The 141,168-nt window shown below is 49.8% G+C and overlaps 5 protein-coding genes and 1 non-coding gene across 7 annotated transcripts; 3 read left to right on the top strand and 3 right to left on the bottom strand.

Moving 5' to 3' along the window:
* Positions 1 to 22,154: 22,154 nt before the first annotated feature.
* On the top strand, positions 22,155 to 49,126 carry LOC135883886 (phosphatidylinositol 3,4,5-trisphosphate 5-phosphatase 2-like). The gene is made up of 27 exons (XM_065411153.1): positions 22,155 to 22,291; positions 28,153 to 28,216; positions 29,442 to 29,580; positions 29,909 to 30,062; positions 30,531 to 30,671; positions 31,995 to 32,082; positions 34,058 to 34,144; positions 35,525 to 35,632; positions 36,189 to 36,303; positions 36,759 to 36,865; positions 38,226 to 38,328; positions 38,872 to 39,068; positions 40,053 to 40,170; positions 40,542 to 40,638; positions 41,238 to 41,376; positions 41,652 to 41,751; positions 42,547 to 42,635; positions 43,240 to 43,321; positions 43,455 to 43,544; positions 43,994 to 44,110; positions 45,299 to 45,387; positions 45,854 to 45,941; positions 46,670 to 46,825; positions 47,149 to 47,224; positions 47,556 to 48,120; positions 48,554 to 48,672; positions 48,994 to 49,126. Exons 1-27 carry the CDS (start codon positions 22,155 to 22,157, stop codon positions 49,124 to 49,126), a joined length of 3,498 nt encoding a protein of 1,165 aa, XP_065267225.1.
* Positions 49,127 to 73,041: 23,915 nt separating this feature from the next.
* Positions 73,042 to 74,142, top strand: P2RY4 (pyrimidinergic receptor P2Y4). The gene has a single exon (XM_065410435.1). It carries the CDS (start codon positions 73,042 to 73,044, stop codon positions 74,140 to 74,142), a length of 1,101 nt encoding a protein of 366 aa, XP_065266507.1.
* A 5,368-nt stretch (positions 74,143 to 79,510) lies between these two features.
* LOC135883370 (diacylglycerol O-acyltransferase 2-like) lies at positions 79,511 to 90,830 on the bottom strand. The gene is made up of 8 exons (XM_065410436.1): positions 90,758 to 90,830; positions 88,681 to 88,809; positions 86,411 to 86,518; positions 84,770 to 84,840; positions 83,311 to 83,515; positions 81,902 to 82,076; positions 81,178 to 81,380; positions 79,511 to 79,917 (listed from the first exon to the last, which is right to left on the bottom strand). Exons 1-8 carry the CDS (start codon positions 90,795 to 90,797, stop codon positions 79,763 to 79,765), a joined length of 1,086 nt encoding a protein of 361 aa, XP_065266508.1. The 5' UTR covers positions 90,798 to 90,830; the 3' UTR covers positions 79,511 to 79,762.
* Positions 90,831 to 96,144: 5,314 nt separating this feature from the next.
* On the bottom strand, positions 96,145 to 108,174 carry IGBP1 (immunoglobulin binding protein 1). Of its 2 annotated transcripts, none has more exons than XM_065410370.1 (6): positions 107,962 to 108,174; positions 106,215 to 106,526; positions 103,222 to 103,417; positions 101,704 to 101,786; positions 98,217 to 98,329; positions 96,145 to 96,673 (listed from the first exon to the last, which is right to left on the bottom strand). In XM_065410370.1, exons 1-6 carry the CDS (start codon positions 108,150 to 108,152, stop codon positions 96,525 to 96,527), a joined length of 1,044 nt encoding a protein of 347 aa, XP_065266442.1. In that variant the 5' UTR covers positions 108,153 to 108,174; the 3' UTR covers positions 96,145 to 96,524. The 2 variants fall into 2 exon arrangements, with proteins under 2 accessions (XP_065266442.1, XP_065266444.1); XM_065410372.1 differs by having other exon boundaries at positions 96,145 to 96,670.
* Positions 108,175 to 122,520: 14,346 nt separating this feature from the next.
* LOC135883715 (protein Wnt-11b-like) lies at positions 122,521 to 128,292 on the bottom strand. The gene is made up of 5 exons (XM_065410952.1): positions 128,210 to 128,292; positions 126,721 to 126,956; positions 125,165 to 125,442; positions 123,927 to 124,219; positions 122,521 to 122,695 (listed from the first exon to the last, which is right to left on the bottom strand). The coding sequence occupies exons 1-5, from the start codon at positions 128,290 to 128,292 to the stop codon at positions 122,521 to 122,523; spliced, it is 1,065 nt and encodes a 354-aa protein (XP_065267024.1).
* An 11,036-nt stretch (positions 128,293 to 139,328) lies between these two features.
* TRNAR-UCU (transfer RNA arginine (anticodon UCU)) lies at positions 139,329 to 139,421 on the top strand. The gene is made up of 2 exons: positions 139,329 to 139,365; positions 139,386 to 139,421. It is a non-coding gene; the product is annotated as a tRNA-Arg (tRNA).
* Positions 139,422 to 141,168: the final 1,747 nt, after the last annotated feature.

The raw sequence follows: 141,168 nt of genomic DNA, 5'->3' as shown, positions 1-141,168 counted from the left end.
CAAAGTTCTTTAGAGTCTCAGCAGGCAGGCAGCCCTCTTTTAGCCCCCTGCGGGCCAGAAGGCGCTACCCACCTACCTAGCCGCTATTGATTATTAACATTACTGGTCCGCAGCACTTTACAAGACCCAGAAGGGTCCCTATCCCAGTGAGCTCATAACGTAACCACACAGGGTAAGCGACCTTCCCCCAGAGTACTGGATGGGAGGGACAGAATCAGCCCCTCCCTCTCCCAGCCTGAGAAAAAGGGAGGTAGAGAGGTCTTACCTGTGAGATGAGTGAACAGAGCCCAGCTCCTCTTCCAGCCCCTTCTTCTGTAGCCAAGTTACTAGGAGGCTTCTGCTCTCTGCTCGTAGGCTTCTTATAGCTCCTTGTTAGTCCCTCCCCTGGAGGCTGCTCTTGCCAGAGGGGCTTTGACTGGAGATGTGATTTGTGTGTGTGTGCGTATTGTAGGGGGAGTATTTTGAGGCTAGAATCCTATTACTTTATTAGTTGGGGGACTTTTAGTAAGTAAGAGTGGGCTATAAATAATGCTTCTGCTGGAGCCCTGAGAAGGCAGATTAGAGAGATAGGTAGAGCAGGCTTAAAACCTGATGATGGTACTGTAATTAGGATGGATGCTTTGCTCTTGCACATTTGAAGTTTGCACAATGCTGGGAGCCTGTTTCCACAATCACTGCACTGCTGCAAAATCACACCAGGTCATTAGGAGACTTGGTTTGAGAAGCTAGCAGGGAGAGGTGTGGCGAGGAGCCCTGGGAAGCCCCGGGAGAGAGCTGACATTAGAATGGGGAAGCTTTGTGGTCCTTGTTTCTTCCTGGCATTCTTCAATCATAGAATCATAGAAATGTAGGACCTTGAGAAGTCATGAAGTCCAGCCCCCCGCACTGTGCTAGGACCAAGGAAAACTAGACCATCACTGATTGGTGTTTGTCCAACCTGTTCTTAAAAACCTCTAATGATGGAGATTCCACAACCTCCCTTGGAAGCCTATTTCAAAACTTAATGGTCCTTATTGTTAGAAAAAAATTCCTAATATCTAACCTAAATTGCTGTAGATTAAGCCCATTACTTCTTGTCCTACCTTCAATAGTCATGAATAACAAGTGACCAGGTCCTCTTTATACCAGCCCTTAACATATCAGAATACTTTTATCAGGTCCCTTCTCAGTCGTCCTTTCTCAAGATTAAGCATGCTCAGTTTTTTAACCTTTCCTCAGAGGTGAGGTTTTTAAGCCTTTTATCATTTTTGTTGCTCTCCTGTGAACTCTCTCCAGTTTGGCCACATCTTTCCTAAATTGTGGTGGTCAGAATTGGACACAGTTCTCCAACAGAGGCCTCACCAATGCCAAGAAGAGTGGGACAATTACCTCCTATGTCTTCCATATGACAGTCCTGGTCATATGTAACCCATGTACCTAATAGGGAGATATCTCTTTAAGAGACCAATTGGGGGGAGGTAGGAGTGAGTTGTGTCTGGGTCATTGTTCCTATTGGGATCCAGGAAGTGGGCGGACGGAAGCCCGCCCACTGCTAAAGGACCTCCCCCCAGCCTAGGGGTAGGATCCACAAGTCCGGGATTCCAAGTAATTGCAGGGGACAACTAAAGATATAACAGGAACAGGAGTGAGGTCACAGGGCTAAAGGAAGGGAACCAGACGGGAACACCGAGCAGAGAACTCCGGGCAATGCCCACTGCTCCTCGAAGGTGTCAAGGGAGCCAGCGGATGCCGCCCAGAGGAACTCTGCCCGAATGTGTGAACAGACTGAGGAACGGAAATAGGCCCCACAGTTGCAGGAAACCCCGTTGGCCAACCTCCTCTCCCTGGTTTTGTAGATGGCCATTTTGGCCAGGGCTAGGAGGAGGTTGGCAAGGAGGACCTGTGAATTTGTGGGGCCATGGATAGGAAGTGCATTGATGAGAAGGTGAGGGGAAAAGTGCAACCAAAAACGTAATAATATATCTAGGAGGAGCTGGAATAGGGGCTGCAACCTGGCGCACTCCAGATATACGCATGCCAGGGTCTCCCTCATGCCACAAAAGGGCCAGGTGTCTGGGAGGGGAGTGAACCACACCAAGTACATGCCCGTGCTCACGGCTCCATGAAGGAGCCGCCAGCTGATGTCCCTGGCGGGCCTCGGGACCAGGGTGGAATATAGGCTGGCCCACCAGGGCCCCTCACCCTCCAGAGGTGGCAGGAGGTCCCACCACTTCGTGTTGGGGTGGGATGCGAGGGTGAGGATGTGAAGAGTGTGGAGCATGAGCGTGTACAGATGTTTCCTTGGTGCAGTCCGGAATGGAACTGGCTGCAATTTGTGCAGCCGGCTTGCAGTAAAGGGGTGCAATGGCCAGGTAGGTCCATGGGGCAGGAGCCCGATGAAAAGGTCCAGAGGGCCTGGGGTGTAGGATGGGTGGGGCGTGCCCTCTCGCAGGACCTGGTCAAGGAAACCCTGAGCAGTGGGTGGTTAGGGGCCCTCACTTCCTGAAATACGTGCCGGAGAGTACGAGGCCTGGAGAGCCCCATGCGCTGAGTGAACGTCAAGGGATCCAGCCAGTCTCCCCATCGTAGTCCAGGAGGTCTCCGACTCTGGTGACTTCTACCAGGATCAACCTCTGGCATACCGAGGGGGACTCCACCACCTGTACACGGAGCATGGGCTCCGCGAGCAGATCCACCCCCTCGGTGGCCGCCACGGACCTGGTCACCAAGAGCAGTTTCCAGGTCCAGAGGAGGTCCTGGTAGAAGACCAGCAGCCCAGAGAGTCTCACGGAAGACCTCTCGGATGGAGATAAAGGAGCTGCCAGTCCTATCGGAGCCCTCAGAAGTGGCACAGGAGGGCGCGCGCCCGTACGCTACATGCCGGACTACCTGCACCATTAATGAGCCTCTGCAGGGCCTGGAGGCGGAAGACACTTCTGGGTCATTGTTGCTAGGCAGATTAAGCACTCCACATCCAGAAGCTTCTGGAATTGGGTGTAGTAGTTTTGGGTCTGCTCCAATAGGTTCCATGTTGTTGGGGTCAGGCTCCATGAGGGTGAGCTGTCAGGGCAGCTGCTTTGCAGAAGGCCATGTGCCCTGGGTGAGTTGGGAGAAGCTGAACCCAGGAGTAGGGTGACCAGACGTCCTGTTTTTAAAGGGACAGTCCCATTTTTTGGGACTTTTTCTTATATAGGCGCCTATTACCCCCCACTCCTGTCCTGTTTTTTCATAGTTGCTATCTGGTAGCCCTACCCAGGAGCAGAAAGCAGGCTGTTGTCCCTAACTCTGAAGCATTTTGCAGCAGGTTAGTGATATTGTTAATGTTAACCTTCTAACAGAGAAGCCTGGGCAATGCTAATTACAGCAAAGGGAAATTGGGAGGGAAAAATAACTTCTATTTTAGTTGTATGCTTTGAATGTTGTTTTGATGTTAGCCAAACTGTTCTAGTTAAATTGCCTCAACTAGTCTGATTCACTAACTTTTCTTTAAATGTAGTAATGGGGAAAGAGTCATTTCTATTTTGCTCTTCTCAGTTTTGTATTTTCTTGTAACAGGGTTTCTTTAAATCTATACATTTAACTGAGTGGTTAATCAGTTAGCTGACTGGCTAGCAGTGATTTCAGTAGAGGAAGAGTCTGCATGGATTCCAACTGAAGATGCCTACAAGCAAGTGGAGGGAAGATGTTGTTTTAGACCAGTGGTCTCCAACCTTTTTATGCCCAAGATCACTTTTTGAATCTAAGGGTACGTCTTCACTACCCGCCGTATCGGCGGGTAGCAATCGATTTATCCGGGATCGATATATCGCGTCTCGTTAAGACGCGATATATCGATCCCCGAACGCACTCACCGTCGACTCCGGAACTCCACCAGAGCGAGCGGCGGTAGCGCAGTCGACGGGGGAGCCGCGGCCGTCGATCCCGCGCCGTGTGGACCCCAGGTAATTCGATCCAAGATACTTCGTATCTTGCGTACTTTGGATCGATCCCCCCCCCCCCCAAGTGTAGACCAGCCCTAAGGGCAACCCAGGATCTACCCCGCCCTCTCCCTGAGGCCCTGCCCTGCTCACTCCATCCCCCCCCAGTCACTCGCTCCTCCCCCACCCTCACTCACTTTCACCGGGCTGGGGCAGGGGATTGGGGTACAGGAGGGGGTGCGGCCTCTGGGCTGGCGCCAAGGGGTTCGCAGTGTGAGAGGGGGCTCAGGGCTGAGCCTGGGGCAGGGGGTGGGGTTGCACGGTGCAGGCTCTGGGAGGTAGTTTGGGTGCAGGAGGGGGCTCCAGGCTGGGGCAGAGTGTTGGGGTGCAGGAGGGGGTACAGGATGCTGGCTCTGGGAGGGGGGTCAGGGCTGGGGTTTGGGGTGCAGAAGGGGGTACAGGATGCTGGCTCTGGGAGGGGGGTCAGGGCTGGGGTTTGGGGTGCAGAAGGGGGTACGGGGTGCTGGCTTTGGAAGGGGGCTCAGGGCTGCGGTTTGTGGTGCAGGAGGAGGTATGGGGTACTGGCTCCGGGATGGGGCTCAGGAATGGGGTTGGGGTGTGGCCTCCCGCCGGGCAGCACTTACCTCCAGTAGCTCCTGCTCGGCGGCGAGTGTAGTGAGGCTAAGGCAGGCTCCCTGCCTACCTAGGCCCCACATCACTCCCGGAAGGTGCCAACACGTCCCTGCAGCCCCTGGGGGGGGGGAATGGGGCATGTGGCTCTGCACGCTGCCTCTCTCTGCAAGCACCATCCCCGCAGCTCTCCCAGCCAATGGGAGCTGCAGGGTGGTGCTTGCAGGCAGGAGCAGCACACGGAGGGAGTCCCCTGCCACCGCCCCGGGGCTGTGGGGCTGCAGTGGCCGCTTCTGGGAGTGGCGTGGGGCCGGGGTAGGCAGGGAGTCTGCCTTAGTGGCAGCCACACTGCACTGCCGCCGGAGATCACGCTCGACTGGAAGATCCTCTAGGATCGACTAGTCGGTCGCAACGACCAGTTGATGACCACTGTTTTAAACTCTGCAGACTGTATAGATTTGGTGATTGAAGACGCTACTTGAGACTTAGGTGAACAAAACCTAAGCTTTTGGGAACTTTCAGTTTCTTCTCACTGTATTTCTGTGGGGACTGAACTGTTCAGATTTTAATTTGTTTTCTTTATTTATGTTTATGTATAACTGTGAAGGTAATGTCTGTGGATTATAAAATAGCCATGTCATGCTGTAAAAATTAGATTATATGTTTCTTTATCATAAGGTTTTATAAAGTTATTTAATTAAATTCATTTCTTTAGTTCCTTTTGGGACTTGAATATGGGGAGGTTGACCCTGTGCAATCCTTGCTGAAAATCCTTAGAGACTGAACTCTGGTCTCCAGCTACTTTCTATGGGAGTTGGGTTTTTTTAAGGCACTGGAGATGGGAAATGAAGTGAACTCTAGCCCACACAAAGGTTACAAATTTGTGCTCGAACAGACAGGGACTTGAGGATTGCTCAGAACTCACCTCTGAATTCTTTTGAGGAATATTGCAGTTAGTTATAAAAGAATGTGGTGTTATTGAACATTATTGAATTTGTGCACTGTATTAATATTATTAAGATAATAGAAACTCATATACAGTTAGGGTTAGATTCCTATAGGACCATTTTGGTCACTGATGTGTCCCCTGTTGATAGTACAGCAGATATTAAGAGGGCTATTAGAATCTTTGGTCATGTGACTAATATGAGGCGGGTGAAGGGAGAACAAAAGAATATGATTCTCTGTTAATTTGAAGACTCTGTTTCTGTGATACACATAGGAAGAAAATGTGTGTTGCAGAAGCTAGGGCAGAAATAGGGTGTGACTCCTATTCATTTTGAGGTTTTGCCATTTATATCCACTGGTTCTGTGCTGAGTACCTGAGTGCATTAATCAGGGATATTCTGTGTATTCTGACAGAGGGTTCAAGACTGAGACACACGCTGTGGTAACACTTGTGGGTGATAGACAGACAAGGTGGTTAACAGATGCTACACCAGTTATCGACCGGGGTCTGTCGGCATTACACATACACTCCAAAATGATAATACACCTTTTTGCAGCTGCATCACATTATTGACTCATATTCAATCTGTGATCCACTGTAATCCCCAGGTCCTTTTCAGCAGTACTACTGCCTAGTGAATTATTCCCCATTTTGTAGTTGTGCCTTTGATTTTTTCCTTCCTAAGTGCAGTACTTTGCACTTGTCTTTACTGAATTTCATATTGTTGATTTCAGACCAATTCTCCAATTTATCAAGATGTTTTCATCTTCTTCTAAAGCAGCAGGTACTGGCTGCTGCTGGAGGTGGGATATCAGGCTAGCTGGGCCAATCATCGCTTCTGGTATGGCAGGAGGTGGGACTAGCTGGGCCAATGATCTCTCCCATATGGCAGTGCCAGCATACTCCTATAAGAATGTGGCTCACATGTCCCTACTGGTTTCATAACAACACGTGCTGGCCTCAGCTGATCCTATTACAATGCCTTTAATCAATGGCTTCCTGCTGTGAATGGAAAACTCTTGCAAGAGTAAAGGTGGCTTTGTTTTATGAGACAAAATAGCCTCCACCCCCAACTTCCTTCTGCCTTTACAGACTGGGCCAAATAGCAGGAATTTCCCCAGCCTCTCTCAGAAGGGCTGGCCTTGTGTCATCCTATGGCTCCCAAAAGAGAGAGGGAGAGACAGGCCAACAGACGGAGAGTGCCCGATTCCAAATTGAAGATGTGATGAAAGGATGTTTCCAAACTTATGTTTAGAGCTGGGGAAGCCCCTTTGGTACCCTCACCTGCCTGGTTGCTACAAGGCTGCCCTTTCTCATTACTGCAACTCCAGAGTCTCCCTCTGGTTTCTCTTGTCCCCATTACTGCCAGGATAAGGGGGCACTCTCCTGATGAGAAGCTTCTCAGGCTAGGTGACTCCTCCAGGGCTGCTCAGTGCTTGGCTGTCCTGCTCTCTTCGCAGTGTGATGGACTCATGCACGGGAGGCCCAAAGGAGGAGAGAGCCAGCTAGCCCAGAAGGAAAGTGGGAGGTAGGCATCTCCCTGAGGAAGTGGGAAGCTCAGGAGAATGTGGATGATCAGGTGTGAGATCAGGGCCAAGTTCAATGCTAATCATATGCGTCACCCTGAGCCCCCTGGTGAGACTGCCCTATCAATCTGCTGGAATCTGCTTTACATTTAGTGTGAAACACTCATCAAACTCTATAGCCTCCCCTTGAGGCTGCCTCTCCAATGTGTACGTCTGAACATGATTATAGAGTCATAGATTCCCAGGCCAGAAGGGACTGTTGTGAGTCTGACCTGCTGCATAACAGAGGCCAGAGAACGTCCCCAAAATAATCCCTAAAGCAGAGCTTTAAGGAAAACATCCAACCTTGGTTTAAAAATTGTCAGTGATGGAGAATCCACCACGACCCTTCATAAATGGTTCCAATGGTTAATTATCCCCACTGTTATGCCTTATTTCCAGTCTAAATTTGTCTAGCTTCAGCTTCCAGCCATTGGATCATGCTATATTAATAACAGCACATAATCTGATTTGCCAGTCAATGTGAAGGGAGTGCCAGGCCCCAGGAAGCAGCAAGATCAGGAGCCACTAGAGCTCATTCATGGGAAATATTCTACAGCACTATCTGTCTGGCTATCAGCTGGCGCAGTCCCAGGGTGTCAGAGTTGTCAAATGGGGTGACATATTTTGCCAAAGGGAGAGGGAGGGAGAGAGGCAGGTCTTGCTAAAGTACTAGATGAAGCCCATTCTCTTTGGCCTCTGACAGAGTGTGAGTTCAGAGTTACAAAAGCCTCTGATCACAGCTAAAACCCCAGGAAAAGAAATTCAACAACAAAGTCTCCTTCCCTCCTTCAGCAAGAAAATCCTCCTGGAATGAGTTTTCTTTGGGGAAAAAATTTGGTGATTTCTGTCAATTTGCAATGCGCTGCAACATGTGCTGATCGCTCTGCATACAGAGTGCGCCAAAGTCTCCTCTCCCACCAGGAGAGATTTGTTGAGTTCCTGTGATTGCACCTGGCAGCAGGATAGTGACTGCACTCACAGCAACACAAGACTATGTGCTTGTACACTGAGGGGTTCTGGTCTGAGAATGAAGCTCAGATCCCAAGGACTATTATCAGAACCCAGCCAGAAGTGCCCATTATGAGGCAGCCATTATGGAGCAGTTTAGCGTTTATAAAACCCAAGAACAAAAAAATCCCACAGGGTGAATATATACCCTGCAAATTCCACCTGCTAAGTAGAAGATAAGGGTTTAGCCTGTCTGTTTATCTGATCAAATAGCAAATCTGGGGAAGTGTGAAGACTTTGAATGCAGTAAAGATCATTTGTGCCTGGCTATGTCGGCGCTGTTACTGGGAGATGAGAAAAGAGACCTCCCAGCCATCAACATCTGTAACAGAAGCAGCTCTTTTGTGGTGGGATTGCACAGCATCAGATGTGCAGCAGCGTAAGCCTGATACCTAAATTCTCTGGGGCTCGTGTATGTTATTCGCAAAGCATTACACTGAGCACAACTAAGCTATAGGATCAAGAACTACTGTATTGTCTGGCAGACTGGAAAAATGACAACAGTGCCAAAACTATAGGCCAAGGGCTTTATTGCCACTTTGTCAATTCAAAGTGCAGTCCTTGTCCTGTGTTTTAGAATGTGGCCTGTATTTGTGCTTGTGCAGCTTCGCAGGCACCACTGAAAGATGGGCAGGACAAATGCCTCTGCAAACACAAATCCAGCACAGACTGACTGAGCACTAGTGGGGTTTGTGCACGGACATGCTACCATTTGTGCGTGCAAGGTATAGTGCATGAGTGAACTCACCAGGGTCTGTGCTCAGACACAATCCCAGGCCTAGGTTGCTTTATTAGACCTTTATATCCTTTTGCCTTAAGTATGCTTTTGTTTCTGTTTCAGCTCCTAGGCCTCTGCTACCCTGTTCTGACAGCCCTGCAGGGCTCCAGCACTACTGTAGATAGTTGAGGCTCAGGGTCCTATGAGCGTTTGTATTTATTTTTATTGCTTTGCCATTGTGCTTCACGGTTGGTGCATTCACAAGGTAGCTGACTCCCAAAAGCAGCAGGGGAGTAGGGAAGGTGGAATATTGGACTGTAAAGATCTCTGATTCTGGGTCTCATAGATTTGCCTCTGGGACCCCTCTATGCCCATCTCCCAGGGCTGCCAGGGACCTCTGGTGCTCATGAACTCTGTCGCCAGCCTTTAATCACTGTGTACCCCCTCCTCACGCTTAGCCCACCTCGGGTGACCAGACAGCAAATGTGAAAAATCGGGACAGGAGGTGGGGGGTAATAGGAACCTATATAAGAAAAAGACCCAAAAATCGGGACTGTCCCTATAAAATCGAGACATCTGGTCACCCTAAGCCCACCTGTGCTCTCAGGTCTCTGTAAGCTGAAAAGAAGCATCTTTGTCAGGCCAGCCTCTGCTGGGAGGGTTTTATCTGTCAGAACACGTTGCCCATCGCTGGGGCTTGTGATCCTGTAATTGTACACAGGAGAGCTGCTTAGTCTGTAGATTAGCACTGGCTATTTCCATCAAGGTCAGGAGGACACATGAACTGTGACCTTTCTAGTGACAGTCTTGCAGGGAACAGGATGCACACTCCTGAGAGACCTGTTCTGCACAGATGTAGTGGGTAGAGCTGTAGCCATAGGAGTGGGCAGGTCTGTGTTCTTGGTGGTAGTTACACAGGCACCTGTGATGAGTGGGGATGGAGAACCCTCAGCATGTATCAAAGCTGCCTAATCTCAAGGTTTTGGCCTGAGACTCAGGCTCTTAGGATAGCCCTTAAAGCCTGCTTTCTTTCAGTAGTGCAGTGGCCATGAACACTACAGAAAATGAAGGTGGATAGATCAATCGGAATATTGTCCAGGCAGGATGCCAGGAACCACAGTCGAGAGGTTCAGTTCAGTTTATTTCCCATTATCTGGATCCAGTAGGGAAGAACTTATTTCCCTGACTAAAACAAATAAACTGTATTCAATGGCTCTTTTTTTGAATTATGGACCAAGTGTGGGGGATAGGTCGGCTAGAAGAAACATCTCAGGCTTTTCACTAGCCCACTGTAGTCAGGCACAGGACAGTGTGTTTGCTAGTGTATGCAAGCATGTGTATCAGTGCAGGGATGCACACACCTGATTTGGCCTTTCCAGTCTGAACTCCCATCTGCACTCTCAGAGATAATAGCTTTCGGCCAAATCTTTGTGGGCTTGTTTTGTTTTGAGCAAGCACAAAACAATGTATTCTCTTCTGGTCACTCCGATCCATGTGAGTGCATGAAATCCCCCTCGTCCCCCGCACCGCGTTTCAACCTAACCTCCTTAGCTGACATTCCTCTAGCTATCCTTAGCATTTCTCTCTAATTATCATTTACATTTTGTCTAAGCAGTTATGATTCTTTGTTATTTATTTGCATTTTGGTAGCATCCAAAGGCCTCGGCCGGGATTGGGTTCCTATTGTTCTGGGTGCTGAACAAACATAGAGGAAGAAACTGCCAACAGCCAAGGATCTTATCATCCAACAAGGCAAAAGTTCAGCAGTGTTAATCAGATGGACACCTTGGGAACGTGTAGAAGAAAGACAGGGTTTGGAGTGGGAGGGTAGAAGGGGTGCATTTTCCATGAAGAGCTCCACCTTTTTTCTCTTATTATAATTATTATTATTTGTATGATTCTAGTGCTTAGGAGCCCATCGGGGACCAGGACCCCATGGTACTAGGCACTGTACAAACACAGAACAAAAAGACAGTCACTGCCCAAAGAGTATACAACCTTAGACCATGTCTGCACTACAGGCGCTATAGTGGCATAGCTACAGTGTCGTGACTATACCATTGTAACTCTGAACCATAGATGCAGACTACAGTGACAGGAGGGGTTTTTCTGCCACCTCCCTACCAGTTCCTTTGACTTAGCTGGATCTCACAGGGGTTGGGTTGGCATAGCTACGTCACTCAAGGGTCTGGATTTTTCACACCTAAGAGTGTCGTAGCTATGTCAATCTAAGTTTTAAGTGTAGACCATGCCTAAGAAGCAACGTTGGGCACATCCCTCCCACTTGAACCCCTTCCCCCAAATTCAAACACTGTTTAAAGTCGAGATTGGAACTGGATCCTCAAATCTGAACCCCTTAAGAGCTTCCTCAGATCCAAACCCACCCCTCCATTTGGGATCTGGGTTGGATCAAACCCAGAAGAAGCCTATTTTCTGGTTCCAGTTCAGATGCAGGCAAATCTCTTGAGAATAACTGCTGAAATTTCTGTGCCATGGAATCTGAACTCGGACCCTGGTGCACCTTCAGACCCTCTCCTAAATCTGATCTGGGTGCAGATACAAAGACCTCGTCCTTGTCCCATTTCGCTTAAAGGACTGAAGGGATTGAATAGGTGACTGCAGCTCTGTCATGCCTGTGTTAGAGTGTGAGTGTGTGCAGACATAAGTAGGGTGACCAGATGTCCTGATTTTATATAGACAGTCCCGATTTTGGGAGCTTTTTCTTATATAGGCACCTATTATCCCCCACCCCCTTTCCCGATTTTTTACACTTGCTATCTGGTCACCCTAGACATAAGGGAGTGTATCAGGGCATCTCACTGAGCAGACTTGTGATAGTGCAGAGGCTGGCTTGGACAGGGTGGGTATAGGTGCTCGAGTTAACTATTTCCTAGTTGCTCTCAGTGTGCTCATTTTTATTCCTGAGTTGAGGACAGTGACACCTGCTGGTAATAAAGACTAATGACATGTTAGATCCGCCCAACAGTAGTCTTGGGGGTAGTTCATCCCAGCTGGTTTCAATATCTGAGGTTATTCCGTTCTCAGATAGCAGGGAGTCTCTCCATTTGCCCATCAGTTGGGCCTTGTGTAAACCACAATTTCATGGAGGGCATGGAAATCGTGAAAGTGCCCCCAAACTGTGGGCTTTTGTCCCTGAAACTGATTAAATTTAGTTGTAAAATTGATTCCATGAAAACTCTGTAAAATTCAACACTTTGCTGTTTACACTGTCATGAATTTTCTAAAAAAATTAAAATAAAATAGAATTGTAATTTACACAGGGCCCTTCCCATGAGGGAGGGGCTCCAGTTTCCAGAAGTGCCTGAAAGGGAGTGCCTGAGAAAAGCCGTATGTCAGACAATATCACATATGCTAAGTTGTATAACTATGAACATACTTCTGTCATGCTTTTCAATTCATGCTAAGCTTATAGTAGAAATGTACTAATAGGTAAACTGTGTATGACACCTGTTCCTTGTACATATAGGAACCAACAAAAAGAAGATGTATGTTCTGTTAAGGCTTGCCAAATATGAACAGTGCTAGTTTTAGGGATAATTGGTATAAGATGCTTTCAGATGTCTTTATGACCTGCAAAATAATTAGAAACTAGATCAGAACAGGTGTGTAAGTGCTTTAATTAATGAAGTGGAATCTGTAGAATTTTCTATCTGTTGTAAACAAGTGGGGTATAAAAACAGGTAGTTGTAATCCATTTGGGACAGTGAAGATGTAAGCTGCAAGCCTGTTCTCCTGATTGGGTAAAGTATTTAACCCTTTCTGTATTGTGATGATTTATCTATGCTCAATACACTTACTGAGCTGAGTTATCTGATGTCTTATCAATGAAGAATTGAATCCATTGGTATCAACACTTAGGTCCCATCTAGTGCAAGATTGTTTCCTACAGTGGATTTTCCAGGGCATTGCCAGTCCAGTTTTAAATGTCTCTAGGTCTGCATTTCCCAGCCCTTCTCTTCTGAGATGATTCCACAGCCTGATCAATCTCACAGGCTGGCAATGCTTCCTGATTGCCTCTCAGACTTTCTTTTGGATTTTCCATTCCATTCCTCCTAGTTTGGCCCCATTAATAAACAGTCTCTCCCCCTTCTTGGCATTTGCAACCATCAGGTTCTTCCAGACTCTTAGCATATCCAATAGCCAGAATGGACAGACTAATCTTTTCAGACCCCATGGAATCCATCCAACCTGACAACATCTTCCTGGTATTATGTATGTATGTATGTATGTATGTATGTATGTATCTATCTATCTATCTAGTGCCATAGTGCCTCCCAATGAGGATTAAGACCCCATTGTGCTAGAAGCAGTACAAAAACATAGTAAAACACAGCCCCTATCCCGAAGAGCTTATAATTAAGACAAGGCAGACAAAGGGTGGGGGAAAAGGGATGCAACATAGGAGCAGAAATTGATTCTGGGTGCTGAGAGGCCCCTAACTAGCTAGCTGGAGCATTGTGGGTCTCCACGGGACAAGGGTCTCTGCAGTGACAGTACTGTGCAGGTTGGCAGGGTGCACTCAGTGATCTTTTGGAGGCACTAATCCTTCGTGAGTCTGGAAGGACAAAGGTTGGGCTGTACAGAAAATAAAACCAGTGAAAACTCTTCACCATTCCTTTGGTCCTGGTGCTGTCCCTTCCCCGCAAACTACTCTAGCTCCCTCTGGTAGGGTCAGGATTAAGGGTTTGGTCTGCACCAGGAGTTGGCCCCATTTACTCTGCTATACTTATTAACAGCATGTGAAATGTGTATGGAGGATCCATGCTCCAACCCCATTAACAGAGTCTGACGTGTGTATGGGGGCTCCATATCCCACCCCCATAGCTCAGTGGTTTGAGCATTGGCCTGCTAAACCCAGGGTTGTGAGTTTAATCCTTGAGGGGGCCATTTAGGGAACTGGGGTAAAAATCTGTCTAGGGACTGGTCCTGCTTTGAGCAGGGGGTTGGACTAGATGACCTCCTGAGGTCCCTTCCACCCCTAATATTCTCTGATTCTATCTATGATAAGACAGAAGCTGTCAGTCTTGCCCTTCTCGGATCCTCTTACTCTGGAGCGTGTGTGCTGGTCCTGCAGGGGGTCCCTGTGATACTGTGCAGATCCAGGGCCGGCTCTGGCTTTTTTGCCGCCCCAGGCAAAAAAGCCTCCCGCCGCCCCCCGCTCCCCGGTGGGGAGCGTGGCAGGGGAGGGCGCCGAGCCTGGCCGCGGCCCAGCTCTCCCCGACCGGCCGGAGCGCCGGGAGGAGGGCGGCGAGCCCGCCGCGGCTCCGCTCTCCCCGACGGCAGGAGCGCCGGGCGGCGAGCCCGCCGCAGCTCCGCTCTCCCCGACCGGCCGGAGCACTGCGAGGAGGGTGGCGAGCCCGGCCGGGGCCCCGCTCTCCCCGACCGGCCGGCGCGCCGGGAGGAGGGCGGAGAGCCCGGCTGGGGCCCCGCTCTCCCCGGCCGGCCGGAGCGCCGGGGGAGGGCGGCGAGCCCAGTCGCGGCCCCGCTCTCGGGCCTGAGCGCCGCCCCCCTCCAGGTGCCGCCCCAAGCACATGCTTGGTAGGCTGGTGCCTGGAGCCGGCCCTGGCAGATCACCTCAGGGCACATGGCTACACTGGGGAGGATGACATGGCTCTGAGAATGCACTGCTCGCTCCCTCTGTGCACGATTCCCACTCGGAGGAGCTGTAACTCTGGGTGTGTAAGGTCTACATCAGAGGAGATGCAGACAAGAGGATGAAGTGCCACCAGGGTTGGGTGGGAGCAGTGGGTACAAGGACTCAGGAGGCACATCTGATCCCTTGGCTATGATAAAAGCCAACTGAGGCTACAGGAAAAATGCAGGGACATATAAAGAGAGCCCACTTATGACACTGACTCACAGAGCAGAGGGAACCATTGTGCAGCCTATAGCAATAGCATTGCAATGAACAGCCAAAGTGGAGCCACCAGGAAGATATTCTGAGACTCTGAGGTAGACTGAGGCTTGTCTCAGGGAGTGCAGCTCCCATTGGAATGCAGAGCTAAGCAGGGGACTTTCAAAGTTCTGCAAAGTCAGCTCTGTATCACAGCAGCAACCAACACCAGTAGTAAGGCGTTTAACCAACTTGCCATAACTCCCTCTGGAAGTCTCCTGCTTTCCTCTGCATTCAAATGGAGGCTTGCCCTTTCTGAATCCTATCCTCCATCCTCACCCCAGACGTCTTAGTCTCACTGGGAGACCCCAATGCCTTGCATGGCTATGGAGAGCAACATGGTGACAGGGGGCTCTGGAAGCTTCCTGGAAAACTCACATTTTAACATATTAATTCAGGGGTCAAGTTGGTGAAAAAAAGGTGATGGTACTCTTCCAAGCCCCACCCCACAAAATAAGCTCCACACACATGAGGCACCACTCACTGCAGATTGAGTAGATGTTTGGAATATGACTATGGGTGTTTGCTTGGCTCCACTGGGCTCCTTGAGCATGGCTCCCCGTTGGTGGGCTGGAATGCCTTCCTGAACTCCGCTAGGCTCCCAGGGCTTTGCTCCTTGACAGGGAGAGAAAGCCAGTATTGGTATCTCCCAAATGCCATCCACCATGGTGCCAAAATGAGATGCCACTCCCAGACGATTGTGGAGATTAGAGACCTTCATCCCCCACAGCCCACCTTTCCCTTCCCACATATTTTAATGAACAATGGAATAGTTACAATGCTAGCTTTTAAATAATCTTCACTGGGCATCAGAGTTAACCCCTCATTGAGATGCATGGGCCAGTTCACACCTCTCAGAGCCATTGTTCCAGACTCAGGCAGAAATCACTACAACCTTTACACTCCATTCACACGTTTTCACATGCAACCACAGCAGCTTTAGATTTACTTTATTGACAAATGCGAGCTGAGATTCTGGAGCACAAATGGCAGCTTGGGAAAGGTGTTAACATGCCTGCCCTCTCACCAGTTACCAGGCCAGCCCAGCCCAGCTCTGAATGTAGAGCCCCCATGTTGTTATTCTCCTCAATACACTTTCACTTTGAGGTGGCCACCCACCCAGTGCATAACACATTGTGTTCCAAATAGAGCAGGGGTGGCCAACCTGAGCCAGAATTTACCAATATACATTGCCAAAGAGCCACAGTAATACATCAGCAGCCCCCCATCAGCTCCCCCATCCTGCTCCCAGCGCCTCCCACCCATCAGCAGCCCCACCGATCAGCGCCTCCCCCTCCCTCCCAGAACCTCCCAGTCAGCTGTTTCGTGGCATGCAGGAGGGTCTGGGGGGGAGGGGGGAGGAGCGAGGGCATGGCAGGCTCAGGGGAGGGGGCGGGAAGGGGTGGAGTGGGGGCTGGGCCTGTGGCAGAGCCAGGGGTTGAGCAGTGAGCACCCCCGGCACATTGGAAAGTTGGTGCCTGTAGCTCCAGCCCCGGAGTCGGTGCCTATACAAGGAGCCACATATTAACTTCTGAAGAGCCACATGTGGCTCCGGAGCCACAGATTGGCCACCCCTAAAATAGAGCCTGCATTTAATACACTGGTGTGTGTGTGTGTGATCAGGTATCCCTATAGTAGCTGGTTCCAGTGACAGAACAGCCTACTACTGTCTCACAGCTAATGGAGCTCTCCCTTAACTCAAGCGGTAAAAGCCTGTACTTCTGGTGCTCAAGGCCCGAAATATGATCCCAGCTGACAGCCATGGTGTCTGTATGTGCATGCATCCCCCATCGTTACATAAACACTACAGAGCTCCTGTGCTGGAGCCATTGTATGACTGGTTCAGATTCTCGTCATTTCCCAAAGTCCCTCAAAGCTTCAAACTGTCTTTCCTTCTCTGGTCTGGATTAAGGCGTGTGAGTGGCATTAATCACCAAGCTCTGCTCCCAGATCTGGGCATCCTCTTAGGTCTGACAAATTAGTGCAATGCTGTTAAATAACCCCTGCTTGTCTAAAAGGGGAGATAAGCCCCCCCCTACTAGCCAAATCTGTATTGGAGAGGGTCCCTGGGCAGCTTCCTCTGTGACTCTATGGAAAGAGTCCCTAAGCAGCTAGTCTCCTGGCTGTCCATTGATTGCTATTTCTGATCCTGGTGGCTTGTGTAACTGGTGAGCAGCCTGTCCTGCTTACACACATTATATCACCAGAGGACTTAGTATCACTCTTTAGCGTCTCTCCCTCACCATTGTCCCGAAGGGGTCAGAGACACAAACACAGCAGAGCTGCTCACAACCCAGGGAGCCACCAACTGAAAACAAAGCAGGCAGCAAAGGTTCTCCGGAACCTCCCAGCAGACCAGCCCACAGACCCTCCCACTGATGTTAAAGGGTAAATGTGACAGCAACCAAAGTGTACAGGAAGCAGCATGATGCTGCCACCCTTGGAAAGAAGCTTTGGCCACTTCAGATCTTGCAGTTTTATGTAAATGGTTGTAGAATCCTGATTTTCCTTTGTGTTCTCCCTGCTGGGAATAGTCCTGGAGTAAAGGAGATTGCAGGGTCAGCGGAATTGCCCTCCACGGGCCCCAATTCAGGGGTAGGCCCAGAGCAAGAAGAAGGTGTGTTGGGGAAGGATGGGGCATGGCTGCTCTGAGCTGCTAAAGAGTTCCTTGGGGACCATTGCAGGCTGGGTCTGGTGAAGCTAACAGCAGAGGCTAAACCTGTCCCCAGCAGACCCAGGAACTGTGAAGGGGGTGCACAGCCACCTTTGCCCATCCTACATTCTGGACTACACCAGCTGCAGCTGAGATTCAGGGCCTCAGTCCCCAGCTTCCTTCACTCCTGGGCTTTCCAAGGTCCTCTAGCACAGGGCTCCCCACCCTGACCTCTTCAGCCCTCCCTCCCCCCCCCCCCCCCCCAGCCTGCCCTCGGGGGACCAGGACATTCACTCATACTCCTCATTCAGCCCTAAGAACCTCTGCCTTGCTCACTACAGAAGACTGAGCAGATGAGTGCTGTCCAAGCCATAGTCCCTGTGGTTCCTGCAGTCACAGTAAAACGAAGCGCGGGAGGTACAGTCGTCCTGTGCTGAAGGCACGTGGCAATTCTGCAGTGAAAAGGGCTGAGTAAGGGGTCTAAAGAGGCTCAGAGGCAGAGCTGGCTTTATGATTTGCTGCATCCCATGTTGCTGGAGGGTCATAGGCCTTGGTTCTAAGGCAGAGGGGCACCTCTCCTGGCCTGAGACCTGGGCCCCTCCTCCTGCTGGGCCTTGGCTGTCACCCATCACCCTCTCTTTGCCCTTCCGGTCTCACCTTTCCACAGCCTCTCCAGTGACAGATGGTGGCTGTTGCTCATCTGTAATTAATTGAACTCTGTGCTGATAATCATCCTAACAAAACCCTAATTAGCTTCTCTCTCAGGAGCCAGTGGCCACAGCAGAGTACCTCCCCCACCAAGCACTGCGCACGCGCGCGCGCGCGCACACACACACACACACACACACTGACTCCCTCTAACAGCCTATTTATAGCTGCGCTGATTGAAGCTCTTGGATTTCTGGCTAGGAAGAGCCTATGAAGCTCTGGCGGTATTTGCCGCTCTGCCCTGCCTACCTATTCCCATGAGCCGCACCATTCATTCTCACCCAAATTCCAGGAGGACCCCAAAGCCCTTCATTCATGTCTTCCCTCCCCACTCCCAGAGGATGGGGATGTGGTGCCATCATAAGTGTGATTACAGCCGATGTCAAACACACTGAGAATTTCTCTTCCCATGTGGACAGCCTCCCTTGGCACGTGTCCCAAGGGCAGAGTCACAGAGCAGACCTTGTGGGAAGCTTGGCCCACTGACCAGGTCCTACCCCATGGGACCCTTGGAGGTCAGTCAGCAGAGCCCGTCTCTGCTCCCTCATTTGTTTCTGCTGTTTGCTCCAGGCAGAGCTTGCTGGGTTCTCCATTCCTTTTGGTGAGGTCGGTTTGTAGGGGAGGGGGCCATTCCCTATTTTCTCCTTTATTTTCCCATCTCCCTTGAAAGCCCCATGCTGGGCAGACCCACCCTTCTGGCTGGGAGGTGATCCCCTCAGGAACCCATCATTACTCCTGAGGTGGCTGAACCAGGCTCCTCTTGCTGGAGCTGAGCATAGAGCAAATTTTAACCATGGCTTTGCTCTGGTCTATATTTGCAGTTAAGCCGCACTAGCACCCATTCAGCTGAATGTTTTGCTGACACCTGGCAACAGCAAGAGGTAATTTTCCTAGTGTGAACACGAGGGGGTGATGAGGAATGCTCTAAAATAGTCTCTGGGAATATATGCTTGAGTTTTTCACTGACTAAGACTAAGCTCATGCCCCCAGTGCTTAATTTGTGCCAGGGCTTGCCAGGGCTGAGTCCCGGCACCTCTAGGCTTGGCAGTTCATAGCCCCAGCACCTCTGAGCTTGCCGCATCATTTATTAATGTAAAAAAATTGCTTGAGTCCCAGCATCTCTTTCAGTACAACTTAAGCACTGCATGCCCCCTCTGTATTTGCTCCCTGAAAACATTTGATCCAATAAGTTTTACTTGCCTGGATGTTCATAGAAAGCAACTGGCCAAGTCACAGGCGTGAGTATTCATATCAGAAGTTCTCTTATGCTTATCTACTTAGGGATCGGAAATAATACCACATGAATGCTCTAGCAATCAAAACTAACCAAGACACTGGAATCACAAATACTGAGTATTGCATGCTGCGATCAATCCACATAGGGCAAGTATTCACCAAGTTAATGTGAATAATGAATCCATACGAGGGCAGTACAGTCTGCTCCCAGATAGCCCACTGTTCCACCAGTGGAAAAGGAGGCTCCGGTCATCGGCTACCACAGTGGCTGAAATCTGATGCTCACAATCTGTGAGTACATAAAGGGTGTCAACACCAAGGAAGGAATGTAATTATTTAGGGTGTACCAGGGGGTAAAACGAGGAGAAATGGGATGAAACAAAAGCCTGGTCAACACTTAAAGTTTAGGCCGATAAAGCTCCAGCATTCAGGGGTGTGAAAAATCCATGCTGGTGAGCACTGTAGCTAGGGGGAGGGATAGCTCAGTGGTTTGAGCATTGGCCTACTAAACTCAGGATCGTGAGTTCAGTCTTTGAGGGGGCCACTTAGGGATCTGGGGCAAAATCAATACTTGGTCCTGCTAGTGAAGGCAGGGGGCTGGACTCAATGACCTTTCAGGGTCCCTTCCAGCTCTATGAGATAGGTATATCTCCATATATTTATTATATGCTGGGAGCGCTGTAGCTATGCGGATCTAAGCCACAGTGTAGACGTAGCTAGATTGATGGGAAAATGCTTCTGTCAACCTAGCTACCACTGCTCGGGGAGGTGGTGTTCCTACGGCGATGTAAAAACCCCTTCCATTGCTGTAAGCTGCGTCTATGCAGTGGATTATGCTGCATAGCCACAGTGACCTAGATAAGCCGCTATAGTCCCCGTAGTGCAGACATGGCCAATGAAAAGAAAAGTGTAGACTGGTTGTGAGAAAACATTTCAAGCCAGCAAGCTGTGATGTGATCTCCCCAGGGCATGGGCTGGATGCCTCACTGCCTGAGACCTTTTGAACTATGCTGAAGAAAGCATTTGACAATGTCCAACAGGAGACAACCCTGCCCTGGCTCCTGGGAGAGGAGCCGGGTGTTCCAATGGGCCGTGCCCGTTTCCATTGCTAACCCCGAGGATTCTGTGAAGCAAAGGCTAAGACACTGCCAGGACTCAGCAGCTGGCCCCACGAGGGGCTCTCTGGCTGCCTCTCCCCACAGGACTGGGGCTGCCTTGCAAACAGGGCTGCATCCTGAGCCACTGGAGCTGTGAGAATGGAGGCAGCATGTGAGTACTGCACCCACATGACTAATACTGGCTTCCTCTAGCAGAGCGGCTGCCGCTGTGCCTGCTGCAGAGTGACTGAACCTGGGGGAGGGGGAAGGAGGAGGCTGGTCCTGACAGCCTCGGAGGAGAGAAAAGTGGTGAGAAGAAGGAAGAGGAGCACAAGCGAGAGAACCAGACTGTGCGGAGAGGAGCCAGGCCCAGCTGTAGCCAGGTGAAGGACGGAGGACCCATCCAGCAGGCAGGGTGATGCTGTTTTTCCTGCTCCACGGGACATTGGTAAAGAGCCACCGGAGAAAGTTTTCCTGGGCCTGGGTGTTCCTGAGGGGAGGACTGTGGGGGCCTGGGCTAAGCGTCCAAGCTTAGTCTGGGATGTGTCCGGCTTTGGTGCAGCAGCTAGGGGTCCCGCAGGGAGCTGCAGCAGGCTGGGGTGTATGCCTGGTGCAGTGAGGAGACAGGGGCTCGGGGGGAAACTGAAATCATCAAGTGGACATTTAGCACTCAGCACAGCTACCAGCAGTTAGCGGGGCTCAGGCGGCTTTCCGGAGTGCACAGGACTAAGTTGCCCCAGGGAGTGACTGAGAGCCCCACAGGCACAGGGGACGGGCTTCGTGTGCTCCGGAGAAATGGCCCAAGCTCTGGATGGGGCACATGTTTGGAGAGGTCATAAAATCCCTGTATGGAGTTTGCCTGGGTGTGTTCTGGCTAATGAAGTGAATGGGCCCTGTCCTTAGGCTGCTCCCTGGACAGACCCCAGGGAATCCCAGCATGGAGACCCTTTGCCATGGGACCAGTCAGTCTGAGGGAACTCCCTCCCCTTCTGACTGTAGCACAGATCCTGCTCCCCAGGACAGTCCCAGGGAATCCCGGGCTGGAACTCAGCTCCCCCTTCTAAGCATCCCTATTAAAGGGAAATTGCTTTTATTGGACTCCTGTGCAAAATGGGTCTCTTTGTCATCCTGTGATACGGTCACATTCACTGCTGCAGAGATTGTTCAGGCTCTCACGGGGACCAGAGGCCCCTAACCGAAGATCAGGCAGGGGCCTGGCAGCTCCCTGGGGTAGACGGTTACTGGAAGTCGTTGCGGCAGAAGTGCGATTGCTAACCGGCCCCTTTGTCTTTACCTTCCCAAGCTCGTTCCCTCTCCTATCCGGCAGGCCCATCGGAATGATTTGAGATGAAGAGTGTACCAGCGTTCTGGACGACCAACCCTCCTCAGCAAACTTCAGCCCCATTTGGCTCTGCTTGGACCAAGTTAAATGTTCGTGGGGGTTCCGCCTGGCTCGGTTCACATGGCCGTGCAGATCCAAGGCAGTGTCCCCTAATGGGCGGAACAGATGACTCAGAGACCACATGCAGGACATGCGGATTTGAAGCTGGCACAGCTGTGTTCTGATCTTCAGCCCCTAATTTATCCAAGGGCTGGGAGCCCTTCTCGCCTCAACAACTCTCACTGCCTCTGTACTGAACCCTCTGGCTTGGACCCCACTAGTCTGGCCTGATCACTGACAGCAGGTGCTGATCCCAGAGCTTCTGTGGCAGCAGGATCCCTAGGGTGGACTTGCCTTTGGGGACAACTTTCAGTCCATGCCCAACTGGTGCAGAGAATGACAGCAGCAAGTTGGTATCACCGGGACATCAGTCGTGTTGTGGCTGAGGATTTGTTGGCCAAAGCTGGGAAGGATGGGTGCTTCCTGGTGCGAGACAGCGAGTCCGTGTCTGGGGCGTACGCCCTTTGCCTGCTGTAAGTGCCCATCTCACTTCTCATCTTTGTCTCTCTCTGTCCCTTTTCCTTTTTCAGGTTCTGACACCTGTCACTTACAAACCTGCTTGTTCTGCCAAAAGGCTTTGACCCTGAGGCCCAAATCCCCAGTGCCCAGACCCAGGGTGAGAAGCAGGCTGAACCTGGGTGAATGGTTCCTGGAGAGATCTCTCTGCACCTCAGGCTGGTGCCAGCCTTTTTAATCCCTTTTGTCTCGGATGGTGCGCTAAGACTCCTTGGATCATTCTTGGAGAGGTCAATAGGGAATAATGACAAAGAGGTTTTTCGCCTTCCTCCGCAGCATGGGGCAGGGGTCGCTTGCTGGAGGATTCTCTGCGACTTGAAGTCTTTAAATCATGATTTGGGGACTTCAACAGCTGAGTCAAGGGAGAGAATTATTCCAGGAGTGGGTGGGTCAGCTTTTGTGGCCTGCATCATGCGGGAGGTCAGACTAGATGATCATAATGGTCCCTTCTGACCTTAAAGTCTATGAGTCTATGAGATGCCCTTTTCTAACTATGGGCCACCTGATCCTATGGTGTAAACATGCACACACACTCACACATTGCTGTAAGAATCTGGCTGTGGTGTCTCCAGGCTGCTCATCGTGGAAGTGACTAATAATATTGCTGAGCGCTGATAGCCTTCAAAGCCCTGCGCAGACATTAACCAAGTGGGTAAGGATTGTATCCCCAGATGGGGAAACTAGGCACAGTGAGGTGAAATGACTTGGCCAAGGGCACAAAGTGAGACAGTGGCTGAGTTAGGTTTAGCCCCCTGGAGTCCCTGGTTCCTAACCCATGCTCCAACCCCTAGATCACAGTGCAGCTGTATCAATGGAATAAGCATGAGTCTTTCTAGTGGAAGTAACTACACAGCCTGACTGTAAGACAGTCCTGGCTACACCGGGAGCTATGTAGCCTGGGAACCCTCTTTTCTGAGAAGTGGGCAAATGAGATATACCTATCACCACCGGCCCTTCCCCATGCAAGGGAAAATCCTGTTTCTAAGGGGGCCTGGAGTGCAAGTGGCTTTGCCTGGTTTGTAAGCCAGCAGCCCTGCTCTGAGAACAGGATCTGTGACATGTGGCTGCGGAGGCAGTGACTCTCGGGTGTGATTCTCCATTCACACCATGTTCAATTCATCAGTGTAAGGAGGAGCAGAATCAGGTCCTTAGACTCCAGAGAGCCTGCCCCAACTGTGTCCCCATTCGTCCTAGCAGCATCTGCCTCTGATGTGGGTGTCCAGTGGAGCCACTACGCACTGTGAGAGACTGCAGGACCCTGCTAGTGCTGTGAGTGAGTGAGGGAGTGAGTCACCCAGGCGGGTGCAATCCACTCTCTGTAAAAACAAAGTCACCCCAAAACTCAGCAGCAGCCAGACCACACAGTTAACTCTTTAGATTCCAGGGCACAGAGATCCTTTAAATGTCCATCCCTGGCATGGGAATGTGTTTGCTAAGTCCTCACCCATGCGTGGCACTGCACAAAAAGGACAGGTCCCTGATGAGGACACTATGTGCAGGTAACTCAGAGTGGAGTTTTGATGGGGGCAGCCTATTTCCCCTATGCTCCACGTACTAGTAATCCCTCTAATAATTCACTCTGTGCTAGGTGATCCCTGGTACCCAGACCCTACTGGTGCCCTGAAATCTAAAGTGGCATTCTGCTCTAAACATGCCTGTGTACAAATGGCAAATGTGGAATCCCATGTTCATTGTATCTTAACTCCAGATCAAACTAGCTCAGTTTGGAAGTGAAAAGCTGTCGTTTTTTTTCTAGCAGCCAGCGCTGCAAACTCCCCTGGGATCTCTTTCTGGCTTACCAGCAATAAGGTTCTGCAATTGGCTAGTTAATTAAGAATTGTGTGGGTGATGCAGGAGCTACCACTGAGCCAGCTCCCTCTACTCTAGCTGCACTGGCTCCTGTAGGCTTTACAGGAGTAAAAGACTGTGAAAACCAATTTGTCCCTGAAGTCAGCAGATCTGACTCTGACATGCATGGCGCTCAGATCTGGTGAGTAAGGAGGAGCCATTTTTATACAGTCGCATTTCTGATCGTAACCACAATTTAAAATTTGCACTAGCAGACAGAGCAAGCTGTTCATGTGTGCAAGGACTGGAGTAGCAGGGACTAGGTAGGTCAGGGCTGAGAGCATTGGCAGATCTGTGTGGGAGCTCAGGGCTGGACTAGCCAGGGGTGCTGCAGCTCTGGATCAGAATGTAGTAGCAGGGCTCTGCACTGCATTTGGCTAGCCAGTGCTGTCCAATTGCTCGTATTCCTGAGGACAACATTGTATCAGATTTACCTAAACATGGTTTAAAGCCTTTGGCTGGAGATTGATTGCTGGGTGTGATCTGAGTGGGCAGGTGTCCCTTTGTGCTGTCAGTGACTGAGCTGCCACAATGATCCCGACTCCCCGCCAAGTCACACGTCTGCATAACTCACTGAAAGCTCAGCTAGTAGTCAGGGTGCTGCAGGAATAAGATGCTGTTCCTTTAAGAGCCTTGGAAGGATGCCGTTCCATTTCCGATGATTTTCCTGGCCCAGAGCATGGTACAAATTACAAACACATGGTCCTGAGGAGTGTGGGAGGCGCAGTGCATGCTGGGGATTTAACCAATGAGCTGCCCAGACCCCCCGAACTTGCAGGGGCTTAGATACTGCTAAGCACTTTTTCTCTCCAAAGCTCTTGCCTTGGCTCTGAGTAGCTGTGGGGTGTTTAGGCTCCCAGAGAAGGACGTCCTCTCACTAGCCCAGGCCTAGGCTGTCCTTTTGTGGGCAGTTTAATTCACACTTGAACAGGAGTGGCCACATGAGCTGCAGGAAGTCCGGCTCTTCAGCAAAACAACATGGGTCAGTGTCTGCTGCCTCTGGCCTGGCTGTCATAGGGGTACTTAGCCCTGCCCCCGACACGTCCAGAACCACATTTTCAACAATCAGAGTGGTAGCCGTGTTAGTCTGTATCAGCAAAAACAACGAGGAGTCCTTGTGGCACCTTAGAGACTAACAAATTTATTTGAACATAAGCTTTTGTGGGCTAGAACCCACTTCATCAGATGCATGGACTGGAAAATACAGTAGCAGGTATATATATACACAGGACATTAAAAGATGGGAGTTGCCTTACCAAGTGGGGGGTCAGTCTAACGAGACAATTCAATTAGGGTGACCAGATGTCCCAATTTTATAGGGACAGTCCCAATTTTTGGATCTTTTTCTTATATAGGCTCCTATTACCCCCCACTCCCTGTCCCGATTTTTCACACTTGCTGCCTGGTCACCCTAAATTCAATTACAGTAGAATACCAAGGGAGGAAAAAATCACTTTTGTAGTGGTAATGAGGGTGGCCCATTTCAAACAGTTGACAAGAAGGTGTGAGTAACAGTAGGGGGAAATTAGTATGGTAAAATTAAGTTTTGTAATGACCCATCTACTCCCAGTCTTTATTCAGGCCTAATTTGATGGTGTCCAGTTTGCAAATTAATTCTAGGTCTGCAGTTTCACATTGGAGTCTGTTTTTGAAGTTTTTTTGTTGAAGAATTGCCACTTTTAAGTCTGTTATTGAGTGTCCAGGGAGATTGAAGCCCCTCCCTCTGTTTTTTGAATGTTGTAATTCCTGATGTCAGATTTGTGTCCATTTATTCTTTTGCGTAGAAACTGTCTGGTTTAGCCAATGTACATGGCAGAGGGGCATTGCTAGCATATGATGGCATATATCACATTGGTAGATGTGCAGGTGAACGAGCCCCTGATGGTGTGGCTGATGTGGTTGGGTCCTATGATGGTGTCCCTTGAATAGATATGCGGACAGAGTTGGCACAAGGGTTTGTTGCAGGGTTTGGTTCCTGGGTTAGTGTTTTTGTTGTGTGGTGTGTAGTCGCTGGTGAGTATTTGCTTCAGGTTGGGGGGCTGTCTGTAAGTGAGGACTGGCCTGTCTCCCAAGGTCTGTGAGAGTAAGGGATCATCCTTCAGGATAGATTCTAGATCTTTGATGATGCGCTGGAGAGGTTTTAGTTGGGGGCTGTAGGTGACGGCTAGTGGCATTCTGTTACTTTCTTTGTTGGGCCTGTCCTGTAGTAGGTGACTTCTGGGTCCCTTCTGGCTCTGTCAATCTGTTTCTTTACTTCACCAGGTGGGTACTGTAGTTTTAAGAAAGCTTGATAGAGATCTTGTAGGTCAGAGGTTCTCAAACTGGGGGTTGGGACTCCTCAGGGGGTCGCAAGGTTATTACATGGGGGGTTGTGAGCTGTCAGTAGGGTGACCAGATGTCCCGATTTTAAAGGGACAGTCCCGATTTTTGGGTCTTTTTCTTATATAGGCTCCTATTACCCCCCACCCCCGTCCCGATTTTTCACACTTGCTGTCTGGTCACCCTAGCTGTTAGCCTCCAACCCAAACCCTGCTTTGCATCCAACATTTATAATGGTGTTAAATATATAAAAAAGTGTTTTTAATTTATAAGGGGGGGTCTCACTCAGAGGCTTCTTATGTGAAAGGGGTCACCAGTACAAAAGTTTGAGAACTACTGCTGTAGGTGTTTGTCTCTGTCTGAGGGATTGGAGCAAATGCGGTTGTATCTTAGAACTTACTACTGTTACTCACACTTACTGTTACTCACACCTTCTTGTCAACTGTTTGAAATGGGCCACCCCCATTACCACTACAAAAGTGATTTTTCATCCCTTGGTATTTTACTGTTAATTGAATTGTCTCGTTAGACTGACCCCCCACTTGGTAAGGCAACTCCCATCTTTTCATGTCCTGTGTATATATATACCTGCTCCTGTATTTTCCACTCCATGCATCTGATGAAGTGGGTTCTAGCCTACAAAAGCTTATGTCCAAATAAATTTGTTAGTCTCTAAGGTGCCACAAGGACTCCTCATTATTTTCAACAATGGCAGCTAATTTTAGGTGGCTCAGATTTTGGATACCCAAATTGAGACAGCTTGTGCATGAGCATCTACAGCTTCTGCTGATGCCAAATGGAGCTGCAGGGACTCAGCGCCTCTGAAAAATCAGGCCCACTGTACTTCAGCTGAGACCCAGAATTGGAAGCATCTGTAATCAGTGGCCTCTCCTGAAAACTTTGCCCATAAAGTCCTTTTGTACTTGGCCTGTCACTTGAGAAGGAGGGAGGGACACGTGTCACTCAAACCCTCCCTCCACACACCAGGAGTGAGGGCTTGAGTCAGAACCAGTATCCAGCTGCAATGGCCTTGTAGGGGGTTCTTTAGCCAAACAAGGATGTTTATCCATGTGACAAGTTAGCTTCAGGCTTCAATGGGGGCAGGGCATCCGTCCATCAATGGGGTTCCCTGTTGTGTGGCCTGGGTTGGGGGCAGTTACTACAGCTTAGGGCCTACGGTGATATTTTTATTTCCAAGGTTAGAAGCTTAATTTCTCTGCCCCCTTTGTCCCAGGTACTAATGATGGGTAATGCTCTGAGAGCCAATTGGGCCCTTTATCACAGTGCTGGGGATCGTTGACTGCTGCTCCCAAATGGGACAGAAACTTATGATGTATTTGTGTTGTGGCCCCGTTGGGTAGGGACTGCACTCACATACACATGGTGAGAGACAGTCCCTGCCTCAGGGAGATTACAAGCTCCCCAGACAAGACAGAAGCTGGGAGAATGGGAGTATTATTGTCCCTCATTTCCCTGAGAACAACTGGTTTCCAGATTCATCCAGATATAGCTGAGCTCATGGGTGCTGCTGTGATCCCTCCCTGCCTTCCTAATGGGCTAAAGGCTCTTCCCACCATCACTGGCCCCACCTGACTGTTAGAGCCACAAGGGTGGAAATCTGGTGTTGATACCTTGTTCTGTTTCCTCCTAGGTTCCAGAGACACGTGCACACCTATAGGATCCTGCCCGATGAGGAGGGGCTGCTATCTGTGCAGGTGGGTGGAGTGGGGTCCACTGGCTGCAGGTGGGAAGGAGGCAGCTGTAGCAGAGATGCCCCAATCACTAGTATTGCTGTCCCTTGAATCTCTCTCCTTCGGGTATATTTAAGGCACCTCTCTCCATGGCCTCTAGGTGTGGAGATCCCCTGTTGGCTGCATAATTTGGGGTTTGCACAGGAAGCAGATGTGGAAGGGCCCTGCCTTCACCCTCTACTCTGCAGGTGCAAATGGGAGGGACACAGCACTGGCAGCATCTGGGGATGGGACTAGGGGGTATATGTGCCTCCCTTCCTGCTGGGAGCCACAAGCTAGCACTGTGGTTTCCTTTCAGCGTAAGACACCTACAGTGCTCAGAGCCCACAGGATGTGTTTCCTTTGCACAGATGCAGTGCGTCACAGCCTCAGACTCATCTCTGGTACGGCCTTGCGCTCAGCGACAGCCTGGGAATGCAGCTCGCTGGCCGCTCCATGCTGATGTTGCATGCCTGCATTAGACGTTACTGTCATAACTGGGGTAGCTCTAGAGAGACATCTACTCCTCCCCATTTCCTTTCTGACCCATCTTCAGTTTCAGCTGGATACAGGATTTTTGTTCACTTCCTGTCCTAAACTGCTGTGTGGGATTGGGTGACAGCTCTCAGAAAATAGTGATCACATCCCATCCCAGAGGTGTTCCCTTTTATAGCCCTGCACGGCTCCACCCACTCAGATCAGACCTTGGCTCTTAGCATGTCCCCACTTCTCCCCTTATTTGTGCCAGTGGCACCAGCCTCCCTGCCTCTTTGGGTCTTCCTCCCATTCCCATCTTTCTGATGGCTGCCAGGTTGCCCCCTTGTGTGTGGAATGATCTCCCTGTCCCAGGGCCCCCATCCTCTCCTCACTCAAATCTCTCCTAAAGACAGATGCCCATGAACAATGACCCACATTAGGCAAACTCCCTCCCTCCCCAGCACGATGTCAGGGCAGAGGAGAGAAATCTAAGGCTGTTTAATGTTCTAAGTGAGCGCCCTCCCCAGCTCCCCTGGGTCTTGTGGAGTGTAAGTTCCTTGGGACGGGAATGGTCTTCCATTGTACCCTGAGCCAAGTCAGGCTCATTAGCTGCACGTAACAGAGAGTTATTGTATGTTTCGAATCCTTCCTGGGCTGGCTGCAGGATGCCGTGGGTATCCAGAGTCTGGGGTGGGACGTGCCAGAGCAACAGCCATTCTTCTTCTTCCCTTAGACCATCCAGGGCATCCAGGCCAAATGCTTCCGCACCCTGACTGATCTAATAGGGGCCTACCAGCAGCCCAACAATGGCCTGGTGATCCCACTGCTCTACCCTGTGAACAGAGCAAGAGAGCCAGTGGATGAGGACTCTGGTGAGTCTGGAGAGACTGGGGGGTGCGTGTGTGGTGAGGGGAGCATTTGGGGGGCTGGATGAAGCCATGGGCTAGGGAAAGAAATGAAATGGGGGGATGTGGAGGGTGCAGATCGGCCATTCAGCTCCCCAAGAGCGTGAATTATAGTCTCCCCAGCACCTAATTGTGCCTGGGGGTCATGGCTTAAATGGGGTGTAACATTCCACTCACCCCACACCCCCTTGACCCAGCAAGGATGCTGGACACAATGGGGAGATCAGGGGTGGGCTTGTGGGAGGAGAAACCGGTTACTTCTCTCTCTTAAGATGCTGTGCCTTTGTGTTTGCAGATGGTGAAGATGGCAGAGCCAGCCACCCTCCAAGCCTGGTGCCTCACAGTGGGAACATCGCAGGCAGCACCAGTGGGTGGGTTACCGCTCAGCCAAACAAGGCCCAGATATCTCAGCAGCTGCAGCTGAGGCTGCAGGAGCAGGTTCACAGCAGGTACTGCCTGGCACCTCCACACCTCACAGAGCAGGTAGCAAGCCCTATATTTTGGGATGTCCAGAGGCTGCTGGAGTGAGTTACCAGTGCACGGGTGAGGAGAGCTTCCCTTCCTGCTCTGGAGAGTGGAAACTGTCCCATTGGGAAGGGCGAGGCCACAGCAGTGAGAGGGGGAATTGGACAGCTCGATTAAAGGACACAGTGGGAGCTGTACCTCTAGCAACTGCCTTTGCCCACAGGTGGCACTAGAACACCCCTTCTCATCCAACCCCACATGGTGAGAGTGAGATTGGAGAGCTCGGGGTGACTGGCAGCCAGCCCTGTCTTTTCCCTGAGGTCTGCAATATCCGCTGACTTTCCCCATCGTGGTGCCAGCGGCAGTACCTGCATCAGCACAACGGGGGGCAGGCAGCTGGGGCTCTCAATAAGAAATTCACTCACACGCTCACACATCCCCACCTGTTGCAGCCCGGCCAGCGATTTCATGGGATTCATGGCCGAGTACCTCAGCCACCACTTACAGCTTGACCTGGAGGCCCTGAGGAATGGAAACCTGCAGCTGAGACACCTGAGCACAGCCTTAGTGACCGCCTGCCGTGGGCTGCACAGGTGAGCAGTGGAGGGAAAGGAAGTGGGCTGGGGATAGACTCATCCTAGTCAGAGGCAGAAAAGCCCCATGTGGTCCCAGGGCTGGGTTGTTCTTTCCTGTCTGTTCTCTAGAGACAGGACGTCAGGTTTCTCTAGAGACAGGACATCTGTCTCATATCCGGCCCTCTCAGTCCTTCCTCTGGGCATCTCATCTGTGCTGGGTACAGATGCTGTCTGCTACTTTAAACGCTGGCAGGCTGTTCTCTGCTGGGTAAAATTGGCATCTGCTGCTTTGAATACCTTCCCCTAGGGGGTCTCGTATGTGCTGGGTACAGATGGCACCCGCTGCTTTGCCCTTTTAGTTTGGCTCTGTGTCCTGCAGCCAGTGAGAAATGGTCCCCCTGCGAGGAGGCAGCTTGCATGAGGCCTTTGCTAGGAAGCCAGGCCAGTTCCTGCATCCAGAGCACCTGGAAGCCGCTGGCCTCCACAAAACCCCTGTGTGAATTTCTTCTTGTGTGGGTGCTGGGGGAGTGTGGTTCACTGAGCTCATCCACAAGCCGAGAAATCCCTACCCGGAAGGTCTCATGCTGTTCCCTTTGCTTGGTCTCAGCTCTAATTACAGCCCCTTTCCCCCTCCCCCTCAGTGGCTGCATCCTTCAAATTCAAGTGCCTAAACAGCAGCTGTGTTAGCAAGTCACTGCAAAGCACGCCCACTTCGCAGAGCCGAGTCCCCCTGCAACAAGGCTTTAAATCTGGAGGCCCTGGCAAGATGCCGCAGCCAGGCCTCAGCCACCTCTGGAGATTGGAAGGCTCAGGGCAGCAGGGGTTCCAGCTCAGACAGTACCGGCCTGAGGCTGCTGAACTCGCTTCCTGCACCACTTCCCTGAGCCCTGCAAACCAGGAAAGGGCACGTCTGTAATCCAGCCCTCAGCAGCCTCCTCATTTTGAGTCAGCTGCAGGGCACTGTGATGGGGCTTCTTAGGCAGTTACTGTCCCTGTTGGGATTCTGGGAGGGGCCTGATACCAACCACCCCTGAGCTTTGTGGAGTCTTAGGCCCAGCCCTGCTTAGACTCCTCCGGCACTGAAAGTGTCTCTGGTTTGCTGCACTCTCTGGTGGGAAGGACCTGCTCCTGGCACTGTGGTGTCAGGTGGCACCACCTGATGGCAGTCCCCACCAGTAAGACAGAGGGGCCTGATGTGGGATTGCTGCCCCCAGCCCAGCTTCTCTGAATGGATGTGACTGGTGGCTTATCAGGACCTGGGATAGGACCAGCAGGGGTGTCCTGGTGACCGGCTCCTCGGACCACACAGAGCTTCCCCACTCAGTGCTCTTCTCTCTGCAGTGAGATTGACTTCACGCTGGCTGGTTTAGAGACTCTGGCCAAAGTGTTTGACCCTCCAGCTTCCCCTCGGAGCCCCGTAAGAGAGCAGGTGAGCCCTCCCCTTCCCCAAAGTGCTGGCCCAGGGCAGGGAGCCTCATGGTAGGCGACAGCACGTCTCTGCATCTGAGGCTGGCCTGGAGGGGGAAGTTGGTCATGGGGGATTTCATTGTTCGGGTTTGGTTTTCCTGCATATCTGTACCCATAGAGGGCACCATGCTCCTTTCCTGGAGCGAGGCCCAGCCAGCTGCCTATGTTCATGAACCAAGTGCTAAAGCTCAAATCCAGAGGGAGTTCAGATGCAGCAGGCTAGATGCTACAGTGAAGGTTGGAAATTGCAATGCAGGGACCTGGGAGAGGAAGAATACTTCAGTGATGGGGCAGGTCAGGGATCTGGTCTGGGACACCTCAGCTGGACTGACCCAGAGCATGTTGATGAGGTTTAACAAGGACAAGTGCAGGGTCCTGCACTTTGGAAGGAAGAATCCCATGCACTGCTACAGGCTGGGGACCGACTGGCTAAGCAGCAGTTCTGCAGAAAAGGACCTGGGGATTACAGTGGACGAGAAGCTGGATATGAGTCAGCAGTGTGCCCTTGTTGCCAAGAAGGCCAATGGCATATTGGGCTGTATTAGTAGGAGCATTGCCAGCGGATCAAGGGAAGTGATTATTCCCCTCTATTCGGCACTGGTGAGGCCACACCTGGAGTATTGTATCCAGTTTTGGTCCCCCCAGTACAGAAGGGATGTGGACAAATTGGAGAGAGTCCAGTGGAGGGCAACGAAAATGATTAGGGGGCTGGGGCACATGACTTATGAGGAAAGGCTGAGGGAACTGGGGTTATTTAGTCTGCAGAAGAGAAGAGTGAGGGGGGATTTGATAGCAGCCTTCAACTACCTGAAAGGGGGGTCCAAAGAGGATGGAGCTAGGCTGTTCTCAGTGGTGGTAGATGACAGAACGAGAAGCAATGGTCTCAAGTTGCAGTGGGGGAGGTCTAGGTTGGATATTAGGAAACACTATTTCACCAGAAGGGTGGTGAAGCACTGGAATGGGTTATCTAGGAAGGTGGTAGAATCTCCATCCTTAGAGGTTTTTAAAGCCCAGCTTGACAAAGCCCTGGCTGGGATGATTTAGTTGGTGTTGGTCCTGCTTTGAGCAGGGGATTGGACTAGATGACCTTCTGAGGTCTCTTCCAGCCCTAATATTCTATGATTCTAAGATCTGCCTGGGAGTGGAGACCTGTGTCCTGAGCCAAAGCCCCCCATGCTGTTCCAGCCCCAGCCTGCCCTCACTGCTCTGATGTGCACCTCAGTCCTGCTCCGCAGCTCCCTGCACAGACCTATGCACAAAGGTGCTAATTGTGCTAAACTGCGTGTGCATGTTTTAGTTCCATAGAGAAGTGTCTCCAGACCTTCCCAACTCCTTGCTAGTGATCCAAAGTGTAGTTAATAACCATTAGAGTAGGGTGACCAGATGTCCCGATTTTATAGGGACAGTCCCAATATTTGGGGCTTTTTCCTATATAGCCTATTACCCCTCACTCCCATCCCAATTTTTCACACTTGCTATCTGGTCACCCTACATTAGAGAGCCTTTTTTTTTTTTAGTTTGGCAAATAGTAAATTTTCTGAAAAATGCATTTGTGGGGCACCAAAACTATTCAGAAATTCAGCAAATAGTTTAGGCTGAGAATACCTAAAATTAAGTTTCAGAAATGTCAAAATGGTTAAAAAAAAATCTCAATTCACGTCAACCTCCAAAATGCTTTATTTGACCCAAGCAACATGTTTTTGTGTTTTAATAAGAAAAAAAAAATCAGTTTTGACTCAATGATTTTTTCCAGATTTTTCAGTTTAGCTACCAAACTTGGGGGGAGAAAAACAGTTATTCATGCAGCTCTAATCTCCATAGGTACTGAAGTGACCCTGGAAACTCGCCAAGGTTTATGGACATGTCCACTACAGTTTAATCTGTCATTGCTGCTTTAAGAGCACCAGGTATCAGAATTTGTCTCTCTTTCTGTTCAGGGTCTCTTGGCCAGCGATCCAGACCTTGAACTGCTCCTCAGCAAGATCTCCACTGTCAACCACCTGCTCTCCTCTCTAGAGAAAAAGGTGCCTAGTGAGTTTGTAATCTCAGCACACATTGCTAGGGCTTGAGACCGTTACTCTGCAAAGAAGCCCAGGGTTACAAGTTTGCCACACTGCAACCATGGCACATGAGCAGTGCATTTGTCATGGATTAAGCTACAAAAAGAAGGCAAAGAAAGCAGAAGTTAGAATTCCATTAAATATAGGGAGGTTTAGAATTTAAGATCCTAGAAGAAGTCAACTTAAATTACAAGAATTATAGCAAAAACCTCTGAAGAAATACCCCTTTATAAATTCCCCCACGAAGGGTAGAAGAGCTACTATTTGCAACCTTTACTAATGTCCCCTAGCTCTCCAGACTAAAATAAGCTCCTTAAACTTGAGCAAACTCCTGGGATAAATTAAAACTCCCAGACAGAGCAAGTTTCTATGAGGTTGAGCTCCCAGACATTAGAGACCACTTCAGGAAGGGCACAGGCCTCTCATTAAATTGGAGTGAAGGGAATTCTTTCCACCTGGAGCATGCTTTATAGTTCCTTAGTCCCACCTCTAACAGGTTCTAGCCAGTCAGCCTCCTCCACCTTACTCACAACACATATTACCAATTTAACACTTTCACAAACCAACCTCTGCCTCTGGGTCTCCATGCTCTTTGTGCTGGCCCACTGGGGCACCTGGTTCCCAATTCCTGCTCACTTTTGCTGAGATCCCTGAGGTTTCTATCACAAGCAGTGTGACATTGCCACTCCTGCGGGACAGCCATGAGGGACAGATCTGTGTCATTGCCTCCTTCCTAGAGCAGGGCATTGTGATTTGTAGCCAAGCCATTGGTCTGGATGCCTCCATGGTGAAGCTGACAGAGTCTGTGTATGGCTCTCTCAAACATGAGCTGTTCTCCTTGTCCCCTCCCTGGGTGATTGGAGCGCTGGGCGGGAGGGAGCACATTCTGCTGACTGTTGCCTGGGTTCTTCACACTGATGGCTCCAGCACTGCCTAGTCAATACATGCCAGATAGTGCCAATAGCTGATGGGTAAATTCAGGCACCAAAAGAGGTGACTGATTGCAAGCAAGTCAGTGGCAGGGCCAGGAACAGAACCCAGGGCTCCAGTCTCCCCCCTGACTAGTAGGTGGTGTTGCCTTCACTTTAAACTGTGCAGACACAGAGCAAACAGCAAGTGGTACCTCATCAGGACCCAATTCCAAAGTTCTCCCTGTCACTTGTTGTGCTCAGCAGGAAGCCCCATCCATGCCCTGCAGCCAGCAACATGTTAGAATCTCCTGCTCCCACTAGACCCTAGTTCACCTGCTGGAAAGGCAGCTGGATTTGAACCCTCTCCCTTGTACAACTGGTCTCTCTGTTTGTGTCTCTCAACACCTGCCTGTCTCTGACTCCTTCTCTGTAGGTGCTGAAGACACTGCAGGAGACAGTGACCAAGCACAAATTGGCTCTTCCCAGTGTGGCTGTGGCGCACCCCCCTGCCGCCAAGCCCATGGCTGTGCAGAACTTTGAGGTAAGAGAGGTGCTTAGGTGTGGCGAGCTTCACTGCACTGCTCCCTTCAGGGGCTTTGATGGGGCCTTTCCCAGCACAGGCAGAGACTAGAGTGGGTATGATTAGCTTGGGCCCTACATAATGTGGGGCCTGCAGCTTGTGGGCCAGCTGGGCAGTGGGATTGTAGGAGAGTCAACATGGGGTGTGATTTCCCGTTCAGGCAGATGAGAAAGCCAATCTGGGGGGAGGGGCAGGAAGTCTGTGGGGCTGCCCTTCTCCTATTCTCCAATGGACAGTGGGCGCTAGCATGAGAAGAGCTGGTTTATACCTGCCACAATACATTGGGGTTCAGACACAGGGTGTGGAGGAAGCTAGCCTCCAAGCAGCTACAGCACCTGCCTAGTGAGCTCAGCAGGGTGCCATGCGAGCAGTGCCCCTCCAGGAGAGGGGTAGCCCCGGCCCAATTATATGCGCCAGGGAGATACAGAGATAAAGGGGCATACATTCCCTGCTCCTGCCCTCAGTTGCACCCAACCTAGTTGCACCTGCCTCAATAACCTAGTTCCTTGTGCTGCAGGTGAAAGTGGGCAAAACACAGAGGGCCTCCCTGACAGTGGACGTGGAGTCTGGGACAATAGCCATCACAAAGAGGGGCTGCAGCTCTCCAGAGGAGACCATCTCTCAGGACAAAAGTAGGGGAAATCCCTTCAGTCCATTGACTTGGAGTAGGCCTTGGAAGGTTGTTGAGTAATTGGCCCATTGTGGAAGTAGACCCCTGGGAGAAGCAGCAGTGAGAGGTCAAGAATACTCTGTGGTGCACAAATGGAACATGACCACCACTAGGCTTCCTGGCTGAAGCCAGGGCGATGGGCTCCTTCACCCAGGGTAATCTGCTGAACAGTTATCCCAAGGACGGGAGGGATAAGCCAGATCCTACTGGATGCACACAGGAGCCCCGCTTGTTGAGCTCAGTGCTGGCTGCCTTCCTGCAGCGTGACATCCTGGGGGAGTGAGGGGCAGCCGTAACCACACCCCTCTGTGTCATGCTGAGAGGCAGCAGCAGTGCCCTTCCTTAGGGGTGTATTGGCTGTGCTTTTGGGGGTTGTGCCGTTCTGTGTCTCACTGTCGCTGGTGTGGCTGTCTTCAGTCTTGCAGCTGATTAAATACCAGAGCATGCAGAGCAAAGTGAGGCTGGTGTATGACAGAGACCAGCACAGAAGCCTGACCAGGGACTTCATCTTCCAGAACGCACGGGTAAGGGGTCCTCCCAAGGCCTGGGCTCCCGCCAGCTTCACTGCAGCAAAAGATTAGGGCCAGGCCTCAGACCACGGGGCAGTATTTGCCCCTGGTGCAGACTAGCCCTGCTTGTGGGCTGGCATCCAGGCTCTCTCTGCCTGGCCTCTGAGAATTGCCTGGTAGGAAACCCACTTATGCTCTGCTGTGTGTAGGCAATGAGGGGATGTTCGCGTGGAAAGCGCAGGGGCCTGAGAGCAAGCTCTCTGAGTGACACATGGGGGGTATTCTGTTCCCCCCAAAGGGATCATTGAAAAGGTGGGTGAGGGCTTCCCTCAGCACCCAGGAGGTGGAACATCACCATGAAACCAGAGAGGGGAACAAGGGGCTTCAGCCCATCTTCCGAGCCTGATGCTCATGTGGCTGTGCAACACTGCCCTCTGCTGGTGTGGGAGAGACCTCTCAGGCACCACTGTTTCCATCTCTGGTGTGAGTCGGCAGAGCTGGCCCTTAGCTTACTGGTATCCAGTAGAGAGGGGGCCAGTATCCTGAATCCCTTTTTGTTTGCTTTGCCCTGTGTGTTTACAGGTGGCTGATGAACATGGCACTTATATGCATCACCTAGATACTTTGCTGGGGGGTGCACTGAAGAGAGCTAATCACAGACTAACCCTAGACTCTGAACTATTCAGCAAGGAGGCTTGGCCTGTGAGGCTGCAGTGTGCTCCATTGCTTTCTGCTGGAGCATGGGGCCTCCTCTCCCTCTACTCCTTAGCTGGCAGGAGCCTAGAGATTTGGGGTCCCTGAGGTTTATTATTATAGTGGGCCCGAACCCCAGTGTACTAGGCACTGTACCACACAACATGAAAAGACAGTCCCTGCGCCAAAGAGTTCACATTAAGTTAAGACAAGAGATGACAGGTGGATGCGGACAGACAGATGGGGGAGAATTAGGACACAATGAGACAATACTGGTCAGCACGACTGACAGTGGTCTTGCCACACCAGCAGCCCAACCATTGTCAAATTTTATTCTCATTGCCTCTTTCCATGATGCCCATGTGAGCTTGACTGTGGTCCTGGAGGCCCTTCCTCCTGTGCTCTTCTCCTAAGAAGTGGGTCGCAGGACAGTTACATCCATTGATCATCACTAGACATGGGGGTTACAGCTAAATGCAGGATTGTCCACCACTATGAGGCTTTAGGGATGCTCCGGAGCAATACAGATGAGCCCTGCACTGAAGACTGGTAGTTAACATTGGCCACCACCAGTCTGCAGCTCTGTGGGGACAGGCCTGTGGCTCAGCTTGGGCGCCATGTTCTCTTGAACTCTGCCTTCTGTGTCAGGACCCAAGCAGATAGTCGTGTTCTTCTCTTGCAGAAGCGAGAGGCCTTTTGCCAACTGCTGCAGCTCATGAAGATCCAGCATTCCAACCTGGATGAGCCAGACCTCATTTCTGTGTATGTTGGGACGTGGAACATGGGTAAGGAGTAAGGACAGTTCAGAGACCTCCAGCGTGACCACGGGTTCTTGTCCTGAATCCAGGGATAGTTCTGGAATTGAAATCTCTGCAGATTTCCAAAGGGAGCCATGCCCAGGAGTTCTGAGATTCTTGTTGAGTCCTGGTGAGGTGAGAAGGTTGGAGAAGCCCTCGCGCTCAGGCCTTACCTGGGCTTGTCTGCACTATGGTGGGTCAATATCATGATGCACCTGCCACACCTTGTATTTTTGCTGAGTAAATAGAGCTGCTGATATATGGTCAGTGGTGGTGGGACATGTCAGCGAACCTCAGAAACAAGCTGTCTTTTGGCTGGACTCAAGAACTGCCATGGTACTTTCCATCCTTGACAGGGGACCTATTAGACCCCCCCAGGTCCTGGCACAGAATGAGAGGTAACCAAATCCCACTTCATCCAGCGTGGTTCCAATTTATGGACATGATATTCCACCAATGTGCTTGGGTTGGTGCAGGGGTGGGGAGGCAATGAAATGTAGCAATCTGATCCCATCTCTCCTTTCCCCCCAGGCAGCGCTCCACCCCCCAGGTCCATGGCTTCATGGCTGACATCAAGGGGGTTGGGACGGACTCAGGATGAGACCACAGCTGGCATCCCGCATGACATCTATGTTATTGGCACCCAGGAGAACTCGCTGGGGGACCGCGAATGGGTGGAGTTCCTGCGAGCCTCTCTGAAGACCTTGATGTCCATAGATTTCCGAGTGGTATGGGCCCAGGCCACCCCATTCACGCAATGCTGAGGGAGGGACTGTGCCCACGTCCCTAGTATCCCCTGTCCCTGTTGACTCTCCTTACCTTACCTGCCCTCTCTGGCTTTGTAAGGAGTGGTGCCTGCCAGCACTCACTCAGTTAAGAGCCTATTGGAAAGACTTACCTTCATCCAACTATTATTGGAAGTAGATCGCTCAGCAACAAATTGTCCTTGGGCTGTTACACCCATAACCAACTGCCTAAGATAAAGCCAGAGGGATCCAACACCACCAGAGCCCTTGACAAGCAGGAAAGACGCCCTCCCCAAGCCTGTTGTTGGGACCTGGTGCTCAGACACTTTGGTGGCTTGTTTGACCCCACCTTTCTGCTTCCTTCACCATCCCCCTTTCCACCTGTTGGCTGAAGGATTGGAGAACAGTTCAGGAACCCACAGATGCTTCCAGTGGGAGATGGGGAAGCTGAGATCGTCCTCTCACCTGTGTCCTCTTCTCTCTGTCTCACGGCCCTGGGTTCTCTCGCCCTCTCTCCCCATTGGGAGAGTAATTTCTACAGTTGAATTGAATTCTCTCTTAGCCATCCTCCTTGGTGCCTGCCTAGGCAGGACACGTTCTCTCATCTGTGTGGTGCCATTTTCCAGGCTGTGGCCTCTGCAGCCAGGGCCTTGTGGCACGGATGGCCATGGTCATGCCCAGAGAGCTGGGAAGCAGGCCTGAGAAATCTCCCCACAGCCTGAGCTCAAGCAGGCCTTGCCCACAGCCCAGGAGGGAGCTAATGGAGTCTTGTCCAGGCCAGACCCAGCAAACCCAAACCTGACGTTGGGCCCAGGGAGAGGGTGTTTGTACACAAGGCTTCAGGGATACCTGGCCCAGCTGCTGGAGGGTTGCCTATTGCAGCGTGATTTCCAGAAGAGGACAGTGTGTTCTCATTCCCCTATTCTTGCTCGGGGTGGTTTCACTCCCTCCCCAATCTCGTTGCAGGTTGCCTTACAGTGCCTCTGGAGCATCAAGATTGTGGTGCTGGTGAAACCAGAGCATGAACGCCGGATCAGCCATGTGAACACGTCAAGTGTGAAAACAGGAATTGCAAACACACTAGGTACAGCAGAAGGGGAAGGGCATCTGGGGGCTGGAGTGGGAGGAGAGGAGGGGAGAACACTGGGGGGCAGGGGAGTGCTTGAAGAGCTATGTTGGGGTGGGAGGAGGGACATGTTCCAGGGCCATATCTGGGGAAGAGGCAGGGGAATGGTCTGGGGTCTGTATATGGATCAGGAGGAGGGGAGCTGGGGAGTACTCTGTGGGTTATATCTGGGGCATAGGGGAGTGCTCTGGGCGCCATACCAGGGGGTGAGGAGGTCTCAGGTCCCAGTGGGGATCAGAGCATATGGGGACAGCCAGTTCCTGTGAGGAGCCCCCAGCAAGGGGAACACACAGGGCTGAGGGCTGACTGGACCTGGTGTGTTTCCTCAGGTAACAAAGGGGCTGTGGGCGTCTCCTTCCTTTTCAACGGGACGTCGTTTGGGTTTGTGAACTGCCACCTGGCCTCAGGGAGTGAGAAGACACACAGGTGATTGGCGGGCTGCTTCCTGACCCCTGTGCCTGCATGAGACCCTCAGCGGGCTGGGAATGCCAGCACAGCTGCCCCATAGCCAGTGCATCACCTCCTGCATTGACTAGCCACTTCCTGGTCTTTCCTCTGTCTCAGCCACGGTCAGCCTTCATCTCAGCCTCCCTGCCATGGCCAGACAAGCTGGATACTGGGCTGGACATGCTCACCCAACGACTGCACTCTTCCAGCTGGCTGGGGTAGATGTGTGCAGGGCTGGGACTCTGTCCAGCCTACTGCAGGGCTGGGGAGAGGCCAAGGTGTTGGCTTGAAGGGGCTGGGGTTAGTGTCACTTTGATCACTGTCAAATTGGAAAGTGGGGGCTGGGAATCGGTGAGGACAGGGAGAGGGGGCCTTGTGGGGGCAGGTAGGTGTCAGGGTGAGATGGGTCCCAGGTTGATTTGTGGGGCAATGGGATGCTGGGGGGGGATTTGTGGAGGCAGGTAGGGGTCAGGGTGGGATCTGTGGAGGCAGGTGGGGTCCTGCGGATTTGCAGGGCAATGGAGTCCTGGGGGATCTCCCTGATTTTCTCTGCCTTGTGCCACCCTCATCCGGTGCAGGCGGAACCAGAACTACAGTGACATTCTGCGCTCTCTGGTCCTGGGTGACAAAAGACTCAGCAGCTTCGACCTCACCCTGCGCTTCACCCACCTCTTCTGGTTTGGAGACCTCAATTACCGCCTTGATATGGAGGTCCAGGTAGGACACTGGTCCCATCTGTGCCCAGGGTTGCTGCTGAGCTCCACACAGCTGCTCTCGAGAACAGGCCACCTGTGGGAACACTCTTGGGGCAGGCAGCTCAGTCCCTCCTCCCAGCCCAGCCCCAAAGGCATGCAGGGGATGGGTGTGGACTGTGAACACGGAGCTCCTTGTCTTCTCTGAGGACTCCTGTGGTGGGATCCCGTGCTGGGGGAAGAGTACAGAAAAGCCCTGCAAATCCTAGTGCTTATGGACCTTTCTTTCTTCCCTCTCAGGATATCTTAGCTCATGTGAACAAAAAGGAGTTTGAGGCCCTGCTGGCCGTGGACCAGCTCACCCTGGAGCGGGAGAAGAACAAGGTGTTCCTGCGATTTAGTGAGTGGGATGGGGACAGATGGGGAGCCCACACTGCCCTCCCAGAGCACTGCCTGCCTGTCTGCTGCCTCGCCCCCAGCAAGGCTCCCGTATACCATGCCCCCATCGCCACCTCCTGCACTCACAGTTCAACAATGCTTTAAGGCAGGACAAGCTCTACAACTGCTGCCAAAATGTGCAGGAGAGACAGGAGCCCCCAGGTCTCCATCAGCAGCAGATACAGCACAGCCAGGATGGGGCTTTGCCCTGTGTTTGGGGTTTTACCCCTGCCATGATGCAGATAACAGCTACGGGCCAATGAGCTTCGCTACACCCCCCACACCCAGACGCCACAGATTCACCCATCCAAACCATCACTCTGTCCCCTAGCCCAGCCATGAACAGTCTAGTGTCACCTCCCAGCCAGGGCTGTGCTACATAGTGTCTAAATATGCTAGAAACCTTGATGTGCACAAAAGAAACCCAGCCTCAGGTGGTAAGCTCAGTGAGGTAGTTGGCTCGGCTTAGTCCCCAGGGGATGTTTGTACACAGTTCACTGTGCTGAGGAGAGGCCCTGGACTGGATAGCAGAGGGGCTACAGGCCAGGGTGGAAGTGCTTTGGCAGAGCAAGAGCAGGGATGAAGTTCAGGGCTGAGAGGAAATGGTAGATCTGTGTGTGTCAGTGGAGGAGAAGGAGGTCTTTCTAGTTTGACAGAATAATCTGGCTGGGTTTCTCTGGCCCTGCCATCAGCTCTGCGGGCAGTGTCTGCCTGGCGCGGTCTCGCCTCCATGTCTTCCTGTTTGCTCCATTTCCAGGTGAGGAAGACATCTCCTTCCCCCCCACATACCGATACGAACGGGGCTCCCGGGACAGCTACGTCTGGCAGAAGTTCAAAACCACAGGGGTGAGTGTCTGGCCCCGAGGGGAAGGGGCTGGGATCTGGCCAGGGTTCCCATGCGGGACTGTCCCAGGTGAGGTGCTCCATGGCACTACCTGGCTGGGAGAGGGAATAGGACTGGGCCAGCAGGCTCGATTCTGTCTTCCAGCTGAGTTGCACTCAGGGTAAGGATGAAGACACAGTGGCTTTGAGCCACTGCTATTCTCAGGCTGGGTCTCTGAAGCTCCTCTGGCTTGTGCTGGCTGCCTGTGGCCACGAGGGAATAGCTGGACCAAGGAAGTCTAGAGCGAGGCAATGGCAGGGCTGGGGTTAGGGCTCGAGAACTCCTGGCTCCCAGCCCTGTATTCAGCCCACACTGCCTCACCCTACACTCCCTGCCTCTCTCGCACTGTGATCTGTGCTGTCACTGAACAGTGAGCAGCGGGGGACCCCACACCTTCAGTGACACTGGGATGATCAGTACCCTGCCCTTGGGAACAAACAGGATGGTAACCTCCCTAGTTCAGCTGGGAGGGGAGATGTGCTGGGAGTGTGGGAGGCTGCAGGGAAATCCAGGCAGCTCAAACCAGGCTCAGCCATGCACCTAAAGCTTCTTTGCTCTTGGTTGCAGGTGAGAATCAACGTTCCCTCGTGGTGTGATCGCATCCTATGGAAGTCACGCCCTGAGACTCATGTGCTCTGTAACTCGTATGGTGAGTGTGGAGCCCCGGGGGCTGCTTGGGAGCACAAAGGCCATTAGTCTGGCACCTCCAAGGCCCAGCCTGGAACAGGTGCATGGAACAGTGGGTTTCTGTGGCAGACGGGGCTCCCTCTTTGGTGTTTCAGGCTGCACTGATGACATTGTGACCAGTGACCACTCGCCCGTCTTTGCCACGTTTGAGGTGGGAGTGACGTCTCAGTTCGTGCCTAGGAAGGGTAAGGAGGCTGCCCCCGTTGGCCACTGGACAGGGTGGGGAGGGCCTGCTCCCCTGGTGGATCTAGGGCAGGAGTGCTGCAGTCCTAGCCCCGTATGTGCTGAGTAGGTTCTGCCATCACTTCCAAACAGCAGTGTTCTCAGGGCCAACACATGTCGCCACAGGGCTACCAGCCAGCAGTGCTAGTTAGCATTGTTAGTGGGGAGATGAATAGATCAGTCTTTGCCTGGGGAATAAGATCCAGGGAACTCATTTTGCTAACTCCGCAGACAGACCTGAGCTATGACTGACCCCTCCCTGCTACTTTTGGGGTAGTAGCAATCTGACACCCTGCCCAGGTCCTCAAGGGGTCATATCAGCCAGCACGAGAACAGCCCATCTGAGGGGTCAGATCTGGCGACAGGGTGGGGCCCCTTCAGCATACACTGATTGGCCATTCTGTGCTGGCAGCTCCTGGCTCCAGCCCTGAGTCCCTGGCCTGCGTCGAGTGGGACAGCATCGAGGTGATTGTGAAAACAGCCAGCCGCAGCAAGTGCTACATTGAGTTCCATTCCTACTGCCTGGAAGGTGAGAGCTGCCTGGGCGTCTCTACTGGCCACATGCCAAGCCTGTCCAGCACCTGGAAGGGAGACCAGCAAGGAAAACCTAGTGCTGCAGGGAGCAGCACAGGTGACTTTCCTCACCGAGTCAGTGCTGACCCCAATGCCCCAGTGCAGTGCTAAGGGGCGCTGTGCTGCAGAGGGCTCCTCGGAAGGGGGTGCTGTCCCCAGAATCAGTACTGAGCTCAGGGCCCAGGCTTCTGTGCTGCAGGAGGTGCCGTTTTTCAAGTGAGATGGAAAGCCAAGCTTCTGGCCTTTTGTGCTCATTACATATCCCAGGACATTTTGTGTAAGGATTGAGGTGTACCGCTGGTGTCACACTTGGGTTAGATTGTGACAACCTCTAGTTTCACTAGGATTAGGCCTCTTCTAAACTTCCTGTCCTAAATGGTTGTGCACTGTGCGTGGTATAAGCAGCTGCTACATCTCACCTCAGAGGTGGCTGCATTTCAGCAGTGGGTGATGTGATCTCCGTGCAGTCTGTTCATGTGTTGGGATTCTTTTTCTGGGGGCAATGGGGCTGGCAGCTCTATCTCGATGACAAACAACTGGGATTTGTCCTGGGTTGAGTCCACCCGCCTTCCCCATCGCAATGTGGTTGGTGCCTAGGAGAGGTTGGAGCTGGTAGAGAAGAGGAGGGAGGCTCGTACCCAGGTGGAGAGAGAGAGGTGGGTAGGTTGGCAGCAGGCAGGGCCGGCTTTAGGAAGTGCGGGGCCCGATTCGAACAGTTTCGACAGGGCCCCGGCAGGGATGACTAAAAAAAAAAAAACATGTAAAAAAACACGTGGGGCTTGTACTCACCGGGCGGCGCTCCTAGTCTTTGGCGGTGGGTCCTTCACTCGCTCCGGGTCTTCGGCGGCAGTGAAGGACCTGCCGCCGAAGTGCTGCCGAAGACCCGGAGCGAGTGAAGGACCCACCGCCAAAGTGCCACCGAAGACCCGGAGCGCCGTCGGGTGAGTAAAAATTAAAAAGGAGCCTCTAGCCAGGGAAGGGATTCTCGGCCACTTGCCCCCACCCCGGCGGCCCTGCCACTGGGCGCGGGGCCCTCTTAGGCGTGGGGCCCGATTCGGGGGAATTGGTGGAATTGGCCTAAAGCCGGCCCTGGCAGCAGGACACAGCTTTGCTCTTGTAATTCTCTCTCTTGGTTTCTTGCCAGAGTCTCAGCGGAGTGGGGAGAACAGCTCCCAAAGCAGCGACATCCCGGGCTTCCTCAAACTCAGCTGGTCAGCTAAACAGCTGCCAGTGGTAAGCACAGTGGGGTGGGGTGGGGGGGTGCAGGCTGGTGGGTATGTGCATGGGCAGGGGCTGGCACAACAAAGGGGAGGCAAGTGAGAAGGACATAGGCAGACTATAAGGAGTGACAGCCTGTAGACTTTGTTAGACTCCCTGGCTCCTCCACCCCTTCTCTGTCCCCGACTTCCCACCCCACTGGCTCTGAAACACACCCCCATCCCCTGTTCCCCTGGCATACCCATCCTCTCCCTCTGTCCTGACTCCCTGGTGCTCCCTTTTCCTGGCTGATCTCCTGAGCAAGTTCTTTTGCACACAGAGTGAACCCAGTGGTGAGCACTGGGGCTTTAGCCCTTGTACTATAGGACAGTGGGGTCACTGTGATGTCTCTGTACCTAAGCCCAGCGCTCAGGTCCCATGGCTGTGTGGCTGGATTGGTGGTTTGCCGACCTTCTGAGAGTTGTTGTCTCTCCCTGTGCAGCTGAGCCCAATCCTGTCGGACCTGGAGTACCTGCTGGACCAGCACCTGCTCCTCAGCATCAAGGGCATGGACAGTTGCGAGTCATATGGTGTGTGTCCAACACCTCCTCTTGAAAGGGGGAGTGTTAGGGAGTGGCCAGGATGGCACATGAACCCCACAGAGGGCTAAGGTGATTTCTACAGGGCTCCTGTATCCTGGAGCAGCCCAGAGCAGGAGACCAGGGGGATCAGGGTGAGCACCTACATTAGTGAAGGGTCCAGGTCCCCCTGTGGCTTCACCTGCTCCCTCCTGAACCAGGGAGCAAGAGACTAGACCCAGGGGCAGCAGCAAAGTCTCCTCCCAGCAGTGCAGGGCACTGTCCTTCAGCCCCTGCTGCCCTTGGGACTCAGGGGGAGGACCTGGGGGCCTGTAGATAGTGCAGGGTCCTGACCACCAGAGCAGGCCCAGAAAGGAGAGGCTGGTGCCTCACTGAAGACATGTGCTGTAGCCTGAATGTGGTGACCATGGAGACTGAGTCTTGTCTCCCTCAGGAGAAAATGGTTTCTCCAAGCTACTGGGAAACTAGAGGCACATCTGGAGTTTTGGCAGGACAGGCTACCCCCACCCCCCCATGGACACTAGCTCTAAGTATATGAACAACTCCATGTTCCTAGTGGGTGTCACATTGTGGTGTGGCATCCGCCAGTCCCTGGTCCTAGTACTTTTCCATGGGAACGTGTGAGTGTGGGAGGAGGACGATGCTAGCTGCTGTCGGTGGGTGCCTGAGTGACCATGGGGTGCCCCGCCCTCTGAGGTGATGCTGTGCTCTCTGGGCAGGTGAGTGCTGCATTGCCATGAGATCTATGATTGGCAGCCTGGCCCAGCAGTTTGAGACTTTCCTCTTCCACCGGGGTGAAGAAACGGGCTCCATGCGTGGCTGGATGAAGGTCCGAGTCCCCAAGGACAGGCGGAGCACACGCGAGAGGCTCTACGGTAATACAGCCATGTCACTGAACTGCTGTTGCTTCAGAGATATGGGCTCCAGTTCCCTGCTTGGGGACCAGGGAAAACCCAGAGTAGCTGGGGGGAGCTCCCCTGCAGCCATCTCTCCTGCCCCAGGAGGCACCAGGACAGGACAGGCCTGGAATAAGTGGGAGTTCCCCTGCTGCCATTCCTTGTGCCCCCTTCCCTCTAGAGCTCCCAGCTGGGAGAGGCTGGGACTGGAGCAGCTGGGAGTTCCCGCCATCTGGGCTAACAGTTCAGTAGAAACACTTTGCTGCATTCCCATTAACCTTTACAGTCTTTGTTCTGTGCAGAGTGGATCAGCTTTGAGACCGACGAGACGGAGTCCGACTTCCCGACCCTCTCCAAGCCAGCTCTGCGCGCCGTCAGGTAACTGCCAGCATGCCGCACCTTGGCCATTAATCTGCTAGGACACTTAGTGCTGCCAGTCCAGGGCTCGTGATGGGAGTTGTTTGGTTTGGTTTCCGAATGAGGGCACACTCTGAGTGGGTGAAGTAGCTGCTTGTCTGTTTGTCTTCTAGGATTGTCGGTCCATCTGCCCCACAATGCCATGGTTGTCTCTCTGTCGCGGTGTTGGGATGTCGGTCAGTTTGTCTCTGCCAGGAACTGGGGTTGGGTTTGTCCCAGAGTGCTGGGATTATCTATCTGTTGGAGTTGTCTTTCTGGGCAAAAACACCCACTCGACTGTTGTGTGTTTCAGGAGCCGGCCCCTCAGCCTCCCGGATGCAGCCAGCAGTTACACCAATCCAGCCTATTTCATATTTGAGGGGGTCCCCAACACCTGGGCACAGTGTCCCAGCCTGTCTGAGCCTCCGTACAGTCCGGCCAGTGACACGCAGGCTGACAGGCACCCGGGCCATTCTCCGTGCCGCAGGCTGCAGAGCCTGACAGGAGCACAAGCCTACTCCTCCTCCAAGGAACAGCTACAGAGAAGCCCCCACTACCCTGTGTCCGAGACCACCTCCTGTGGGCACCAGCTCAGCCTCTCTCAGATTGGGAGGCACAAGAGGCCCAAGTCAGCCATTCTGACGAGAGATCCGCAGACGTCAGGTGATTGTTCCCTCACTGCCCTGCACATGGCCTGGTGCCTCAGTGATGTGGACACAGAGCCCCCCAAGAGAGGAAGCTGCCTGGGCCCCAGCCAGCCAGAGGGCCGGAAGAACCTGCTGCGCCACACCCGCAGCGCACTGGAGCCACCACAGCAGAGCTGCTGGGAGGGGGCAAGGTCCCAGCGGGACACTCGCCGACTCAACCGTGCCGGAGAGGTATGTCCTGGGCAACCCACACTGGAAAGCACCAGCTGGCTTATGTGCCAGGGAGACATGATGCACCAAGACAAGACACCCCCAAGCCTGGCGAGGGCTTCGTGTTGGCCTTGAAGGAGCTCCAGGCGTAGGGAGGGTGTTAATGCACAAGTCTCTGGAGACCTATGTGTAAATGTGTTGATTGGGCATCAGCGAGCTTGGGGGTCTCCCATCCTAGTTCTCTTGTCCACACTGGGCACCACAGTCAGTCTGGCTCAGGGAAGGCCTGGGGCTGGAACAGCAGGATGCTGCAGGTCACAAGGGAGGCACCTTAGCAGAGCTGTGATGGGGGATGACTGGATTCAGGAGACTCAGCAGAGCTGGGGCTAGAGTCGTTGCTTTGTAGTCCCCTGGCGTGACGCTGTTGGGCCATATCCTGGTTCTTCTTTCCTAGTGGCCCTGTGACAGTGGTGATCACCCCCGGAGCGTTGGCAGGTGGCTGAGTCGCTTGGGCCTGGAACAGTATGAGGCGGGGCTGTATGAAAATGGCTGGGATGATCTGGAGTTCTTCAGGTATCGTAAGGATAGTGGTGTGTGAGGGCTCATTGGCTCATGTGTACCACTGTGCCTTACTGGAGTATGACAGTCCAGCTCGTGTGCCCCACGGACATCCTGGCAAGAGCTCTGAGTTCAGCGTGGGGCAGGAGGAGAGTTGGGGCCTCCTAGCTGAGCCCTGGATGCAGAGCACAGGGCAGAGACTAGGGGGAGATGACCTCTGGAGTCCCATAGTCCTTCCGTGTCCAATAGTCATAGGTGGTTGAGTCCCCTTCCTCCCTGCCTTGTACTGCATTGCTGGCTTCTCCTTCAGTTGCTCTCCTTCTCTCCCTTGTCTAGAAATATCACTGACCAGGACCTGCTGGACGCTGGCGTGCTGAGCCCCACTCATCGGAAGCTCATCCAAGCCAAGCTCCACGAGAGCAGCCCCAGGAGCCCGCAGCAGGGACCCAGTCTGAAACCAAACCCATAGTGAATCTGGCATTCAGACTCCTCTGTGCCTTTTTAATCTCCTCTGGACAGCTGCCTGGTGCAGGAGGTGGAGCGCTGCTGAAGATGTTCTGTCCCTGGGACAGGGCCAAGATCTGGGGTCACTGAGCTAAGCCTCTGGATTGGAAATATCCCCCTTGCTGCCTTCCTTTGCAACCTTCACTGTCACTCTGATGTCATCGTGCATAATCTCCCCTGGCGGTAGCTGCAGAAATGCCCTGTGCATCTGGCTGAGGCTCTGCCAAAGGCCTGGACCCAAAAGGACGTTTAGCCTTGTGGTGAAACTGGCCACAACCCCAAACTGTCTAGCCGGGTTTCATGGAGGGGTGACTGGGAATTCAGAGTAGCCAGAACGTAACAGGGGAGCCCCAGCAGCTACTGAGACTCCAGCACTAACTTTTCTTCCTTCCCTTTTTGAGCCACAGAAAGGGCCTGACTTCTCCTCTGGTGGGCATGGATCCTAATGCTGAGCCCTGTTCCACTTACACCCAGCATAGAGGCATGATACACTCTGAGCCAGGGGAGGTGGGAGCAACAGTCCATGTGGCCACATCACACTGGAGCTGAGACTTTCCTTGTTGAGTCTGATACAGCTGATGTGGGTGGTGACTCTACAACCTGGGCTGGCTGGGCACCTCTCCCAGTCTCTGCCCACACAGGTGCTGGAGCACCAGATGTGCGTTGTAGCTTGGTCACAAGGGCTTGATTTCTCTAGGGTCTGAACTGAACCTTAAAACATCACATGGAGGACAGAGCCCCAGCGCTGCAGCATCATGGGGCCTCCAAGTGCGTCACAGGGGAGAACACTCTAGTCTAATGCACTTATTATGTATGGACAACAGCTTCTCCGAGTCCAGCCACCCTTGGGGGCAGAGACCTGGTCCCTCTGTGGGAGAACAAGGCTGCTTGCTCTGCCCCTTAGATGGCAGCTAGGTGTTTGCAGAGCACCCCACATCCTCCTGCCATGTGCCTTCAATCACACTGTGTTTAGCTGCAGTTGCCACATGGAGTTTTTATAGGCTCCATATTGCTGGTTTCTTGTGAGATGCACTTTCTGTTTCAATTAACAATAAAACCCCAAAGCTGCGAGGAAGCTCCACATCTAGTCCACTTTCTGGTTTCTCTGACCCTGTGGCGACAGGATGAAGTTGGTGCTTGAGGCAGGAAGAGGGTGATAGTGCTGGCTAGAACCAGGCAAATTATGAACAAGGCTGGTCGAAGCTTTTCCCTCCAGCGAGCTCTAGCAACACATCCATCCCAGCCCTGACCTGCAGCCCTCCTGCTAGTCCTGGTCTTCCCACAGAGCTCTACCTATGCCCCTCCAGCCCGAGCAACAACACCCAAACCTTTCCTAATCAGAGCCAAGTGTTGGCTGGTGACAGACATGGCGGGGAGAGGTGCTTGTGAGTCTGTGTCACACACACTGTAGAAGGCTGTCCTGGAGGAGCTTGTGTGCGTAGGTGATGTATGTGCCCCCACACACACCCACACCCTCTGCTGTGGTGACTTTGCTGTCTGGGAGGAAACACTGGTTCCATTTGCAATGTTGCTGCTGGTGCTTTCTGTCCCAACAGGTTCTTTCCTGTTCCCAGCATGGAGCAATCTGTTTCTTAATATTTGAGCAGTCCAGCTGCGCCCTGCCCATTCATAGAGATGGGCCTAGGTCACACAAGCCTCTGTGTATTGTTTAACACTGAGCTTCAGGGTGGACATAGAGCAAATATTTGGGTTTCCTTTGAGCATCTAGTCAAGCCTCTACTCAATGCCATGTCAGCCGGATGTGGGCGTGTTTGTGCCTGTCTGACTCCAGGGTGGGATAGCATGGCTGAAACATGCAGGTTGGTTGGCAATGTTGCTGGCTACACTTGCCCCAGATACCCATTCTAAGGCACTCTTCTCAGACTGGCCTGTAGGTGGCAGCACTAGTCTTTGTCCCAGGAATAACCCTGGGAGAGGTCGGGCCTCACTGGCACTGGTGTGAATCAGGAGTAACTCCTCTGAGCCGCCCCCCCCCCCCCCCGGAGTTCTGCTGTCGGGTGGGGCTAAGTGGGAGGGCAGTCAGGGCCGCTGGGCCCAGTTCAGCAGCACTGGAGCTGAGCTTAGCACAGGGACCATGGAGGAGGAGAAACCACTGTAAGGTGCAGGGAGCTGAGGCAGCCGCCAGCACAGGTTAGAACAGTTCCTGAGGGGCTGCCCTAGCTGTCAATGGCTTGTGGGCTTTTCTGCCAGCTGTGAATACCAGAGTGTGGGAATGCAGCAGCCACAGCCCCTGCTGCTCTGACACATGGACTACTGGAGGTGCTGGGGGCTGAGTTAGCACCGGCTCCACTGACTCTGATTGCTCTGTACAGCAGGGGTTGCTCAGAGGGCACTGATGGCAGACTTACAGCTCCTATATACTGACATAGCCAGTACAAAAAATGGTGGGGAAATGCTGGCTTGGCCCTTTGTGCCCTGCCCAGCTCCTGCACGTGCCTGGTCCTGGTGGAACCTAGAGACATGGTTCCAGTGATGCACGCTGCATCAAATTCCCCACTGCCCCCTGATATCAACCCCTGCAACCTGGTGCTCACAAGCGGGGGAAATATCTCCTGTGGAGAATGTGCCACAGGTGGGAGACTCTGACATGGCCTGCCTGTCAGCTCTACACGTGTCCAACCTTCACTGGCTCAGGGACAGAAGCTGACGGCATTGTGAGGTGCCCCAGAACCCTGGCAGGCTGTAGCCTGTAGGGGGCACCAACATGTGTCACCTGCTGCTCCAAGTCAGAGCTGTGACCCACACCTTGTATCTGCCCGTTTCTCACCTGCCGCTCAGTTCTGCTGCAGATGGGCAACTCTAGCTAACGCTAGGGACAAACAACACTTCAGGCTGTCCTTACTGGCAGTATGGCTCCAAGGTTCTGGCGAAAGGGAGTGGTGTAGGGTAGGACTCAGCACAGGGCAGGCAGTGGTATTGAGTAGCGGGTGTGACACAGGCAAGGGGTATGGTACAGCACCGGGTAGGAACGTAGCACGGGGCCGAGGCTGAAAAGCAGCTGGCACCTTAGTCCCACAAATGGGAATCTCATATTATTCAGTTCAATTTTCTAAAATGATGCACTATTTGTTTTTTGATGATCAGGTGTCTGGTGATGGGATGGCCAGGCCAGATGCCACAGGCAAGACAGCACGGAGGGGCAGGAGATCTGAGGCTGCAGAGAGGGCATGGAGGATTGGGGCCCAAATGTCAGACAAGGGAATGCTAAGGCTCAACATAAATGCCGGCTGTGCCTTTGGACAGCAGGTGTCAAGAGAGCGGGTCAATGCAGAGCATCATTAGTAAAACCAATCTTCAAGGGCCGTCACAACAAAGAGCAGCAAAGCAAGGGGTTCTGAGTCTTCTCCTGAACCAGGAGCCTTTGGCCCTGTCTCACTGCAGCAGGAATCCAGCGGGTCCCCTTCTGGGGCTGGGAGAAGGCAGTGCTGGCAAAGGGAGGCAGGGAAGCTGAAAGGAGGGGTGGTGGCTCACCTACTTGTGATGGGGGATCAAAAAGCCAGTGACTTCCACTCCCTCCTCCTCCCCTCCCCCAACAAGTTTCTCACTGCCCTCCATTGCAGTGCAGTTTCTTTTCAGGCAGGCACCTGAGTCAGGGCACCCATTTCCCCTGCAGCTTCCCAGCCCCTGTATCCCCCCTCTAGTCTAGTCAGTGGGAGTGTCACAGTGTGGTGAATCTACAAAGGACCAGAAAGTTTGTTGGTCAATCCAAGAGGCAGCGAAGAGAGTGTATGAAATGGGGCAGAGGAAGGGCAAAGGGAATGAATAAGCGGGGAGCGATGAGGCTGCAGATCAGGGATTCTGGCTGGGTCTGTGCCCCTTGGATAGGCAGGCTTGAGGAGGGGGTGTTCTCAGACGTGCACATTGAGCTGGTGAGCTGAATGGAAGGAGGGAGTTGGCACTGACAGCCTCTGGCTTCTGTCCCCGCCTCTCCCCACCCCTGGCCCTCCCTCTCCTTGGCACGTTGCTCAGAGAGCAAGCCTGAAACTTTGCAAGTGCCCAGGGAGAACAAAAGCTGAATGGTGACCAGGAGGAACTGCAACACCGGCTGGCCAGGGATGGGATCAAGCTTGGGCCCAGCCCAACACAGGGACACACATCACCTGAGGAACTGATCCTGAAACCAGGGAGAGCAGGTGAGGCTGGGCATGCGGGGAGACTGTGGAGTTCCTGCAGGGAGCTGTGGCAACATGGCCAGGCTGACCCAAAGGGCCACGGAGAGGTACTGCAAGAACCTGCACTAGGGTGACCAGATGTCTCGATTTTATAGGGACAGTCCCAATTTTTGGGTCTTTTTCTTATATAGGCTCCCCACCCCCATCCCAATTTTTGACACTTGCTGTCTGGTCACCCTTCTGCACAAAGGAGGGGGAGGGAGAAAACCCAGATCCTCTAGCTGTATTGGAGCCCTACGCCATCCTGTGGTGTTTGGGGTATGGGATGAATTGTCGTGCTGCCACAAAACTAACCCCCTATCAACACCAGAGGCTCAGAAAGGCAAATAAACCCAAGTGGGGGAGGGTCCTGCCCTGGAGAGTGGGGTTCACTCCAGAACCAGCAACCAGCAAAACAAAATCAGCTGGGGAAAACAAAGGGGCAGTGGCCAGGACTGGGGAGACAATTACTTTGAGGGGAACAAATTTCACTCCAGGGCCCACACAAGAAGTGCTCAGACACAGACTGTAACCTTTGAGGTTATCTTTTTGTTATCTGTGTATACAGCACCTAACACAGCGGGGCCCTGATCCCTGATGGGGGCCTCTGGCACCACCACAGTCCAAACACTGGTAATCGAACCCTCCCCAGAATGGAGTCCTGAGCTATCCCCTCCCAGCCCCACTGGCCCCACGTCCAGGCATGCAGGGTTTGGGCTAACCTCAGCAGGCAAGCCACAATGGTACTATTCCTGACCCTGAAGAGGAGCTGTCCCCAAGCTTCTCTAGGGATGGGGTCTGAGTTTTATGGGTGTTAAATAGAAATAGCTGAATGACTCACCGAAAGCAATGTGTGGTGTCACCAGGCAGAGCCCCGGCTCATGTCCCAACGTGGCTCCCTCCTCACTCAACACACCTGCTGCCATCACCACCTCTTCCTCCTCACCCCAACATGGCTGTCTTCTTTGCCTCTTCTAACATGGCCACCTCCTCACCTTCTTCCTCACCCTACATGGCCACCTTGGTGTAAGGTAGACTTGCTCCTTGCACTGATCTTTGAAAGACTGCACAGGTTCCCTCCTGCCTCCCAAAAGGCGTGTGAAGGGTGAAATCCCCATGCATCCCATTGCATGAGGGTCTGTTGGGTGGGAACACTGGCTCCTGGCATCTTTCTGCTGACAGAGAAAAGGAAAGCGCCCTCACCTCCCATCCTGCCTGGCTGAGAAACTGGGTCACTGTGGGGAGAAGCAGGCTGCGTGTGACGTGTGTGGCAATGTTGGGCTGTGTCTTTAGCTTCAGGGAAAGGTCCTTGGGGACCTGGCCCCACTGTGCCTGTTTTTGCTGCTGCTGTGAAGGGAAGGCTCAAAGAGAGAAATTGGGTCATGCTCCCCTTGTGACAGAACTGTGGCATAGTGATTACAGACCAGTGGCCTTACACAGGAAGTTTTTACATTACTTCCTCTCTTGTTTTGCAATTTCCTAGAGGAGTGTGGAAGACGATGAAGGTGCGCCCCTCCCTACTAGAGTGACCAGATAGCAAGTGTGAAAAATTGGGACAGGGGATGGGGGTTAATAGGCCTCTATATAAGAAAAAGCCCCAAATATTGGGACTGTCCCTATAAATTCGGGACATCTGGTCACCCTACTCCCTACCCAGGTCACAGGATGACCCTGACTGGGTTTGTTCCTCAGCTGCTAAATCACTGAGATGCTTGTCTGTCTGCCAGCAGCTCCCAAATGCCCATCCCTGTATACAGTGCAATCTGCACTCCAACCCCTGGAGTGCTGGTTTAGGACACACGCCCTTGCAATTTCCTGCCAAGAAAAGGTGCGTCACACAGATAGAACAGAGAATTATATCATTGGAAGGAGACAGGAGCTTTGAGCTGCTAAAGGAAAATCTGGGCTCTTTACTGACGGGCTCATTCATTTTATTGACACTTTTAAACTGCCTGTGTAAATATACAAACTAGTTTCAGAGTAGCAGCCGTGTTAGTCTGTATCCGCAAAAATAACAGGAGTACTTGTGGCACCTTAGAGACTAACAAATTTATTAGAGCATAAGCTTTCGTGGGCTACAACCCACTTCTTCGGATGCATATAGAGTGAACCATATATTGAGGAGATATATATACACACACATACAGAGAGCATGAACAGGTGGGAGTTGTCTTACCAACTCTGAGAGGCCAATTAAGTAAGAGAAAAAAAAAAAACTTTTGAAGTGATAATCAAGATGGTTCAGTACAGACAGTTTGATAAGAAGCAAGTGTGAAAATACTTACAAGGGGAGATAGATTCAATGTTTGTAATGGCTCAGCCATTCCCAATCCCTATTTAGCCCTGAGTTGATTGTGTCTAGTTTGCATATCAATTCCAGCTCAGCAGTCTCTCGTTGGAGTCTGTTTTTGAAGTTTTTCTGTTTTAAGATAGCCACCCGCAGGTCTGTCAAAGAATGGCCAGACAGGTTAAAGTGTTCTCCCACTGGTTTTTGAGTATTATGATTCCTGATGTCAGATTTGTGTCCATTAATTCTTTTGCGTAGAGACTGTCCGGTTTGGCCAATGTACATGGCAGAGGGGCATTGCTGGCACATGATGGCATATATCACATTGGTAGATGTGCAGGTGAACGAGCCACTGATGGTATAGCTGATGTGATTAGGCCCTATGATGGTGTCACTTGAATAGATATGTGGACAGAGTTGGCATCGGGCTTTGTTACAAGGATAGGTTCCTGGGTCAGTGTTTTTGTTCAGTGATGTGTGGTTGCTGGTGAGTATTTGCTTTAGGTTGGGGGGTTGTCTGTAAGCGAGGACAGGTCTGTCTCCCAAGATCTGTGAGAGTAAAGGATCATCTTTCAGGATAGGTTGTAGATCTCTGATGATGCGCTGGAGAGGTTTTAGTTGGGGGCTGAAGGTGACAGCTAGTGGTGTTCTGTTATTTTCTTTGTTGGCCCTGTCTTGTAGGAGGTGACTTCTGGGTACTCGTCTGGCTCTGTCAATCTGTTTTTTCACTTCAGCAGGTGGGTATTGTAGTTTTAAGAATGCTTGATAGAGATCTTGTAGGTGCTTGTCTCTATCTGAGGGATTGGAGCAAATGCGGTTATATCTTAGAGCTTGGCTGTAGACAATGGATCGTGTGGTGTGTCCTGGATGGAAGCTGGAGGCATGTAGGTAAGTGTAGCGGTCAGTAGGTTTCCGGTACAGGGTGGTATTTATGTGACCATCGCTTATTAGCACAGTAGTGTCCAGGAAATGGACCGCTTGTGTGGATTGATCTAGGCTGAGGTTGATGGTGGGATGGAAATTATTGAAATCATGGTGGAATTCCTCAAGGGCTTCTTTTCCATGGGTCCAGATGATGAAGATGTCATCAGTGTAGCGCAAGTAGAGTAGGGGCGTTAGGGGACGAGAGCTAAGGAAGCGTTGTTCTAAGTCAGCCATAAAAATGTTGGCATACTGCGGGGCCATGCGGGTACCCATAGCAGTGCCGCTGACTTGAAGGTATATATTGTCCCCAAATGTGAAATAGTTGTGGGTGAGGACAAAGTCACAGAGTTCAGCCACTAGGTTAGCTGTGACATTATCGGGGATACTGTTCCTGATAGCTTGTAGTCCATCTGTGTGTGGAATATTGGTGTAGAGGGCTTCTACGTCCATAGTGGCCAGGATGGTGTTTTCTGGAAGATCACCGATGGATTCTAGTTTCCTCAGGAAGTCAGTAGTATCTCGAAGATAGCTAGGAGTGCTGGTAGCGTAGGGTCTGAGGAGAGAGTCCACATAACCAGACAAGCCTGATGTTAGGGTGCCAATGCCTGAGATGATGGGGCGTCCAGGATTTCCAGGTTTATGGATCTTGGGTAGCAAATAGAATGTCCCTGGTCGGGGTTCTAGGCATGTGTCTGTACAGATTTGTTCCTTTGCTTTGTCAGGGAGTTTTTTTAGCAGATGGTGTAGTTTCTTTAGGTAATCCTCAGTGGGATCAGAGGATAATGGCCTGTAGAACGTGGTGTTAGAGAGCTGTCTAGCAGCCTCTTGGTCATATTCCAATTTATTCATGATGACGACAGCACCTCCTTTGTCAGCCTTTTTGATAATGATGTCAGGGTTGTTTCTGAGGCTGTAGATGGCGTTGTGTTCAGCATGGCTGAGGTTATGGGGCAAGTGATGTTGCTTATCCACAATTTCAGCCTTTGCACGTTGACGGAAGCAATCTATGTAGAAATCCAGTCTGTTGTTTCGACCGTCCGGAGGAGTCCACGCAGAATCCTTTTGTTTGTAGTGCTGGTAGGGGGGATTCTGTGGGTTAGTATGCTGTTCAGAGGTATGTTGGAAATATTCTTTGAGTCGGAGACGTCGAAAGTAGGATTCTAGGTCACCGCAGAACTGTATCATGTTCGTGGGTCTGGAGGGACAAAAGGAGAGGCCCCGAGATAGGACAGACTCTTCTGCTGGGCTAAGAGTATAGCTGGAAAGGTTAACAATATTGCTGGGTGGGTTAAGGGAACTACTGTTGTGGCTCCTTGTGGCATGTAGCAGTTTAGATAGTTTAGTGTCCTTTTTCCTTTGTAGAGAGGCAAAGTTTGTCTTGTAAATGGCTTGTCTAGTTTTTGTAAAGTCTATCCATGAGGAAGTTTGTGTGGAAGGTTGGTTTCTTATGAGAGTATCCAGTTTTGAGAGCTCTCAAAACTGGATACTCTCATAAGAAACCAACCTTCCACACAAACTTCCTCATGGATAGACTTTACAAAAACTAGACAAGCCATTTACAAGACAAACTTTGCCTCTCTACAAAGGAAAAAGGACACTAAACTATCTAAACTGCTACATGCCACAAGGAGCCACAACAGTAGTTCCCTTAACCCACCCAGCAATATTGTTAACCTTTCCAGCTATACTCTTAGCCCAGCAGAAGAGTCTGTCCTATCTCGGGGCCTCTCCTTTTGTCCCTCCAGACCCACGAACATGATACAGTTCTGCGGTGACCTAGAATCCTACTTTCGACGTCTCCGACTCAAAGAATATTTCCAACATACCTCTGAACAGCATACTAACCCACAGAATCCCCCCTACCAGCACTACAAACAAAAGGATTCTGCGTGGACTCCTCCGGACGGTCGAAACAACAGACTGGATTTCTACATAGATTGCTTCCGTCAACGTGCAAAGGCTGAAATTGTGGATAAGCAACATCACTTGCCCCATAACCTCAGCCATGCTGAACACAACGCCATCTACAGCCTCAGAAACAACCCTGACATCATTATCAAAAAGGCTGACAAAGGAGGTGCTGTCGTCATCATGAATAAATTGGAATATGACCAAGAGGCTGCTAGACAGCTCTCTAACACCACGTTCTACAGGCCATTATCCTCTGATCCCACTGAGGATTACCTAAAGAAACTACACCATCTGCTAAAAAAACTCCCTGACAAAGCAAAGGAACAAATCTGTACAGACACATGCCTAGAACCCCGACCAGGGACATTCTATTTGCTACCCAAGATCCATAAACCTGGAAATCCTGGACGCCCCATCATCTCAGGCATTGGCACCCTAACATCAGGCTTGTCTGGTTATGTGGACTCTCTCCTCAGACCCTACGCTACCAGCACTCCTAGCTATCTTCGAGATACTACTGACTTCCTGAGGAAACTAGAATCCATCGGTGATCTTCCAGAAAACACCATCCTGGCCACTATGGACGTAGAAGCCCTCTACACCAATATTCCACACACAGATGGACTACAAGCTATCAGGAACAGTATCCCCGATAATGTCACAGCTAACCTAGTGGCTGAACTCTGTGACTTTGTCCTCACCCACAACTATTTCACATTTGGGGACAATATATACCTTCAAGTCAGCGGCACTGCTATGGGTACCCGCATGGCCCCGCAGTATGCCAACATTTTTATGGCTGACTTAGAACAACGCTTCCTTAGCTCTCGTCCCCTAACGCCCCTACTCTACTTGCGCTACACTGATGACATCTTCATCATCTGGACCCATGGAAAAGAAGCCCTTGAGGAATTCCACCATGATTTCAATAATTTCCATCCCACCATCAACCTCAGCCTAGATCAATCCACACAAGCGGTCCATTTCCTGGACACTACTGTGCTAATAAGCGATGGTCACATAAATACCACCCTGTACCGGAAACCTACTGACCGCTACACTTACCTACATGCCTCCAGCTTCCATCCAGGACACACCACACGATCCATTGTCTACAGCCAAGCTCTAAGATATAACCGCATTTGCTCCAATCCCTCAGATAGAGACAAGCACCTACAAGATCTCTATCAAGCATTCTTAAAACTACAATACCCACCTGCTGAAGTGAAAAAACAGATTGACAGAGCCAGACGAGTACCCAGAAGTCACCTCCTACAAGACAGGGCCAACAAAGAAAATAACAGAACACCACTAGCTGTCACCTTCAGCCCCCAACTAAAACCTCTCCAGCGCATCATCAGAGATCTACAACCTATCCTGAAAGATGATCCTTTACTCTCACAGATCTTGGGAGACAGACCTGTCCTCGCTTACAGACAACCCCCCAACCTAAAGCAAATACTCACCAGCAACCACACATCACTGAACAAAAACACTGACCCAGGAACCTATCCTTGTAACAAAGCCCGATGCCAACTCTGTCCACATATCTATTCAAGTGACACCATCATAGGGCCTAATCACATCAGCTATACCATCAGTGGCTCGTTCACCTGCACATCTACCAATGTGATATATGCCATCATGTGCCAGCAATGCCCCTCTGCCATGTACATTGGCCAAACCGGACAGTCTCTACGCAAAAGAATTAATGGACACAAATCTGACATCAGGAATCATAATACTCAAAAACCAGTGGGAGAACACTTTAACCTGTCTGGCCATTCTTTGACAGACCTGCGGGTGGCTATCTTAAAACAGAAAAACTTCAAAAACAGACTCCAACGAGAGACTGCTGAGCTGGAATTGATATGCAAACTAGACACAATCAACTCAGGGCTAAATAGGGATTGGGAATGGCTGAGCCATTACAAACATTGAATCTATCTCCCCTTGTAAGTATTTTCACACTTGCTTCTTATCAAACTGTCTGTACTGAACCATCTTGATTATCACTTCAAAAGTTTTTTTTTTTTCTCTTACTTAATTGGCCTCTCAGAGTTGGTAAGACAACTCCCACCTGTTCATGCTCTCTGTATGTGTGTGTATATATATCTCCTCAATATATGGTTCACTCTATATGCATCCGAAGAAGTGGGTTGTAGCCCACGAAAGCTTATGCTCTAATAAATTTGTTAGTCTCTAAGGTGCCACAAGTACTCCTGTTATTTATACAAACTAGGAGGCACCTGGAATAAAGTCACACAGTAGGGTTCAGTATCCTTTTCCAGCAGTGAGTGCAGGTGAAGGGAGTTTCATAGACTCCAAGGCCAAAAGGGACCATTGTGATCATCTAGTCTGACCTCCTGTACTGCGCAGGCCACAGAACATCCCCAAAATAATTCCCAGAGCAGATCTTTGAGGAAAACATCCAGTCTTGATTTAAAACTTGGCAGCAGGAAGCATTTGGTGCAGGCAGTGGGAGATGGGTAGTGGAAGACATTTGACATGGGCAGTGGGAGATGGCAGGGCGTGGCGTGGGAGAGGGGGCAGCACTGGCAGTAGCGTAGCTAGGGGGGTGCAGGGGAAGCAGCCGCTTCCCCTCAGCACATTTTCCAAAAGAGGCGCCTTAGTTATGGGTTACCATGGCGCCAGCGGGCGGGGCCCACACTTCGCTCTGAAGCTTGGCCTGCCGGGCCAGCGCTGGGCTCCTGCAGGCAAGGGGGGGCAGTACAGCCGGAGGAGCCATGGGGGGGGCAGCACGGCCAGAGGAGCGAGTGGGGCTCGGAGGCGCTTTCAGCGCAGAAAGCCGCTTGCGCGCTGTGCGCCCTGAGCCTTGGAGAGGTGAGGGGGCTTCGCCCTAGCGCTCGGGCCCCTCCCCAGCTCAGGCAGCAGGGCCTCGGGGTGGTATCCGGTGCCTCCGCCGCTGCTGGCGGGAGGGAGAAGCTGCTCAGTCTCCGGGGCCGTCTCAGCACCCTGGAGTCGAGCCGGTGGGTGGGGAGCCTGGCTATGGTGCCTGGCTCCCGGCTGCAGCACCCGGGGAGAGCCTAGTGGCAGCGCCCTGGGAGGCGAAGGAGAGCCCCCAGCGTGGGGCGGCGATGCGGCTGGGAGCTGCGCGCCGGTGACCGTGGTGGGGCAGGTGGGGAGGTGGGAAGCTTGTGGCCAGCCCTGGCGCTGCTCCGCCCGCCGCAGTGGTTCCCTGCAGGGGCTTGTACCATCTGGCTGAAGGAATCCCTGAGCCTCAGCCGTTGCCTCGCACATGGCAGCCCGCAGTGTGGCCGGAGGAGCCATGGGGGGGGGGGCGGCGCAGCTGGAGGAGCGAGGGGGGGTGCAGCACATGGCAGCCCCAGCGCGGCTGGAGGAGCCATGCGGGGGGCGGCGCGGCCGGAGGAGTGAGGGGGGGCGCAGCACATGGCAGCCCGCAGCGCGGCCGGAGGAGCCATGGGGGGGGGGGGCGGCGCGGCCGGAGGAGTGAGGGGGGGCACAGCACATGGCAGCCCGCAGCGCAGCCGGAGGAGCCAGCCAAGGGGGGGGGGGGGGCGTGGAGCGGCCAGAGGAGGAGCCAAGGGGGGGGCACCTTTTTAATGTTTGCTCCCCCTGCTCTTAGAACCTGGCTACGCCACTGGGCAGCAGAATGTATTTGAAGTGGGCAGTGGGGTCTGAGCAGGGCTAGGAGTGGGTGGTGGGGTACAGGCAGGGCCTGGAGCCTCAGTCTGCAGTTGAGGAGATTTCCTTCCTGTGTCAAAGGGCTGAGGCCAGTGCATACCCCCTTGATACTGGGCATTCCCTAGTGCCTCCATCAGCTGTGGCACTCACTGTTTCTTGGACACTGTAGATTTGCATGCATGGCCATTGCAGGGGCTGGTGCTTCACTAACAGCATTGCATGTGGGTTAGAACCATAGGGGCTGCTTATGAGAGGGAGTCCATGCTGCATTGCCTGACACTGATTGAACATCTTTTTGGGGGGTCATCACTGTTCTACCCCTTACATCACCTCCCCCGCTATAGGCTCTGCCCTTCTCTTAGGCAGATGGGGCCCATTTCCTTCCAGAACCTGGCAATACTGCTCCTTCCGTTGGCTATCGTCCTGCTGACCATGCAGCCATGGCTACATTGCTATTTTTAGGGTGCTAGCGTGGGTATGTCTGCCCGAGCTGGAAATTACACCTCCAGCTCCACTGTAGGCATTCCTCATGTATCAGGGCCAGGAGCACTGACACATTCAGATGCAGTAAGCCACAGTGAAGAAGTTTCTGAGGATCACATTCTGTGCAGTGTATGGGACCTGAACCCTGTCCCCTGTCCCCTCCCCCCCAATGCTTGATTTTTGTTTTGGATGAGATTACAAACTTGATTGATAAAAGTAATAGCAGTGAGGTAATAGACAGACTTCAGTAAGGCATTTGAGATGGTATCACACAAAATCAACACAGCACACATTAAACACATTAAAAACTGGTTAACTGACAGGTCTTAAAATGTAATTGTAAATAAATGGGGAATCATGAATGCGTGGATGTGTTTTCTAGTGGGTCCAGCAGGGATCAATTCTTGGCCCTATGCTATTTACTATTTTTATCAATGAACTGACCGAAAACATAATAAACTGGGCAGGTCATTCAGATCACTTGATAAGCAGGGTGCAAGCAAACAATATGTTTTTATACATGTAAAGTCCTACATCTAGGAAAAAAGCATGCAGGCCATACTTACAGGATGGGAGATGCTACCTTGGGTAGCAGTGACTCTGAAAAGGACTTGGGGTCCTGGTGGATAATCAGCTGAACATAAGCTCCCAGTGCAACACTATGGTCAATAGAGCTAATGTGATCACTGAATGCATAAACAGAAACCTCAAGTAGAAGTAGGGATGTTATTATCACCTCTGTATTTGGCACCACTGCTAGAATACTGAATCCAGTTCTGGTGTGCTCAGTTCAAGAAGGATGTTAATAAATTGGAGAAGATTCAGAGAAGAGCCATGGGAATGATTAAAACAGACTCCCGGTGCTCAAGCTATTTAGCTCAACAAACAGAAGGTTAAGGGGTGACTTGATCAGTCTATAAGTACCTTCATGGGGAAAGAGAATATCTTTTGTTAGACCAACTTCTGTTGGTGAGAGACAAGTTTTTGAGCTTACACAGAGCTCTTCTTCAGGGGCCCTCAAAAAGAGTTCAGTGTAAGCTCACTAACTTGTCTCTCTCACCAACGGAAGTTGGGCCAATAAAAGACATTACCTCACGGGCCTTGTTTCTCTAATATTCTGGGACTGACTTGGCTCCAATATCTCTGTATACATGGGGACAGGAGTTTGATAATAGAGGGCTCTTCAATCTAGCAGACAAAGGTGCAACAAGATCCAAGGGCTGGAAGTTGAAGCGAGAGAAATTCAGACTAGAAATAAGATGCAGTTTGTTAACAGTGAAGGTAATTGAGCATTGGAACTATTTACCCAGGGTTGTCGTGGATTTTCCATCAGAGGACATTTCTAAATCAAGATAGGATGTTTTTCTAAAAGATTTGCTCTAGTTCAAACAGGAATGAATTCAGGGCAGTTCTATGGCCTGTGTTATGCAGGAAGGCAGACTAGATGATCACAATAGTCGATTCTGGCTTTGTAACCTATGAATCCTCAGTGCCCTGTCAAGGACACCTGAAATTGGGAGCACTTTAGGCTGAGCAGCTGGGACTGGGAGGGATCCTGGAGAATGGCTACTGAGGATCCTCTTGGCTGGATGCAGAATCCTGTTCTTGTTCTGAGCTGCTCCAAGCTGCATCTGGCCTGAGAATGTCTTCCTGCATCCCATCTGGAGGGTGCATCTTCTCATTTCCCCAGTCAGTTTCACAGCCAATGTCAACAGTGAGAGCAAATATAGAGCTCTGGCCCCAGGATAGCACAAACCTGATAGGAATGATTGCTGGGAGGGGCAGGGCTGAGAGGACGGCATCAGCAGGGAGGTGAGGGTGGGGAGGCAGGGGAGTGCCCCTTGATGATGAGCTGGACAGGGCACGGAGAGAAGCCGGGATCCCTCTCTGTGAGCTGGCAGCAGACGTGTCATATTGGGTGTCACTGTCTCACACCCTTCTGCCCTATGAGGAGAAGATGAGCTGTTGGGAGCCTTGTTCTGCCACTATTGGTAACACTTCTTGAAGGAGGAACTCGCCCCAAAGCAGAGGGATTCCAAATGTCTCTTCCCTACCTTCCTCCTAGCCCTGGCCCTGCTCCATCCTCTTCAGCAGTTGGCATCTATCTCCGGGATTCATAAGGCCCATCACCACAGCATTCAAATGTCAAACAACTAACATTTGCATGATGCAGCTCTTTGTCTCTTCCCATTCCTGGAAATGTTCTTCTCTTAGGGAGATGCCTTTCCTAGGGGAGACCTCAGTGAAGAGATGGTTTTTGCCCAGAGATCTGAACAGGCTCAGCCTAAGCCACTCATGGAAGATTTGTTCTATAGCTGAGGTCCCATCACCACATACACTCTGCCCTGAACTTAGATTTGCTGAGCTCTATCAGCCCTGGGGAGCTTTGTGTTACTCTGTTCTATATGGGAGATTCCCCAAATTACCCAGGGCAATTTCATGCCTGGTATTCTCAGTGACTCATTCCTTCAGTCCTGAAACTAGGCTCATTGTGCAATGTTGGGGAGTTTCCTGTGCAGTTTTGTAAAGAAGACACATCCACTTCTTCACTCTGTGAAATCCTAAACACCTTAAGGTGCTGTCACCAGTGAGATAATGTTGCTGTCCCCATGGTGAATTGCAGAGCTTACAGGGTTTCCATTTGTTAATCATTCCATCTTCTGAGATAAGGAGCTGTGGAATGTTCCCTATCTCCCAGCTGTCATGACATTTTACTGCCAGGTTATGTCCACTAAGGAGAGACCCTGGCACAGAAAGATGTGTCAGTGCAGAATCTGACAGTTGCTTCTCCCATCTCAGGCTCTCTGCAGCCTCCAGGGCTAAAGGAGGAGTGAGTAGTTACTATTTATCTTAGAGTTTTATAGTACCATCCACATAAAATCAACAATAAAATCCTTCCTTAGAGGTTTTTAAGGTCAGGCTTGACAAAGCCCTGGCTGGGATGATTTAGTTGGGGAATGGTCCTGCTTTGAGCAGGGGGGTTGGACTAGATGACCTCCTGAGGTCCCTTCCAACCCTGATATTCTATGAACAATAGCAAAGTCCTTAGTGGACTTCATAAAGTCTCTCACACTCCTCCCTTTTCAGAATCAAAACTCTTTAGGGTAGAGTGTGGGGTTGTGTTTTGGGGGGTGATAGTAGTGGGTAAGGGTTTGAAAATAGAAGGTGGTGTTCATATTGTGAGCACCACATAGAGTGGAAAGGCTTTCTCAAAGAGGAAGACCTTGCAGTGGTTCCTCAAGATAGTCAGGCTCTGGATTTGCTTGATCACCTCTGGAAGACTGTTCCATGCATTGTCCCCAGCCCTCATGTGCTTTGCCCAGGGCCTTGAGATTTTTATTGCTCCAGAGGAGTACAGCTGTTATGATGATTCACAGTTCAAAATTCAGTCCCCGATGTAGCCGATCCATTAATTTCTTTGAAAATTAGGACCAAGGCCTTAAACTTGCCTTGGAGCAAGTGGAGGGTCTTGAGCACAGGCCTGATAGGCTGCCATGAGCACATGCCATGGAGAAGGCGGGCAGCCACATTCTGTATCAGTTGGAGCCTGTGCATCATCTTGACATTCAGCTTCAGATACAATGATTTACTGTAACCCAGTCTGGAGGTGACAAATGCATCGATTAGTATGGACAGGTCCTTGTCCAGGGGGAATGGCTTAAGTTTCCTAACAATCTGAAGGTGAAAGAAGGCATTTTTGGAAACTGATACTGCCTGGTTATCCAGGCTTAGCAAGGAATCTAACAAGACCCTGAGGTTTTGTACCATTCTGACCAACGGGGGCTGCATGCCTTCAATGGAAGGTGGAGACAACATCTTGGCCAGCTCTTCAAAGTGTTTCCTGTTTCCAACTAGCATCCTTTTGGTTTTGCTCAGGTTTAGCTTGAATAAGCTGCTCTTCATCCAAGAGCTTATTTCTTGTAGGCATTCTGACACTTTAGTAGTGGCAGTGGTTGCATCAATTGAGGATGAGATAAACAGTTGTGTCCTTGGCATACTGTTGGCAACTGAGCCCTTGAGGTCTGTCTCTCTCTCCCAGTGGTCTCATGTAAGTAGTGAAGAGAAGCAGGGATAGATAGTGTGGATCCAACAGGACCCAGCAGGTGAGGCCTTTGGAGAGGAAGAGCCACTACCCATCACCACTCTGGGTCTGTCGGAGAGGAATGATTGGAGTTACTGTAATGCTGAGCTGACTACTCCAGCTTTGTCACATAGGTGTGTGTTAGTAGCACCTTGTGGTCCACTGTATCCAAGGCTTCAGAGAGGTCCAGCAGAGTGAGCATGGAGAACTGACCTGTGTCCATGGCCATGAGAAGATTGTCTTTTAGTGTAACTAGAGTGACTTTTGTGCTGTGCCTTGAGTTGAACCCTGATTCTGAGATATCCAGTGTGTTGGCTGATGTCATATGTTGGAGCTATTTTCTCAATTATTTTGCCCAGGTATGGGAGGTTGGAGACAGGATGGTAGCTGGAGAGATCTTCAGGGTCAAGTGTTGGCTATAGTTGACGACTGGGTGAACTATTGCATTTTCCAAGGAGTTTGGTAGGCGTGCATCTCTGAGGGGCACTGACTATTTCCATTAGGAGTAGGCAGACTTGTTATTCTTTGGCTTGTACCAGTCAGAAGCGGCATAGATCTGTTTCGTAGGCTGTGGCTCTAATATGTTTCAGGGCTTTTTGAGCTTTGGCTTGTGTGATTAAGCCAGACTCAGTCATAGACCATGGGGCAGGTAATACAAATCATGTCAGGGAGGAATTTTCTGTCCCAGTTAGCTCCATAGGTATTCGGCTGATCTTATCAGTGAAGTATGCTGACAGTTCTTCACAATGGTCAATGCTTGGCTCTGGAGTCTGGGCTACGCAGTCGGGGTTGATTAGCTGGTTCACTGTATGGAATAGCTCTGATGGCCCTGATTCTGCTGCATTGATTGTTGATGAGTAGAAGGCTCATTTTGACTCTGTTACTGCAGTGGCTTAGGGATTCAGAATGTTTTTTGCATCTCTGGAGTTTGAACTTTCTGCGTGTGTGCCTCAACTGCTGTAGTTCATCTGTCAACCCTTGTGTCTTCTTGGTCAGTCGGGGGTGGGGGGAATGGATGGGTTGGGTGCCGATGGTAGTGGACAACAGGTGATTGTACTGTACTAACTCACTGGTGCTTTGGCCTTGTGTTTGTGTGGCTTTTCTCCTAGGGCGAGTTGAAAACCTAGGGAGTTCAGGAGTCTTCAGCGGTGGACCAGCTTTGGTTGTTCATTACCATTGTGGAATGGCTCTGGTCTCTGCCTAGATGAGGAAGTGTATGATGGTGACCTCTCCAATATCCAGTCCTAGACTGAAGATAGGCTTCAACATATGTCTGGCTGCATGTGTGAGTCCAGAGACTGCCTGGGAGAATCCCATGGTTTCCACGTGGTTACTACTAGAAAGAAAACTCCAACCGCTCCTTAGCAGCTGAATGGACACAGGCTGGTCCCCACTGTTCCATTCACCCCATTTTATTCTTCCTTCCTTTCTGTATAGGACTGTTCAATAGAGCAGCTTCTGTCTGGGCAGCAAGCCAGATCTACACCACCCTTCAGTTAGGAGAGAAAGTGTTTAATGCTTCCCAGGGACACACCGGCCAAACCAAATGCCTGGTTGAAGTGGGCACCACTTCAAAATAAATCAAACTTCACCTGACCCAGAAGGATCTTCTAGCCAGTAAACACTCACAGGAAGCCTCTACCTTGTGCATATTCAAAAAGGAATTGACAGACAGAGCCCTGGGGTGGGACATGGCAGCTGGTTCTATGGCCAGATTCTCAGCTGGTGTAAACTGGCATATTTCTATTAACTTCAATAGAGCACTACTGATTTATGAACCTGAAGATATCTAATCGATCACTGGGTATTTATATCACGCTCATCACAGTGATTGCTGATTAATATCAACATTCTACGGCACTTTAGGAGAGGAGAGAAAGAAGAATCCTGGATCCAATAGAAACTGCAGAGTAATTTTAGGGAGGCACAAGGTTACGTAAACTAGTCAGCTTAGGGGCAGGGTCGGTGCAACCCATTAGGCGACCTAGGCAGTCGCCTAGGGCGCTAGCATTTGGGGGGCGGCATTTCGGGTCCTTTGGCGGTGACCGCGGCGGCCGGATCTTCGGCCGCCCCGGTTGTCGTCGGCATTTAGGCGGAGGGAGCTGGGGCAGGGGGGCGCGGGGAGGGCCGCCTGCAGCAAGTAAGGGGGTGGGGGGCGGCATGCACGGGAACTCCCCGCCCCAGCTCACCTCTGCTCCGCCTCCTCCCCTGAGCACGCCGCCCCGCTCTGCTTCTCTCCCTCCCAGGCTTGCGGCGCCAAACAGCTGATTGGTGCCGCAAGTCTGGGAGGCGGGAGAAGTGGAGCGGCGACGGCGTGCTCGGGGAGGAGGCGGAGCAGAGGTGAGCTGGGGCGGGGAGCTGCCGCACGGCTCCCTGGGCCGGGGGGAGCTGCCGTGGGGGGGGGGGGGTGCCTCAGGGCGGAGGGGGGTGGGGTGGGGAGCTGCCGCGGGGGGAGGGGCACCTTAGGGCGGAGCGGAGAGCTGCCACAGGGCTCGGGGGGGGGGGGGGGAGAGGGCACAAGGTGGAAGTTTCGCCTAGGGCGGGAAACATCCTTGCACCCGCCCTGCTTAGGGGGCTGAGAACCTGACATTCTTGTGAAAAGTATCACAGGTGGTTCAGCATTTCATCTCCTCTGGAATATCATGCCTCCCACAGCACAGTCACCTGGCATCACAGTGGGGTGTTGATTTAGCACGGACTCAGAGGGACAAGGGCCACCTCCTAAATCCCCAGCAACATTTCCTGTAGTGTCTGGATTTCCCTTGGTGTTTTCTCAAGGAAGTTATTATAACCAAAGACAATGCTACCATCCTGCAGCATTCCCCACAGGAAAGCCAAGTCACAGCTTGCAAAAGTGTCCTACATCTGGTAACAGCAGCTTCTGGGAAGGTTGCTAGACTTTCCTACTTTCCCATTTTTCTCATCTGTTTACAGTGGAATTGGCTGAGCTCCATTTGTTAATATTTGATAGGGCCTGTCTGCCCTCTGAACTCAAGGCGTTTGCTCTCCAAGGATACTAAATATAATTTAGCTCTGTAATAAACCTGTGCAGCAATCTGCACCTTTGGTAGCTGGAGGGAAATTGCAGAGAGTGTTTAGTTTGGGCTTCAAGATCCAGTTCCATCTAGAACACAAGTAAATACTGCAATCAAGAGATATGATTGACACTAGCATTGGATGTCCTGCAGGTGGAAACCTACAGCAGCCTCGTATGCACCCTCTGCATGTCAGTCTCACCTGCATCCCAGTCCACCTGCAGGATTATTATTACTGTAGGTCCAGGAACCGCAGTCAAGGATCAGGGCCCCGTTGTACTAGGCACTGTACAGCCAAGTAATGAGGAAGATAATCCTTGCCACAGAGAGCTCATAATCTACTGTCAGATAGGATAAAACAGGTGGATGAAAGAGACAAACAGGATGGGAGGTTGCTATAACAAAATAAACAGAGGTCTGGCTACTGCAGGCTTCTGCCCTGCACCACTGTAAACCAGCATCCCCACTACCATGCACTATCACCTTGTCTTCTTCTGAACATGTCTACAGTTGTGAGCCACATGCAGCTTCTCTGGGCATCATGCTCTTGATGAGAAGAATGTAGCAATTTCATTAAGTCATAGATTTTAAGACCAGAAAGTATTATTAAGACCATCTAGTCTGACTCCCAGTATAACACAGGCCAGAGAACCATACCCAATATACTCTGTATCAAGCACATAACTATAGCATGTCTGTTAGAAAATGATCCAGTCTTGATTTAAAGACTTCAAGTGATGGAGAATCCACCACATCCCTAAGGATGGTGTTCCAGTGGTTAATTAACCTCACTGTAAAAAATACGCACCTTATTTCTAATTTGAATGCATCTAGCTTCACCTTCCAACCTTTGGATCGCATTATGCCTTTTTCTGCTAGATTAAAGAGCTGTCTGCTATCAAAAATCTTTCCCCCCATGTAGATACTAATAGCTGTGATCAAGTCACCTCTCAACCTTCTTTTGGTTAACTTGATAGATTGAGCTTCTTAATGCTTTCACTCTAAGGCATGTTTTCCAGATCTCCAGTCATTCTTTTAGCTCTTTTTGGAACCCTTTACAATTTTTCAACATTCCTTTTGAAAAGTGGACAGCAGAACTGGACACACTATTCCAGTAGTGGTCTCACTACTGCCCCATGCAGAGAGAATACCAGCTCCCTACTCCTACATGTATGCCCTAAGGTCAGATTTGCCCTTTTTGCTACAGCATTGCACTGGGCGCTCATGTTAACCAGGTTACCTGCCATGACCCTTCAGTCCTTGTCAGTGTCACTGCATTCTAGAATACTGTGTCCCATCATTTAATGTGACCTACATTCTTTGTTGCTAATATGACTTGCAACTGGCTGTATTAAAATGCATATTATTCAAATGATAGCACCTTACCAAGCGATCCAGGTTAGCCTGTACAACTGGTCTGTCCCCATCATTATTTACCAATTTTTGTGTCATCTGAAATTTTACCAGTAGTGGTTTTAGCTTTTCTTCCGGATTATTGATAAAACTATTTAATAACATTAGGGCCAAGAACAGAGCTCTGCAGGCCCCTGCTAGGAACACCCACGTTGGATGACTATTCCCTGTTTACGGTTATTTTGTGAGATTATCATGTAACCATTTTTAATCCATTTAATCCTCTGATGCTGCAAATGGTGGTGGGAATGACCAGCCAACCAGTCACTGGTGCAAAAGACAGATCTAAGTTAGTGCCCTTTACAGCCAAAATATATACTTTCTCCATCCCCAGCTTCTGGCAAGAAGCTTGCCCCTCACAACAGGGCTTCAGAGACGGTTTCTGCAGATTGCTGCTCGCAGGACAATCCATTGTGAGGGGGATTACCAGCAGGTGTCTGTAGATTCAGGTTTCAGAGTGGTAGCCATGTTAGTCTGGTTGGTGATGGGATGTGGTCCAGACTTAGTGGCAATCCTGAGAGCACTGGGGCCTGCTGGGCACCGCTTACCCTGAGCTCCTGCTCTGGGATTGAGAGGCCAAATACTGTAGATACCCTTTATTCTTGGAGGGGGCCCTGTCACCCAGCACACCATTCAGCAGTTTATGCCTTTTGGCCTTGCCCTTGATGTGACTTTGGCCTTTTGTTAATGGAGCTACACAAGTGTTGGCTTCACAGTGGAACGGGCACTGGGCCATGGTGGTAAAGCAAGTGTGCCCAGGTCATCCAGTGCCTGCCTGGAGCAGCTGCTTTGCTTCAGTCAGCTGCACTTTTGTCCTCTGTGACACTGGGAGCTTTTGGTGAGTTTTGTCAGTTGCCTTCTCCTGATTTCTGCTTGTGGTCCCTCATTGCAGCTGGTGCCCTGGGGGACGGGCTGCTGCCTTTCTGAAAATGCCAGGCAGGGAAATGAGCTAATTTCAAAATCTTTAGGGAGATTCTGGGGGCTGCTGAGGTACTTAGAACCTTCTGGGGCCCGACGCCCCCATGGGATGAAGCTAGTGGATGCAAGTTACTCATCTCCTGCAGGGGAGAATCAGGGCTCTGGGCTGTAGATATTCTGAGATGCAAGTGGAGCCATTTTATGGCTCTTTCCCTGCCCTGGGGATTCATTTGCCAGACACACACAATTCCTGGGCCCCTGCTGTTGATGTGCAACCTGGGACATATCCCACCTGGATTCTGAGCTCACAGCTGCACTGGGATGAGACTCAGCTTTGTAATGACTCTTCTCTGTGTGGCTCAGAGATCAATGTTCTGGAACTGGGAATGCCTCCAATTCGGGGGAACCTGAGGCCCCTCTCAATGCTGATGGACAATGTTCTTTCAAGAGGCCCCTTTAGCAGCTCCTCAGGGATTTCTCCAGAGCAGAATGTGCCTCCAGGCGAGACTCTTTCCACTCCAGTGACCCTACACTCTTTCCTTTGTAAATCACCCCTCTGGGATTTGCAGCATCATTGAGGACATGCTAATTAGTCTGAATCAATTTTTGAGAGGCTGTGCTGGCATCGAGTGTGGGGCTGCTATGGCTCACAAAGGTCTCATTGTTAGGAAAACAGTGGGATTATCTGAGTAGCTGCTAGAGTTTGGGGGGGGGAGAAACAGGCTTTTCTTCTAACGCATACTTGTAGGGTTTCATAGGTGCTTTGTGTCACTCAAGGGGCTTAGAAAGGGGAGTTATCAAATCCTCCTTGGCTGGGTAAAGGCCCAAAGGCGGGAGGCATTGGAAAACCCCCACAAATGATCATCAAAGCAGCAGGAGTGCCTGGGAGAGGAAGATCTGGCCCCCTGGATTCTTCATATCTGACAGCGGCTGAGATCAGTGATTAACAGATGTTTTTATTATTGCCTTTTCAGAGATTGGCTTCAGGCAATGGCCACTTCGGTGGGGACAATCCCAGCTGCTCTGTTGACTCCAACACCTACTTTCCAGCTGACAGCAAATACCACCAGCAAAGGTGAGGAGAATTGCGTCTTCAATGAGGAGTTTAAATTCATCCTGCTGCCCGTGTCCTATGGGTTTGTCTTTGTGGTGGGGCTACTGCTCAATTCCTGGGCCTTGTGGATGTTCATCTGTAAGATGAGGCCCTGGAACGCCACCACCACCTACATGTTTAATCTGGCTGTCTCAGACACTCTGTACGTGCTTTCTCTCCCCACCCTGGTCTATTACTATGCTGACCGCAACAACTGGCCCTTTGGGGAGGGACTCTGCAAGATTGTGCGCTTCCTCTTCTATGCCAACCTATACTGTAGCATACTCTTCCTCACCTGCATCAGCGTGCACCGCTACGTGGGGATCTGCCACCCCATTCAATCGCTCGGGTGGGTGAAGACCAAGCATGCCCGCCTCATCTGCGTGGGTGTGTGGTTCATTGTCACCATCTGCCTCATACCCAACCTGATCTTTGTCACCACCAGCACCAGCGGCAACAACACTCTTTGCCATGACACCACCAAGCCCGAAGAGTTTGACCACTATGTGCACTACAGCTCCTCAATCATGGCCCTCCTCTTTGGCATCCCCTTTCTGGTGATCGTTGTGTGCTACAGTCTGATGGCTAAGAGGCTTTGGAAACCCAGCCTATCCAGCTCCAACCAGAGCATCCCCGTCTACAAGAAACGCTCTATCAAGATTATCATCATTGTAATCACAGTCTTTGCCATCTGCTTCCTACCCTTCCACATCACACGGACACTGTACTATACTGCCAGGCTCTTCCAAGCCAACTGCAGGACCCTCAACATCGTCAACTTCACCTACAAGATCACACGGCCTCTGGCCAGCATCAACAGCTGCATAGACCCCATCCTGTACTTCCTGGCTGGGGATAAGTACAGGGGAAGGCTGCGTCGGGCTGCGCTCAAAATGCCCAAATCTGAGAACCCATCTACTCTAGCCCTTGTCTCACAACTCAAGAAGAATGGCTTCTCCACCTCCCGAGGTGCCAGCTACTCCATCAATGATGCCTGAGAAAAGGGGGTGAAACTGACAGACAATGGATGCAGCAAGGGGTATTGAAAGGGCTAGAGCCTGGGGAGCCAGTATGCATCTAGGCCAGAATGTGGGACCAGCATTAGGGAAGCCAGTAGAGTTGCTGGGTTAGCCTCACTCCAGAACGGAGGTCTTCTCCATCTCCTCCTAATCTCTGTGAATTATTTCCCCACTGTGCTGTGTCTGCTTCTCACACAAACATTCTGGCACCAGGTTTAACCTCTGAATGCTTTTGAACTAGGTTTACATTCCCACTCTCAGAGCATGCTCCACCCCCTCACACAGACCAAACATCTATCTCAGAGCCAGGGATATTCCCTGTCTTGTCACAGCATGGGAGGACTGCCCAGAGTAATGCCAATGGGAGTGCAGAGAGAAGAGACCCCTACGTCCCATAAGGAAATGGAGGAGGCCAGAGGGATTGTCTTATGAAGAGTACGAGAGACTCACAGGTAGCGAATTCCCTGCTTCAGACGCAAGTGGACGAGGCAGCCAGGGCAGGCAAGGAAGCACTTTCAGGGCACTGGTTCTAGCAATGCAGAAGAGAGACTGGGGCTGGCTCTGGCAGAATGCAGGTGATGGGGTAGGGATGCACACCGAGTTAAAGCCTGCGCAGTGGCCATGGAATTGTGTGTGTATTGTAGATGCTGTTACATGTCTCTGTCCCTTTGTGTATGGGAGTCATGCGACTCACCATATAACTCACAGAGAAGGCACCACAGCACCTTTGCTCCCAACTCTCCTAGCTCCAGGTGGTTGGAGGGTGGGCAGAGCCCCCAGGGCAATGAAGCCCATGAAAGCAACTAATTGATCCACAAATAAAATGTTTTCCTGAGCAATTTTCCTAAGGCCCAGGACTGTTTCCCTCCCTATTGCCACCAGGAAATCAATAAACAGGAGAGAACTGGCATGCATGAGAATCTTTTAAATGCCTCATTGAAGGTCCATTTGGCTCAGCCAGGCTGTGACGTGTCCATTGCTGAAAGCTGAGAAAGGATGGAATGCCAGGTGACACGTCTGCCCGGGCTCAGGGGCTTGGCACATTTCCTTCGGGCTTCCGGAGAGTTCAGAGCCAGTTTCACCCCTCAGGACTCTTGGAAATGGCCAGCGTGAGTTTTCCACTGCAGTCAGAGTGGGGAAATAACTGAGGGCACACCTGCTACCTCCTGATAGGTCTTGTAAAGGGGAAGGGTAGCAGAGGGGAAGGCCCAGGTGGTTTCCCAGGGCCTCCAAAGCAGGTCTTAGATGATTTGTGAGGTTGGTATTGTACCGAATGGAGACTCCAAGCTCAGCATGTTTTACACCTACATTGCTCCTGCTGGGGCAATTTCCCCAGTCCCTTTAGATCTGCATTTAGTGGGCTCAAGTATTCAAATGAAAGGTTTGAGACTCAAGAAGAAAGGCCTGTGGTAGGAAGGGGGCATTTTCCCTGCTTTTTGCTAATTTTCCCCACCCGATCATACCTGAAATGGCTTTCACACACCCCAGCACCATCCACCCCCACTCCCACCATGTCTCAGTGCCTCTTGCCCAACTGAGGATGGGCTTGTTTACATAGGTTCTGGCATTTCAGCCTCTGAAATATGCCCCTTAGATTCGTGGTGAGAGTCAAGAGGCAAGGAAGATTCACCACTTAATGTTCCATTTTTCTCTGCCAGATATTAGCCAAACTCCAGCAAGCATTTCTAAAGCCAGTGAAAAGCTTCCCCCAGCCCCCGACAAGTCCCTAGCGCGACCTGACGTGGCACCACCTGTGTTAGCATTTCTGCAGGGAAGCCAGGAAATTGGGAGTGTAAAGTACTTAGAGGCACTATAATAGGAAGTTAACAAGCTCTTTAGAATGTTTCCTTTATTGGTATTTACTTTTGAAATGTTTGCATAGCTCTATTGTTTAATTGTGTGGGCATATGGTGCTATCCGCAAGGAAGTATACAGGTGAGTGTGTGAAGTGCTCCAGCGATAATGCTGGATGATACTAACGCACTAGGTTGTAATGAATTAGATATTCCACATTCTAGAATTCATGAGCCCAGCCTGCCTTCTGGGGGGAGCAGAGCTGGAGCAGGAAGGGAGACATGCACAGGGGCAGGACCATCTCTGCCAATGGGAATTTGAGAGGGGAGCTGCAAAGCAAGCCGTTTTGTCCTCCCCACAGGATTGTGTTCATATGACTCAGCCTGGCCTCATGGGTGATCTTTGCTTTCAAAGCTGCTGTCATCTACGCCCAGGGAACAGCTCACCAGGATGCCCCTGGCCTGGGCCCAGCACTGGGCACTATCCAATCACCAACTTTCCCTACAGTGAAGCAAAAGCTTTAAGCTAACGGATGGGTCTTGTGCCATCACCTTCTCTGCTTGCAGAGGCTGGAGGGTCAGGTGCAGAAGCTGCCCTCTACCCCTGAATACTCTCCAAGGCCAAAAACAAGTTTCCTAGCTGTTTATTCTTGGCCTGGTTCTCTCACTCCTGTGCCGGGTGCTCTGCACCAGGTGCCGATGTCTCCCCCTCAGAGGTGCTGAATTTCAGTGGGGCTGTGGGCATGCAAATTGCTTTGGGAGCTTTGGAAATGGAGGAAATTATTACCACTGTTTCAGCCCTGTTTCCTCACAGCCTCCATGGAAAGCAGTACCTGCCTGTGTTGTGCCCGATCTGCATCCTCCAGGGTTTAGTACCAGCATGTCCCACGAGCGGGGCTAATCCATGCACTACTTTGCCTCTGATACTGCAGTACGGGTGGCCTCAGACATTCCCCACTCGGAGGCCCTCAGCAGCTGCTCCAGCAGGCATCAGGCTGAGGCTTTGCTCACAAGTGATGGCAGTAGCAGAGCAGCTTTTGTTTTATGGAGTCGAGCTCCTCAGGGAGGTTAATCCCAGCCTCAATGCTGGGATTTCCCCACGCTGGTACCAGCTACCTGATGTTACTCACTCGGCTTGGGGGGGGGAAAAAAAAACCACACTAACCCCTGGGACCTGAGCTAAGCACCAGGGGCTGGGTGCAGAAGCTCCGGGTTGGGGAGCTACCCCGTTACATTCCCCTGGCATCATTAGAATCTTCTCACCACAAATTGCCTAGAGCTAGGCCAGGACCCTCCACTCAGTGCTCCCATAAGGTGTCACAGCCCCACATTCTGGGCCTCCAGGCATGGCAGCAGAGCAGGAGAGCACAGCTGAGAGCCACTGAGGTAGCTCAGAGTAGAATTACAGGGCCCCAGGCAATTGGAAGGGAGCCCAGCAATAGAAGCTGTGACCACAGGAGCAACCCTGCCATCCCATTAAGCTACCATGCACAGGGGCTTGTGATAGACCCTTTGTCATTTGTACAGTGGGAGCAGCAGGCTAGCTGCCCCCTCAACCAGCACAGGAAGGACCTGCAGGGGGAGCCAGGTTCACTGCTCAAGAGAGCTGTCTTCAGCAGGGAAGGGCTAGTGCACCCCTTTGGGCTGAATCTTATTGAATCCTTGGAACAACATGCAGTGGCCTCTCTTCTCCAAAGAACAATGAGGTGTGTTTGAAAGCCCTTCGGAGTGTGTGCTCTGAGCTCGTGCATGGAGGGGTGTATGTATCTGTGTATGTGAACCTTCACGTGTGTAAGGAGCAGTGTGTGTTTGTGTGCATGTCTGGGTGTGGAGGGGGATGTCCAGGCACATGCATGGTTAGATTCTTGGCATGTATGTATGTATGTATGTGTATGGACTACCGCATGGTGCTTCCCCACCTGCAGAATTGCCTTCTTCTCACACAGCGTGGGCCATGTCAGTATGAGATTTATAAAAATGTATTCAACACAAAATCATCGAGGTGAGCGATGGACAAGCCCCATTAGATTGTCCCATCCAGCCCTGAAGCCAAAGCAGGATTGGCCCCTGCAGCACAGTCCAGTCCTACTGTTTTGTCCAGACCCAGCCTGAAATGCCCCATGTCCTGGGGCTCACACCCCTTCCCTTGGGAGACAACACCCAAGCTCAGTAACCTCACTGACAGGAAGTTATCCCTGAGAGACAGTCTGTATTTTCTCATCATCAATCGCCTTCAAACCTCCTAGTTCCACCTGCCTTTACTCGTAACTAACCTCTTGCCCTCCCTCAGGGGAGGCACTTGTCAGGTTTGCAGACTTGGCCCACCCCACTTTGTCACTCTAGGCTTTCCCTCCAGGCTCCTGGTAGTTTTTCTTGCTCTATTCTGATCCCCTTCCTAGGATCAATCTCTTTCTGGTCACATGGTGCCCACAAATCACAGCAAACTCCCAGGTGCGGTCTCCCCAGAGACTCTGCTATTGCTGTTCTGGGACCTGGTGTCTCTCCACATGCAGCTCCAGGTGCACTGGCCTTTCCTGCTGCCAACTCACAGAGACAGGGACAAGAAATTGTGGGGCTGGGACCCACGAGTGAAGAAAGTGGTAGGTGGCACATACGGGGGCCATGGGGAAAACACAGGGATGGCCACAGCTCAGGCAGGGAACAAGATGTGTTGGGAAGGGGAGATGCAAAGGGAAAATCTTGTGCATCCTGGCTATGTCCTGGCCAGCGTCTCACCAAGCTTCCCATGAACCCCCTGACTGTCCATCCCTCCTCATTGTGGGAAGGGAAGCCATGGCCCTGCCCTGATTCTAAGGCTGAGGCAAAGCTGCCTGTGCTAACCACCACAGGGAGAACTCTCCAACCCGGTGCAGGGATGACATGTCCCCTCGGGGGTAAACAGCCTGACATGCCCGCTTCTGAGCTACACGTTTAGCCAGCAAAACAGAGATGGAAGGACAAACCCTCCCAGGAGGCTCCATTCTACATGGGCACCAGGGACAGACACAAGGCCATAAGGAGTTATAGCTGCCCAGCTTTCCTTAGGCAAGGAGTTGTCAGCAGCCAGCTCCTCAGAGACCCTCAGTCTCAGGGCCCTGCCCCTCACAACACACCCTGCATGGCATTGCAGGCTCCTCTGGTAACCCTGTTTTTCACATTTGTTACAATGTGCTTTCCCTCCATTTTTCTCCTCCCTCCCCTCTTTTCCCCCATTCTATCCATCTCACCCTCCCTCCTTCTTAGCCAGAGATGGAGCCCTGGGCAGAGTTTAGCCTGCAGGGTTGCATTCCTCTGTTCCATTAGCAGCAGCACAAAGCTACTATTCATCTCCCTCCAGGAGAGCGGGGTCTGGGCAGAGGAGAAATGTCCCCACACACGTTCCCCCATGTCCCTCTGCTCACATGCACACTCCCCATCCCCTCCAAGCCCCAGCACCTGTCCTTCCTGTGCTCCTCCCTTCCCCTTCCCTGAGAGGGCTTTGGGAGTTGAGGAAGACAACTCACTGCATTGCCCATGGGAGCGAGCAGAAAGCACACAGGAAACGCGGGGATATGACAAGCAGGGAGCTCCCTCCTTCCTTCATTCATCTTCTGGAGGGAACAAACAGAGGCAGAGGCTGGGGCAGCACCAAGGGGACAAGTGAGTAAGGCACTGGGGTAGAGGGCAAGCAGTAGTTGGGGTGAACAGTATGTCCCTGAGAGCCCCCATCCTGCCAGGTAAGCTGCCATTCCCACCTCCAAGAGCAGGCAGCCCTTGAGAGTTAGGGCTTGGCTGCCCAAAGTCCCCTGGCTTCTCTCTGGCCTCAGTCACAAGATCCTCAGTTCGTCCGCCTCCGACAGGCCATACTTGGCTTTGTGGTCATTGAAGAGTTTGAGCAGGGAGCGGATGTACATAGCATGGTACAGATCCACCGTCTCGTGGCTCGGCTCCTTGATCCTGGGCACCGTCACAGGTTCTCCTACTGCCAGAGCCAGAAAGAGGGTGGAAGAGTGAATCCTAAGCACCTGGAATAAACCAGCTGGTACAGCTGGGAGGACTCCCTGCCCCTCGTAATGAGCTGGGCCTTGGAATGCTAATGCCAAACTTTCTTCCTAGTGAACGGTTACATACAGGCAGTAGTACCACAGAGACAGCAACAGCACCTGGCCACAGGCATGGGGCAGAGAGGGAAGGAAGAGAACACATTGTGCCCTGGGATAGCACCCACCAACTGCAGGTTCACAAGCTCCCTGGGCCCACTCTGCCAATTGCTGGATTTCACTCCTCACATCATGATGAGTTTTTGGCTTCCACACCTGCCACAAACTCAATGGCAAGTGGAACCCTCTGTCAGCTTAGACCAGGGGTTCTCAGGACAAATTTTTGGTGGCCTCAGAGTGCTGCCACCAACTCTTGCTGGTGGCCACTCTCAATTTTTTTCCTAAAATACTTAATTAGCTTCAGGAAAAACAAATAAATATGCAAATATGCATGTTCAAATCATTGTAATTTATTTATTGCTAGCTAATAAGTCTGTTTTTAAAAGTGATATTAACAAACATACAAATATCACTTTTCACAGCAGACTTACTCAGCCCCAACAAACCTGGGGACAAATTAAGCCGGGGCTGAGTAAGTATGTCGGGGGAGCCATCAGGAGCCAGGGGTGATTGGGTTGGGGATGCCGGGGGAGTTAGTCGGGGGCCAGAGCCTGATGCCCCATAGCCAGAGCCAAAATGCCATGGCTGGGGGATGGAGCCCAAAGCTGCATGGCCAGAGCCTGGGATCTGCGGCTGTGCAGCCGGAGCCCAGGGCTGGAGCCCGAGGACCAACGGCCAGAGCTTGCTGCCCCACCACCCCAGGAGTGAATCCCAAAGCCTGAGCCTCACCACCCCTGGAGAGGTGGGGAACTCACCAGCTGCCTGCTCCTCCAGCATTGTGCCCCAGCTGTCTCCAGATGGGGCAGGGTTCGACCCCTGCTTGCAGCCCTAGTATCCAACACCAAGGCGGTGCATCCAGGAGCAAAGGGAGGGGGAGGGGCTGCTGCTTGCCCCGCCCCCCCCCCAAATCACAGCCCAGGAGACTGTGGCCACAAGAAAAGCCGCTGGTGGCCGCATGCGGCCACTGTATCCACATTTGAAAAATGCTGGCTTAGACAACCAGGACTCAACCCCCACCACCTACCAGTGCCGGGGCTTTTGGAGCAGCTAAAGCCATAGGAAAAGAGTAAGGGGATACTCACTGACAGTGGTGATAGGTTTCGGGTAGGGCAGGAAGCCTCGGGATTGGATAGAGGTTAAACCCCGTCCATAGAAGACGCAGGGAGCAAAGCCCACCAGCTTCTGGAACCTCTTCTGAATGCCCCTCAACCAGCTGCCCTCTTCAAAAACCACCTGCCGGAAGAGGTCGTTCTCACCGAAGGAGAAGGCAGGAACCAGGTGTGCCCTGGGGGAGAAAGCATTGTAGCATGAGTGCCCTCTGCAGCCAGCACGCCCCCCTCCCAGGGTAGCACTCGCTACCAGGGGTGCGGAACAATTTGTCTAGTGGGGGTGCTGAGCACCACTGAACCAAACTGTAAACCCTGTATATAATGGAATCCACTTCAAGCCAGGGGGTGTGGCCACACACTCAGGACCCCTAGTTCCAGCATCTATGCTCGCTACTGCGCCTCATCACCATGGGGCCCTGCTACAAACTTGATCATATTGAACCAGCCTCCCTTGGGAGCCACAGTAAGTAGCAGCTGAGGCACACTCACTCTCCTATATCCTGGGTCCTACTGAAAGGTAGTCCAGGGATGGGCTGCCTGGGGAGATCCCAAACAGGGGAGAGTGCCAGACCCTGTTTCCTGGTCAAGTGGCTCGCTTGGCAGGTCCTGGGGGTGGCTGGCCCCAGCCCAATTTCCTGGAGGTGCTAGCAGAGGAGCTGGAGGCCTCTCAGGACAGCGTCTGGCTGATGATACTCACCCATGCTGCAGCGCCATCCGAACAAAGCCTTTGCGGTTTTTGAGGATTAATGTGGTGACTCCTGGCTGGCAAGACAGTGACTCGGCCGCACCTCCAATTACGATGGCCACAGCGTTCCCACTGCCATTCTGAGAGAGCAGGTACCCTATTGCCTGGCGCGTCACAGGGCACAGGCCTAAAGAGAAGAGCACCAAGGGAGCATGAGGAGAACTGCAATGGAAACCAGCTCTTGCCCCACCTGAGAACCCCTTGACTCACCAGCTGACTTGGGGGACAGACCCCTGGCCCCAATCTCTGAATGAGTTTGGGGGGCTTGGAAACCTGCCTACAGTTAGGATTTGAGGAGAACATCCCAACAAATGAGGGCAGGTGGATGATCGGGTGCCCTCCACTAAGGCATGCAGAAGGTGCAGGGGAGCTATTCTTTCCTTCCTCCCAGCACAAAGTTAGGAGTGCTGAGCCCTGCCCAGAGCCCTGTGCTGTAGGCAGACCTATGTCCCTGCCCAGGAGCCCAACACGTGGAATAAAGGTGACACCTTGTGTCTACCCAGGAGCCATGGGGTCTCTTGCTCTGGAGGATGCAATAGGCGAAGGGGATCAGCAGAGCTGAGGCCAAAATGGGCACTCACTGGACCCTGGCTCCTGAACGCCCATGTTAGCTGGCAGCCCGGGGAGGCACCAGCTGTGCCAGGCAGAATGCAGTTTCCCAGGGGATGCCGTTGTGGTGCCATTTTCAGTGACTGAGCCTGGGAATTGGCACTCGGGGAGTGGAGGACATAGAGCAGGGCACACTTCATGTATGGGCTGCATGAAAGATAACAGTTGCTCAGGTCTTTGAGCTTTCCTAAGGGATGGTGCAAGAAACAATCCCTAGGAAAGACCTATGTAGCCCACGAAATACTTGAGCTCTGTGGCGTTCCCCTGTCTTTCCTTTTCTAGCGGCATGGAATTCCATCACCCAACCCAGGCAGAGGAGCAATGGCAGAGTGGGAGGGAGCAGGCTGGAGTAGTGCTGGGTGTGGGGCAGGATGGAGGTGCAGTAGCAGAGCATTGTGGGAGAATCTCAGTGAGCCGCTGACTGCACTGAGCCTGGCCCAGGCAGCAATGTCAAGCTGACATTTTGGCAAGTACTAAAATTTGCTTTAGTCTCAGGGGGAAAAAAAAGAACAGAAGCACATGAGAACAGAATGTCGTCGCCAGAAGTAGATTCAGTATCCAGAGTGTCTGAAAGGGGCTTTGGCCAGACGCTGCAGAGGGAAGGGACTCAGGTGATCAGTGATGGAAAGAAAAAAAAAGAGAGGAGCTGGCTATTTTACAGATCTCCTAGGTCTCTTGTATTAGCCACATCTGCAACACTTCTGGTGTGATTCTCTGGACCTGTGCGAGGGACACTCCCTGAGCATGCTCACCCCCACTCATCAGGTACTCCCTGAAGACAGGCAGCCGGAAGTTGCCAGCCAGTGTGGCCAGGAAGGGTCTGATGCCGGGGAACTTCTCAGAGAAGCCAGTGGACTCGGTGATGAAGTTGCAGAAGGCCCCAACGCAGAGGATCCCATGGGGGTGTGCGCCAATGATATAATTGTGACCGGGGAGGAGGCTGTGAGTCTTCACTAACTAGAGGGAGAAGACACATAATCAATGGGGAGGGCAGGGACTGGTGGGGGAAGAGGGAAGGAGGATCCTGGTTGGGTCACAGGTCTCTACACATGACTGCAGATGGGCAGTGCTGGATAAATACCAACATGGCAACCCCCACCTGGCACACACCCACACCCACAAACAACACATAAGAACATAAAAGCAGCCATACTGGGTCAGACCAAAGGCCCATCTAGCCCAGTATCTTGTCTTCCACCAGTGGCCAATGCCAGGTACCCCAGAGGGAATGAACAGAACAGGTAATCATCTAATGATCCATTCCCTGTTACCCATTCTCAGCTTCTGGCAAACAGAGGCTAGGGACACTATCGCTGACCATCCTGGCTAATAGCCATTGATGGACCTATCCTCCATGAATTTATCTAGTGCTTTTTTGAACCCTGTTATAGTCTTGGCCTTCACAACATCCTCTGGCAAGGAGTTCCACAGGTTGACTGTGCGTTGTGTGAAAAAAATACTTCCTTTTGTTTGTTTTAAACCTGCTGCCTATTAATTTCATTTGGTGACCCCTAGTTCTTGTGTTATGGGAAGGGAGTATATAACACTTCCTTATTTACTTTCTATACACCAGTCATGATTTTATAGACCTCTATCATATCCCCCCTTAGTCGTCACTTTTCCAAGCTGAAAAGTCCGTCTTATTAATCTCTCTTCATATAGCAGCCTTTCCTTTCATTCCTGAGCTGACCTGTGCTCAGTAGTTACTCCCTCACCCAAAATAAATCTGTGCTGAACAGCTATTGAATTGATGAATTTTGTGGGGGCCGGGATTTGATTTGGGGGCAAGCATCTGCACTGGATGTGATCCTAAAGATTCTGTGAAGAGTAAGGTGGCTGTTGTTTCAAATGTCCACTAGGGGGTAGGAGCAGGTCACGTTAATTCCACCATCGATTTTTAAAACAAATTTCTATTGGCTTTACAGGGAGCTCCATGCAGGGTCTGGCCTGGCATCTACAGAAAAATGCATGTGCAATTTCAGGGGCAGGTGGATGTACTGGGCACCCATGAAGCTGCCAGCAGCCAGGTTGCAGGATGGACGTATACAGAGAGACATGAGAGATTTATTCAGACAAGGGGCCCAACAGAGATGCCTGAGAGACTTAGAAGCTTGTCCAGAGGTTTGCAGGAAGTAGAAATTCTACAGTACAGCACTCAGCACATACTGTATGGATAGCAAAGGCATGGCACACCTGCCCAGCACGGCTTACCTGAATAGGGAAATAATCTCGGAAATGCTTCCAGACAGGCCAGTTTCGCACCCACGCCGACCTCCTCCCACCTGCAAACCACACAAGAGGGAGTAGGAGTGGGGGCAAGGATCTCACACAGACACTGACACTGTGAGGACAGACTCCATTTCCACTGGGAGTTTGGTCACTTCCTCTCCCTTTTAGCCCTTGCCTCCCAGCAGACCAGAGCTAGTCAGAACATAGGTGACGACCTGATTTTTTTGCTGTAACAGTTTGCAGAGATGTGCAGTTTTCACTGGAAAGATTGGGGGAGGGAGGAGAAATTGTACTGTGCAGCCTGATGGCCAGGGTATTGCCCTGGGATGTGGGAGACCCAGGCTCAAGACCCTGCTCTGCCTGATTCAGAGTGATCTGGGATGAAAAACTGTGCTCTGAATCAGGCACAGAGCAAGGATTAGAACCTGGGTCTCCCACACCGCAGGCCAGCGCCTTACTCACTAGGACGGACACGTGTGTTCTGATGTGAAAACAGACATTTCGGCACAATTCAGTTTTAGATCAGTTGTCCAAAAGGTCGTTTTATTGCAGCGAGGAACAAAACAGCTTTTGAAACCTTGGAAGTTGCCATGAAAAGCCAGCTCTAGGAGTATCCTCTCACAGGGCCAGTATCTCCTGGATATATTATGGGCTGCTGCCCTCTAGTGTCATACAGCAGACCTATTCTTTTGCAGAAGTTCCCACTACTAACTGGCTTTCCCCTCTGATATTTTGCAAAAATAGCTGTGCCACAATCCAGGCAGGCAATGACAAGGGACCACCACAGACTGCTGCAACTTTGGAGTGTAGTCCCTAACGAGACCTCATACAGTGACCATCCATCACAGCCACACTGGGGATTGCTGGAAAGACTGACTCTTTTGGGGAACCCCTACACCTCTGTAGTTTGTTTTGGTCACTAGGCCAGAGAAATGAAGAGGTAAATGGGATGCTGGCTCTTCTGGGAATCTTACCTGCTCTGGCTGCTTATGCCCCAGCTGATGTAATGATTCTCTGTGCATATTTGTGCCCTACTAGAAGGAATCACAACTGCCCAGAACTATGTCATAGGCTCTGTATTGCTAACAGATAAAGGAGAGTCTCCTTAATTTCAGCTGGCAGGAGTCTGTGCTTCTGGACTATCCCCGCTGCTGCTGTAAATGTTGCTAGGTGTTACAATACAGAGAAACAGAATGAAATTAAACAGAGTTCCGGCCCGGGTGCTGTCAGTCACATTTTAACCACGCGTGACACTGAGCAGATGTTGTGGAAGGGCCAGTCACTAAAGATCATTAAATAAGCAAGCAAATATTGGAAGATGAGAGGGAAAAAAAACAGCAAAGAGCACACAAAGATCTTTGCACAATCTGCCGTAAACTTTATGGTTTACTCCCTGTGTGCGTCTCTGGACCTATTTCCCCTTGTTCTTGGGGAAATGCCTTTAGCGCGAGTGTGATTTAGCAAATACCTGGGCCTGGAGACCAACATATACAGATCATACTCTCAGACAAGAACATACATGCAAGGGGTTGGACAGACATCTGAATCCTCCAGCAAGTCTGTCTCCCCTCTGTCCTGCTATGCATACATGTACTCAGTAAATTAGGCTGTACCTTCCCATACCTTGCTCCGGTGCGTCCCAGTCAAAGATTACCCAGGCAAAGTATAGAGCAGAAACTGGCCAGAAACTGGTGAAAACCAAATAGACGAGGAGAAACAGGAAGACGATTCCTGAAGGTATCACAAGCAAGAGATTAGCTCACATATCCCTGCGTAGAAATATGCCCTACCCCATCAATTCCTGTTCTCTAGAGATTGAGTTTTCACAGCAGCATCCCATAATGCCCCAGTTCTAATGTGGGATGAGATGAGTGCCCACAGTGAATCCCATCCTCTTTGGGCCAATTCAGAACTGGGCAGATCTTCCCACCCACCCCAGAAAATATCTGATTCCCAGCACTTGGCTGTAGGCCAAAATGCCCGCTTATTTGCTGTGTGTGTTCTGACTGGCTGTGTTTCAGCACTGACCAACCAATCCAGACCCATTAAGCCTCCACGCTGAATCTGTAAGGGCAGAACAACAGCCAGCCTGGCTTTGCTGCACTAGTAAAATTTGGGGCCCTAATTAATTACCTGTGGTGCTCCCTGAAAAGAGGCTGTGTTGTAGACAAGATTCAGGCCTTTTTACTACTGTCATCTTTAACTGTACAGCCTGTCTAGGCACCACAGTAGTAAAACCTCAAGAGCCTGGTCTATGCTGGAGCCACTCTGATGGAGAATTACAGGCTCCAATTTTCCTAGTATAGATGCAGCCTGTGTGGGAGCCTCCCCAGGTCAGAGACACGCTGCCAAAGCTGAGCATCAGCTCTGGATAGCAGGAGACGCTTCTAAAGGGGATACTATGACTGGCCAAACAGCTTCAGATATGAGAAAGCCTGCTGAACCCAAGCCCCTCTGACCCCCCATGTATATCGTGTACTCAAACTACAGCCCACTTCCAGCACATGGAGCAGCCGGGGAAAGAGCATGAGAGGCTTAGACTGCAGTAACCACACGTGCTGGGACTGTGCCTCACTGTGCATATGCAGACCCACCAGAGGTCTCAAAATGCAGCCTGCCTACCACTGAGTCTAATGGTGGAAAACTAATCCCATATTTGTAGAACTCGTTCAGGTGCATATTAGTATAATTTCTATTGCAGTAGCGCCTCGGGGCCCCGGGCAAGAATCAGGCCCCATCGTGCAAGGCACTGTACAAACCGAACAAAAAAGTTACAGCGCTGTAAAGTGCCAGTGTAGACAAGCCCCATGTCTCAACTACAAATTCAGTCTCCTGAAAAGCTCAAGTCATTTACCACTAATCCTCCCTTCCCTTTTAAATCAATTATTCTGTAACAAGCACTAACTTGATCGGATTTGCAAGTCACAGTTCCAAACCAGAATTCTGCAGAATACAATAATTAAGCTAACGGGAAGTCTCCTGTCACAGAGTGCAGCTGGGGGGGGGGGGGGGGGAGGGGTGCGCACGCCAAGGCGCTTCCCATCCCCTTTGTAAGTGGGAGGCAAGTTGAAGGAGCTGAATTCCTGCTTGGGATTCTGAGCTATTTTATCTGTGGTTGTGCTCGGAGGCCCCAGTCAGGATCAGGACCTTGTCCTGCTAAGCACTGTACAAACACATACGGAGATAGTCTCTGCCCCACCCTCCCACCCCAATCCACAATCTAAGCTTTTTCTGGGGGGCGGGGAGGAGGTGGGTGCACAGCAGGAGAGGGTATAAACATTCTGGGTCACTGACATTCATTTTGGGTGCTCAGCACTTTAAAAAAAAAAAAAAAAAAAAAGCAGGCCCTTTGTGTCGCACAACTCCTGAGAAGGTGGATTGGTGCCAGGCCTAATTTGAATGCAGCTAACCCCACCTATACAGGGGCCTTTACCCTAAAGCACTTGGTCCTTCAGCAAGCTCTAAAGGCAGCCCCAGAAGGCAAGGAGAGAAGCAGACAGCCCAAGGGGGCACACCACGTTGCACAGCCGTGAGGGGAAAGATATTGGCTCAGGATCACACAGACCTCTGCTCTTATGAAAAGTGTCATGGGGTATTTTTCTGAGGTCTCATCTGAAAATCCTTCCCCCACTGACCAGCAAAGATACCTTGCACCCCTTCTTCCCCTGCGGAAGGCTGCTGTTCTGGCTCTGAACCTGGTCATTCCCTCGGGCCTTAGTGCTGGATTTTCCAATGTCCTGAATTTTTGTGAAATCATCAACCATGGTGCTAGAGATAGATAGTAACAAATAATACGGACCCCAATGCAGAATCTCAACAACCCCACAGCAGAATCGGATTGGTGAGAGAGACGGAGAACGGCACGCCCCCTCCTGCCAGCTGGGTCTACTCACCCATCAGCAAGAAGCTGAGGACCCACTGTAAAACTGAGAGGAGCTGGATGCATGCTCGGAACTCCCGCTGCGAGGGCCAGGGCACGGTGAGCAGAGTATGCAGGGCGGCCTGGATGCTGGCACGGCTCCCTGCAAAGCACACACACCATTTGGTTTGCACTTGTGATCGATCACTTCCTGAGCCTGCTGCTGGTCATGCTGCACTTACCTGCTGAGCCTCTTCTCCCCTCCCCCCCCCATAACACACAACCCCCAAAAACACACACAATCCCATGCACACCTACACCTTCACATGCATGCACACAAACGCAGTCCCCCCCATCAAATGCACTGACACACACATGCACAAACCACTCCACGCACCAATACATATAGTCACCCCACTCCCCATACATGTGCACCTGCAGGCCCTTTCACATACACACAGGGCCGACTCCTCAGTGGCTGTCTCCAGTAGCCCAGGCTGACAACAGGTGCAGAAGATGAATGTGAAGCTCAGAGCAGAGAGGGAGAGAGGGCAAGGCCCAGTGGGACTCGTGCTGGGATGGGGATGAGGGTGTGCTGTTAGGTGAATGAAGCACAGCCTAGGCCGTTCCAAGATCCTGAGGGGAATGGTGCCTCCTCCAGAGTCTGGGGAGGAGTCTCCCTGGGCCTGTTCAGCCTCATGGGGAAGGAGTTTGGCAAAACATTCAAGTTTCAAAGCTGGCCAGACTCCCAGGGAGGCCAGATTCTGCCCAAGGTTGGGGTCACTCTGCTGCATGCCAGGCAGCAGCCATCCTTCCTATAGATGTGTGCTGGGGAAGCCTGAGCTAGGAGTCATGGGAAGCAGGCGGCAAGTACGCACCCGTCTAAAGCGTCCCAGCAGGCAGGAGCGTCTGAACTAGTGACAAACGAGTCTGGATGTGCCAGGCTCACGGTCCTGTCCTGCAATGACTGATAAGGGGACCTCGCCCCTGCCCCCGGCCTTGATTCCTGAAAGAGGGAGTTCAACAGCACTAACTTGCTTCACTTCTCCTCCCCACAGCTAACCTTGGTGAACGATTAACTCCCACTGATGGTACAGCAAACACAGTGAGGGGCTTTCGATCCCTCCTCCCTTCTGGACTGGAGTCAGATTCCAAATTCCATGTGCACACCCATCCCCTCCTTGCCACGGAAGGGCTCAGTGTTTGTGTGAGGAATTTGGGCTGAGCTGCGAGAGCCTCCATGTGCCAAATGGCCCGTCCCACCAAGGCCTGACACAAGGCAACTGGCTCACAGGGCACTCAGAAGAGTTGCAGAGCCACAGCTGGCCTTTCCGTGACTGGGAAAATAACTTTGGCAGGTGCTCTAATTTTAAGAACCCCCAAGACATGTATCTATATAGCTAGAACAGAGGGGGGGCCCCGGCATACATTGCTGTGCTGGATCAGAGGAAAGCCAGGAACAGGAAGTCACAGAAAAGCCACCAAATCCAGATTTGTGTCAGACCCATCCAATTTTGGGGGTTCATCCCTTCCAGAGACAGGGCAGTGGAAATTAAATGAATATGGGAGCTCTCATTGGGTTTGAATGCATTAGTTTTCTTCCCCAGAGCAGTTTATCAAGTTCTGCCAAATCCATCACTCATCCCTGATGCACGCCAGACAGACTCCCCAATGTATCACACCATCTCCCAGAAATCTCATACCCCACAGTTCTGCCCTTTAGTTGACAGAGGGCCAAATCCAACACACTTTACTCAGCTCTCACTCCTGTTAAAATCAGCGGGAATCTTTCCCGAGTAAGTTGCTAGATGCTTTCCTTTGATTTGCACTACAGGTCTGAATTAGCACTCAGGCAGGGAGAATTTGCCACCCTTTGAAGCCCCCTATTTTGGTGAACTACCTGATGCTCCTTTGCAATGTCAATTTCAGAGAATTCATTCCTGCAGAGTACTTTGAGGGATTTGTGCCCTGCTGCTGCTACACAATATTTATAAAAAGCCTTCCCCTTTTATTAAACAGCCTAAAACAAAACAAATACTAATCAATGGACTAGAAACTGGCAAGTCTAGAGCATTATAAATAACTTCAAATACGCTTTGCGATTTTCTTACCACTACGATTTTGGAAATAGGCTGCAATAATTGTTTTCATGTTGGCAACAAGTTCTCTCCCAGACTTTGGATCCGCAGGTTAAAAGGCAGGTTTGCAAATCTCAACCTGTGAAACTGATTGTGTGTCCAATTGCTTTGAAGCTCCACTGTCAGGCCCAAGGTAAACTGCCCGCACCGGAGGGGTGGTGGACAAACCCTGCCCTTCATTTGAAAAAGCAAGAAGAAAACCCTGTGGTATTAAGAAGAAGGAAAAGGAGTTAGCAGAAAGTCCCAGGTGGCTGTTTCCATAAAGGATCCCGCACCCTTCACCCACTTATACAAATGTACACATTGCTGGATATTTTCATCAGAAGACACTTGCCTGAGTTTGTCTTCCCCCCTGCATAGAATGGTACTTTCCTGGGCATGTCACAAACTACTGCCCAGACATTAGTGGTGGGATTCTAATTAAAGGCAAGTTGAAAATGTGAAAAAGTCAAACTCAAATCACCATTTGTTACAGGAAAGTAGCATTTGCCACACTGGCTCAGACCGTTAAATCCAGTAGCCAATACCCAATATATTCAAGAAGGCATAACTGCCTCACTCCCTTCTACAATGCACCTGGCAAATTGGTCAAGGCTTCACAGGGGAAAAGGCTCCTTCCTGCTCACTGTAGCAGAGATTATACCTTGACGTAGAAGATCTGATTCCTTGTCCTAGGCATCCTTGACACTCTGAATGCTTTTCCTATCACCCATCTCCTCCAAGGCTTACTAGAAGTCATACCAGAACCACAGAAGCAGAAAGAAGACAGTCTGAAGCCAGAATCAGAATTCTGGGATGTGGTATCCCAGGATTGATCCTACTCCCATTGAAATCAATAGGAATCTTTCTACTGCCTTCTGGGTGCTGGAGTGGACTCCTAGGTATAGTATATAGTTATTGAAAGAGGTTCCCAGGCAACGCTATGTTAAGTGCTACAGAGTTGGGGAAAGATGTTCTGGGTCAGGCACTGCATGAGGTTGCCGCTGGATGTTCTCGCTCTCGGCTGTGCCCTGCTAGGTATTCAGCTGTTGCTGGTTAGGCGATCAGAGTACCTAGCTGGACACTTATTTTTCCTCTTCTGCCTTACACTTTTCCACAGTTTTCACAGGTGCGGCACTGACAATAGCAGCATGGAGAAAGTTGCAGGTATGCAGAATCCTCCCTCCTAAAAAAATCTGCTTTTGTAAATTAGAGTGAATTTCAGTACTGAAGAAGAGAAGTTCCACGTCTGCTGTTAAAAAAGGGCAAAATATCTTCTAAATGGGCAAATTCTAACTTCAGAAGAATGGATGCCACTTTAACCATTACTGCTGCTAAAAGCTACGTTCACCAACAGAAACAGAAAATATTTCTGTGTCACATTCCCAAGCACTGATAAAAATACAAGCCTTTGCACATGAACATCTATTGCCAAAAGAGGCAGCTCTAGCACCAAAACCACAGCTTGCGTCAGAAGTTATATTTGGATTTAAAAAGGACTGAAAAAAGAGTAATTGAGGAGGAATTTTAGACTGTTGTGTGATAGGTAGTTGAGAGAAACTTGACAAACCAAGGAGAAAGTATGCATGCTGTACATTTGCTAATGATTGCTTGGAATTTGTATCTATAGTTCTGAAGAAAGCTAGCACTAGGTTACTTTTTACCCTCTATTTGCTACAGACTGGTTTGGATTTGAGTCTGTAAGACCTCTAGTATCAGAGGGGTAGCCGTGTTTGTTGCTTTTTACAGATCCAGACTAAGAGTCCTGTGGCACCTTATAGACTAACAGATGTATTGGAGCATAAGCTTTCGTGCTTATGCTCCAATACATCTGTTAGTCTATAAGGTGCCACAGGACTCTTTGTCAGACTTCTAGATTTTTATAGGTCACTAGTGTATATTCACTACAGACTGATTGGTCTCCACCTCTAAATACAAGGTGTTAGCCTCACAGCTATTGCAGCGCAGTGCTTCCCTTGGACTAGGTTGTACATACAGATGAACCTCCAGCTAAGACTGGCTCCTAGCAGGGGTCTCGAGAAGTTGGGAAAAGGTATTGCATTTTGATCCTCTTCTCAAAATTACATCTAATCCTGGTAATTATAGATGAGATTTAACAAATTAGCATCTTCCACCAAGTCAACACCATGCATTGTGAAGATTTAAACTTGTTTTTCCATTGCACATGCTAGGCTGCTCTAGCCTAAACAACTGGGACAGAGTTTTGTATTCTACTTTGAGAGAGTCAGCCAAAAAGAACACTTACTTACCTTACAGTAACTGTGGTTCTTTGAGAGGTTTTGTCCATATGGCTCCTTCTCTTGATGCACATGCACCCCATACATGCGAGATCAGGTTATTTTGGCCAGCAGCAGCCACTGGTGTAACTCCTGGGCCTTACATGACCTTATTCCACACTGAGGGCATAAAGAGTGAAGTGTGCCCAACACCCCTCAGTTCTTCTGCCAATACAGGATAGAAGAAGTGTAACACTCCTTAGCAGCAGCAAAAATGGTTGTGGAATCCATGTGGACAACCCATGCTGAAGAACCACCATTGCTGTAAGGGAGAGAACAGTTACTTTTTCAAGTATTTGTCCACATGGATCCCACTCTTGTCCTCTGCAGGCTCTAACAATCCCTTGTTAATAGACATGATGAATCTATCAGGTATAGAAGGATGCAGAATATCTAGCGGCTTGTGTGACTTCTCTTCAATACTTCCAGTGGAACGTTAAGGGTCTTGACAATACATTTCAGGTCTTGGAACGCGTTGAAGTCATTTGTTGGACAAGGCATAGAGCAGTGGTTTTCAACCGGTGGTCCATTGACCCCTGGGGGTTCACAGACTATGTCTAAGATTTCCAAAGGGGTCCACACCTCCATTTGAAGTTTTGTAGGGGCCCGCAAATGAAAAAACGTTGAAAACCACTAGCATAGAGGGATTGACTGCTTCATCAAAATTGCCATTAGGATCAATTGTTTTGCCTCTCTCTCTAGGAGCTATGGTTGCACTAACTGACCTGGCTGGGAAGATCTATACTGCCTTTTAGGATAAGAGGATTTAACCCTAAAAGAGGGGGAAAGGATGTTGGCTTGCAGGTATGTGGCTGCCTAGCCCAGGATCATGACTCAAGCATATGGATATTGGACTGATGGACACTGAGGAGGGTGCCAGGGACTTGCTCCCTGTGAGATACATGCCATCTCCTGTTTTAAGAGCAGTCTCAGCTCCACACTGGGAAGTCAGGGAAAGACCCAATGGAGGGGATGGGGGATGAGCAGGAGATAAGTCTCTACTGTGTCCTAATGGAGAAGATGGTGAGGCTACCCTTTCTGGTGTGCTAGGGCACTCCTGCATCCCTTCTGCCTAGGGTAGGGGAAGTAGATAGTTTCAATGTCTCAACTGCTGACCAAAGGCCTAATTAGTACTGATAACATGGGTACAACCCCTTTTTTCTAAACCCAACTAAACTAACACTAACTACAATAGAGTCACAGAGAAGCAAACACTGCAAGAGTTCCATCTTGCTGCCAGGGCCGGCTCCAGGGTTTTGGCTGCCCCAAGCAGCCAAAAAAAAAAAAAAGCCGCGATCGCGATCTGCGGCGGCAATTCGGCGGGAGGTCCTTCGGTCCGAGCGGGAGTGAGGGACCGTCCGCCGAATTGCCGCCGAATAGCTGGACATGCCGCCCCCTCCGGAGTGGCCGCCCCAAGCACCTGCTTGCCAGGCTGGTGCCTGGAGCCGGCCCTGCTTGCTGCAGCAAGAAAGAATTAAGGAACAATTGGGCTTCCTCCATCCTTTATGCCCTGGTGCTGAAGGACACCTAGAGTGCAGACACGGCCCCAACAAACACTATGACCAAAAGAATTTCATTGTGTGCATGGGCCACATGCTTGCAGCAGAGACTCCAAGACACAGATGTGCAACTCTAGCAAACTGGGTTTGTCCATGCACAGGGTTACTTTCTCATTAAAACTAGTTCTTAGGATCCCATTCTGAGTTTTTAGGTCAGCCAAAACAGTACAGAGCCTCCTGTATTGAGTGTAGAGATAAGGGAAGTCCAGGTGCAGCACTGACCACACTGACAGCAGCAGCATGGAGAATCTTCCCTCCTAAAAAAATTGCTTTTGTAAGAGTGAATTTCAGTACCCAGTACTGAGCCTCTCTCCACCCAGGACTCTGCCAAGCAGGACCAGAACTCTAGCTACTTTTGGTACCAACTACTAGATATAAAGAATGAGCACTAAGCCTTTTTAAAAATCAGACTTCATTCCCAAAAAGGTAAGCAGACACAGGAAATTAATTGGGCTGTGGGTGGAAATTCCAAGATGAACCTTGGAAATCAGAGGTGGCAAATACCTAATGGCCTGCTCTGTACCCAGGACTGACCGTGTTAGCAGACAAGAAATTTAGCCAACATTGTTAAGCCAAATAGTTGTAACAAGGCTTTCAGTAGCAGAACAGTTATAGAGCAGGTTCAGAAACCATTACTGATCCCTGACAAACCTGCAAGGGGAGGGGGCAGTATAATGCAGAGCTGCTGGCAAGCAATTTCTCTTTTTAGATTCCCTACCCAGTAAAGTCACTACTGCAGTTGCAACTCCATGCCGAATGTGACACAGCAGTTATGTTACCTAGTCGATCCCCTCTTCTCAGCCAGTACAGGATTATTATTCCCTAAAGCATTTTTTTTTTTATATTATGTATTCTATCTAAACTAGCTTTAAACAATCCAAACAAGGAGGCCTCCACCACACAGCTTGTCTCAATGAACGGCCTAGAATTTCCATTTAATATCACCTCATTTCTTAATTCTAGCCCCTGGCAGCCCCGTAAGTAGTTCTGGTCTCCCCTTGATATTTACATTTATTTCAGTTATTGGTCAGAAGTGGGTCTCAAGACACAGGCAGCTCTTTTGTATTCTCTAGAGAAGTGTTATAGCCACACAAAGTCTCCATTTTGAATTTAATTGGAGACTGCAGCAGTGCTGGAGACTGACATCCCTACTGTGGCAGTGGTATTGGGTCTTTTACCATCATTTAAAGCCAGTGTCCTTAAGACATCTTGCCTGTTTTACACAGGAAGACAGCATTTCTGTGAGCCACCTGGGGAAGAATAAAGATGTCTGACACTGGAAGCAGCTTCATCACTTGCTGGTTGCACAGGAGGCCCTCTTTGTAACTACAGCCCTTCACAAAAGATGAATCATACGTTTATGAACTCCCCCTTCAGAGCCTCAACTGATAACTTGTTCCTACAAATCGTTGTCTAAACTCTCACTTCCCATACTGTCCACGGCCTCGGAAGGGTACACCAGCATGATAAAGAGACATGGGTAGAGGATGGGGCCAGGAGCAAGAGACTTTACGTGACGGATTAAGCAGCACAAGGAAATTTATTCTTTTAAAAATAGAGAAAAATAAATACAGCCATCAACAATACAAAGAGCCACTTTCAAATTAATAGACTTTCTGCTTAACAACTCCCTCTGATTAGGAGGATCAGGGAAGTTTTGCTCTGATCCCTCAAGTAAAGGCCCCCCCACTTGATGAAGCTTTGCCACATCACCATCACTCCATGGCAAGTGCACTCTCTGATATTTAATGTAAATCAAGACAAACTGTCCTGTTCACTCCCCTTCCACAGGTGAGCCCCCAGCAGAAACCAAGGACCACCCTGCATATGTACAGCTATATACTCCTGCTATATCATGGAGTGTACTCAGTTGAGACTCTCCTACTCTACTCATCCCTTCGACAGTCAGCCCATGTTCTTTCGGTTGCCAAATCCCCTTGGGTGTGTGTCTTTCCAGTCCTCCCAGGCTCGAGTTTTCTGTAGAGTTTCCTCATCATCCTCTTCCACCTTCTTCTCCTGCTGCTCTTTCTGCAGCTCCTCTTCAGAAAGATCTGCTGACGGTCAAGAAAAAGAGTAAGCTACCACACAGTGAAACGGAAACAAATGAGAATCACCAGTCAAGTTATTTGTAGCGATGTCTCCTGGAATATGATCTTTAAGAACAAAGGACTTGCCATATGGGATCATCCTAATGGTTTATCTAGATTGGTAGCCTGTCTGTTTCAGAGAAAGGTGCAAGAAAGTCCACAGTGGCCAATTATGAAACAAACACACCCATAGGGAAAGTGTCTTTCTAACCCCCCCTCAGTTAATGGCTGACTTATGCCCTCAAGCACAAAGGCTTATATCCTTTCTGTTCTTCTACTCAAATATAACTGTGGATATACTCATTCATATAAGTGTCTAATCCTTTTTTTAAGCCTGTTAGGCTCTTACTTCAGAGACGATGTGGCAGTGAGTTCCAGTGGTTAATGTTAAAAAAAAAAAAAAAAAGTCCTTGGCAGTTTAGTATATTACTTTATAATTCATTTACAGTAGTGCCTACAGTCCAGGGCCCCATGGTGCTAGTCATTTCACCAACTTACAGATAAGTTCTTTGGGGCTGGGACTACCTTTCACTTTCATTAAGCGTTCCCTGTTTTTGTATTCTGAGAATGGGTCCTCCCATTTACCCTTTGTGTACCCTTTACTTTCTTTGTATCTTGGGTTTTATTTTTAAGTAACTATCATATCCCCTTTAATTTCTCTCTTCTCTAAACTGCACCGTGTACCTCTTCAAATAGAAGTCTCTCCAAAACCTTTCATCACTTTTGTTGCCCATATACAGACCCTTCGATTTCTGGTCAGCCCATCTCAAAAAAGATAGAATAAGTGTGTTCAGTTCTGATCTAAGAGGTGGTGTGCCCTGATTTATATTATGGCAATATGTTTTCAGTATTATTCTCCATCCAACTCTTTATACATCCTAACACTGTTTGCTTTTTGGACTACTGCTGCATATTGAACAGGTGTTTTCACTGAGATGTCTGCAGTGACACTCAAATACCTTTCCTGAGTGGTTCCGGTTAATTAAGAACCCAGTTCTATGCATGATGAGTTCAAATGATTCCTTCTGAGGTACACTAGCTTACATTTCCCACTCATCTGCCATGGTGTTGCTTATTCAGCTAGGTTTGTTGGGTCCCTCTGAAGTTCCCTGCATTCTTCACTGTTTTTTCCCCTCCTTTTGTTTTCTGTTTCAGCCAGTTTCAGAGCCATGACAATACTTTGCCTGTCACCCTACTGCCTCTTAGTTAGTTTTAATAGCCTCTTGTGACAGACTTTGAAGGACAACAGGTTACAGCGTATTTGGATTTTCAAAAAGCATGTCTGTTCCTATTTTGTTAACAAGCTCACAGAACACTAGTAGATTAGAATCAGATTTTTCCTTTACAAAAGATGTTTCAGCTTGTCTCCATCGTATTATGTTTATCTGGTTGTTTTATAATTGTGTATAATTGTTTCAACCAATTTTCCTGACACTGCAATAATGCACACTGGTTTGTGATTCCTAGGATCATTAGCACCCCCATTTACATTTTCCTTACTGCTCCATACCTGTTGTTGTCTGGGGTTTGCCTTTATCGGGCATGATGCCCTGTTTACAGCGCTGTTCGTACCAATCATTTACTGTCATAGTTGCCAGGCTAGGATAGCCAGCTCCTAACACCCTGCAGGAAGAAATAGATAGTTAACAAAGCTACATACACAGTGCACATTCTATGTCAAGTTAATCCTCCTGTTGCGGCCTCATATCGCAGGTACCCACAACACACCAAGACGACAGTCTTTCCAGGGCAGCCCCAACTTATCAAGCACATTCTCACCTCCCATTCAAGAGAGTCCTTAGTCTGCCTGTTTAAATGAACCCTCCTGATTTGTACCGTCTATGTTATTTTTCCTGTTATGTTGAGTAGAATATTTAAAATAAAAGGAAAGTGTGACCCTGTAAGTTCTATACAGCTATTAACCTCCTTTTGGCCCATTTGGTAAAGATAGGATTAGACCTAGTATCATGGACCAAAAAGCTCTTCCCTTATGATGCTGCAGTGCACAGAAAATCATCTGCCTGGCTGATGTTCTCTCCACAAAGTGACTTCATTTCAGTGGTGGTAGCTAATAAATTTGCAAAGCTGTTTGAGATCTTCCTGCATGAGGAGCACTTGAAACACACAATTATTATAAAAATGATAAGATGAGCTTAGGTCCATTCACATATCAAACTAACAAGACTGGCCCCAGAATGACATCCTCAGAAGATAGTTAAGGACTTTAGAACAGAATGCCTTAGAATTCCATCCCTGCAAAGATCTCTGTGTTGTCTAGTTAAAGCAGCATAAATCATTCTAATTACTCCACTGGCTTGACAGCCAGAATTTATAGTCTGATCCTTGTATTCAGGGTCTTTATTCTGGATCCTTTGTGAACCACGAGGTCATCCTGACCACCGTACTATTAGAGATTCTTCTATCCCTCCTCAGAGCAAACTCCTTTCAGTTTTCTTGTAAACTAACTGAAGTCCCAGCAAGGAACCGTGTTCTGGAGTTCCACAGAAAGACAGAAGGGCCAGACAAGGCCACTTCGATCATCACTCAGAACTTTATGAATCCTTCCCACCAGCATCTCATCTTCCCTTATCTTGATTCTGCAAGGATAGTGCCTCAGCCACCTTCTCAATGAGTCTGTTCCACTAACACATTACTCTGACTTAGCATTTTGATTCCATAGCTTCTGGCCATGGCTGCTTGCCCTACATCTGAGGATATAACAACTCTCAGCCTTGCTTTAAACTGCTCCCCAGAGAATAATTTAGACTCTCCTCCAGTCCACTGAAGATGTTTCTCTTTCTACAATATACACTTTGTTCCCCTCCAGCCTGCTCTTGTTTTCTTCAGGCTCTTGGTCTGACAATATCCCAGGACTACTGAATCCTTATTGCTTTTGTTCATTATTAGGCTCATCGGTCAAAGTCAGGGTATAACCGATGCAGTCTCCTGCTGCTTTTAGCTCAGTTCCATTTATTTGGCTTATTCATTTTTGCATCTAATGACCATAATGAAGATCTGGCAACAATCCATTTTATTTACTATATCAGTCAGTACAGAACACAGATTTGGATGCTTTCATTGATTTCCCATTCCTACAATCTTCCCATTTAGTAACTTTGCACACATACCCTTCCATCTCCTAGAGCGCCTGCAGTATTGTGTCACTGCCCCATCAAGATAATTTAAGCTCACTAGAAACAGCAAAGGGGCAAGCACCAACCTCTGGAAACTTTTTTCTCCCTTTTTTTTTTTTTTTTAAATTTCCCCCCTCAAATTGGACATTACAGTAATATTGCTATAAGGCTAGAAATGTCTCTTCCTCCATTTCCTGTCTTGTTCTGTCCCAAAGCCTGTAATGTGACCTTGTGGGGTTCTTTATCAAAAAGGATAGGGAAACAGCAAACTGGTTGCATACTACACTTTGCCATCTTCTGGGAGAGAGCTACTTCTATTCTGGAGTCTGCCACTATGGCTTAATCCACACACACACTTGTGAACTCTGGATATATGCTGTTATTCTGCACAAGTAGTTGCAATCAACACCTTCTCTGAGGATTTGGGGCTCTCAGCAGTTGCAGTTCAAGTCACTAATGGCTAGGAACGTCTAATATGTGTTATGATACATATACCTACTTTGGGACACCTTATATTTATCCTGTAATGCTGTGCAGGACATAAACATGGTTTGTACTGGAACTAGTGTATTTACAGAGAGTTCAAGCCTACAACAATTTGCTCTCCAGTAACCTTACATCCACAGAGACCATCCCAGAAGTCTAAAAGGCAGAGACCTGCTCAGCTCTTAGGACCCTTGAGGCAGCATCCATTCACCCCAAAGGATAAGGATGGACGACACCCCTAGATACATGCTTGCTGTAGAACACCACGCAACTAGGAACCAAGCTCAGAATCCAGTCCTTTACTTAGCAAAATAAACACATTCTAAGATCCCAACAAAGGCCATACTGTGAACATGGCAAAAAGCTTAGGCACAGGATGGTGACAAAAGACCTGGGAACCATACTCCTTCCGATACAATTAACTGGTAGGTATGGAAATATAAAATCCTGACCCCATTCAGTGCACTTCCTGTTAACAGCTAGAATTAAGGAGTTATATGTGTTTCTCAAGAAACACAGCAGACCTCTCTAGTAGATAACATCTTATGCTTCACTATCAAGGTTAATTTATTTTGGCTATATGACAGTCTTTTCCTGAGTTTGCCATTAGACTGATGGACAGACTGCTTCTGAAGTCACAGCTTTCACTGGCTCTAACACATTGACACTTCACATTAGAGACTGACACTGACAAACTACAACAGAGTTACCCAGATCCTTTGAGCACAAACATGCACCTCACTCCTAGGGATAGATCCAAAATCTCAAGGTTTGCAGGAGTAAAATTTCCTTTAAACACAGGACAAAAAGGGAACTGTAACAAAGGTGAAGCAAAGAGCAGCATAGTGGGCCAACTCAGACTGCCTACTAGCCACCAACCGTCTTTCCTTTCTTGGCTCTGTTTTAAGCCCTAGATTGGTAAAGGAAGTGCTAAGAGACACACTGCTTGAGTAGCAACAGTGATGCTGCTATGACACATTGAGGGCTCAGAGAGGGGCAAAGGAAGCCTTGCCAGATGAGAACTCCTCCCAGTTAACCAAATATAAAGAAAACAGAGCATAGATATGGTGGGACTCTTGGATCAGTGCACTCCACAGAGATGCTAGGACAGCATATTGGAGCATGCTGGTAGAGGGGAAATAAGAAAAGGAAAAGTGGGAGGAGGTATCTTACAGGCTCCCACCCCACCACATACAATAAAAGCCATCCTGACGTGGTGCAGGTCTTGAAGAAATATTTCCTTTGGACCTGGAAGAATGCCCTGAGCCCAGCGTAGCCTTTTGTAAACACATTCCAAGCAGCGCTGTGCTCACTACTTCCAGGAAAATGGAGCCGTATGAGAGAGATTGAATCTAACGTTATTATGGTGCAACATACTTAGCCTGCATGGCGTCTCGGGTGAGAATGAAAGGTTTCATTGCAGTCCTGGGATGCTGAGAAGTCTGAGGAGGTGCTGAAGCCTTGAGATAGGAAACAAAAGGCAAAAAGATTTACTTTCAGAATAACCTCCCATGCATCCCCCTCCACGTCCTCAAGTGCAGAGCATGAGAAGAGCGCCACCTCTGCAGTCAGAGAAACGTACTGAGGGTACGTCTACACTGCAGCTGGGAGGTGTGATTCCCAGCGAGGAGAGACAGACTTGTGCTAGCTCTGTTTGGGATAGTGTGCTAAAAACAGCAGGATGGATGTTGTGACACAGGCAGCAGCTCGGGATTCCTGCCTGAGTCCAAGACCGCCTGATCCCCTGGGTCGAAATTCAGATGGCTAGCCTGAGCCACCATCCGCCCCGCAATGACCACACTGCTGTTTTTAGCATACTTGCTCAAGCAGACCAAGTGCACTTATCTACTGGTGCTGGGAATCACATGCCAGCTGCAGTGTAGACATACCATGAGTCTGACAAGTTCCGGCCTTAACCCATGCTACGCCATAAACTTCCTAGGTGAGCTTCAGCATGTGACGTCACTTCCCTGTGCCTCAGGCACTCCCATCCTGGGTGAAAGCAAGAAGCTGATAAAACATGAGGCAGCTGCAGTTGAGCTAGACTAACCTGGAGGAAAGAAACAAGAACAGTTATTTCTCCCAGAGACCAAACCTGGCACATCTGCCACTCAGTAAATCCTATCACGAGCAGTAATTCTACCACCTCAGAGCACTGCAGCTGAGCAGAGCGTTGTCACCCCAGTTGACAGTGCTACAGGGACAGGTCACTGAAGTGCACAAAACAAGTTTATGTCCCAAATAAAGCTGGAATATTTTATGCAATATCCATTTAATGTGTTTCTAATTCTAACCAGTAGACATTTTAAGTGAACAGCACAAAGCTTGAACTCTTGAAAACAGCATCAGTCTGTATGATACAGATGTCGCATTTGCTGAAGGGGCTTTTACTGTTCAACAGGGTCACTCCTTTCAGATGGCACCTGGACATTCTGAAAGCCAAGACTGCATGCTTAAAAGATCACTGGATTATTATTTTAACTGTGGCAGATTTATTATTTTAAGAGTGACGGACTGATAATCTGGCATAGTGTAGAGAAACAGGGCAAACCTGCTCCAGCAGTCTTTAAAGTACCTCTAGTCTGATGTGCAATCCTCTGCTGTTTCAAGCCTTGACTGCCCACAACTAGAAAAGGTCATGCGAAATTTGGTCCTGGTTTGTTAATACAAACAAATATCCATTAGGCATTAAACAGAGACCCCCTCCATTCATTTCACTTGTGATCTATGTAGGATTTTAACCCATGACTTCACATATGAAAGTACACTAAGCTCTGCCATTGAAACCATCTGATAATCTTTCATTTTGTTTCAGGCTCACCAATGTCCGTCATCAACCCGTTGTACACAAAACCTACAAGCCCCACACCCCACGACATAGCCCAAATCTCATACCTGTTTTAGTGCATTCCTTCCTCTCAAAATCACCATTTCCTGGTCAATGCTCTCGATTTCGTCCAGGCTTGTTGTGATCCACTTCTGGATTTGCAGCACGTAGAATTCCCGTATCTGTTCCTCCTCCGCCTGGCCACTCTCCACAAAAGCTTTCATGGAGGCCAACCTATTCTCCACTTCCTTCTTCTGCTTATATCTGCCTCAGGGGGAGAGAGATAGGACCATTTAAGGAGCCTCTTTCAAACAACTTTTTAACAGATGGTACTCTGACACAGCTGACTGTACAGCAAAGAGAGTTCAGGATGTTGTCATAGGGTGGATCACACTTTGTTAGAGAAATTACCTTTTGGAACAAGTAGCTCTGAAGTTCAGAATTAGAACACATCCCAACAGAACTACAGCAGTGGTTTACAGGGAAAAGTAAAGTAACATATGTCAATACAAGTCAGCACCTTATGGCCAGCCCACTCTCTGGAGACCATCAGTAAAGTGCCCCACAAACTACAGTTTGAGAACCCTAACATGGAGTACAAGGACACTCTTCCCATACTAATCAGTACTAAGCAGCATCCAGCAGGTGGATTTATCTTCTTGACTAAAGGCCTTCCCTTTCCCCTTTGAGGCTACTGAGAATATATAAACAGTCACATGCATATAGCACAATACAAGAGGGAAATCTGCTACAGTCTCCCTTTCCTCTCCCCTTCACTATGTCTGGTTATGATCCTTCTTTGACATGTCAGATCAAGTTTAGATTATATGCTCTTTGGAGCAAGCACGGGATCTTCACCTGTCTTTGTGAGGTTCCTAATACAATTTTTGGAACTCAAAAAAAATATACAAGAGGGCAGTTTTTGATGGCTCATTGCTGCAGTGTGGGCAAGAACAGACCTTGGCTGCAGGTATCTCCACTTTGCTGTTGAATACGATATATTTCAAAGAGGCTGGCTGAGATGCCAAGAAGCCTGCTGACCATTAACGAAAACCAGAGATACAATTTTAAAGTGGGTACAGTGCCATCTTCAGGAAATTAGCTCTTTAAAGAGAAAAGTCATGCTGACAGGATGTGTGAATAACTGCAAATAAGGGAGTACTTAACACCCAGGAGCTTCTCCAACAATAGCCACTATGGGTACCTGGTGGAAAAACCAAATAGAAAAAACCACCCATGGTGCATAAAATATTCCAGCAAAGGTCATTTGGTTTTTCTCAAGTAAATTTTATTATGGTAGAAGCTGCGCTAAAGCCACCTATGCATAGAATGGATAGTGCATGGGCAGAGGCAATGAGTTTCCCCCACACAACACAACCAATACTCCTAATGGAGGGATCACCTGAAGGAAAGGGGCACTCGAACTTCCTGGCCTAAAATCTTTAGTGCCCCTGCTGAGAGACCACCAACATGAGAGCTAATTAGACCCTTCTTAGGAAATAAAGATATCAGAAGGGATCCTATAGGATGCAGTAATTCCTAGCTAGACAGAGATCTGGGCTTCAAAGTCTGAATCCTTGAGTTCAAAGTGCAAAAGGACACCTGAATTAGAAAACAGGGAGCTGTTTTATTACTTTATGGGATTATTATTTAAATCAAATATGCTTCTAAGGCTAGCCCCTTAGGCCCAGTTTCAGTGATTAACAAACTCAGCTAGGGAATCGTTTCTGGGGTCCTCAGAATAAAACATTAAGAACCAAGGAGAGGGAAACTAAGGGGGTTGGAAGGGCAGATCATTCAGGAGAATCTCTTACTAAATTCAATACTGAGGGGCTGGAGAAGCATAAAGTTAAGCAACAGAAGGACTAGACCTCCAACTTCCCTCCTGGAGCAGTACAAGGGAAGTGATCCCATCCTAGCCGACCTTTATACTTTGAAGTAGGACAATGCTCTTCAAATAAGATACTCCAAGGACACCACACCTTTTATTACTACTCCCCAGACTCTAGAATTCTACCACATTCCTACCAGTTACTGTTGAGGGTCTCCATGATGGAGGGTGAGGGGGAAGAGGTGGCGGGAACTTGCAGGCCTGGAATATAAGGAGGAGGTGCCATTCATCTGGACTGAGGTGTATTGGTGAATCCACTTAAAATCTTGCCCAGTCTGTGTGAACTATGCTTGTCTTTATCAAAGTCAACGTGATTCCTCACTGCTGACATCAAGCCAACTTCCCAGATCAGAGAACAGACTGCAGCTTGCCCTTGAACAGAATCTACAGAGAAGATGTTGCCTTTTTCCCCAATATACATATTGTTGCCAACAACCTTGGTCTCACAGCAAGAAGTGACCTTATATGTACATTATATCTTATTATACAATTTGAAAAATAGGTATTGTTTAAATTGTTGTACTAAAGCTGATGCTGAAAAAGAGGTAGCAGTACTGAGGACTTTGATAAGTGTATGGTGTTTTTCCTCTCACAGTAAAATGGCTTTGGAGACAACTGGATCAGTGAAATGATACTACTGTATTTTACCATCCCAAATCCATTTCTCTTAGAATATGAACTCTTTGGGGCTGGGACCATGCGTTTGTATGCAGCTCAGTGGGTCAGTAAGTTTGGCCACCCCTGAAATAGAGGCTCTGGTAATATTTCTTTTCCTCTCATTTACAACTTTAGGCTCCAATCTGGTAAATACTGCACAAATGGTCCCTCTCTGTGCAAGATGGGGTCTTAGTTACCCGAGTGATTACAACTACTGAATAGAAGTTGTAATCAACATGCCTATTAATGAATGCTATAGTAAATCAAGGGCTCTCCTGCCCAGGGAGAACTTAATAGCATTAAATGATACCCATGGTGAATATGTTATTTAATAAATGAATGATGAAAAACTTTTTTCCACTTTAATTACAATTCAAGCTATTCTCTTTACCATTTTATATTCATTTCTATAATATCATACTGTACATTTTGTACTATGAAATATTCTACTTTTCCACCCCTAATTTTGTATCCGCAACTGCTTTAATGGGGGGGGGGGGGGGGGAAATCTACCTTTCAATTTTTGCTTGTCTACTAGATGCCATGGCCACCAGACTGGACTGTCTGCCAGCTGGGCCAGCCCCGGAAGTACTCTCTGTAGGCTCATTTTCATTAGGACTCTCTGGTGTTGGTGGAAGGTGGAACTTGCCAATCTGGTAGTTCTTGCAGAGCTTCAGGAAGTCCATGAAGTGGGCACGAGCACTCTGCACATGCTCCAGACGCTTGCTAAGATTGACCTGTTTCATGGTGAGGGCTCCCAACAAAGCAGGTAACAGCAGATACTTCAGGTCAGCAGATGCAATCTCCTCCAGGTCTTCATTTTGGCTGAAAGAGAAATAAGATCTTCCTGTACCTCTGCCCTATTGGGTTCACACCTATGGCATGTATAGGAAGAACTGTAATCTCCACATCTCTGCAATGGGAGGAGGACCAAAAGGAAGGGATGGATGGAACACATTTCCTCAGCTGAAGACAGCTCCTGGAGTGCAAGCTCTGAAGCCTTGTCTAAACTAGGATAAAAGATGGGTTTTTAAAATGTGTTAGCTAATATTTTATATCACCATAGCTTTTATCCTAGCCTAGACAAGGGCCCAGATAGAGCAGTAATACTCACAACATACAATGCTCTTTATCAACTGGTTTAGGTCTCTCTGCATCACCATATTCTATGGATTGTTATGCACTTCTAAAATAGTCGTAGACCAGCCCATTGATTAATGAGGGCCAGTTTTAATTCTCTAACTTCATCTCTTGCTAACAGGACCAGCAAGAAAATAGATGCAGGATGCTTAGCACTTCATGCCACAATGAAGCAATCCCTCTGACAGAACAAGTTGCAGAAATGATGGGCTATGAAAGCAAACGCCCCTCATCTGCAAGGTGGTGGCTACATTACAGGGTAGTTTCTCCATTGGGGGGGGGGGGAATAGGGGGGTCAGGCTCTGAAAAATAAAGTAGTATAAAACTAGTATGTAGCTTTTTGCTTCTCTATCAAGAACGTTGTCCATATTTTTTTTAATATTGCACTTTATAAAGTCGAGCAAATATACACATCTTATAATACTGCACAAAGCCAAATCTGTTTTGACATGCTTTGAAATGCTTTGTCAAATTCTGTAAAACTTAACCACTAAACTGCCACAGAGGTGGCGGCAGGAGTTCTCTCTCACCTACCACAAACAGTGTATCTGGGATTTTCATTCATACCTGCTGCTTGGAAACTGTATTTACAGGAGAAGCGGGATTCAGTGATCCGAACATTGGGAGTCCCAGATCCTAACCAAAGCTCTGCTGCGAACTCTCCATAATCTTGCCTCTATTAGGGATATTTTGCAAACCCTTCCCACTGCTAGTGACACCAGTTCAGGTTCCTACCACAGCCAGAGGCCCGGTGTAAGGGAGCTGCTTCCTATCGGGGGCATTTTAAGATCTGGGAAGGGTTCGATGATGTGGGGCTTCAAACACCCGCGGCCTGTCTACACCTGCGCTCCCAGGACCGACAGCAGGCCCCGAGACTGACCGCCCGACCCGCCCAAGCGACATACAGCAGGCTCGTCCACCGAGTGCGCGGCCCGAGGTAGCCCGATTAGTTGGTCGGGTCCGCAGAGCCCGGGGCCGGGCGCCCAGGGGAGGGGGCCGCAGAGCCGGGGAAAAGGGGGGCCAGGCGGGGCCGGCTGCCCAGGGGAGGGGGCCGCAGAGCCGGGGAAAGGGGGCGCAGCCTGATGCCTCCGCCCCCCGAAAGGGCAGCTCGGCTGCGCACCTGAAGAGGTCGAGCTGCGCTACGCCGCGGGCTGCCTGCTGCAGGAGATCGAGCCCCCGCCGGACCTTGTCCTGGACCGCCGGGACCCCCGAGGAGGGCTCGGTACTGGCGTCCACCTCGTCCAAGAGCCGCCAGCCCGATTCCAGCAGCTCGGGGAGACGCGGTGGCGTCTCTGCTGTCCCCTCCGCCATCTTAGGAAGGTGTGCGGTGCCTATGCGCAACTCCTTCCGGGGCCGGGAGTGGCAGAGCAGCGCCCGGCCGCCATATTAGTAGAGGCGACCCTCAAGTTAAGCGCCCGGATGCCATCTTGGTTGACGAAACGAAGCGTGTTGCGCGGAGGGTTCGGGGCCTGAGGCCGAGCCCGGAGATTCTCCTTTGGGCGGGAAGCTCGGGGGGGGGCCCCAGGCTGCCCCGATTGATGTTCCTGGGCTGTCGCGCCTCTGGCACCAACAGTGGCCTAGCACCGCACACAGGCCGAAGGGCGCCTGCTGAGCCTGGGTTCCAGGTGTTGCAGGCGCCGGTGCCTCGGGCCCAGCCCGGCAGAAAGCGTGAGTTACACCCAGCGTGGCAGGACGCCTGGGTTCCATGGCCAGCTGTTCCCAGGCTGGGGTGTGCCACAGGCATGTCCATTCTCCTCGCTGTGCCTTAGTCTTGGTAGCTGTAAAATGAGGACAATACTCACCCCTCTCTGTATGTGTGTGAACTTGTTAATAGCTGGTGCACTTGGAGGCCTCGGCACCCTAGAGACAGGTACAGGAATGTTTGTAAAAGTGAACTTGGTGCTGGCCAAAGGTGCTGAGCCGGCTGTAGCAGCACACACTGACATCGGACTTACCAGACCCGTCACTAACGCCCCTCCATGGACTGCAACAAATACCTAAAACAACCCTGTCAATTCATAGGAAACAGGTGTGTCAGCCATGATCAACTCCACTAGAATGTATTACTGTTAATTGTATAGTGGTTGAGCAAACTCTGGCTGACTCTACAGTCCTACAAAGCCTCCAGGAAAATGTGTACTTTACCTTTCCTTACTTATAAATTCCTTATAGGAGCAGCAGCAAAAAGAAGACTGTCCTTCCTTAACTTAGTTTTTATTAAAACTCCATGACCATCTTCACACTAGAAAAATCTGACATGCTAATGACTTTGGATCACTACCATGCCTGTAACACATCTCATATTGACACATGACATTGCTTTCCACAATCCACAGACTATCTTTAGAAAAGAAATTATCAATAAAATGAGGTTAGTCAAAAACGCCCTAAAGCTAAAAGTGAAATAAAATCCTTAGAGGTGGCTGGGATGCTATTAAGAAAAAACAATAATGGAATCTCAGAAGATATGTATACTGGTGGATAAAAAAGGAACCAGGAAGCACGGAGGAAACCAGTATAGCTAAAAGGCCAAAGTTTGAGAGGCTATTTGAACCAAACAGAAATTCTTCAAAATCTGTAAGTCTGTCCCTCATGAGGCCAAGAAACAGGAGCATAAATTACTGCAGGCAATAAGCAGTAGAGAAGTTAGAAGGGTCAAAATGGAGTATGAAGAACAAATAGCTAAAGAATCTAATTTGTTTTAATACCTTATATCAGAAGCAGGAAGCCTGAGGCTATGTCTATGCTACAATCTTAAATCGACGTATGTTAGGTCGACTTATAGCCACTGCATAAGTCCACCATATAGTCCACACTACCCTCCTTCTGTCAGTGGAACACATCCTCATCAGTGAGCGCTTCCATCGACTGAAGAGGGGCAGTGTGGGAAACTGAGACCCAGAACTCTCAGCTCTGCACAGCTCCCCACCGGGAGCCCAGCTGCTCCCTGAGGCTTCTCATCTCCGTGTTCCCATCCGGGAGCAGCGTTGCGGGATCTCGCCTTCCCACTCCTAGCCATGAAATCTACAAGAATGACAGCCAACAGCCGATGTAAGAAACACAATGTCTACGCAGACACTGTCGCCTTAATTACACCAACAAAAGCCCTATGCCTCTCATCGAGATGGTTTTATGATGTCAGCATAGCAGGGGAGTTACATGAGTAGGAGGAGCATTTCAGTGTGTACACCTCCACTATTTGTTGACAAAAGTTGCCTTTTGTTGACAAAATTATGTGGTGTAGACAAAGCCTGAGAAAGAATTGTTTGGACCACTGGACTATTAAAGAAGGTAGTAAGGACATTGCTGAGAAGCTAAATGATTTCTGTGCATTAGTCTGTGTCAGTTTCAGGGTAAACTACAAATGTAGATATGGAAACTCCAGGAGTGGCCACTTAGGTTTCAGGACTCTTGCTCTCACTTGTCTCTGGGTAGAGACCCTTGTTCCACTCCCTTCTGAGTGGGAGGTTTTAAGGCTACACAGCCCCCTGCCTTACACTGTGACGTTCTCTGCAAGTCAGTCTGCCTAATGGCCAGCACCTGGGCTGTGTTTTTTCCTCCATGGACAATGATCAGTATATTGCCACCAGTTACAAGTGACCACGCAGCTTTCTCAGCAGTACCTTTATTCTTAAGGTAAAAGCATTACAGAAAAAATGTATAAAAACAATAAGTTTAAACACACACTAAACATACCAGGATTCACCCATCAGTCTTATGGGTAGAGCCCTGCGCGGATACCAAATGTATATCCGCGGATGCAGATAGAAAGTGGCTATCCAAGGAGTTGCAGGGCTCTACCGGGAACAGCAGCAGCGAAAGCAGCTGCACGTCTGGCCACCGATCACAGGAGCCAGCGCCTCATGTGGGCAGCTCCTCGGGCATGGCTGTACCATCGCCGCCCACTGCGGCAGGCACCAGGCTCAGTGGCAGCTGTCCCTGGTCGTGCTAGACCGGGAGCATGCAAGTCACTGAGTTTGGTGCCCACTCCCATGGGCAAGGCTATGGGTGATACAGCCACACCGGAGGAGCTGCCTGCACGGGGCGCTGGCTCCTGCAAGCGGTGGCCAGACGTGCAGCTGCTTTTGCCGCTGCCATTCCCGGTAGAGCCCTGCAGCTCCTCGGGTATCCGCACCTGCAGATATAAATTTGGTATCCATGCAGGGCTCTACTTACTGTGCCAAAGCCTTTCCAAGCCTTCAGCAGGAGTGGAACTCCCTTAGACAAAAATTTTGCTGGATCAGAAAGAAAATCCTGTGTCAGCCTAATTCAGCCTTTTTATACCAAAAGCCCCCGCCCCCTTTTTGTCTTCATATATTTAATACAGTGGTCCCCAAAGATACTGCATGGGGTTGCAGTTGTCTCCTTGAGTTGAGGCTATATGGTCTCGGAGAGGGTTATTGTGCTCTTGAAAAAAGACTATGAAACCAGGGTAATTTAGTGAATATAGATAAACACTTTGTGGGTTGTCTTTCTAGAGTCCAAGATCAAGAACACTTAAGAAATGGGTGGGTTGAGTGTTCCCTCTTCTTTTTCCTTTAGCTTTTCTATGAGGATTTTGGTCAAAATATCTGCTCTAGGGAAAAAAAATTAACTAGTAGTACCTTTGGCGCCAGCTTCCAAAAAAAGTTGTTTGTAGGGGTCTTCCTTTCGTTATTTAAGATTTGAGTATGGTACTGACAGCATACTGGAGGGGAAAGTTTTAGATTATGTCGTGGAAGGGTAAAGGATCTCAGAAAGAGATTTTGTTTTGTTACTTGTCTAATTATACTCTGTAGTGCAAGAAAGCAGTGAACCGAGTAAATACATGGAAAACCCCAGAGGGTTGTTTAGGGTCAGAGACCAGGAACATCAGAGAGAGGCTGTTTGTGCCCCTTCTTTTTTGTTTTCAGTGTTGGTTTTGGTTGATATGCCTGCCCCAGGAAGGAAGGGTCTTCGTTTCCTAGTAGTCCCTTTGAGGTGAAAGAACCTACCCCTTTTCTTTTCTTTTCTTTTCTTTTCTTTTCTCTGCAATAGCGGAGACAAATATTCAAGGTCCTGGAAATCCCCAGTGATACCTTCCAGTTCACTGAAGTGGAATATATAAATCAACAGTGCAGCCTCACCTGCAATACTGTGTATGGTACTAGTCACTCCATCTCAAAAAGGATATTGCAGAACTGGAGGCAGGGGTCAGAGAAGAGCAATGAGAATGATCAAAGATATGGAAAAACTCATGAGAGGAGTGATAGAAAAGACTAGGATTATTTACCTTACAAAGGAGACAAATAAGAGGGTATATTATAGAAGTATCAATGTTATAGGGAAGGTAGATCAAGGGCTTCCATTCTCCTTGTTTTATAATCTAAGAACAAGTAAGTGAAATTAAAAAGTAGGAAATTCAAAACTGTTAAAAGGAAATACTTGTTCACACATGATGTGTTTAAGCTGTGGAAGAGATGGAGGCTAAAATCTTGACAAAATTCCAAAAGGGTTTGGGAATTTATATAGATATCAAGAATATCCAGAATAATGATTCATTACGATTTTGAATGGTTATTAAGCCTTGTGTTTTTGGTTTTACATCAATCTTGAACTGTTAGAAATCAGGATGAGACCTATGTGGGATGCAGATTGTTCACATATACCGACCGCAGGGTTCTTATGCCATTCTCTGAAGCATCTGGTATTGGCCAGTGTGACAGGATACTTGACTAGATGGGCTACAGGTCTGATCCAGTCTGGCAGTTCCTATGTTCTTATGATCAGACACTTCTGTTTGGAGCAGATCATCAGAGTTAGATGACTCAGTGATAAAAGTGTCCAGGCCTGGGTGATGCTACAGCTTCCAGCAGTTTTATCACCCGTGGAACTGTACCAGTTGGGAATTACAGGCTCAAAAATCCTAGTGTAGGCAAGATGAAAGTGTCTATTAGGATTTTGGATGCTGCCTATCACTTGTATCTAAGCACCAATATATTGATTTCTATAGTGTCAATGTATACTTCACCTTATGAGTTATTGCCATAGTTTTAACATTTTGGTGGTTATTTTTTTTAAATAAATTGTATCTTTGTATATGTCTGGAGCAGCATTTCTAAACTTTGACCATTACCAAAGAACATTTTCCCCTCAGGAATATACCATTTGCCCATGTACAGGGCAAAGTCTCATCCTCTGTACGTTCAGGTAAATTAACTGTGAATTTCAGGAAGTTTCCATGGGCAAAATTCTGAGAGAAGCCTGTTCCTGCCAGCCTGGTCATGACTCCCGCTCTCATGGTCCCACAGAGTGCTCTGTGCATTTCACTGTTAGTCAGGAAGCCTGTTTGTTTGATGTTAGTGCCTTATATGGGGGCTGTGTATCTGCCCCAAGCTTTTGGTGGACAGGTGAAAATGATCTATTGTCGACAATTTTATTTACAAGCTTTGCTATGCATCTTCCCTTGTTAGCAAAATGGGCAAAGTAGCAGGGTACCCATCTTAAACCAATGTTACTTTTAATGCAGAAAAAACCTAGCTTTCCCAAAGCTAATTTTCTTACCCTTTCCCATGATTTTTGCTCCAATTTCCTTTACACAGCTCTCTGAAGATGTATTTGTTAGACCATTGTTAGTCTCACTTTTCCACATTAACCTTACCATGAAGAAATTACAGTGAAAATGAAAATCTGGATGCTGCACCCATAGTCCTACTGTGTGATGGGAGAAGAGCAGGGAATCGTTTCCAATAAAAGCTTTATAAAACTGAAATATCACATATCGGCCGTACTAGAAGCACATGCTGGACACAGACACACGGTCCATTGACATGCTTTGCCTGTTACACTTCACCGGATGGAGCTAATTCATTGCAAGACTGAAAGAGCAGGAGATGCCTGACCGAACTGCTGCTGCTCATTGATTTGGTGGGAAAAGCCAACCAAGACCACAGTAGCCTTTGCGATTGGTCTCTCAGTGTGGTGCAACTCCCCCACATACCGTGTCTCATCCCAGGGATTAAAGTAACTCTTGGTGAGGTGTGGGTTCAGGTTTTGGCCTCTCCCCTCCCTTGAAGAAGCCAGAAGCACCTATTGCAAGATCACCAGCAATACCTTGATGCTGCTGTATTAGAGCTTGTGCTGCTGCAGGATTTTGCTAAGAGGTTTTTGCTGTACCGGATTATTAATAATAAAATAATAAATAATAATAAGTAGCTCATAATCTAAATCAGACACAGACAATCCAGTACAGACATGGATTCAGCCCCGGAAAGGTGTAGATTTTCTTAAAAGTAATATTTTATTTTAAATTTCTGTAGCCTGTCATTCAAATGGATCCCAAACCTCTTTACTAATGAATTATACACTCTCTATTTAATTACTTTACCCACTGCATAAATGCAGCCATCTCTAGAGTGGGACAGCAGACTAGGAGAAGAAGAGAAGGAGAATCCTATATCCAACTGAAGCAGGTGGGGGTGGGGGCGGGTTAAGGAGACAGAATGCAATGTGGCATTACAACTAGTTCTCTCATCAGAAAGACAGCATCTCTAGCTGTACAGCACATCGATTAGTTAAGAGGGGAGAGTACCTCCCATTGAACCACCCACTGTTAGTTCTAGAAATGGGATTTCAACAATGTAATCCTCTTCTAGGACATGCAGCGCTCCAGATGATAGCAACAGAAGGACTTGTAGGGTAGACTGGCTCCTCCAGCATTTTAACCATTGTGTCACCTAGACTTGCTCTGAGCTGGTTTAGACAGCACAGTGATTAGAACAGCAGGAGCTGGCCTGCAACTATACTCCCACTGGTGAGGCTAACTGCTAGCAGCACCAGTGGGAAATGTTAGGAAAAAAATCTAGTGTAAACACAGACTCTTCCTTCCCAGACTGCTAGGTGCCCACGATACTTTAGCAGAATCAGAGAGATCTACACATAGTAGTTGGTCCCAAGCCTCACAGAGAGCATGACTAGTATGATCCAATTTCCCAGCAATAACATGTGAGCTAGGCCCTGACCAGTACAGACCCAATCTCTTGCCAGTTTTATTTCTCTACCACAACCCCATCCTGGAGCTGGGAGCATCATGCTGCTAAAGGTGCCAATTTTCAGAGGACATCAAACCAAGCCTCTGATTACTCATAGCGTTTTCTGAGAAGTCATCATACTGAACCCAGGTTCCTGGCCAAATTCCAATGGGCATGAATTCTAGCTCCCTAAATGCCGCCTGCATTTTCAGTTGGATAAAGGATTCTACTTCACTTCCTGTCCTAAACACCTGTGTACTGATGCTGTTAAATCAGGTCAGTGAGCCTTGCATATCCTAAGCCTACCCTCAGGAGGGTTGGGTGAGGCTAAAATAAATAAATGCTCACATCCCCTGGCATAGGGGGAGAGAATACAGGACCCTAATATGGGGGTGCACACAGAGCTCCAGGGATGAGGGAGAGGGTGGTGGGGAGTTGCAGGGAGCCCTTGAAATAGAGAGGGATGGGACAGTGGCCCACAGGGAGTTTATAGGATGGAATAAGATGAGCCCATCGTGTGAACTCAGCCAACAGAAGCGATGAATTGTGAAACAACTCCCACCAGTCTGTTCATAAACAGACTCAGTCTTCAGACTGGCTGCAGTGGAGCCTCAGCAGGATAACAGCCAGAAGAAACAGCAAGCAGGAGTCAACTTGTTGTAGAACTTCAGCCAGTCATTTGTTTGTCTCCCTTTGGCTTGGGGTGGGGAGATGGAGGCAGGGAGCTGCTCTTTCCTTTCTCATAGGGTCATCTGTTTTTCTGTCTTAAACAGCTCCTCCAGCTTATTAGAGTTCTGAGTACTAAGGTTAGCTCAGTAATGAGGACCCTGTCATTTTATTGTCCTAGATCAGCTAAACCAGAGAGGCATATGTTTGGTATTAACAAGAGTCGAGCCCTTAATTTCTTCCACCTGGACAGGCAGAACTCTTTTCTTTCCCCCTTCCCCCAATGAGGAAGCCTCAGCTGTTCTCAATTTAGCAGGATTTCCAGGCCTGTGAAACAACTCTCCCCACCCCCAAATGTATGTGTGTCTGCATGGTAGGAGCAAATCTGCCCCTGTCAGTGAATCCAGGGACCCTTCAGAAGGTGTTTATGGAGTGGATGTCACTACGGGCAAGTCTTGTTTAAAAATTAGCACAGAGTCTGAACAAAGCAGCATGACAGAACCTGCCCTAAAGATACAATTGTTGGCATGTAGCAACTGAGTTATTTCGCAGTTGGATAATAGGAAAAACTATTTCACTAGGAGGGTGGTGAAGCACTGGAATGGGTTACCTAGGGAGGTGGAAAGATTTTTAAGGCCCAGCTTGACAAAGCCCTGGCTGGGATGCTTTAGTTGGGGATTGGTCCTGCTTTGAGCAGGGGGTTGGACTGGATGACCTCCTGAGGTCTCTTCCAACCCTAATCTTCTATGATTCTGCAAGGACAACAACAATGTATGGGGGAGTTGAAGGAAGCTGGATGCCCCCCACTCTGCAGAGCTGAAGCCTTTGGGAGGAGGGTAAGGGGCCCTGCTCCATTTAGAAACGGAAGAGAAGATGAAGGCCACTTCCATCTTTCCTATCGATGGCCTTGCTTTGTCTGTTAACTGGAACTTGCCAGCTCCTTCAAGAATAAATCCCTTGCCCAGAACTAAAGGAAATCCCATGAAGTGCCTGTTCTCTTATCAGGCTCAGTAACTGCTCACCAGATCTGATGCTCCCTCTTTGAAGTGGTGCTCTCTGGCTAATTGCAAACATGCTGATGATCAGGCATAGCACCCCACCCCTTTGCATTGTGTGTGAGCAGTTTCAGTGTAGATTATCTGGGGTGGGGTCAAACAGGCCTAGAGGAGCATTATCAACATTAGCCAAATGGATCCTAGATTGAGATGAAAGGAAATAATAGGAAGCTGAGACTATGCCCCCCCAGGCCTTGTCTAGAGTGACCAAGCAGGTCCGCCCAGTCGTGTGGGCAGGCTCTTACCTGTGCTGTTGAATTGTCAGGAGCCCAGGCCCTTCCCCTACTGTGAGCTATGGCTCCTGTTTTCACCTGCTGCCCTCCTAGGTCTAAAATGAGTTAGATTTTCAGTGACAAGGTGGGTGAGGTAATATCTAGGGTGACCAGATGTCCCATTTTTAAAGGGACAGTCCTGTTTTTTGGAACTTTTTCTTATATAGGCGCCTATTATCTCCCACCCCCGTCCCGTTTTTTCACAGTTGCTATCTGGTAACCCTATATCTTTTATTGGACCAACTTGTGTTGGTGAGAGATACAAGCTTTCAGGCTACATCTAGCTCTTCTTTAGGACTCTTGATTAGATTTACAGAGCCACTTACAGCAGGGGTGGCCAAAGTATGGGCTCTAGGCTGGATATGGCCTGTATCTGCCTTTATATTCAACATAGGCACAGCCAGTTACGACTACCAGTACGAGAATGCAGCCTAAGTGCTTGGATAGTGACTGAGTATTGCCTAGTGGGACATGTCTTTACAGGCTGCCCCTTCATATTAAATAATGAACATAGTATGCAGAAGCAAAAATGGTTCTCCTGCACATATATGTAATCATTCACCAAGCTCTTGCTCACCCTATGATGAGCCTCCAGCTGCAGGAGTAAACAAATAGAAGCTACAATCTGCTCTATTTTATGCAAATGAGGGGCTGCTTAAAGATTTCTAGTAAAAAGAGAATTCCACCCCAACACACACAAACCTACCTTCTCTAGCTCTGTGGGACTACCATCAGTGGAGGAATGAGGGCCAGGGATCCACTACTACCCAGATCCTTTATCTATTCCCGTATTGGGGAAGAAAGGTGACACACAGCCCTGAGGCTGCAGTGGCAGCTGACTAGCTGCCTTTGGTTGGAAAAGGAGGTTTCCTTTCCTTCCAGACCCTTACAACCCTCCTCAAGCCAAGACCCTGTAATCTAGTTTAGTGCAGCAGACAGGATTCATCTCCCAGTGAACTGAGCAGCAAGTGAAAGTTGTAAACCTAACCAACATTCAATAAGCTCTGGAAAGAGACTTCCCCTGAGGCTACAGATTGTGGGGGTATATTCTGCTGGTTCCTCCCTCTTTATCCCATCTTTGAACTGGCCTTGCAGACACTTTGCTGTCTCCAGCTGTCTTGTCCACTAGAGCGGTCAGATGAGCCAGCATCTCAGTGGATACTATTTCTGGTGGTGTCCCAGCTGTTGGTTGTTTCCTTACTATCATAAGCCATTTTCATGGCATAATTATTCACCAAGCCCTTGCTCCTGGCATGACAGGTCTCCAGCCAGGGCACTAAATAGCCCACTCTTACTATGGCCAGGAGCAAGTTGTTGCCATGTGCTTGAACATAGTTACATTTTTCTCTCAATGCTTTGTTCCTATTGCTAAAATAAAAACACTTGGTTTAAGAAGGCTGTTTGGTCACTCTGTTCACAGACTCCTGAAGGGAAGAACTGCAGGTGCTGAACTCAGACGCACCTGTCAGGTTAGCATGGGGGATACACAGGATAGCCTACAGCCCAGTCAAAAAGTGGGAGAATTGCAGAATTCTACCCCCGGAAAGGTAAAGGCATGAGGCCCAGCACCTGAAGGGGGTGTTCTGTACAACTGAAGTGAGTACACTCAAAGACAGGCACAAAGGGGACAGCGGTTTAGCTAGTCCTGTAATTATGACAGGGGACTCAGATCAGGAATGGATTCCTGCCCTGCTACAGGTGGTGGTCCTTAACTCATGCCTAGCCCCAAAGGGTATTTGTCTTCTGGTAGCCTCCCCAAGGCCATTTCACTAGCTGCCCCTTCCACCTACTTTTGGAACAAAAGAAGTTCTTCCAGGCTGAGACCTAGCACCCCTTCTCTATCTTATTCATCTATGTTGACTCATTGCTATCGCTCAGCTGGAGATCCCCAGGGACAATCCCTCTTGTTGCATGATCTTAGCAGGGTGTCATGGTGCTGCTGTCCACCCCGAAAGTGATGGGATAAAGGAGAACAGAGATGGAGAGTTTTTTCTTTAAACACTGGTCCCAATCCACAAAGGTACTTAGCTGTCTACAAAACACCTGCTTAGGCACCTGTAGGCACCCAAGTTTCTGTCTCTGGGCATCCACACTGCTGTCTCATTCTAGGCATCTGGAGATCTATTTCTTGCCTGACCCCCAGCGTGATTCACGAACTGGGGGAAGAGAGGCGTTCATTTGCCTAAATCAGACCCAATCCAGCAGATGTGCTCAGAGGCTGTCTACCAGATCAGGTCCTATTCAAAATCTGGCCAGAGGAGGTGGTGGGAGTGCCAGTGCCCACTTCATAAATTGTAGGCCAGTGGTTAGAGCACTCACCTGGGCTATAACAGACAAGCCTACCTCTCTGCCAGTGGCAGAGAAAAGATTTTTGAGCAGGGATCTCCCCTGCCTCTCAGGGGAGCTATGGGATATTGTGATGCAGGGCTCCCTCAACCTCTCTTGCTGAAACTGTTCCACTATAGCTAAATAAGAAGAGTCATTGGAGCTGGGGGACTGGACACTGGGGTCTGTCCCCCACCCCCACATTCTTACACACTCCCGCTCAGCTTCAGCCCATGACACCTACTTATATCCCCTTGTACCTCCCTAAATAAGTCCTTAAAGTGTTTGCACCCTTCATTCCATTACACATGTATTGTGTTCCCCTCACATGAGAGTTTTAACCTTTTCAATCACTGCTCATTAATCAGTCCCTGTAACCCCCAATTGTTATTGTTGCTCTACTTGGAGCTTTTGCCAATTTGCCAATGTGTCTGGTGGTGAGAGGCCCAGAACGGAATGATGCCTCCCAGGTGCAACCTCACCAGTGCCAGATAGAGGGGGACGATCCTCTAACCGCTCCAGAAATGATGCTTTTCCAGATTTAGCACACAACAGTCTGGTTTTTCTCAGACCACTGGAGATTCACATCTAGTGTGCTATCTCCTTCTGTGATTTCCTACTCACATTTCTGGCATCACTAAATCATTTTGCCATGCTCAGTGGGATTCATAGCTCCTCCCACTATTTAGTATCCACCGAGTTCCTTAACACTATTAACCTGCATTTCCAGCTCATGGTATGCCTGGCATGGCCATGTCTTCTGCTGGTTGGATCTGGTAGTTATTCAGCAATGAAGTGGTTATGGTGGAGGCATTTAAGTTACTAATTAAGCACCAACATTAACTCACTGGAATAAAGGAGGGTAGGTCTGGCTATACTTGCTGGTTGCAGGTGCAAAAAACCCAGCACCTCAGTCACAGTGGGAAGCCCTCTATAACCCGCAGGGCTGAAAGCTCCCTTCTCTTTGTGAATAAAATTATGTGAGAACAAACACCAGCTCCAGATTTGAGCTTTTGTTTAAAAATAGAAAATTAACTTGCTAACCTTCACAGCTGTGAAGAAAACTATCTACATAGGGCCTAAGCGTAGCTGATGCAGAGATATCTGGCTGAGGCTGCAGATTGTCTGAAACAATAGTCGTTAAGCTGAACTCTAATTATATGCATTTCATTGTAAACAGTTAGCTATTTCACCTCTGATCATTTTAACTTCTAGCACATCTGCTTATCTCAAACTACCTCCAGATCTCTGCTGAGAACTGGTGAGATGCAGCTCTTCATTATCAATACAAAACCTGCAGCATATTAACATTTAGAGGCTGGGTACAGTAAAGTGTTAGAATGGATTCCATGACACGAGAGAGTGAAGCAATAGAATTATTCATTTCCATATTTAATTCAATTAAAAAACCCACAATTTTTTTAAAACAATAAATGTATCAGCAGCTGCCACGGAATCCCCAGGGCCACAAGAGCTTTGCCCTAGAATGTTGATCAAGTTTTCAAGCATGCCCCACCCTACAGATGTCCTGAGCATATTGCCTTTTAGAAAAAAGAAAAATCCTTCCCCTTACAGTCAGAGGAAGAGGAATCTGTGAAAGCCGCAGCTGGTGTCTCTCTGCTTTCATCTTGGCTTTGATGTGTGTTCTGAGAGAACTGAGGCTGTTGGGGCCAGCACTAGCTGTAGTGTGACCCACAGACAACAGGGGGAGGAGACAAAGTCAGTCCATTGGAAAGTTACGCTCACTTTTGACCTCTCCTCCAGTTGCCAGCTCTCACAGAGGTCAGTTTGACCCATGATTTATAAAGCTCAGAAACAACTCAGGGATCATTTCCCCAGACTCAAGCTCTCTGCTACTAGGAATAAATCCCAGAAGATGGGGTGCTTTGCTGGGAGATTAGATCTGCAGTAACCCAGAAAAATGTTCCAAAGCTTGTTATGTGCATATAGGGAAACCTGTGTCTGGTCACAACAGCCAAATGTAGTATGGAATCAGTACCAGAGGAGATACAGGAGGAGGGGAAAAAAGCATCTTCAAATGAAAATAAACATCCCCTTAAATTATGAAGCCACCTCTGCAATTTCATCTCCTGAAAGGATGTGGAATGTCTGCTTTGCAGTCCCTTTACCAGGCAAAGAGGGGAGACAGCATTGCCTCATCCCTTCTGCGGCCAGCCCAGTTCTGGGGGGTACTGAGTGGGGAGCCTTCCTGGGTAACACATGAGGCTTAGGGCCATCATTGGCAGAGACACGAACACATTTATTTAAAAGGCACCAAATAAATAAGCAGAAATAAAAAAATTCAGTCTCATCTCCAAACCCTACAAAGGGGCCCTGGAGCCAAATGTACTCAGCACTCACTGTCAGCACTCGTGAGTGAGCCTGGTTCAGAGACAGGGGCAGGCAGACAGGCTGCCACCCTTGGTGTGGAGGAGCAAGAGAGGAGGGGAGAAAAGGATGTGAGAATGAGAACATGCCACCCAATTTACTGGCTTCTCCACCTCACAAGGTGTGAGCTCGGGGGCAGGAGCGTCAGGCCTGGTCCTTACCAAGACCCCTCTGGTTCATGCTGAAGTTCAATAGCGCTTTCCATCCTACTATTTCCACCTACATCCCCTATGGACTTTTCCTTTGTCTCAGTTTTTATAGCATGCCCATCACCATGATATTAGAATGCCTCTCTCATTGCTATGAAAGGACAGAGGAATGGATCTCACTGATAGTGGAGAGGGTGGCAGAGGTCTTTCTCCAGCCTACACCCAAGCCTGATCCTAATGTTAGAGAGAAAGTGTGATGCTGCAGAAGACAATGAACATGTACCTGTCTTGAAATTGGAGCATCTGGTGGCCTTGGGTCAGCTTGCCACCCCAAAAGTGCATGCCCATGGTTTCCTCAGCATGCTTATTCAGGAGCAGCACTTCTTTCTTCCCCTGAATTCACTCTTGTCTCTCCCCACCCCACACCCTTTTCCATCCATCACTCCTGGCTTTCAGGCCACCTTCAGAAGCTTCCCACAAAGAGACAATGGCTGCTGGCAGCTCAGGGGAGAAAGAGATCCATGCATGCAGGGTGATAAATTATTTGTCCCCAGCTGGAGATTGAGAATTTGAACAAACCAGGTCAGCCCCAGGAGGCAGCTGTTTCTCTTGCTCTGGAAGGGGTGAGGCTAAGGACATCAGGCCTGGTCTTTTCCCAAAAAAGTGTGTTTTCCTGGGTAATGCCAATATGAGGATTTCCACCATGGCCCCTTTTCTAGCCAAAGCTCACAGCTTCCCCTGTGATTAATTAAATATCCAGACATGCTCTGGAGTGTCTCGGAGCATAGGTCCTTTAGTGCTTTCTCAGTGCATGGGCTGCTTCAGGGCCTCCTGCATTACTTGCACACGTATCTCTCCACCGTCCGCTGGCACTTCTTGCACATCACATAGCAGCACCAATAGTACTTGCACTGGCACCTCTCCACCACACTCTCAGTGTAAGCATTGTAGCCACGCCCGCAGCACATCAGGTTGCAGCTGTCACTGCCCACAGAGGTCTTGTTGCATTGCCTGCCAAAGTGGAAGCAGATGAGGGCATTGAGGGGCTTTAGGGATGTGATGGCCCAGCTGTGTCAAGGTGCTAGTCATGGCATAGGAGTTGAGATGGGTCAGTCTAGGAAGCGACTTGCTCAGCCTCCAGGGAAAGACATACATGGGCACCAGAGAATAGTTTGGGAGGGGCTGTTTCTCCCTGAGGGACACTGGAATGATGAGCAGTTTGATGCAGGAAGGGCTATGGAAGAGTTTAGACTGGAGGACCATTATCCTCAAGACTCATCAGGGTGGGGTGGGTAAATGCTTCTGACTCCACCTACTGAATAGCACAGGGGTTCTCAAAATGGGGGTTGGGACCCCTCAGGGGGGGTCACAAGGAATTACATGGGGGGCTGCAAGCTGTCAGCCTCCACCCTAAACCCTGCTTTGCCTCCAGAATTATAATGGTGTTAAATATACAAAAAAGTGTTTTTAATTTAATGGGGGGGGGGGGTCGCATTCAGAGGCTTGCTATGTGAAAGGGGTCACCAGTACACAAGTTTGAGACCCACTGGAATAGCAGGTTCATATGCCAGGCAGCAGGGCTGGGCTGAGGAATGGACTAGTTGAATCTACTGGGCTCTCCATTGCCTTTACAGCTGAATCCTGAATATGGGGGCACCTACCATCCTGTACCCAGGGGAGATAAACAAGCTGCTAGGGTTTCATGGGAATCCCCACACTTGCTGGGTCTGCCATCTAACTAACTGGCAAATTCTTCCTCCCCACAAAACACTCAAGGTTTAGTATCAGCTCTAGTGGAACAGATAGAATAAGAAGATGGATGGGGCCCAATCTAGACCATGGGAGGCCCCTTGTAAGACCATACCATATGAGAAGGGGCTTCTCTCCACCTTTTGCATCCTCTCCCCTCCCTCAAACTGTCTTCAAGTCTGCAGTGAGTTACATGGTTACAAGGTTTGCCTGTGGTAGGGCGTGCATGACAAGAGAGGGGCTCGGGAGTTTATTAAAGCGGATGCAGGGAGATTTCAGAACCTCTTGCAATTACAGCCTCCCTATGCACTCACAATCAAGCTGGCAATGGGACATGTTATGTGTGTTATAGCAGAGATTACATCATTCAGACAAGAAGGGATTTAGAGAGAGACTGTTTCTAGGTTGGACTGCAGAGGTAGAATGAGAGACCCTTATATCAGAGGGAGAGTTATAACATAGGGAAGCTACAGCATCTGTAGCTGGTCCTTACCTGTCCTGAGTCCCCAGAGACCCCAGTTTGGGATTCTTTGTGCAGTAGTCTGGAGAACTGACTAGATAAACCAGCTCAGCCTCTCTCACTGGCCTGATGTCCAGTTCTTTGGGCACCAGCTGCTTTCTGGTCCCCATGTGCCGGTGGGTCACCTTGATGGCTGCCAAGTACTTGGATTTGAGGTCAATGGCTATTTCACTCAAATCTTGCAGCCCCTTCCAACAAGTCTTAACTGAGCAGGAGCCAGAAACACCATGGCATTTACACTTAGTCTCCAAGGAGTCAATCAATACCTGGAAAGAAATAAAATCAGTAAGGAACCCAAGGCTGGGATTCATCCTTCCCTGACACAGCCCATACATCCCAAGAAGATCTCTGAAGAGCATCCACAGGAGGCTTCAGGATATGAGAAAACATGGCCAGTCATTGGCACCCAGGAGGTCTTATCTCACTTAGTAGCTATGGGGGATGCTTTCCTGTGTTGCCAAACATGAAATCCTGCATCAAGACTAACAGGGAATCCAAGGGCTCATTTACTATGCTTTACTGTCCCTGTAACAAGAGGGTAGTCCTTGGGACAAGTGCCATCAATAAGTTTGCAATGGGGCCTGAAGTTTCCCCTCATTAATTCAGGGGTGTGCTGTGGGATGTTTCCCATCTTGCTCCAAATAGCCTGGCTACGTATGGAGACCTGTAGTCTCTGCATGCCATCCCTCCATAGTATTAAGCAGGAGGGATAGCTGCTATTTGCTCCATTTTTGCACATTAGGTGCCAGCTGTGGGCTCCTGGCAAATTGTCAGCAAGGCCATTGGTTGGGTTAGTTTGGTCACCACAGGTCCATTAGCTACCAGGAGTGGAGGTCTGCAGAGACATACAGAAAAACATGCAGTTCTTAGTATAGCAGGTTAGTTCCTGGGGTAAAGCAGGTTCAAAGCTAGGATGGGTCTCAGTGTATCACTGGGAAGATATAAATAGCCAGCAATGATCTCCCTGGAGGTTAGCAAGACAGGGACTCTGCCCTGTTTCTGTAAGGCATGTGTTTGTGTGCATGGGTCATTATAAAGTTACTTTAGCCCATCGATTGCCTCTCCAATTTATTCATGCGTAGTCTCCCAACAATCTGGCAAGAGGCTGCAGCCCTCCTCCGCAACTCAGCCAGAATAACCAGTTATTTCTTAAAGGAGGTGCCCTGGTTGTGGCTGTCTTGCCAATTTTTGTGGCCAGTGACTATACCCACCTGTCGGCCCACTGCATTGTTATGTAGATTCATAAGCCTGGTGGCTTGTCCTCCTGCCTTACTGGACTTCATGGGACCATCAGCAAAGGCAGAACCCATCTGGAGGCCATAGCGGAGGTTGTCCCCACAGCCACCCCACCTGAAGCCAGGCCCAGGCACCTCAGATGGGACAGATCCACAGGAACAGATAGGTAGTTCCCCTGAGGCACAGGCCCGAGCGATGGAATGGCTGACAGCAGCAGCAGCCAATGCATAGACAAATGCAGATTCCCTGGTCCCTATAAAGAAAAAGGAAGAATCCCAGAGTGTCCTGAATCCCAGACACACCAACGGGATTCCTAGTGCCACAGAGCTTTCTTCATACAGAGAAAATCACCATGTACTCTTCAGAATCATCCCCACCTCTCATTCATTTGATGCTAACTGTACGTTTCACAAGGATCTCAGCACGGTGATAGTGGCAGCACAACAGCAATCAGAATTCAGGACCTGGGATGAGGGGGCATGAGGGAAGCATTTCCTTTTGGCTGATGCTCCAGGCAACACTGATTTGGGCTCCAGAGTGAGCAGTGGCTCGCTCTCCTCAGCCTCATTACATGGGTCCTTCGAGAGAGCAGTGCTGTTTACAATTAGTACCTTGGTTTTCTACAGCTCTCTTCACCCAAGGATCTCAGAGCATGCACGCGCACTCTCTCTAGTGAAATCTCACAAACTCTTCACAAAACTGTGGTGTAGGTCAGCATTATTCTCCCCATTTCACAGAAAGGGCAAATGGAGTACAGGGAGTTAGAGCAACTTGCTAAAGTCACACAGCAAAACAGCAGCAGCTCCAGAAACAGAACCCAGGATGGTTTACTCAGTGATGTACTTTAACTGCTCAAGTACATCTCCTCTGACAGATGTATTATTTCTATTATAGTAGCACCCTCCCCCCACACCCCACTCCACCCCAGCCATTAGGGCCAGAGCCCTATTAGATTAGGGAGACAGGGCCCTCTCAGTTCCTTCCAAAAAGCTACTTTCTTTCCCTCTAGCCAGTAATTCCTTTCACAGGAGCAAGAATGCAAAATTCCTGAGGAGGCAATAGCAATTGGACAAAAACAGGTCTAAGAAAATATACTTCCTTTGTGCTCCCGCCCATCTGCATCCCATTCTGATTCTATTCTTTGTGCTATCTTTTTTCACCCTGTTTTGTTCTGTTCTTCACTTTCCCCTGGGATTAACTCTCCCCTTCTTGTTTGTGGGTCTCTAGCAATTGTTCTTTTTTTTAATGTGGAAGTTAATGTCAGTCACCCAGACAGAGAGCTAGCTCTGAGACTGCATCCTGCAGTCTCTTTGCACGCTCCAGGCCAGATTCTGATCTCATTTACACTGGTGTAAATTCTGTACATCTCTAGTGACTCCAATATGGTTACTCTAGAGTATCCAACATCAGAATATGGCCCATTGACTACAATGGGAATTTTGCATGTGAAAGGACTGCAGGAGAATGAAAATACAGTGGCTAGACAAGCAGAGTATAGAAATGCCAGATGATCTAGCAGAGCTTCCTTTACCTTTCATGAGGTCAGGGGTGAAACTGGGTGCATACTCAATGGAAGAGCAGTTCCACCTCATATCCGAGAACGTTTTCTGGCAGACTCCCTTGGTCTCTTTGGCTGCATGTACAATGCTATGCATGAGCTCCAGGTTTCTTCGGCACAGCTGCAACTGGTCTGGGACTAGCCCATCCAAGATCTTACAGTGCTGAGTCTCGTTCCAGGCTACCCTGCTGCCATTCACCATCAGCCCTCTGTCATGAAAGAGGAATTACCATAAACAAGTGAGACAGGGATAGAGAATCCAGTCCAGCCCACTCTTGTTGTGACCAGAGATGTTACTGGGGGTGAGAGATGAGCCATATGTTGAGTATTGGTAACTGGATACCGGGCCTTTCACCTCTAGATCAGGAATCTGGTTATAGTCCAAATCAGTGACAGCTGTTAAGCGGTCCCCCACATGAAAAGAGGTGGTGGGTCTCAGGCCTGGTATCAACATTGTTAAAACAAACATAGCTGGTACTAATTGCATCCCTTTGTTGGTATCCTCAGCAGAGGCACCTGGACTGAATAGACCTGACAGCTAAACTCCCCTCTGTGCCTAGAGGCACCCTCTCCAGATCCAGATTGAGGTACATTGTAGGGCAGTGCACTTGGGAAGCTGGTCCGTCCTGCTGCCGTCAGCGCTGTGAGTTGTCCTGGTGGCACTCCACCCTTAGAGGCATTCCCTACTGTAGGGAATAAGTGTGAACAGCATGTGGGGTTTAAAACGTATACATCTAGCACACACTTTTGTTACATAGACACACAGGGCCTGATTTCCAGAGGGATGAGCAGCCACAGCTTCTGTTGATTTAAAATAGTGTTGGTGCCCAGAACATCTGCAAATTGGGCTATAAACTGCCACATACGTGTGTATGTTTATTTATTCTATATACAAAAAGGGCCAAACTGGAGCAAATGGATGCTCCCACCCACCCAAGGCTGCATGTGACCCATTATTGCTATGTGTGAACTCAGTGGATCTAAGCCGTTATAAAGACCAGCTAACACTTGTATCCTGAGGGGCAAATGTCAGTCTGATTTGAGATGCCATCCACGTAAAATCCTTCCATGCTAGCCCCAAGGCAGGTAGTGACTAGTTGGCCAGAAGGGGAAAGGGCTTGGAAGGGATGGCTGTGTAGAGTTTAAAATCCGGCAGGGGAACAATGGCACACAGCCTGTGCAAGGAGCTGCAGCGTGGCCAGAAAGTGTCCCTATCCCAGGCTGGACTGCCTAGATAGCAGAGGACAGAGAAAGGGAGCCAGCTCCCCGCGGGCTCAGCTTCTCAGCTCCCCTGGAGGGTGGCCGAGCCTGCCCTGTCCCCAGGCAGCAGTTTTGGGAACAGGGATTTTCCAGCTGAGCTGGGGAGCCCCGGGCAGGGTATCTCTCAGCTGCCGGGGGAGGGGTGCGCTGCCATGGGCTGCAGCCCCGCGCCCCCACCCCTCTGCCCTGAGGAGCTACTCACAGCCACTGGATCGCCGCCGAGAGTCCCAGCTGCCAGAGCAGCGCCAGGGTGAGCCGCAGCGGGGCAGGGAAGCTCGAGCCCATCGTAGGAGCAGGCGGCGCTCAGGAGAGGAGCGAGGCGAGTCCGGGAGCAGGGCTAGGGGGCGGCCGGCAGCCCCCGGCTCTTAAAGCGCCCGGGCGCGGCACCCCCCGGGGGGACGGACAATGGGAGTTTCGGGTGCCATTCACACGGCGGCTCCGCTCCCGGCCGGACACGCGGGGCCGTTCGCAGCTTCGTGTCAAAGCCACACAACCCGCTCCTCCCCCGGAAAGGCCGCCGAGCCCCCGCCCCAGGGCCCGGCCAGGTGTCCTGGGGCTGCCCGTAGCTACCCCGAGTCAGCGGCAGTGCCCGCGCCTTCGCCACCCCGGGCCGGCCCAGGGGAAACCGGGGGCGCAGAGCCCGGCGCGAAGCGGAGTTGGGGGGGGGCGCAGTGCCCGGCCTGGGTGAGGTTGGGGGGCGCAGAGCCCGGCCGAGGGTGTGGGGTTGGGGGACGCAGAGCCTGGGGACTGACTCGCGGACACTCCCTTTTCCTGGCGCATCAGGGGTTGGGGCCCCTTGGCTGTGCCCAGAGCCAGCCTTCCCCAACGCTGCCCCTTGGGGGCCGCTCTCCTGCGGGCTGGCCCAGGATCTCACGGCAGTGCACGGGGCTGATCTCGCAGAGGGGTCTCTCCCTGGCCAGGCCTATTTGCATTAACATCCCCCTCCGCATTTAAATAGCGTCAGACAAATATTTCAGGCAGTTCTCAGAGGTGTTGAGACTGTGTCAATCTCCACTTCCCCGGGGAGTAGCGAGGAGCTGGCTGCCCCTTTGAAGAGGCGCTTTGAAATGAGAACTAGGCGGCTCCGGTTTATCTGCATGTGAATTGCTGTGAATCAAGGCAATCAACTGGGGGCGCTATCCCTCTAGGAGCTCACGACGGGTTCGTCCCCAAAACCAAGGGGAGCCCCAGTTGCACTGCCCGGTCCCCGCTCCCAGGCGGCTCTGGAACAACCCCCCGCAGATTAGAGCAAAGGCCAGTAACGTTACACCGCTGCTTCAAACCCTTAAACCTCCTGGCTTGCAAACCGCCCATGGGATTGACCAAGGCGTGCGAACAGCTGGAGCGTGGCGGCCTCTTCCTGTTCAGTGCACAGGTAGAAGAGCCAGCCAGTGAGTCCACTGCCAGCCACGGTTTAGCATATCCATAGCGCCTTGCATTTGCAAACAGTGTACAAATATTTAGGATTACTGAGCTGCCTCGAAGGGGAGACGATTACGTATTAGTATGTCCCTGTTGCAGATAGGAAGAGGGAGACAAACCGAGTTAAATTGCTGCTGTCGATTTACATTGTATTCACATTCTGGGTGATTTGCTTTACCTAGGGTAGTTCTAAATTACACCTCCTAGAGGTGACAGATTAGAGGGGGGAAAGCCGAATTTTTGAGTTAATTGACTTGACAGCACTTTGTGAATCTTCAGTTTTCCACCTTCCCCTGCAGTCAATTAGGGTCAGATCCTCAGAGGTCCTTGAAATCATCTGAATCCATTTAAATAGTTGAAACCAATGGGGGTTGGGATCTGGGCCTTCCTTTTCTAGTTTGAGTGGGACTTTGCTGAGAAAAATGGTTTACAAAAATAGTAAAACCTTTGAGATTGGCAGGGGAGTTCAGCAGCAGATGTAGGAGCTGAGTTAATATTTATTGTTTGGGCATTGGTAGGGGGGACACACACACAAGGACACTCCTTATCCGGAAGTTACTGGTTACAGTCTCAACAAGATGCAAGAAGTAGAGGGGAAGGAAAAGTGAGGGTGATAATAACAAGAACTCCAGGTTACTATGTGCACAGCTTGATGGTTCTGAATACTTTAAATATGTGTTTGCTCATAAATAAAGAATATCCGCTCTCCCCACCTGTCCCTCAATCTAGCCATGATTAACGGGTGCATTTCCTGAGGTCAAGCCTTGAGGGATTTGAAGGAGAAGAACCAAGAGGTGGCTTTACAAATTATCTCAGGCAGGGTTGAAACTACTTGTAAAATTTTTTTTTTAACTGATTGAATTTCAAGTTGATGGCATCTCCTTGTGGGATTTGACTGTGAATGGGAACTGAACTCTGGCAGTTCCTAGCCCCCAGCCCTGTGTTCCATTGCGTTCTTAATAATCCAGTGGGCACTGTTGCCTCTGAGTGTTTTATTCCAGTGCTGACTTCATCATAGGTCTGGAATAAGTTTAGAAATGATGGAAACAGCATTATGTCATGGTTTAACAGTTGGTGTGAACATCAGAGCCAGTGGCAATAGGGCACAAAGTCAAGGGGTGCTCTTCTTGGCCCTTTGCTCTGTAGGATAAAATGATCCTGTAACCCTACACAAGTACTTGCTTTGTGTTTTCAGACCTTCTGTCCTATCCTTCTCTCCTGCCCCCACTTCCTCTGACCCACACCTTGTCACATCTGTCCATTGTGAGCCAGATATTGTAAAATAGCTCAATGATGCATTAGGTCAGTGGTTCCCAAACTTGTTCCGCCGCTTGTGCAGGGAAAGCCCCTGGCGGGCCAGGCCGGTTTGTGTACCTGCCGCGTCCGCAGGTCCGGCTGATCGTGGCTCCCAGTGGCCGCGGTTTGCTGCTTCAGCGGCGCGGGCCGCTTCCAGCAGCTCCCTTTGGCCTGGAGCAGCGAACCGCGGCCACTGGAAGCAGCGATCGGCCGAACCTGTGGAGGTGGACAAAAATACAAGGGAGGGGACAGTGAGCAACAAATCAAATCCCTGGGCATTTCTTTGCATATTAAATAGGAGGAAATAGCTCAACAATACAACCGGTTGGCAATTATTAGTGCCATACCTTGAGTATTTCTGGGGGCAGATCTTGGAGCCCAACTTCTGCCTTCCTTTCTTTTTGAGGCTGTTTATTTTTTGTTTGAAAGATGTTTTAAAAATACATTGTATTTATACATTTCCCCCCCTTGGATCTAGTGAGGACTAGAGACCTGGGCACCCCCTTCCCTCTGCTGTGACCCCAGTCTCCAGGTTACCTACAGTGGAGCTCAGTGGCAATACCCACCCCCAGTTTAAACAGCAGGACTATCCAAATATACGAGTCAATCAAAAACAGAGACCATCTCACTAAGCCTCACCAGCGGGGAGAATCCAGCCCTCTGGGAAAGGCAGAGACATGTGGGGCCAAATTATCGCCAAAAGCACCAGCTCTGGCCCGTGTTACCAATAAAAGCAAGCTAAACCCCACCTTAAAGGGGGCAGAAAGTAAATGAGGGAAGCCCAAAGATCCCCTCTTTTGGATTTGGGGCTAGGAGTTTGGGCTCCCCAGTGAGTCCCCTCCTGAAACTCAGTATAGGGATTCCTCAGAATCTGATTGAACGTGGGAAAGTCCTGCCACTGGCCATTGACTTCTCAGTGTTACCTCCTTCCCCTTTCTTTTCCTAGAGACAAATCCTTTGCTCTACCTGTTTGACTTGCTTAGGATATTAGGAGCTGCTAATAGGTTTCATAACTGTATGAGGATCAATCTGCAGAAGTTTAGTGTGATTAGGAGAGCTACTTGGGGACACCTACTGGGGATGTGTCAGACCAGCTTGGGGAGAGCTCTCAGCATGTTGCCAACAAAAACATTTCCACTGTAATCCCATTAAAGCACCTTTCCAGAAGCTGTGTGAAGGCAAAGCAGCTTCCACCATCATTTTGGAATCCATAACACTGGCACACGATATATACACAAGCACTGAGAACAGACACACTATGCACAATACACAGCAGCCTTAAAACTAATTGATTGATTGAACTTCCTCTATGCCCATCACCAAAACATCTGCCCACAGCATGACCTAACTCAGCATGATGCTGCAATTAGTCTCACAGCACAATGAACCCCTTTCCTTCTGCACTGGCCCATACCAGCCATAAAAAGAACCAGCAATTATCCAGCCAGGCAAATGCTTGACCAAAGCAATGTGCCTTGCACTGCACAATGAAGATCAGGCTTTGATGGACTGAATTCCAGAACGTGGCACATCACATAAGATACCCTCCTGCCTCCAGTAGTATCCCAGAGTGCACACTGGGAAAATTATAGCTAAAGCACCTCAACTATCTCAGCCACAGCACTGGTGCAGGGGATCAGAGCAGGTCCCAAACCACAGCAGGCTTTCTGGATCAGAAGCAGCATCTTAAATTCCACTGCTACAATGAGTGAGGCCCTGCCGAGCAATGTACACAACTGAGTAAAACCATGCATATAATACTCAGGAATTTAGCAAGACAAAAAGAGAGAGGGGAAAAAAAGAAGTGGGGAAAATATAAAGGAAGGTATGCCATCACTGCAGAGTTAACTTGGGCTCTTATCCACCGTAGATTCATTTGCTGCTCCAGTGCAAAGCAGGGCTGAGGGGAAGGATTCCCACTGGAACAGATGGGCTGTGATGGAGCCAGCAGCCTTGTGAAGTCAAATGCTAATTTCTTTTGGAAATATTCCCTGTTATAAGACCTCTGCCTCGGGCTTTTTCACTCTCCCCCTTCTTGTGTGATCACCACTTTAAATGGAAGGAAGCTTCTTTTTACTGGCCATAATTAGATGGGTAGTTAATATCTTCCCCCTGACCTCCTTTTGACTTGCCATCATGTGAAATAAAACGATAATGGCGCTTGGATTGCTGACCTTCCCCAGTTACTTCCCTGGGATGAAAAGGCATTTAGTGCTTTGTGTCTGAGTAATGGTCCATGAGGAAGGTACCTACTGGGGAGGGGATAAGGTCACTCCCAAATCCCAAAGGGAGATAAAAGAGGCTTAAATTAAAAGAAAGAGAAAATCTAGCTGATACTGTATTATTGCGGGAATCAGCTGATTTCCATCTCATTAGCCTTTCTGCTCCTGGGCTCTCCCTGATGATTAGGTTTTGAACCATGGGGCTTTCAGCAAACCCTGGTAAATTGTGGAATGACTTTTCAGCAGAGTGGAGGGAGAAGAGACCCAGGAGGGGAGTGGGAGATTCAAAGGGAGGAAAGCTGCTTCACACGGCTGCCCAACAAAGGCACAGCTGGGATGTCTCTGCAAGGACCCCTTCATATGTAGGCCAGTAGATACCCTCCTGCATATGGATTTCTGCTTCACTGTGTTCCAGGAGGAGGAGGAGTCTGGTCCATCTCTGCACTTCAGATCAGGGCACAAGACAGAACCAGTTTCCATTTACCATGTGTTCTCTGACAGAACACTGCCAGTATCTTGCTTTAGGTTCTGAGGTCGAACCAAAGGGTTGAGTGCTCTGTATCAGAGGGAGAATGGCCTTTTCTTTTCCTGTGCAGTAGGGACTTTGAAAATCCTCCCTGAGCATCTCTGAATGGGGAAGATTTCCTGCTGGTGAAAGTAGGTTTGTGCTGCACATTTCGGAGACAAAGAAGTGCCATGCAGTGTGCTGGATCTGGCTGGAGGATTTGGCCTGTCCCGTATTTCTGGAGCTCTAAATTCCATTTTAAAGATCAGACTCTTACCAGAACTGGGGGCTAAGCTGCCTATTTATTTTTTAAATCAATGTTTTTCAGCGAAGCATCTGAATAAACAAAGTAGCAGTGGCCACCTTCTCCTGCCTTCCCTTCTTGCCTTGCCTGAATCCTCTCTAATGTGTGGTCATCACGGAACACTACAAAACTAGCCTCAGACACAACAGTGACATCAAGAGATGTCTCAGCTACAGGAGGACAGATTTCTTGCCCTCTTCACTGCCCTGCCTTGCTCCAGCTGATGGCCAGAAGAGAGAAGAAACAGAATGGGAAAGATAAAGAGACAAATCAGCTATTATGGCTTTGATTCTCAGACTGGTATTGTCTCTGCTTGCCTGCTACTTAATGAGAATCCCAAGTCACTGACCTAGATGGAGCTCCAGCACATACATCAGTGCAGCCTCTTCCACTGCTAGTCCTTCACTTCTCTCTCATTTGTTCCATCAGTGCATCCTCTCTTCTCCCTCTATCTCCTGGCTGTTTGGATCAAGATACAGCATAATGGGAAGGGACCATCAATCCATCGATTGCTCTTTCTTATGAAAGATTAAGACATTGGCTATGTTGCCAATTCAGCTATAAAGGAATAAGTTCAACTGTGAAGGAAGCCCTGATGGAAGGCCCTGGAAGGTAACAGGTGAGAGAAAGCTATGATCTGCTGCATCCCTGTGCATTTCCTAATCCAGACAGACCCAAGTGGAGTTCAGAGAGCCTGGTAATACCATAGCCCCTGGGTTTCCTTATTGCCCTGGACACATTCCAGGCACTTCAGCCTCTTCTATACCTTGTATGTGTCTCTCTCAGAAAGGCGGCAACTCCTCTTGCCTCTTCCAAGGCCATGAAATGTGCATGATCTTATCTGTGATGAAATTCACTGGCTGGTTTCAGATGAAATGCATGGAGGCATGCGTGGGTGAGATCTGCTTCTTCTCATGAGGAAAGCATGGGGCAGTGTAAGGGGACTGCTGAGGAAGGAAGAGCTGGCTAGGTGCTGCATAGCAGGAGAATCTCAGGGGAGTCCCAGGAGATCAGCCAGAGGGAATCACCTCCCACAGAAATCCAGAGCCCTGAGGCAGCCTTGGCATAATTCCTGGCTGGGAGGTGGTGATATAATCATCATAAAGAACAACACATGCACTGCAGGTGCAGGAAACAATGATCTTTACATTAGTTTATAATAGCCTCAGCATCCTCCACCCAGCTCAGTTACTTCTTATCAATCCAAAGTCTCCTCAGGCCACCCCTTCTATTTAACAATGGGCGCTGCTGTCATTTGCTCCACTTAATGTTTGGGCTGCAGTTGGGCATTGCCCTGTGTTATCTGAGGACTTGAGTATTGTCACTGCATGTGAAATCTTTTTCTCCCCCTTGGACCAGTTGCTCCTATAACTTCTTTGAATTCAGTGTGCTTACGCCCAACATGAATCTGGTCCATGAACTTCAACCTTTCCCAGGAGCTATGAGAGAGAAACTGGTCCCTTAAATCCGTGACACATTGGATAGTACACAAGATAAGATCCCAGAAGTTAGAACTGGAAACGCCCCATCTAGCTAGCCTGTTCTCCTGGGGGCTGATGCAGGATTTGTCCATACAGTATAATCTCCAGTGCTTTGTCCTGTATACTATTAAATTATTCAAGCAATGGAGCTTCCATCAATTCTTTTGGGCGATAAATCCAGGTCAAATTGGTCAAAATGGTTCCTGATAATCAGCCTACAGGTCTCTTTGCTCCGTTCCATCCTGTTGCTACTTGTTGTGCCTCTGGATGTCTGTAAATATCTTTTCTCACACCCTACAAGCATAGGTGTGTTGATAGTTTTTACCTTGAACACAGCTCAGATGTGTGGTTCACACTTCTCTTTAGTTATGGCTCACATATTATTTTCATTCTGAACCTCCTTTTTTAGTGTTTTTAAATAACTTTCCTCATAAGTTCCCCTTTGAGCTGAAGTGTCTTGTGCTTGTTCTAGGTCCAGAGGTGGGGAGGAAAGTTTGAAGAAAATCTGTTCAATGGATTTGGAGTTTTCTGAACATGAAAAATTGGGTTTTCAGCTGTGAAAAATTGTCCAGGTGCTTTTTCATGCTGGTATAACAAAACCAACTGGAACATACCAATTCAAATTCATCACATGTTTAGCCCTCAGAGATGCATGTTTTGCTAAGCTTGAGTGAGTCATGAAGTGATCAGTGAATGAAGCCACTGCACTGGGCATGCCTGCTATGTTGTTTTACATATCAGCGTAGGTGCCTATCCCATACAGTTAGCCAAATTTTCAGAATCACATAGACCGTGGAGCATTCCATATTCTCCCAGCCTGCTGACAATCCCCTGCACCCTCTGAGCACCATCCAAAGGGGCACAGTAGCTCTGTCAGCCTCCGAACTGGACCCCAGCCCTGCCAGTTTCAAAGTCATTGTGCTCTGTGCTCATGCACCCAGAGCTGCCTTGCACCCAGCAAAACGTGCTTAATGGGACAGTATCTACACTGGCTCTGTTTCTCTAAAATCTCCCACCGGTGCAACTCCACTCGTGTGAGTGCTGTTGGGAGTCCTTGTGTAGGCAGGTGCCAGCATTTTAACTTCTATGCCACCTAACCCAGGTCTGAACAGGTCTTCATGACACTGTCACTAGGGGGGGCTGCACCAATGAGAGGAACAGTGGGAGATTTTAGGAAAACTGGCAGAGACCCTAACCTCACTGGGTGATTTCATTGGGCTAATTTCATTAGCTACCAGAGTCTAACGGAACCACAGGACCCCAAGGAAAGGTACTGCCAGCACAACACCTATGCCCCAGCGTTCCCACAACCTGCCCCAAGCCTGTATGCAAAGGCAGGCTTAGCAAAATACCACATCTTTGCAGAGTGTGAACTACTCATGCAGCTTCCTCTCCCCCAAATCCTGAGTGCCGAGCTGTGGGGTTCATTAACTGAATAAATACAGGGATAAGGGATGTTTGACTCTTAACAGCAGCTACCACTCGAGAACATGACAGATCAGCAATTTCCCAGCAGGCCCTGCGATGGGATTCCTGGGCAATGGGAAACTACTGCCTCATCTACCTAGCTCTGAGCTCCTTGTGCTCCTGGCAGGCCCCACACTGAACACTTGAGAAGCGGCTGTGAGAAGAATTCCTGCATTCAGAGGGAGGGAGCAGGACTCTCAGCAGGGTGAGACAGGAAGGAGAACCCCCCTAAGCCTTCAGGAAAGTAGCACTTAGGATGCTAAGTGGCAGGTGACTCACCCTCACCAGCCGGGTATTGTGACCCCTGCTCCTTGGTTTATCTGGTTCTCAGAGAAACTCCAGGGGAGTTTTATGACCAGAAATGGGTTTGACTACCCTGGGCTGCATGCAAACTGACAGGGCCCCAGAGGGACCTAACACCTTCCCCCAGCCTGCAGCATAAGGCCCCAACCAATACAAACACCAAATGCAGGTCCCTGACAGACAACTTCAGGATGCTCCTAAACACCCTCAGCCAAACAGGGGAGCCCCAGCCATACAGACGCCTCCTGCTCCTAAGCACTGACCTTGCTAATGTGGGAGGTGTTGATGCCTCTCAGTCCACTTCCTAGTGGCCAGGTGTCCGCACTGATAAAACCCCTCCACAATTGGCACTAACTGGCCTCTTCGCCCCTCAGCAGACAGACCACAGGGATGGAGCTCAGGGCAGCCTGAGGCATGTTGGTGAGGTGGGCATGGGAAGGTTGCACTGCAGCTGCCTGGGCTGGACCCACTGCGTGGAGAGCCCCTATGGCTGATTTGTCCCTTTTCACCAGCACGTAATTTGCTAATCTGTAATACAATTGACTCCCTGGTACCTATGAGACCCCCTCTTCCATTCTCCAGGCTTTCTGCTTCCTGCTCCAGCTGAGGCGCCTCTCCCCTCCCCACACTCAAAGCTCTCCCACTGCCCCACATCCCCAGCTGATGGGAGAAGGGACAGTGCAGTGAGAGCAGTCCCTTCCCCCCTGCATACACCCAAGCACAGGCTCCCCCTCAGCTCCCCTCCTTTTCTGTTCTCCCATTCACCACCTTTATGACCACCATAAACCTCTCCACATCTCCTTTTCAATGAGGCTGTAAAGTATGAACTGGTGACCTGAGGATTCCAGACCATGGGCTCCTGACCCTCTGGCAGTGGGGCAGCTTACATCCCAGACATGCAGCTGGGCCTGGTGTCTATGGCAAGTGTAACTGCACATCATTCTGTCCAGGGGTCAGCTCCTCAGAGTTCAGTCTCCACAGGCAGGAATGCCCACAGGAGGCACCAGGTGCATCTGGTCAGGAGTCCAGGTGTGATTTTTTTCAGTTCTGGCTTGGAGATGATTGAACTAATGAGAGAACAGGTGGGTTTGGCCCAAGATAGGGGAGAAATCTCATGTCAACAGCTCACCAAAATTTGTTGCCTTTGAATTTACACCCAAACTCCAGTCCTGATTTGGCATACCTCCAGAACCCACCCAAACAGACTACAGAACCAAATACCAGCCTAGTGGCTCATTATCTTGAATTATGAAAAAGCTAGCTCATAAGAACCCTCTACAGTCACAATCAGAGATCATATGAAAATATAAGGTGAGGGTACTATCTAGTGGGGGACATAGTCACATACCCAGGATTCCCAGATGTTCTGTACTGTGGTCTGCAGAACATAAATAAAGGCAAAATGAGAGTCCAGTTGGTACCCATCAGTTGGGCCTTCCCACTTTCATTGCACTCATGCATTCAGTGCTGGCATTGGCAGATTGCAATTTATGACATAAAAGAATTTTTTTAGTTGGTGCATTAAAACTGGAGGCAGAGCTCCTGTCCAGAGCCCATTCCAGGAGGCACAGAAATAAGAATGTGTCTACACAGAGCATTGGATAGTGCCCTGCATTTGAGGATCTCAACATGCTCTGCATATAATAGACATGCCTCAGTACAGCTAAGACATGTTTATATCCCTTTCTCAATTCAGGTGATTCTGTCCCTACATGGTACTGATCCCAGAGTCCCTTCCGGGGGGCACAAGGACCCCATTCCAGTTTGTCTCCTCCCAGGGGGTAGGCAGAGAATCTGATCTTGGAGTCATCCTCTGCCTGTCCTTGGTACAAACTGCCTTAGCTAGCTAGCTTGTCACCCTTGACAGAGTGTGAGAGATCCCAGACTGGCATTCTGTGCCCCATTGCCCTGGATTGATACCTGTTTGATGCATCCTGGCCCAGATACACCAAATCATTGTTTGGTTTCAGTTCACCCAGATAGCCCTGGGTATGGCTGGTACTTTATACTGGCAACTTGGCAAACTCGGCAAACTCAAGAATCTAAAATCAAGTAATTAGCAGGCAAAGCTATTAAAATCCCAAAGCACTCAAATATCAACGCCAGTGACAGTTTGAAAGGGAGAGGGAAAGGAGAGTTGGTGAGTATGATATCCAGGTACTTATGCATCTGACACTGAGGAGCCAGCCTCGCTGTCAGTATTACTCAGGGTATGGAGTATGGCAGAGGCTTGAAGCAGCCAGCATGCAGCAATTTTGTCTGTCTGACCCCTGACCTCAGTGAAGCCTGCAATGCAGCCACATAGTGTCTCTGCAGCCACAGGCTCTGTGGCGCAATGGATAGCGCATTGGACTTCTAGATCGGTGATAGATGAAGCCATTCAAAGGTTGTGGGTTTGAGACCCACCAGAGTTGTATTTTGGAGGTTGGACTAGACGACCTCCTGAGGTCCCTTCCAACCCTGATATTCTATGAACACCAGAGCAGGTAAAAACATTTACTCATCTCTGCTGTGACCGGATGGGAGAGGGGCTTTGCTGCATGTTAGCAGCGGATCAAACACAAGTCTCAGAGTCACACCATTTCCACAGGCAATTCTAGAGTCACAGGCCTGCCCCCGAAGGACCAAACTTTCCTACCAGGTCAAAGGAGCAATGTTTCACTACTTTGTTTTGATTGGATTAAAAGGTCCAGTGGAAGAAATGGCTGCCTGATGCCTTGGGCTCTTCTCTCGCCTGTCCAGTGGTTGGTGGCTATGGAAGAGAAGCCCAGCAAGAAGCAGATGTAGCAATGAGCAGAGTATATACATTGCAGGAAGAGCTGGATAATGGGGTTTAGTAGAAGCCAGGAGTAGCCAGTAGCAAAAGCCACCAGAAACCAAAATGGGGGCACAGTGGTTTGTTATTATTTGACAGGACGTTAATTGTCCCAATCACAGAACAGGATCCTCTCCTGGAATAAGTTAGTGTGGAGGCCCTGTGGGTACACGCACAGTATGGCAGACAGACAGACATAGGATGGGGTTGGTTGTTATGATCAGGAGGCTTCATGAACTAGGAGGACTCTTCAGAGTTGTTTGCACAAGCTGAGCAAAGGAGCTTGCGGTCTGGCTGGGAAGCACTCCCAAGTGGTAATGCTGTCAGTCTGCTGGGAATTAAGGATAAAATGGAACAGGGTGTAGAGCCTGGCTCTGAGCCGCCGTGTGTTAGAAGAGGCAGAAATACTACTACTACAGCTGAGCACTCACACAGCACTGCACTAACATTAGCTAATTCAAATTCGTATCTGCCCCGGGAGACCCAGTAGTTGCCAATTAGGGGCAACATTTGCAGACGGACACGGCCCAGTGCTAGCCGAGACATGGCAGTTTTTCATAGGCTTGGAAGAAACTGCAGTCACTGGTTACTGTGCAGGAGCCATTGGCAAATGCTGCCTGTTTAATAGCATACCGTGAAGATCACTATTACCTTCCCTGACTCTCTGATGGGGAAAATAAGGGAAAGAGGGTAAGTGCCAAACTCCCATAATGAGCCCGTGTCAGCGTCCGGGTTAAAATTCAGAAGCTGCTGGCTCAGTTCAGCTGCTGAGCTGTTCCCAAGCTCAGGCCACTGGAACATGCTGCCTCCTAAAAAGGTGACTTTGTAGGTCACCCCCTTTGCAGATGAGTCTTGCAATGACTGGCCCACAAACAAGGGCTTCCTTTTAAAGCAAACACCATTCTTCAGTTGAGATCAGTTCCTCTTTCCAACCTGAACCAGAGAACGAACAAAGGGTAAGTGCTAAAAATACCCAGTCCACTTCCGTGTCACACTCCATCCTGAGGGGTTTTCCCAGGTCAGGAGGAAGGCTTCACTTTTCTATATAGACTCTACACAAAGTTGTGTTTTTTTTGGGGGGGGGGGGGGATGTCATGGAGAAAGTGAAATGGAGCCACAGTAACCACTGCCACCCACCAGAGTAGCTGGTGCTGTTCTTGTGACCGGTCTGTGGGTCATGTGGGGAGGGGCGGAAGAGCCTGTATAAAAGGATAAAAAACAGGGAAGGGAACACTTGGACAATATGACTATGTCCAAACCAGCCAGTCTGGATAACATGTCTAGGGAGTCAGCTGACAGACTGTCTCCCTGGGGAAATCTTGTAGGAAGGACAGCAGAGGGATCCA

Source organism: Emys orbicularis, chromosome 9 (genome assembly GCF_028017835.1).
Source record: "Emys orbicularis isolate rEmyOrb1 chromosome 9, rEmyOrb1.hap1, whole genome shotgun sequence".
Classification (NCBI taxonomy): Eukaryota; Metazoa; Chordata; order Testudines; family Emydidae; genus Emys; species Emys orbicularis.
Note: the sequence above shows the minus strand (reverse complement) of the source record. Positions and strands in the feature narration are given on the sequence as shown.

Coding starts and splice junctions, on each gene's coding strand:
- LOC135883886 (XM_065411153.1), top strand. CDS start 22,155: ATGACAGCAGCAAGTTGGTATCACCGGGACATCAGTCGTGTTGTGGCT. Junction 36,866..38,225: donor TCATCTTCCAGAACGCACGG/GTAAGGGGTCCT, acceptor CTTCTCTTGCAG/AAGCGAGAGGCCTTTTGCCA. Junction 48,673..48,993: donor GATGATCTGGAGTTCTTCAG/GTATCGTAAGGA, acceptor TCCCTTGTCTAG/AAATATCACTGACCAGGACC.
- IGBP1 (XM_065410370.1), bottom strand. CDS start 108,152: ATGGCGGAGGGGACAGCAGAGACGCCACCGCGTCTCCCCGAGCTGCTG. Junction 103,418..106,214: donor AGACAAGCAAAAATTGAAAG/GTAGATTTCCCC, acceptor CCCCTGAGGCAG/ATATAAGCAGAAGAAGGAAG. Junction 96,674..98,216: donor CAAACCCCAGACAACAACAG/GTATGGAGCAGT, acceptor CTTGACCGTCAG/CAGATCTTTCTGAAGAGGAG.
- LOC135883715 (XM_065410952.1), bottom strand. CDS start 128,292: ATGGGCTCGAGCTTCCCTGCCCCGCTGCGGCTCACCCTGGCGCTGCTC. Junction 124,220..125,164: donor ACAATGCAGTGGGCCGACAG/GTGGGTATAGTC, acceptor ATTTCTTTCCAG/GTATTGATTGACTCCTTGGA. Junction 122,696..123,926: donor TCTCTGGGGACTCAGGACAG/GTAAGGACCAGC, acceptor CCACTTTGGCAG/GCAATGCAACAAGACCTCTG.
- P2RY4 (XM_065410435.1), top strand. CDS start 73,042: ATGGCCACTTCGGTGGGGACAATCCCAGCTGCTCTGTTGACTCCAACA.
- LOC135883370 (XM_065410436.1), bottom strand. CDS start 90,797: ATGAAAACAATTATTGCAGCCTATTTCCAAAATCGTAGTG. Junction 88,810..90,757: donor CTATTTCCAAAATCGTAGTG/GTAAGAAAATCG, acceptor TGTGCTTTGCAG/GGAGCCGTGCCAGCATCCAG. Junction 83,516..84,769: donor GAGATTATTTCCCTATTCAG/GTAAGCCGTGCT, acceptor TTCTCCCTCTAG/TTAGTGAAGACTCACAGCCT.